Here is a 144179-nt window from a genome sequence, read left to right as displayed (position 1 = left end):
AAAGAAGGCTGAGAGGAGAATTGATTGAGGTATTCAAAATCATGAAGGGTTTGGCCAGAAACTATTCCCATGTGTAAAAAGATCGAGAATGAGTTGGCACAGATTTAAAGTAACTGGCAAAAGAAGTAAAAGGAACATGAGGAAAAACATTTTTAGACAACAAGTGGTTAAGGTCAGGAATGCACTGCCTATGAGTGTGTTTGAGACGGTTTCAATTGAGGCATCAAAAGAAAATTAGACTGCTAGCTGAAAAGGAAGAATATGCAAAGATATGAGGAAAAGACAGAGGATTGGCATGAAGTGAATTTCTCATTCAGAGGGCCACTGCAGACAAGATGGGCCAAATAGCCTCCATCCGTGCTATAAGAATTCTGTGATTCTTTGATTCCTCCCTCCCCAAAACATCAATGGTCTCATTTTCCTTGTAATGAACATCCTCACAACTACCAGCAGATTGTTTGCTTTCAGCCCAGTCGCATGGGTCTTGTCCTTGCTTAGCAACAAATATTATCAGCTTCAAACACAGGACAAAACATATTTCTCTAATCAACTCAAGGTATTGGAGACTGTCTTCTATGCTTGTTTAATAATCCTAGTGTTCTGACTAGTGCTTACAGCTTGGGAGGTTGAAAGTTCCACTGAGAAAACTTCAGAAGGCTGTGGTGTAACTCTCCAAGAGCCTGGCTGCATTCTATAGCACGGCAGTTGACTGCATGGCACAAAGGAACTGTGAAGTGGGTGGTGGGGGCACAAGTATGCTGACATCCTGGGAAAGCTGACTAGGAATCTCTTGCTTTTTTGTCACCTGCCAATGGCGTGTGCCAGAAGGATTTGTAGGTTGATAATAAACCTGTTTGGCCATGTTATGAACACACCTTTCTTGGCCATCAAGTACTGGAGTGGGACTTGAACTTGGAGTCTCTGGCTTGAGAGGTAGACACACTACCAACTGTACCACAAAGGCTCCAATGATCCTGTAGCCTGGCAAATTTAGCTGTGAGCCATTCCCAGTTAATATCCAGGTATCTGTGATGATTACTACATCGTACCCTTTAAGTGGAATTTGTGCTTACTTTAGTATATGAGTCTGGCACATTTTTAAAATATTCATTCATTGGATGCGGGCGTTGCTGGCCAGCATTTATTGCCCATCCCTTATTACCCTTGAGAAAGTGGTAGTGAGCTGCCTTCTTAACCACTGCTGTTCATATGGTGGTGTTAGGGAGGAAGCTCTAAGATTTTGATCCAGGACAGTGAAGGAATGGCGAAATATTTCCAAGTCAGGATGGCGTGTGGCTTGGAGAGAATTTCCAGGTGGTGATGTTCATATGGCCAGGATTTTGCTCTCTTCAGGAGGGCTCAGCGGAAGGAGATGGGAGCAGCTGGAAAGCGGCTGCTGTCCGTGAAACACGTGCATCAGCGCTCAGTGCTGCATGCATTGGGGGTGAGGGTAGGAGTGTGAGCACGCAAGTTTGCGCATGTGCGCAGGTGCGTAGGGAAAAAGTTCCCTGAGTCACAGAGCTGCTTCAGAGGGATGAAAATTTTAAGAAATAAAAACAAAGATTTTAAAAATGCTGCAAAACACATCCCCTCAATGACTCTGTCACATGAGCAGGGACACGTTGTTAAACAAAAGTTAAAATTATTATTTTATTCTTAATTGCTATTGGAAACCTCACCCAGCCTGTAGATGAGGTTTCTTAAAAAAATCCAAGGGCCGCCTGGCCTTTTCGCCTGCCCACTAACCATAATGTTGGATGGGCAGCGAGAAATTACATTTAATGGGGACTTTAATTACCTTAATAGGCCTGTTAATTGTCAGCGAGCGCGCTGCTGACTCCCATGTACGCCCGCCGACTGAAATAATGCACAGGTGCGTGATGATGTTGGGATGCTCGCCCGACATCATCACGTGTCATTTTACATTTGTTCAGGTCGGGCACGCGCCTGCCCGATGAGGTAAAAATTCTGGCCTATGTGTCTACTGCCCTTGCATTATTAGGTGGTAACAATCGTGGGTTTGGAAAGTGCTGTCTAAGGAGCTTTCATGAGTTCCCGCAGTGCATCTTGTAGATGGTACACGCTGCTGCCACTGTGTATTACTAGTGGAGGGAGTGAATATTTGCGGATGGGGTGCCAATCAAACAGGTTGCTTTGTCCTGGGTGGTGTCAAGCTTTTTGTTTGGTGTTGGGGTTGCACTCATCCAGGCAAGTGGGAAGTATTCCATCACACTCCTGACTTATGCCTTGTAGATAGTGGACAGGTTTTGGGGAGTCAGGAGGTGAGTTACTTGCTGCAGGATGCCTCAACTCTGACCTGCTCTTGTAGCCATAGTATTTTGTTTGGCTAGTCCAGTTCGGTTCCCGGTCAATGGTAACCCCTAGGATGTTGATAGTGGTGGTTTCAGCAATAGTAATGCCATTGAATGTTAAAGGGCAATGATTAGATTCTCTCTTGTTGGAGGTGGTCATTGGCTGGCTCTTGTGTGGCACAAATGGGACTGCACTGTTGCAGTGTGGAATCATTTTGAGTTTGATGAGAAGAGAGTTTGGTGAGGAATGGAGGGAGGTGCTCTTTTCTTTTTTACCTCTATCTTCTTCCACCTCCAGGAGATCTGGTTTTGAAAAGCTGCACAAGAGAGGTGATTTTTGAAACCATCCAAGGGTGACATTACAGGGGAAAAATACATTCACTGAGCAGGACCAGGAACCAGAGTGAGAGGAGCAGCAGTCTTGGCAAGTAGTACCTGGCGAGTATTGCTACATCTGGTCATTTAAGTACAAAATGGTCTTTTGTTTAAGTTAAGTAGTGTTTAACATATAATAAGCAAATTAATGACCCTAGTATATATTTACTAATCTTCAACCATGAAGAAACCACAGTAAAGGGAATAATTAAAGGGTAAGTCATGGCAGGGCAGCTCAGCCTCATGGGATGCTCCTCCTGTGCGATGTGGGAAGCCAGGGTCAGTGTCCGGAGTCTCCAAATGTGCAACAAGTGCCTTCAGTTGCAGCTACTCAAAATCCATCATTCAGAGCTGGAGCTGTAGCTGGATTGACTGTGGAGCAACCAGAAGACTGAGATCTTTGTGGATAGCATGTACAGTGAGATGGTCACACCATAGGTAAAGAGTGCACAGATAGAAAAGGAATGGGTGACCACCAGACACTAGGTAGGCAGTAAAAGCACTAGGCAGGTTGTGCAGGAATCCCCTGGGTCAATCTCCCTCTCTAGCAGATTTTCCATTTTAGATACTGCTGCGGGAGATGGTTTCTTAGGGGGATGCAGCAAGAGCCAAGATTGTGGGGCTACAATTGGCTCAGCTGCACAGAGGGGGCAGAAAAATGAGCAGGAGAGCAATAATGCTAGGGGATTCTATCATAAGGAGAACAGTTAGACGTTTCTGCAGCCGCAGACTTTACATAGGTAAAAAGAGGGATGGGGTCCTGCAAATAGAATATTTGGAGCTAGGAAATAATCTCAGGGTTTCTGGCAAGATCAGGAATTGGGAATATGCCAAGTGAATTACGTAGCCAGAGAACTGTTATAAGAGGGTGGGATTTAGATTCCTAAGGCATTGGGTCCGATTCTGGGGAAGATAGGACCTGTCAAAGCTGGGCAGGTTGCAAACCAGCAGGACTGAGGCCAATATCCTCACAGGGGTATTTGATAGTACTGTTGGGGAGAGTTAAAACTAGAGTGTCAGTGTGATGGGAACCTGAGTGGGGAGACATAAGAATGGGAAACAAAGATAGAAATAAAAGATAGAAAAGTAAAAAGCAAATGGCAGAGGAAACAAGGAGCAGCAGCAAATAGTGCCATAGAACAAAAAAGATGTGTAAAAAGGCAAATCTAAGGCATGGAGCATTCCCAAAAAGATAGACAAATCAACAGCACAAATAGATTTAAGAGGGTACGAGATGATGGTGTTTCCGGAGCAATGGCAGCAGGGTAGCCAAGGCTGGGAGCTGAATATCCAAGGGTTTTCATTACATAGGAAGGACAGGCAAAAAGGAAAAGGAGATGACTTGGTATTGTTGGTAAAGGATGACATCAGCGCAATAGTAAGAAAGGATATTAGTTCAGAAAATCTAGATGTCGAATCAGTCTGCGTGGAGCTGAGAAGCAATAAGGAGAAAAAAACATTAATGGGAGTTGTCTATAGGCCTCCAAACAATAATGGGAAGTTAGGAGATGGCACTAAACAAAAAATTAGAGATGCATTTAACAATGGTGCTACAGTAAACACAGGTGATTTTAATCTACATATAAACTGGGCAAATGGAACTAGCAATAATACTGTGGTGGATGAATTCCTGGAGAGTGTACAAGATGTTTTTTCAGGCTAGTATGTTGAGGAACCAAATAGGGAACATGTTATCTCAGATTTGGTACTGTGCAATGAAAAGGGGTTAATTAGCAATTTTGTTGTGTGGGGTACTTTAGCGAAGAGAGATCACAACCTGATAGAGTTCTTCATTAGAATGGAAAGTGAAGTAGTCCAATCTAAAACTATGGTCCTTGATCTAAACAAAGGAAACTACAAAGGAATGAAGGGTGAGTTGGCTTTGATAGATTAGGGAACTTCATTAAAAGGTATGACCTTGGATAGGCAATGGCTAATATTTAAGGAACGAATGCAAGCATTGCAACAGTTATACATTCTTTCCTGGCGCAAAAACACTGCAGGATAAATGGCCCAACCACGGCTAACAAAAGAAATTAAGGGTAGGATTGGGTCCAAAGAGGAGTCACATAAAGTTGCTAGAAAAAATAGCAAGTCGAGGATTGGGAGCAGTTTAGAATTCAGCAAATGAAGACCAAGAGATTGATTAAGAGGGGAAAAATCGAGACTGAGAGTAAACATGGAAGGAACATAAAGACAGACTGTAAAAGCTTTTATAAGTATGCAAAAAGAAAAAGATAAGTGAAGACAAGCATAGGTCATTTACAGTCTGCAATGGGAGAATTTATGATGGAGAACAAGGAAATAGCAGAGCAACTAAACAATTATTTTAGTTCTGTGTTCATTGAAGAACACACAAATAACTCCCCAAAAATATTCAGGAATCAAGGGTCTTGTGAGAAGGAGGAATTGAAGGAAATTAGTATTAGTAAAAAAAATAATGTGACTGAAAGCCATTATATCTCCAGGGCCTGATAATCTACATCAGAGCATACAAAAGGAGGTGACCATGGAAATAGTGGATGTGTTGGTTGTCATCTTCCAAAATTCTGTCGATTCTGGAACCATTTCAGCAGATTGGAAGTTGGCAAATGTAAACCCACTATTTAAAGAAACGAGGGAGGGAGAAAACAGGGAATTATAGACCAGTTAGCCTAACAGCAATAGTAGAGAACATGCTAGAGTCTAAAGGGTGTGGTAACAGGACACTTAGAAATATATCTGCAGGATTAGACAATGTCAAGATGAATTTATGAAAGGGAAAAAAGGTTTGACAAACCTACTTGAGTTTTTTGAGGATGTCAGCAGTAGAATAGGTAAAGGAGAACCAGTGGATGTGGTGTATTTGGATTTTCAGGAAACTTTTGATAAAGTCGCATATAAGAGGTTAGTGTGCAAACTTAAAGCACATGGTATTGAGGGTAATGTACTGGCATGGATTGAGAATTGGTTAGCAGAAAGAAAGAGAGTGTAGGAATAAATGTTTTTTTTTCGGAGTGGCAGTCTGTGACTAGAGGAGTACCGCAGAGTTCAGCGCTTGGGCCCCAATATGATATCAATGATTTGGATGAGGGGACCAAATGTAATACCTCTAAGATTGCTGGTGACACAAAACTAGGTGGAGATGTGAGTGCTGAGGAGATTGTATAGAGGCTTCATGTCAATTTAGACAAGTTGTGTGCGTGGGCAAATACATGGCAGGTGCACTAGAATGGAGATAAGTATGAAGTTGACCACTTCAGAAGGAATAAAACACAATGAAAAAGTATTATGTAAATGGTGATTGATTGGGAAATGTTGATGTTCTGAAGGAACCTGAGTGTCCTTTTACACCAGTCACAGAAAGCATGTATGTAGTTGCAGCAAGCAGGTAGGAAGGCAAATGGTATGTTGACCTTCATTGCAAGAGGATTTGAGACAGGAGCAAGGGTGTCTTACTGTAGCTGTACAGGGCCTTGGTAAGACCACACTCAGGGTATTGTGTGCAGTTTTGGTCACCTTACCTAAGAAAGGATGTACTTGCCGTTGAGGGAGTGCAGCAAAGGCTCACCAGGCTGATTCCTGGGATGGCAGGATTGTTGTCTGAGGCGAAATTGTGCAAGCCAGGCCTGCATTCAGTGGAGTTTAGAAGTGATCTCATTGAAATGTATAAACCTCTGACCGGGCTGGAGAGATTGGATGCAGGAATGATGTTTTGCCTGGCTGGAGTATCAGGAACAAGAGGTCACAAGAGGATACATGGTAGGCCATTTAGGACTGAGATAAGGAGAAATTTCTCCACTCAGAGGGTGGTGAACTTGTGTAATTCTCCACCACAGGAGCTGTGGAGGCCAAGTCATTGAATATATTTAAGAAGAAAATAGACAGATTTCTAGACTCAAGATGCATCAAGGGGTGTGGGAAGAGAGTGGGAGTATGGCGTTGAGATAAAGGATCAACCATGATCATATTCAATGGTAGAGTAGACTCAAGGAGCCGAATGGCCTACTCCTGCTCCTATGTTTCTGTTTCTATGTTTCCATATTTCTATGTTTCCATATGCCTATTTTTCCATGTTCCTATGAATGTCGCTTGCCACTTGTCAGCCCAAGCCTGAATATTGTTCAGGTCTTGTTCCATATGGACAAGGACTGCTTCAGTATCTGAGGAGTCACAAATGGTGCTGAACATTGCGCAATCATAAGCAAACAGCCTCACTTCTGACCTTATGATGAAGGAAGGTCATTGGTGAAGCAGCTGAAGATGGTTGGGCCTAGGAAACTTCCCTAGGGAACTCCTGCAGTGATGGCCTGGAACTGAGATGATTTACCTCTAACAACCACAACCATCTTCCTTTGTTTTATGTGGAAAATTGCCCAGATATGTTCTGTACTCAAAAAGCAAGAGAAATCCAAAATGGCCAGTTACCCAGCCTACTGTCAGTCAGTAAAGTAAGGGAAGGGGTCATCAACAGTGGCATCAAGCGGCACTTGCTTAGCAATAACCTGCTTACTGACACTCAGTTTGGGATCTGCCAAGTCTGTTCAGCTCCTGACTTCATTACAGCCTTGGTTCAAACATGGACAAAAGAACTGAACACCTGAGGTGAGGCGAGAGTGACTGCTCTTAACATCAAGGGCGCATTTGACCCAATGTGGCATCAAGGAGCCCTAGCAAAACTGGAGCCAATGGGAATTAGGGGGAATACTCTCCGTTGGTTGGAGTCACACCTAGCACAAAGGAAGATGGTGTTCACTTGGAGACAAAGGGATTTCCCACATTTGCTGGTGTTGGCGGGCTCCGCTACAATGGTGACTGTGCTCAGCTTGAAAAGAAATCTTAACAGTGGCTGCCTGCCGAGTTCTGCTGCTCAGTGTTTTACTTTAAGCCATAAATTTGTCAGATCCTGGCTTTTGCTTTCTCTTAGCTAAGTTTAGGAGGCACAATTTTCCTGGGCTATTTTATTAATTTTTTTGTCCATTTTGGAACGAGCTTGGATGCCATGTATTTATGTGCCGAGTCAGGGATTATGTTAGAGTGATGGGTATTTTTAAACTACACTTTTGAATCTGAATTATTTAAAGATTTGCTGTAGACTGGAATTTTAAAAGGTTTAGCTCACCACAGCCTGGACTGCTGACTCTGCACTCTGGGATTTGAAGCTGGACTTCCAAACATGATTCAATGGAGTCTTGTTCTGCAATATGGAATTTTAAATTTCTGTCTTCAGCTGCCAAACCCTTCTTTGGAGCTTTTTCAGCTTAGACTGCTTTGCTGAAGACAGAAATTTAAAATTCCATACTGCAGAAGAAGACTCCATTGAATCACCTTTGAAGTCTAGCTTCAAATCCCAGAGTGCAGAGTCAACAGTCCAGGCTGTGGTGAGCTAAACCTTTTAAAATTCCAGGCTACAGCAAATCTTTAAATAATTCAGATTCAAAAGTGTAGTTTAAAAATACTCATCACTAAAACATAATCCCTGACTCGGCACATAAATACATGGCATCCAAGCTCGTTCCAAAATGGAAAAAATAATTAATAAAATAGCCCAGGATAATTGTGCCTCCTAAACTCAGCTAAGAGGAAGTAAAAGCCAGGATCCGACAAATTTGTGGCTTAAAGTAAAACACTGAGCAGCAGAACTCCGCAGGCAGCCACTGTTAAGATTTCTTTTCAAGCTAAGCACAATCGCCATTGTAGCGGAGCCCGCCAACACCAGCAAATGTGGGAAATCCCTTTGTCTCCAAGTGAACACCATTTTCCTTGGTGCTAGGTGTGACTCCAACCAATGGAGAGTATTCCCCCTGATTCCCATTGGCTCCAGTTTTGCTAGGGCTCCTTGATGCCACACTTGGTCAAATGTGCCCTTGATGTTAAGAGCAGTCACTCTCGCCTCACCTCGTGTCTTCAGTTCTTTTGTCCATGTTTGAACCAAGGCTATAATGAAGTCAAGAGCTGAATGGACCTGGCAGAACCCAAACTGAGCGTCAGTAAGCAGGTTATTACTAAGCAAGTGCCGCTTGATGCCACTGCTGATGACCCCTTCCATTACTTTGCTGATTGAGAGTAGGCTGATGAGGTTGTAATTGGCCACTTTGGATTTCTCTTGATTTTTGAGTACAGGACATATCTGGGAAATTTTCCACATGGAACAAAGGAAGATGGTTGTGGTTGTTAGAGGTAAATCATCTCAGTTCCAGGCCATCACTGCAGGAGTTCCCCAGGGTAGTGTCCTAGGCCCAACCATCTTCAGCTGCTTCACCAATGACCTTCCTTCATCATAAGGTCAGAAGTTTGCTTATAATTGCACCATGTTCAGCACCATTTGTGACTCCTCAGATACTGAAGCAGTCCTTGTCCAAATGCAACAAGACCTGAACAGTATTCAGGCTTGGGCTGACAAGTGGCAAGCGACATTCATAGGAACATGGAAAAATAGGCACATGGAAACATTGAAATATGGAAACATAGAAACAGAGACATAGGAGCAGGAGTAGGCCATTCGGCTCCTCGAGCCTACTCTACCATTGAATATGATCATGGTTGATCCTTTAACTCAACGCCATACTCCCACTCTCTTCCCATACCCCTTAATGCATTTTGAGTCTAGACATCTGTCTATTTTCTTCTTAAATATATTCAGTGACTTGGCCTCCACAGCTCCTGTGGTGGAGAATTACACAAGTTCACCACCCTCTGAGTGGAGAAATTTCTCCTCATCTCAGTCCTAAATGGCCTACCCTGTATCTTGAGTCTGTGACCTCTTGTTCCCAATACCCCAGCCAGGCAAAACATCATTCCTGCATCCAATCTCTCCAGCCCGGTCAGAGGTTTATACATTTCAATGAGATCACTTCTAAACTCCACTGAATGCAGGCCTGGCTTGCACAATTTCGCCTCAGACAACAATCCTGCCATCCCAGGAATCAGCCTGGTGAACCTTTGCTGCACTCCCTCAATGGCAAGTACATCCTTTCTTAGGTAAGGAGACCACACCTGAGTGTGGTCTCACCAAGGCGCTGTACAGCTACAGTAAGCCACCCTTGCTCCTGTCTCAAATCCTCTTGCAATGAAGGTCAACATACCATTTGCCTTCCTACCTGCTTGCTGCAACTACATACATGCTTTCTGTGACTGGTGTAAAAGGACACTCAGGTTCCTTCAGAACATCAACATTTCCCAATCAATCACCATTTACATAATACTTTTTCATTGTGTTTTTTTCCTTCTGAAGTGGTCAACTTCATACTTATCTACATTCTAGTGCACCTGCCATGTATTTGCCCACACACACAACTTGTCTAAATTGACATGAAGCCTCTATACAATCTCCTCAGCACTCACATCCCCACCTAGTTTTGTGTCACCAGCAATCTTAGAGGTATTACATTTGGTCCCCTCATCCAAATCATTGATATCATATTGGGGCCCAAGCGCTGAACTCTGCGGTACTCCTCTAGTCACAGTCTGCCACTCCAAGAAAAAAAACATTTATTCCTACACTCTCTTTCCTGTCTGCTAACCAATTCTCAATCCATGCCAGTACATTACCCTTAATACCATGTGCTTTAAGTTTGCACACTAACCTCTTATATGCGACTTTATCAAAAGTTTCCTGAAAATCCAAATACACCACATCCACTGGTTCTCCTTTACCTATTCTACTGCTGACATCCTCAAAAAACTCAAGTAGGTTTGTCAAACCTTTTTTCCCTTTCATAAATTCATCTTGACATTGTCTAATCCTGCAGAAATATTTCTAAGTGTCCTGTTACCACACCCTTTAGACTCTAGCATGTTCTCTACTATTGCTGTTAGGCTAACTGGTCTGTAATTCCCTATTTTCTCCCTCCCTCGTTTCTTTAAATAGTGGGTTTACATTTGCCAACTTCCAATCTGCTGAAATGGTTCCAGAATCGACAGAATTTTGGAAGATGACAACCAACACATCCACTATTTCCATGGTCACCTCCTTTTGTATGCTCTGATGTAGATTATCAGGCCCTGGAGATGTAATGGCTTTCAGTCGCATTAATTTCTCCAGCACTATTTTTTTACTAATACTAATTTACTTCAGTTCCTCCTTCTCACTAGACCCTTGATTCCTGAGTATTTCTAGGGAGTTATTTGTGTGTTCTTCAATAGAGACTGAACTAGATTAATTGTTTTGTTGCTCTGCTATTTCCTTGTTCTCCATCATAAATTCTCCCATTGCAGACTGTAAATGACCTATGCTTGTCTTTACTTATCTTTTTCTTTTTGCATACTTATAAAAGCTTTTACAGTCTGTCTTTATGTTCCTTCCATGTTTACCCTCAGTCTCGATTTTTCCCCTCTTAATCAATCTCTTGGTCTTAATTTGCTGAATTCTAAACTGCTCCCAATCCTCAACTTGCTATTTGTTCTAGCAACTTTTTATGACTCTTCCTTGGACCTAATACTACCCTTAATTTCTTTTGTTAGCCATGGTTGGGTCATTTATCCTGCAGCATTTTTGCACCAGAAAGGAATGTATAACTGTTGCAATGCTTGCATTCGTTCCTTAAATATTAGCCATTGCCTATCCAAGGTCATACCTTTTAATGAAGTTCCCTAATCTATCAAAGCTAACTCACCCTTCATTCCTTTGTAGTTTCCTTTTTCAGATCGAGGACCATAGTTTTAAATTGCACTATTTCACTTTCCATTCTAATGAAGAACTCTTTCAGGTTGTGATCTCTCTTCGCTAAAGGACCCCACACAATAAGATTGCTAATTAACCCCTTTTCATTGCACAGTACCAAATCTGGGATAACCTGTTCCCTATTTGGTTCCTCAACATACTAGCTTAAAAAAAAACATCTTGTACACACTACAGGAATTCATCCACCACAGTATTATTGCTAGTTCCATTTGCCCAACCTATATGTAGATTAAACTACATGTTTATTGTGTTTACTGTGTTTACTGTAGCACCATTATTAAATGCATCTCTAATTTCCTGTTTAATGCCATCTCCTAACTTCCCATTATTGTTTGGAGGCTAATATTCAACACCCATCAATGTTTTTCACCTCTTATTACTTCACAGCTCCACCCAGACTGATTCAACATCTAGATTTTCTGAGCTAACATCCTTTCTTACTATTGCACTGATGTCATCCCTTACCAACAATGCCACGTCATGTCCTTTTCCTTTTTGCCTGTCCTTCCTGAATATTGAAAATCCTTGGATATTCAGCTCCCAGCCTTGGCTACCCTGCTGCCATGGTTCTGGGATTACAATCATCTCGTACCCTCTTAAATCTGTTCGCGCTGTTGATTTGTCTACCTTTTTGGGAATGCTCCATGCCTTAGACTTGCCTTTTTACACATCTTTTTTGTCCTATGGCACTATTTGCTGCTGCTCCTTGTTTCCTCTGCCATTTGCTTTTTACTTTTCTATTTTTTATTTCTATCTTTATTTCCCATTCTTATGTCTCCCCACTCAGGTTCCCATCACACTGACACTCTAGTTTAAACCCTCCCCAACAGTACTATCAAATACCCCTGTGAGGATATTGGCCTCAGTCCTGCTGGGTTGCAACCTGCCCAGCTTCGACAGGTCCTATCTTCCCCAGAATCGGACTCAATGCCTCAGGAATCTAAAGCGCACCCTCTTACAACATCTCTCTGGCCATATATTCACTTGGCATATTCCCCAATTCCTGATCTTGCCAGAAACCCTGAGATTATTTCCTAGCTCCATATATTCTATTTGCAGGACCCCATCCCTCTTTTTACCTATTTCATTGGTACCGATATGGACCTTAATCTCTGGCTTTTCACCACCACCATCACTAACCCCCCCCCCCCACCCCCCCACCCCACCACCCCTTCAGAATGTCATACAGCTGGTCAGTGATATCTTTGACCCTGGCATCAGGGAGGCAACATAACAAGCTGATGTAAAGTCTCCGGCTGCAAAAACTGTTCCCCTTATGATAGAATCCCCTAGCACTAATGCTCTCCCACTCATTTTTCTGCCCCCTCTGTGCAGCTGAGCCAATCGTAGCCCCACAATCTTGGCTCTTGCTGCAACCCCCTGAGAAACCATCTCCCCCAGCAGTATCCAAAATGGAAAATCTGCTAGAGAGGGAGATTGACCCAGGGGATACCTGCACTACCTGCCAAGTGCTTTTACTCTGTCTGGTGGTCACCCATTCCCTTTCCATCAGTGCACTCTTTACCTATGGTGTGACCACCTCACTGTACATGCTATCCATTAATATCTCAGTCTTGTGGATGCTCCACAGTCACTCCAGCTGCAGCTCCAACTCTGAAGCATGGATTTTGAGTAGCTGCAACTGAAGGCACTTCCTGCACATTTGGGCACTCTGGAAACTGGCCCTGGCTTCCCACATTGCACAGGAGGAGCATTCCTTGTAGCTAAGCTGCCCTGCCATGACTTACCCTTTAATTATTCCCTTTACTTTGGTTTCTTCTTGGTTGAAGATTAGTAAATATATACTAGGGGCATTACTTTACTTATTATACATTAAACACTTCTTAATCTAAACAAAAGACCATTTTTTACTGAAGTGACAGAACTTGGAAGTACTCGCCAGGTCCTACTTGCCAAGACTGCTGCTCCTCTCACTCTTGTTCCTGGTCCTGCTCAGTAAACATATGTTTCTCCTGTAATGTCCCCCTTGGATGATTTCAAAAATCACCTCTCTTGTGCAGCTTTTCAAAACCAGGTCTCCTGGAGGCGGAAGAAGATAGAGGAAAAAAAAGAAAAGAGCACCTCTTTCCCCTCCTCACCAAACTCTCTTCTCATCAAACTCACAGTGATTCTACACTGCAACAGTACAGTCCCATTTGTGCCACACAAGAGCCAGCCAATGACCACCTCCAACAAGAGAGAATCTAATCATTGCCCTTTAACATTCAATGACATTACTATTGCTGAATCCACCACTATCAACATCCTGGGGGTTACCATTGACCGGGAACCGAACTGGACTAGCCATACAAAATACTGTGGCTACAAGAGCAGGTCAGAGATGAGGCATCCTGCAGCAAGTAACTCACCTCCTGACTCCCCAAAACCTGTCCACTATCTACAAGGCATAAGTCAGGAGTGTGATGGAATACTTCCCACTTGCCTGGATGAGTGCAACCCCAACACCAAACAAAAAGCTTGACACCACTCAGGACAAAGCAACCTGTTTGATTGGCACCCTATCCGCAAATATTCACTCCCTCCACCACCAATACACAGTGGCAGCAGCGTGTACCATCCACAAGATGCACTGCAGGAACTCATGAAAGCTCTTTAGACAGCACTTTCCAAACCTACGATTGTTACCACCTAATAATGCAAGGGCAGTAGACACATAGGCCAGAATTTTTACCTCATCGGGCAGGTGCGTGCCTGACTTGAACGAACGTAAAATGATGCGTGATGATGTCGGGCAAGCATCCCAACATCATCACGCACCTGTGCATTATTTCAGTCGGTGGGCGTACGTGGGAGTCAGCAGCGAGCCCGCTGACAATTAACAGGCCTATTAAGGTAATTAAAGTCCCAATTAAATGTAATTTGCACTGCCCATCCAACATTATGTTTAGTGGGCAGGCGAAAAGGCCAAGCGGCCTTTGGATTTTTTTTTAAGAAACCTCATCTACAGGCTGGGTGAGGTTTCCAATAGCAATTAAGAATAAAATAAAAATTTTAACTTTTCATTAACAACATGTCCCTGCTCATGTGTCAGAGTCATTGAGGGGATGTGTTTTGCAGCATTATTAAAATCTTTGTTTTTACAACCCTTTTGCTATTTAAATGCCTACAAAAGACTTTGGGATTCCCTTTTATCTTAGCCATCAGTCCCATTTCATGCTCTCTCTTTGTGTCTCTTTTTGGCTTTTTCTCTTCTGCCCTGAACCTTCTATATTCAGCTTGGCTCTCTGTTGCAATATCCACCTGACATTTGTCATGAGCAAACTTTTTCTTCATCACCTTAATTTCTATATCTTTTGTCATCCAGTGAGCACTGGATTTGTTTGCCTTATCTTTCCGCCTTGGGGGAATATACCTTGACTGTACTTGAATTATCCCTTCTTTGAAGGTAGCACATTGCTCAGGTACCGTCTTTTTTGTCCAACCTTTGATTCCAATTTATTCAGTCCAGATCCATTCTGACCCCTTGAAGTTGGCTTTCCCCCCAATGTATTCCACTGTGTTATTATCTTAAGGGAGATATTTTCATGAGAAAATAGAGGCCGGATCATGCTTCAGTAAATGAAAGCTAGAGTGAGGTGCATCACGTTGTTATCCCAGTTGGGTATAGAAATGAGATGCTGAGAATTGTTCATGAAATTTCAATGGGGGTACATTTAGGAATTAAGAAAACACAAGAAAAGGCATAGAGTTATTTTACTGGCCAAGATTGCATAGCGACGTGTTCAAATTCTGTCGAACATGTCACATGTCAGATAACAGGGAAACCACAAGCAGTGATTATGCTGGAGCCTTTAATCCCAATACCAACATTTTAAGAACCTTTTACCAGGGTCCCCTGATTAATTGTGTAGGACCACTCCCTAAGACTAAAAGTGGAAATCAGTATTTACTGATAATAATAGATGTATCTACCAGGTTTCCTGAAGCAATACCTTTGAGAAATATTGCAACAAAGAAAATTGTGGAAGATTTGACTACATTTTTTACAAGAAATGGTTTGCCAAAAGAAAAGCAATCAGATCACTGTTAAAATTTCATGTCACAGATGTTAAAGAAGTAATGAACAGTTTGGGGATAAAACAGTTGAAGTCAATAGCTTACCATCCGGAATCACAAGGGGCTTTGGAAAGATGGCATCAAATTCTAAAAACTATGATCAGGATCAGGATTATCCACAGGACAGGGTTAGGGGAATTCCATTCTTGTTATTTGTTATTGGTGACACTTCTAATGCATTAACTGTTTTTAGTTCTTTTGAACTAGTTTATGGTCATGAGGTGAATGGACCTCTGAAATTCATGAGAAATTGGTGGCTCAAGTTCAGAAACTACTCTCCTGGATTACGTATCAAACTTCAGAGGGAGATTGGACAGAGCATGTGAGTTGGCAAGAGAACATTTAAAGATATCACAGCAAGTGGTGAAAGCGAAGGCAGGTAAAAAAGCTAAAACTCACAGTTTTGTTGCTGGAGATAAAGTGTTACCAGCACTGAGTGCTGAGTCCTACTGAATTCAAAGTCTGCATCTTGAAATTACAAATTGCAAAAATGGATTATGACAGTTGTTTCAAGTTTTCTTCTGGGATTTAAAAACTGCAAGGCTGTTCAGATGCAGTTTATTACAGCAAACGATTAATCTATAGATAATACATGTCGCTGGCTGAGAAAATCTGCTTGCAGGTGCATTATCAAGAGTTTGAAGCTTAAAGGGAAAATTGAGAATTTCATGTGTATTATATTATTGGAAAATATTTTTTAAAAATGGAATTCAAGTGGGAGTCTGCATCTCAGTGTGTGGCTGTCTGTGTCTTAATTGGACTAAAGCCAGCTAGTCTGGATGCTTTGATCGATAATGGTCTTAAGGTATTAATAGGATGAACAGTAAGGAGAACAGTAAAGTGTTCATTTGCATTTATTGAATAAGCCGTTCAAGATTGTGGGTAATATCTTGCACCTAGTCAGAAGAAGCCAAACAATGTGTTTATTTCTTCAGGTTACTAATAAAATTGGTGCTATGAAAGTTGTTTTATTTTTAGAAGAGCTGAAGTTCAAAAGACCTAGTGGTACAATGGAAAATTGACATTCAAAGGGAAAGCTATGTATATAAAGAAAGGAGTTTGTGTCTGTAGGGTAGAGGCATTTAAGACCTAACCAGCCTGTATGCCTCCAAGCAACTTGCAAATGAACCACAATCAAAATTAGTAAGGTCAAATGTGCTTTGCCTGGTGTCTATTTAAAGTCTAAGGGTTACTCTTACCTTAGTGGAGATTTACCTGAGGTGATTAACTTAGGAATTTGTTTAAAAGTTATTATAGTAGTAATTTGTAGCCGTGTGTATGTGTTTAATTTAATGTTAAATTACCAAATGTTTAATTTAGTTTTATATAAAAACACAATACTCTGTAGCCTTATTCCTACTGAATTCAAAGTCTGCATCTTGAAATTACAAATTGCAAAAATGGATTATGACAGTTGTTTCAAGTTTTCTTCTGGGATTTAAAAACTTAGCCTTTACCATCAGCTGTGTCATAATAGCAGGCAACACAGCCATCTGGACTCAGACTCTTTGCTGTAGAGAATGGTGTCAATCACTCTGACTATACTATCCTGTACTAGCATTACGTTCCTTTATGCTTCCCCTACTTGAATGGCTTCCTGTACCACGGTGCCATGGCCAGTCAGCTCAACCACCCTGCAGCCCCCACTGTCATCCAAACAAGCTGAAAAAACCTCAAACCTGTTAGATAATTACAGAGGGTCACTCTCCTGTACTTCTAAACTCTGAGTCCCCTTACTTGCTTCACTCGCAGTCACATTTTCCTCTCTCTTACCACTGACCAAATCAGAAGACCCTATCCTAAGAGGTGTGACTGCCTCCTGGTGCAAAGAATCTAGGTAACTTTACCCCTCCCTGATGCATCGCAGTGTCTGTTGTTCAGCCCCCATCTCATAAACGCTGAGCTGAAGCTACTGAAACTTCAAACACTTACTGCAGATGAGTTTGGCCTGGATCAAACTGGCATCCAGAAGCACCCACATGCTGCAGCTGTAACACATCGCCTGTCCTGATATCCTTCATGTGTTGGAATTAACTATTTGATTATTTTATTCACTTGTATTGTTTTTATATATTTTATTAACCTTACCACCAGTTGCTCGACTATTTTGAAGATTAGGAATAGAATAAACCTGAGTCACTTTGTCACTTACCAGATTACTTTCTCCCTTGCTCTGTGCCCACCTAATAACTTACCCTTCCCTACTCTAGTCCTTTTTATCTCTCTCAGTATTCCATCTAATACTATCTCCTGGTTCCCACATCACTGCCAAGTTAGTTTAAACTCTCCCCAATGGCACTAGCAAATTGCTTGACAAAGTAGTCAGCCCTGTCTCTATTTATGTGCAAAGCTTCTGGCTTGTACAAGTCCTTTCTCCCCAGACCCAGCCCCAATGTCCCAAGAAGTGAAAGCCCTCCCTTCTGCATCATCTTTCCAGCCATACATTTATCCTCTTCATCCTCCTATTTCTGTACTCAGTTGCGTGTGGTACTGGGAATAATCTGGGGATTACTATTTTTAAGGTCCTGCTTGCTAACTTCCTCCCTAAATACTGACTGTAGGATCGCATCCCTCTTTCTGCTTATGTCATTTATACCAATAAGGACCATGACTGCTGGCTGTTCACTCTCCCTCCTCAAGGGTGTCCTTCAGCCGTTCGGTGACATCCTTGTCCCTGGCACCAGGGTGGCACATACTGCCTTGCATTCATGACTGTGGCTGCAGTAACGCCCATCTATACCCCTATCAAATCAACTATCACTATTGCTCTTCCATTCTTCCTAGTAATCCGCTCCATCCCCTCATCAGAACAGCTGAGCCAACCCTGTGGTGTCATGGACTTGGCCCTGGCTGCACTCTGCAGATGAGCCATCACTCTCATCACTATTGAGAACTGAATGTTGGTTGCAGAGTGAAATGCACTCAGGTGTCTTGCACTTCCTGTTTGCTTTATCTTGACTGTCTGATGATCACCAATACCCTCCCTTCCTCCATAATCATAAACTGCAGGGTGACCAATCCATAAATACATTATCCGCAAAGCTGTTACCCATGCAGATGCACCGCAAAGATGCCAGCTGCTGCTCATGTTCTGAAACCTAGAGCTCAAATTGCTGCAAATGGATGTGCCCTCCAAAGGTCAGAACAGCCCTGCCCTTTCTCAATCTATTAATTAACAACTTTGCTAATGCTCATGTACAGTAAAATCAGCCCAGCACACTGATTCAAGTTGAAGGAATCATGATTGACACCAAGAAACCAGCCAGAACTCTACATGACAGCCTGCGGCCTCAAACAAGCTATATTTATGTCAGAGGAGAAATATGTCAGACTGGTGATAAGGAGTGTGAAATGCAATATGAGTCCATTCTATGGCCTTGGAATCTGAGGAATATAATGGAGGCAAAGTCTACTGCCGTCTCTTCCTGTTTCATTCTGTTTATGGGGAATGTGATGCATGAATTCCTCCTGGTATAGGGAGGGAAGACAGGGAAGCAGATAGCTGCATGGTCACAGTTATGTGGCTAGTGTCAAAGAGTTCAAATATCATTAAGAACGGTCAAGGTCAGTGAATTCACATTAGGAATGTAGGAACTTAAGATCAATAATAGGCCATTTAGCCCCTGAACCCCATTCTGCTATTTAATGATTAGGGTGATCAATAACCTAATTCCATATACTTGCCTTTGCCCTAAATTCCCTTAATACCTTTGACCAACAAAAAATCTATCAATCTCAGTTTTTAAATTAACAATTAGAATCGCTTCAATTGCCATCTGCAGAATGGAGGTCCAAAGCTCTACCATCATTTACACTCCTAGAAGACATGGCTCTAAATTTTTGATTATGCCCCTGAGGCCTAGGCTTCCCAACTAGTGGGGATAGTTTCTCACAAACTGCTCAATCTACACCCCTCAATATCTTGAGAACTTTAATGAAATCACCCCTTAACCTTCTAAATTCCATGGAGTACAACCTCCCTAGTTTGTTTAATCTCTCATCATAGTTTAACCATTGGATTCCAGTTATCATTTTCAGCAGAGCCTTCTGGGTGCAGATCGGTCTTAGCAGTCACCAATGTACCAATGGGATCCCTACCAAACACTCCAGATGATGAATATGAACATCTTTGCCTCAAAGGATGAACAGCCCCTCATGCTGCTTTGGATTAAATTACATTTGCCACATTTCTGCTCACTTGAACTAGTCCATTGATAGCTTTCTGCAATCCATAAGACCATAAGACATAGGAGCAGAAATTAGGCCAATTGGCCCATCGAGTTTGCTCCGCCATTCAATCATGGCTGATAAGTTTCTCAACCCCATTCTCCCGCCTTCTCCCCATAATCTTTGATCCCCTTACCAAACAAGAACCTATCTGTCTCGGTCTTAATACACTCAATGACCTGGCCTCCACAGCCTTCTGTGGCAATGAATTCCATAGATTCACCACTCTCTGGCTAGAGAGGTTTCTCCTCATCTCTGTTCTAAAAGGTCTTCCCTTTACTCTGAGGCTGTACCCAGTGGTCTTAGTCTCTCCTACAAATGAAAACACCTTCCCAACGTCCACTCTCTCCAGGCCTTTCAGTATTCTGTAAGTTTCAATGAGATCCCCCCTCATCCTTCTAAACTCCACCCAGTGTAGACCCAGGGTCCTCAAAGATTCTTCATATGTTAAGCCTTTCATTGCTGGTATTGGTCTCGTGAACCTCCTCTGGACCATCTTCAGGGCCAGCACATCCTCCCTGATGTACAGGGCCCAAAATTGCTCACAGTATTCTAAATGTGGTCTGACCAGAGCCTTATAAAGCCTCAGCAGCACAGCCCTGCTTTTATATTCTCGTCCTCTCAAAATAAATGCCAACATTGCATTTGTCTTCCTAACTACCGACTCAACCTGCAAGTTAACCTTAAGTGAATCATGGACTAGGACTCCCAAGCCCCTTTGCTCTCCAGATTTCTGAATTCTCTCCCCATTTAGAAAATGGTCCATGCCTGTATTCTTCCTACCAAAGTGCATGACCTCACATTTCCCCATGTTGTATTCCATCTGCCACTTCTTTGCTCATTCTCCTAACCTGTCCAAATCCTTCTGCAGCCTCCCAGTCTCCTCAATATTACCTGTCCCTCCACTTATCTTTGTATCATCTGCAAACTTAGCCAGGATGTCCTCAGTTCCTTCATCTAGATCATTAATGTATAATGTGAAAAGTTGTGGTCCCAACACTGACCCCTACGGAACTCCACTAGTCACCGGCCTCCATCCTGAGATGGACCCCCTTATAACCACTCTCTGCCTCCTGCCAGACAGCCAATCTTCTATCCATGCTAGTACCTTGCCTCCAACACCTTGGGCTCTTATCGTACTGAGCAGCTTCCTGTGCGGCACCTTGTCAAAGGCCTTCTGGAAGTCCAAGTAGATAACATCCATTGGCTCTCCTTTGTCTAACCTACTCATTACCATGCACTTCCAAGTATTCTGAAATCACATCCTTAATAATGGACTCTAAAATCTTACCAACGATCAACATCAGGCTAATCGGCCTGTAATTTCCCGTCTTTTGCCTCACTCCCTTCTCAAACAAGGGGCTTATATTAGCGATTTTCCAGTGCTCTGGGACCCTCCCTGACTCCAGTGATTCCTGAAAGATCACCACTAACGCCTCCACTATCTCTTCAACTATCTCCTTCAGAACTCTGTGGTGTAATCCATCTGGTCCAGGTGATTTGTCCACCTTTAAACCTTTCAGTTTTCCTAGCACATTCTCCTTGGTAATGGCCACCATACTCGCCTCTGCTCCCCCGACTTTCTTGAACTTTGGGGATGTCACTCGTGTCTTCCACTGTGAAGACTGACACAAAGTATCTAATCAGTTCCTCCGTCATTTCTTTGTTCCCCACTACTACTTCTCCAGCGTCATTTTCCAATGGCCCAATATACACTTTTGCCTCTCTCTTACTCTTTATATATCTAAAAAATCTCTTGCAATCTTCTTTTATATTACTGGCTAGTTTACTCTCATATTTAATCACGTCCCTCCTTATTTCTTTTTTAGTTGTCCTCTGTTGGTCTTTGTAGGCTTCCCAATCCCCTGGTTTCCCACTGCTCACAATCTCCATTCTCCTACCTGGGTCCAAACTCTGAAACTCTTTCTCCAGCTTCAAAAACATCCCTGAAATCTAACTCATCAAACGTGCTTTCAGTTATTTCCTCAATTTTCCCTCCTAATTCTACTCAGGAATGCATGTCATTGTGAAGCAATTGCAATACTGTGGTGCCTTTAGGCACTGTATGAAAATAAGTTCCTGTTGTCAATGAGAAATAATTTCTCTGCCAACAGAAACATTTGTGCTAATTTGGGGTATGATACAGTGAGAGTACCAGACCAATAGAAATTTCAGCTTACTCTCAAAGGGTCGTAGGGCTGGAGGATGTTACAGAAATAGGGATCGACTAGACCGTGAAGAGGTTTGAAAACTAGGATTTGGATTTTAAAATGGAGGCCTTGCTGCACCTGGAGTCAATGTAGGGTAGCAAGGACAGTGGTATTTGGTAAACGGGACTTGGTTCAAATTAGGATGCAGGCAGAAGAACATGGACAAGCTGAAGTTTATGGAGAGCGGAAGAAGGGACCAGACAGGAGAACATTGGGTAGTCAGGTCTAAGGTAACTATAACATGGATGAGAGTTTCTGCAGCAAATAGCTGAGGCAGGGGTAGAGGTCATTGTTACGGTATTGGACCTATGCAGTTTTGGTGTTAGAAAAGACATCTGGTCAGAATCTCATCTCGGGGTTAGATACACCACCAAGGTGTTGTTCAGTCCGCAACATTTGCCAGGAAGTAAGATATTGACTTTGGCCCAGTGGCAGTGACCAAAGGCAATGGTGTTGGCCTTCTTAATACTTAAAAGAAAATTAGAGACTGTGAAGGGGTCATGAGAGTTGAAGGTTAGGTAGAGCTGGGTGTTGTTACTTTGGTAGTGCATTCCACAGTCTCGTAACACACTGTGCAAAAAATATTATCCTACACCCTGTGCTAAACACCATTTTATTCCCATTGATATGCTTCCTTATTCTAGATCTCTCAATCAGAACAGATCAACTGTTGTTTCATCTATTGTGTTGGATCCTTCCATAATTTCATACACCTATATCAAATCACACTTACTCAGCTGTTCTAAACACAGCCACAATTTTTCAGTTCTTTCTTCGTGTTTACATGAGAAATTGCTGAATATGAATAATAAGTTTAATCGCCCTATCATGCTGCAACAAAGCTTTAATTTTAGTCTGAGCACTAAGCTTTTGTGATGAAAACTGCTTTCAGCCTATATAATTTTATCTTGCTTTAGAAAATGCGTATCTGATAATTGTAGTGCCTTCATTGGGTTCAGCATTATTGTTTGCACTGGAAATTAATAACATGATTGTTTTTAGCTTATATTTTGTATTGTTCCTCTCAAGCAGGAGCACCTCTGTGGTTAAATAATAATTAAACCCATTTAGCAGGTTGTTTGATGATGCCTTTAAATTTATTAAAGATGCTCTATAAATCCGAGCTATTGTTGTTTTAAAAGAGGAGCACCTGAATCAGATCTTGCCTATCAGGAGGAAGTCATTACAACTTATACTTCACTGTTCCAGCTAATATGGTTTCACTTATATTAAATGTTAAATCTGGATTCATAAATGCACACTAAACTTGCCTAGATTAGATAGTTTTAGAATCTCATTTTTAGAGTTTGTGCATAGGTGTTAGTGGGCAGTGTTCAGTGGGAGATAAGTTTCAATATTTTGAATGAATTAAATAAACTATTCACAAAAAAAAATTGTCTTGAGAAATTGAGTTGAAACCTTTACAGCTGCATTTTATTTAATTGGTTTGAAGAGATTCAGCATGAAGAACACAAGCCTGTCACATAGACCATACGAGAAATTACAGGTAAATTACATTTACCTTATTCCACATTTGTGAGATGTTTAATAGACTAATGGTTTAAAATCTCACTGAAACAGAGTCCAAGTGTATAGAATAATCTATAAAGATGTACAGTTTTCAGCAAAGAATGCTGATATCTTTTTTGGTGCAGCCGTAATAGCAGCAATTGGTTGACAATCCTGGTTTTGTTGCCCTTTTCTTCCTGAAGGATCTGGCCCAGGGTAGATGCTGCATCTGTGATGATGCAGATGCGGGGTCATTATTGCTGCCTCCATCAATCTGGCGGAGGTACTCAATGAAATCCTTCGGTAACTGATTGTGCTGGTTGTAATACTCATCGATCACTTGCTCCACAAAAGATAGATCAACTTCTTGGTTCCTGTCATTGCCAAACATTCTCTGAAGGTTCTTCATGCTGTCCATCTCCTTGAAGTCGCCTTTATCAGCTGAGGTCTGGAAGGGATCTAAAACAGGAATACAATTCCATCTGTGACTATGTACCAGACTAATGAAATTGAATTTATATCGTTCACTCTATTCTAGTTGTAGATGGCCATCTCCTCCTCTCCTCTGTCTAGGGCAGAGAAACGGCCCTTGGACTTTCAAAAGTCACTTGCGTAATTGGGCTGCATTGTATTTTGACTACACAAACATAGTCGATTAAATGTACATTGCTGTATAGTCAGAGAAATAATTGACAACCATCTCAAAGTGACCATTAATGTTTGGTTAAACAATTGTGTTACACTGCAGTTGTTATATAAAATTTGGTAAATTCCAGTCAGTGGAACACCAAATCTCAAGAGGAGCAACTTCATGAGAGAGTCTATCCATTCTAACATATGTTTGGATAAACATTGCAGTCTATTGGCAAGTAAATATTTTCTTAATCTTAGAAGATAGCCCTTTCTTTGCTCCCCGTCATTCCCTGACTATCCCCACCCCTGCCAATGGGAATTTCATGTTTGTAGTTTTGATTTAAAAGGTTTGAACCCCTGCTTGGCAGGTGGAAATTCTGCTCTATTTTACTGCATTAGATACAGTCAAACTGTTTCTAGTCGCTGCCTGCTGAATTGAAGTCAGTCACTAATCCTGGCATTCAGGTCGTGCACTTCAGATTCTGGATCCATACCAGGAATTTCTTTGTTTCAACAATTTTTCCAATCCAGTTTGTAACCTTTTCTCAGCCTAGTCCTTCAAATATCTCAAACCATTCCTTCTTATTATTGCCAGGATACTGAATAGGAAAGAAAATATAGCAGAAAAGAAGTTAGACAAAGTGATGCCATCCCAGTGTTTAAAGCAAAATTCTGAGGATGCTGGAAATCTGAAGTAAAAACATAAAATGCTGGAAAAACTCACCAGGTCTGACAACAAATGTGGTGATGCCAGTGCTGTTTAATGGAAGTGGAACATTGATAATTACCAATATTAAGTTTGCTGCATTGTAATCACTATGGATCAGGGATTGCATTATCTGTCACCATTCTCAATGTTCAGGGCTGTCATGCTGGAATGTTGTCAGGTGGGTGATATTCTCTTTCCACACTTCTACATGCGTACACTCACTGCTCTACCAGCAGCTTAATCATAGAGCTGTTCTCCTGGCATTTCCCACCTCTCCTCCCACTGCCTCAAAGGGGAATTGTTAGCGCAATAAAGCAGTGGTTTACAAGTTTATAGCATTTTAAATTAACATCTCCACACTATTGGCCATTCAGATTCCTGTTTCAAATTACAGATCTGCCTTTAACTATTATTTTCACACCTTGCGTGTGTCTTCTTCTGTGCTGTAACCATTCTGTGAAAATATAGAGACACATAGATACACAGCACCTTCAAACTGGAAATATAACTCAGGAGTTGGGTGACCCATCCAACTCGCCAGTATATCAAAGGCAACAGGTGTGAGACAGTTGATGTAGCTGGAGGTTTACATATGGGAGAGGAAGGGCACTCTTTCAAAGAGCCAGCACAAGCATGATGGGCAAATGTCTTCATTCCTTTCATGCTATGAAACCATCCTTGGAAGGTTTGAGCTGCACTCCAGGTGTGGTATAACTCTGTCAGGTGGAATTTGACCAGGTCCTAGCAGTGTACTCTATGCCTCCTCAAACTGAGATTTGGATCTTTTCAGTATTGGCAATGAGTCACCCTTGCCGTCAGAATTTTATCTGCTAACATTACTTCAAAGTCAGCGGTCCAATTCTGGCCTTCAGTTTTGCATCACACTTTCCAGGTTCAATCCTGTGGTTCGTAGTTGCAGTATAGTGACAATGTGAAGCCACAATAAGGCTTTGTAATCTTAAAATGTTTATCGGAAAGGTGTAGAATTTACTAAATAAAGTTCACACTAAATTAAAATATGCCGCTATCATGTCAAAACACTAGCAGATTCCACTAAAATGTGATCAGGACATTTGCTGATTGATTTACCCAGGAAAAGTCCTACACCATGATCAAGGAAACTTTGCTGTTTGGTAAATGCTGTGACTCCAAATAAACAGTCACTGCTGACTGACAGGACTGCACCCAACTCTCCCCACCCAGAAAGCCCTCATCAGTGCTGTAGAATCTGAAAAAGGACTGACAGTGCTGGAAATGAATATCAGGCTAGACAGCATTTGAAAGCCAGCTGTCCCCTCCTGACAATAACTGTGCTGATAACAAGCCTCATGTTAACATCTCTTTCAGAAGTCACCTGAGCCGCTCTGTGTTTCCAGCATTTGTACTCACCCTTGTCCACATGGCAGCAGTCTACACACTCTTTACATCATCAGATATGGTAATAATATGGTTATAACAGGTATATTGTCCCCACAAGAGGGCCACCGAATCGTAAATAAAGTTGGCATAAACATTTTCTCATTCGCTGTTTTCATACTCACTATCATTTTGAAGATTGGGTCCCTTAGATAAATAAGATGGTGATTCCAATTACAATAGCCTAACTAATAACACTATTATTAACTCAATGGGAGACTCCATAAATGGCATTAAGAGATCTCGATTGCAATGATGCTTACGGCCAACTTTTTGAACAGGGGCACAGCAAAGGGATATTGTTTTTTGAATACTCACCATTCTGGTTATTGAGGAGCCTCTTCCAACGAGAACCCCCACAGGTATCGATGATGGCTCGGATGAACTCCCGACCGCACACTTTGATTCCTGGTTCTGCACTCATTAAAGACTGGGATAATATAGGAGTGGGAAAGGAGGTAAGGAGCAGGTTGATTACCAGAACACACACTAGACACTTCATCTCAGCTCACGAGTGTTCCCCTGCCTCACTGGTACTCAGGCTTTTGGTGAGATGTCTATATTGTTCTGACTCTCTCCCTGTTGTCTTCTTTTTGCCGGATCTCTCTCCCCTTATATACTGTTTTTACTCCTTTGCTCTAACTCATCGCAGCTTTTGTTTTTTTTTAAATCACTTGTCCCACCTATTTCTCATGGAGAATCTTGCATAGTTTCAGATGAGACACTCCCCCCGGATCCTTATCATATTTACAATTTGTGGAATGATTGAATAAGTGCATCGAACAGCAATACATTTGTCTCCTCTCATCCTCCATACACTTTGTCATTTTTTCTGGTTTTCATTTAACACTTTTGTCCATAGTTTTAATCGAAATTCTTTGAAATGTTTACCTCACGTTAAATATTTTCCACTACATTTTCTCCCTCAATTTCTTCATTGCGGATTCCTCAGCTTTCATCTTAGTCTCAGCATTTGAGCTAAACTTTTATTCGGACTGTTTTTCCCATTGCTCTCTCTTTGTTTTCCCTGTTCTGTTCCCCTCCCTATGAATCTGTTATCACTAAAATTGATTTTCTATATTGTGGTTTAACCATTTGTTGTCAATCGGCTAGTGGCCTTTTTAACCATATGACTGTTGGTAAATGTGCTTTAAGTTGGTACTTATTAATACTATTTGTTCCACTGTGTCTATTCCAGCTTTACATGAGAATATAAGAGCATTAGGAAACAGGAGCATAAACAAAAACTTACTTTTAAGAAACAGGAGCAGTTCTACACCAGATCGGCACCCCGTCTCCTCCACCATTCAATACAATCGTTACCGATCTTCGGCTTCCAGTCTCTGCTCCAACATTCCCCAGCTGATCCCAGTGCACAACTGCCCCCAGAACTCTGTGTGTGTCTCTGTTTCATATATATATATATATCACATTGTTCCCCTCAAATTATACAGTGGTCTCTAACTTGTCTCCCCAATCTCAGTGACAATTTTAAATTGATGTCTCTCTCTTATCACTGGCTCCCGATGCAGAGCAAATGTTCACTATGAAAAAAACTCTTTAATTTTAAAAATGTGTTATATGCCTGCAGTTCTCTATTCCATCAGCAGCAGTCTCTGTACCCCGAATCTCTCCTCATAGTTTCTATGCCTAACATTGTGCGATTGTATCAATGCTGCATAATCTCAATGACTTTAATATCCTTGAAATAAGAGGGAAGTCAAAACTCTACTCAGTACTCTGTGGCATAAATAATGCTAGTAGAAATTCATTATTATTTGTTCTTGTACTCAATGCTATTATTTATAAAATCCAAAGGACTGTTTGCATTTTTGTGGCTTTATTAATCTTTATTTGCATTTTCATGTCCTGAAACTAACTGGAAAGTTTTAACATGGATGAGCAGGTGGGATTGGAGCAGATGATGGGCACTATGGATTTTAAATGGACAAAATATCTTAGGGAATCAGCAAGCCTTGCTTCCCAGTTCCTGCTGGGAAGCAAAGGGCAGGCAGCTGATCCACTCTGAGGAGGTGCACTGGCATTTTCAACATGTTAATGAGGCTGGCAGTCTCAGATTTGCAGGTTTGGCTGTGGCTGACTGGGTTTCCCAGGCCTTGGGAAAGCAAATGCTGCATCAAGGCGATAATGGCCACACGGAGAAGGCAAGTGCCTTTGCAGCTGTCCTTGTGGGCCAGGAGGAGCAGCAAAGCTTCCTCTCGCCCCCACAGTCACCCACCCATTAGAATCCCCCAATGCCACACCCGGTCCCCTGGAACTGGACCTCCCCAGAATCAATGTTAGACACTATGGAATGAGAGCTTCGGCCTAACTGGTCTTCACAGTGCCCCCTGCGTTCCTGGAAGGCAAGCCTATCAATCAGGCTGATTTCAGGGCAGCAAATCTGTCAGGACTAATTTGTTGCACCCATCAAGACCAGAAGTTAAAACTCCACAGCATATGGAAAAACCCCAACTTCCAGATTTCATATAGGCTAAAGGATTTCACCAAGCCTGCCACCCCACCCCCCGCCCTCCCCAGCCTACTCCCAATTCATTGCCAAGTGGCACGTGCACCTCGTATGTCTCATTGTGAAGTGGGGTCCATTAAATTGAGAATTTAATAAAATATTTACGAAAATTCCTGTAGCTATGGCCCAAACACATCATTGTGGCTAAATTCCACATTCCTGGTCTTTCTCACTCCACTGAGTCACGTGAATTGAGGTTAAAATCTCACTTGTCCACTCAAACATAAAACGCAGTTGACAAAACAATTAGAAAATACAATCATTCAGAGAACAGTTGATCACATTGTTGTGTAACCAATTGGATCCCAATAGCCCACAAATAAGGCACCAAATAAACAGGTTCAAGCAACTCAAATGAAGCAACTTACACTTCAAATGCAATGAAATAAACAAAAGATGGTGGAAAAGGTGACAAGGTAAGTTGAAAACTGAAATCATCGAGAGCACATTCTCACCCTTTCTATTGATCTCCCCACTATCTCCAGGAGTTACTTGAGGCCTTTCCTGGTGAGACAAGTGGCAAGAATTCAATCCTCCTGAATAGATGAGGCTGAGGTTCAGGCTGGCTTGGGGTCTTTCTGCTCAAACACACAATGCTCACACAACCCGAGAAAGGTATATTATTAAGTGAAAAAGGTTTGACTGTGAGCCCTGCTTCAGTTAATGAATGTAATCATCCAGAATAAGCCAAAGGCCTTGTTTGCAAGTGGGCAACTATTCTGGAGAGTGATGGGAATTATTGATCCATTGTAAGAGGCAGGAAGGTGTTTGTAGATAAGGTAAATCCTAAGAAAGCGCACTAGATGGTATGATTGATGAGAGTAGAGGGTATGGCAGTTGCAGTTGCTATTCATGGACAGGCAGTGGAAGGCACCACAATGGCCCTAATTGAGAATGTTGAGAGAGGTACATGGAGTTTTGATCATGGAGGAAAGAAGCCTTGGGTAGCAGAAGAAGAAAGGGCAGGCAGAGCAAATGCAGAGGGGGTAGAGATCAGGCAGAGGAGATAGAACTTGGAATGATAGGGTGAAGGGAGACAGGTGAGTGGGGTTCAGGAATTGCCAGAGATAGCTGATGTGAGTAGTTGGCTTGGGTCCAGAGCAGCAACCAAGGAAGACACATAGGTAAAAGTTGAACTATGCAAGCAGAGTAGAGATTTATGGATTTTCTTATGCAGATACCGGAGCCAATGGGCCATGATGCAGCAGTGGAATGCACTTAAAGAAAATGTGAGTATCTGCAGCCAACTGAACATCAAGAACAGGACCAATCAGTTTGGAGATGATGGGTGAAGAGATAGAAATAAGAACCATTGGAGGTGTTGATTAATTCAGTTGGAGGTGTTGATTAATCACTTAAGGCCAGATTGAAATTAGGAAGTCTAGTAGATTCAGGAGATATATTGGAGTTTAATTCCCATCTGCTGAGTGGCTGATATAAAGATATGGGTGAATGCAGGATGCAGCAAAAGCGTATAATGTAATCAAAGAGAAGTATAGGAATGAGAAACTGTAAAGATTGGGAATACAAAGAAAGTGAAGAGACATTCAGAGACCAAAGAATAAGTACAAAATACTAAAAGCAGCAGATGGAAGAGAACAGGTCGGGGCTGGCCTTAAGGTTCGAGAGCCCCCAAAAGTGCTTTAGATCGAGAAGGCTCAGAGACAGTTAAAGTTGAGCTTTATGGAGGTGTAAAACAGGAAGTAAAAATGAAGGCAGCAGTGAGTTTAAGTTCTCAAAAAGATTATTCTCACAATACAAGCAGCTTGCCTCTTCTTCAGCTGTATTGGCATCACAAGCTAACATCTGTATCCCACCAACATTTGTAAAGGAACACAGTTAACAATGTGATAACAGCCAGATAACCAATTTTTTCTTGTGTGATGTAATCTGAGGGACAGACATTAGCCAGGACACCAGGGATTACTCCCATACTCTTACTTTGGAATAGCACAATGGGAACCTTTATATCCCTGAACAGAGACCTCAGGTTAACAGCTTGCCTGAAAGACAGCAGCTCCAAGTATACAGCCATTCCTCATTGCTGCAATGGAGCATCAGCCTTGATTTTTACACACTCAAGTCCTGAGAGCAGGATTTGAACCTAGAACCTTATGGCTTAGAGTACAAGTGCTACAAACTGAGCCACAGCTGACACCTCCTTCTTACCTTTTAACTCTGTGAACAAAATTTTATGTCAAGAACACAGGAAGCACAGATCAGTGGCGATCTAAGATCAGCAATTAATGGCAGCAAATGTTTAGCAGCGGCTAACATAGATTCACAAGGGTTAGATCCTGTTTGACAACATTTACTTCTTTGAGGAAATGGTGCCTGAAGTTGACTATGGTAAATCCCACTATGTTTTGTGACTAGACTTGCAGACCTCATCCAGGAAAGCAGATCAGGGAGAGAGTGTAGGTAGATAAAGTTTGAGACAGCTCAGAGCCAGATCAGGAGAGCAGAGGTCAGGGTAGAACATGAAGAGCGAGGAATCAGAAGTTGCATTGGAGGTCTGGTCAGGAGGAAGGAAACAGTTAAACAGCTAAACTATAGGTGATTTTATCGTAAGAGTCAATGCCTTTCACTGTCTTTTGACTCTCAGTTAACAGGTTTCTTCCTTCTTCCTGAATAGAACATGTCCCCCATCACCCAGCCGGGTACCATTTCTGCTGATTCCTGTACCGGAAAGAGTTTGTGTATCTTTTTCCCATCCATCAAGAATTCTGGGTGAAACAGACCTTATTCACTGCCTTAAATATTTCCTCTGTTCACCATGGTGCAACATGACTGCAGGGTGTACCATTTACAAGATGCACTGCACCAACTCACCGAGGCTTCTTTGAAAGCACCTCCCAAACCCATGACCCCTGCCAACAAGAAACGCAGGGGGAGTGGGTGCATGGGAGCGCTGTCACCTGCACATTTCAATCCTAGTCACATGCCATCCTGGTCTGGAAATATATCACTCTTTCTTCACTGTTGCAGGATCAAAAGCCTGAAACTCCCTACCTAACATCATTGTGGGAGCTTCACCACGTGGGTTGCAACTATCCAGCAAGGATGCTCATCTGCACCTTTTGCTCATCAGCACCTTTTCAACGGCAATGGGTGATGTACATTATGTCCTTGCTAGCAATATCTACATGCAATAAATCAATTTAAAAAGTCAACTGGCATAAAGAAAAGGCTCGATGAACATTTCCATCCTTAATAGCACCAAAGCCCAGCATCAGTGTAAGATATAGACCTGAAATGTTTCTAACAGTCTTTTGTAGTTTTGTAGCCAAAACTGCCGAGTGGACAATCTAATTCGACCTCTTTCTGAGGTTCCTACCATCACAGATTCTGGGCATGGCATTAAGGAAAGGCAAAATGCAGTGGATGCAATGAAGGCAACGGACTCTGAAAACATTCCAGTTAAGACCTGTGCACCACAACCAACTGCTGCCCAAACAAAGCTGGTTCAGTACAAGTATCACATTAGCATATATCTAACAATAAGAAAAAGTCCCCAGGTACACCCTATCCGCACAGAGCTGGACATACTAAACTTAGCCAATTAGTACCCTATCAGCGTCTTTCCTACACTGAAGAAAGTGATAGAATGAAACAATAAGTCTACAATCAAGTGATACCTACTCACCAGTAACTGCACTGATACTCAGTTTGGGATCTGCTAGAACCACTATGCTCCAGACCTTTTCACAGAATTAATCCAGTCATGTGCTCCAAAGTTGAATGCCAGAGGAAAGGTGAGAGTAGCTGTTCTTGATATCAAGGCAGCATCTGACTGAGTATGGCACCAAGGAGCCCCAGTACAACTGTAGCCAATGGTTGTCAAGCTTCCTGTGGCTGGAATCAGAACTGACACAAATGAAAGTGGTTGTTGGAAGCTGCAGGGAAACGCCCATGACATATATTCAGCTACTTCTCAATGACTTTCCCTTCATGAATGGGGCACTCTGTCAATGATTCTACAGAGGCTCCATTCACAATTCTTCTGACAACAGAGCTTGTGCTGGACTGCACCAGGACAACAGTCAGACATGGGCTAAAAAGTGGCTGATAATATTTATGCCACATAAATTATGGGCAATGACCAATCATTTTACTTAATCTTTAACAATGCCATATTTGGTGAGGTCTTACCATCAACATCCAGACCAGAAGCTTAACTGGACTGAACATTTCATAAATATAGTTCAAATGATGAGGGATTTGTAGAAATATGTAAGAGAAATTGGTCCCTTTCAAAGAGGCAGCTAACAGTGCTGTTATGATTGACTCTGAGGGACCAGAAGAGCTATAAACAAATTTAGCAAGATCCAATCTGCAGAACATTATACAAGACAATGTTTTTCAATTGTCTCATAGACATTTGTGCCATTTCCAGTCCTATCAGCAACTTTTCATCATAAATCACAAGGCACCACTATCAAACCTACCACTGCACATGCAACTCTATACTCTATGCCTTTCCCTATTGTAGATAAAATTATTGTACAGACACTGTACCTCCTTTGGCAATCTAGTTTAGATTGCAAAATGTGGAGCATTTATGAATTGAGAGGAATGTATGTGTTCAAGTTTGATGGCCTAACTTGGTTTTTCCTTTCAGCTATGGCTGGAGGCTGTAAGATGGCTGGAGACTGTAAGATGGCTGGCAGCTGAGGCAACTTGCAACCTCTGTGAGTAGGGCTCCTATAGGCTGCCTTGCCATAGGTGTGAGGCAGGTAACTCTTGCCCACTTTCTGGCACATGCAAAGTCATTAGGAGTGCTTGGCAAACTGGCATGCTTGTGATAGAGACAACAGCATAATCCATTGGAGGCATGGCCTTCCCTAGCTCCTGGCCTGGCCCCTACTTCATCATGTTCACTGATGTCTGGGTGAGTAGATCCCATGGCATCAATGATGTATATTCAAGTGCCTCTCAATGATTTCATTTGGATGAGGCGTTCAGCTGTCCTGTTCAATAGGCGATATTGCAAGGGAAATGTGTGTAGCATGAATTCATGAGAAATGTAAAAACTAACTCAACAAACTCTGCCATGAGGGCCTGTGCTGTCATTGAATTGGTATTATTTTCAAAGCTGCTTGCATACCTTTCTATGATGGTCATGGAAATTTTCACACTAGCCACAGTGTGTTGAAAGGGGCAGCAGTTAGGGGGCTGCAATGCCATTCATATTTATGCATTGTGCCAATTATTAGCTTCAAGAACTGCTTCCTCCTACCTATGCACCTTCCTGATGATCACCAGTATACTGAATTGTGCACTTGTTAGCACCTCCCTTTGTGCAGCAGCAACCCCTTTAGTAGAAGGCCACACAGACTTGACTGTGTTGGCAGAGTCTGCCAAGTTTGGTAGTCAATGTCAAGGAGGAAATCCAAGAGGTGAAGAGCCAGCAAGCCTTGATCTTTGCCTTGAAGGCCTCCAAGATCATGTTCTGGTCCAAAGTCCATTTTGTTTCGTGTGGCAGGATGAGAAGTGCTCACGTTCCTTCCTCCAAAAAGTACAGAGAAAAAGCCCTGTGATCAGCAGCCTGAAGCATACACTTCCAGCAGGACTGGAAGAAAGAAGACGGCTCGGTAAAGTCATCGCAATCTGACATTTTGAGGATCAGGAAATCCTCTTATGCCGGATTGTATGACATGACGTCCACAGACAGCATGGCCTCCCAGTTCTTCTTGTCCTCTATCACGGAGGTCTTAGACGACAATACACGAGACAGTCTGGACAAACTGCTATCTCTGGATGAACTAACTAAGGCCCTTGAGCCCTTTGAGAAAGGAAAAGCTCCCAGAAGCAATGGCTGAGTTGTATTCAGCTCAATGGGATTGGACCGGCCTAGTCCCACTGGAAATGTATGCTTCTGGCCAACAGCGTGTCAGAATCCGTGAGGAAAGGCATCATCACCCTCATCTACTAGTGGAAGGGGGGAAGGGAGGAAATTAGAAATTGGTGACCCATTTCAATGTTGAACGTGGACAATACAATTCTGTCCAAGGTCAACGCCAGTTGGTTCAAGTCTGCCCTGGAGTTGGTGATCACCCTGACCAGACCTACGCTGTACCTGGCAGGAAGATCTCTGACAGCCTCGTGCTTTTAAGGATTGTCGATGTACAGGACAGAGGTGTGGACATCTACCTCATCAATCTGGACCTGGAGAAGGCCTTTGACAGAGTATCACATACCTACATGGTGGTTGTGCTCTCCAAAATGGGGTTTGGGGAGGGAATCTTCATTTGGATCCAACTTTACTACACAAACATCTGTAGCACAGTTTTAATCAATGAGTGGGAATCAGAAAGCTTTTCAATGAAATCTGAAGTCAGGCAGTTCTGACCTCTGTCCCCTCTCCTGTTTGTGTGTTGCATAGACCCCATTACTGAGTCCATCAGGAAGGATCCGGACATAAGAGGAGTGATGATCCCAGGTAGTGGAGGCACTGAGGTCAAAGCCTCCCTCTACATGAATGATGTCACCGTCTTTCGTTCGGATCTGCTGTGGGTGTGCAGCCTGATGAACATCTGCAATCAATTCGAAGTGGCCTCAGGTGTCAAGGTAATTTGTGACAAGGGGGAGGCTATGTTCTTTGGGGACTCGGCTGACTGACGCTTTATCCCGTTCACTGTGAGGTCAGATAGCCTGAAGGTGTTGGGGACATGGTTCAGAGGGACTGGGGCATGTGTTAGAAACTTGAAGGAGCGAGTAGCCACGGTGAAAAAAAAAATGGGCATGTGGGAGTGACGCTCCCTCTACATTGTGGGTAAGAACCTTGTCATCAGGTATGAGGCACTCTTGGTGTTGCTGTACATGGCACAGGTCTGGCCCATTCCTCACTCCTGCACTGTGGTGATCACCCAAGCCATCTCCCAATTTATCTGGAGGTTGAAAATGGACTGTGTACACAGAGACAAAATGTACAAAGCTCTAGATAAAGGGTGAAGAAACGTACCCAACATTGGCCTCATCCTGATGGCCACCTTTGTGTGTGGCTGCATCAAGCAGTGCGTAGACCCTCGGTACACAAACACTAAGTGTCACTACATGCTGATGTTCTAACTGTCCCCAATGTTGCGAAGGATGGGTCTGGTCACGCTGCCGTAGAACACTCTGAGTAGTTGGACCGTGCCATACTACCTGTCCCTCATGGAAAAATTTATGCAGAGAAACACATTTGACCTAAAGTCCACCAGGCAGTGGTCAGCACGTAACATCTTAGAGGCCCTGTGGGAAAAGGAGATAGTGGATCCTGTTGGATGGTTCCCCGAGCAGACTGTCAAAGTCATTTGGCAGAATGCCTCATCTCCAGAACTTTCCAACAAGTATCAAGACGTAGCTTGGCTGGTGGTGAGAAACACCCTTGCCATCAGATCCTTCCTACATGCCAGGTGTCTCACCCCCTATGCATGCTGCCCTTGAGGTGGCTGTGGCAGGGAAGAGATCATTGTCCACCTCCTTGTGGAATGTGCCGTTGCAAAGGAGGTCTGGAGAGAGGTGCAGTGGTTTTTGTCAATGTTCATCCCAAACAGTTCTGTGACACGGGGCTGTTCCCAGGTTTACACACCAAGACAAACATGAACTGCAGCTGGAGGATCATCAACTCTGTGAAAGACACTCTTTGGTCTGCTCAAAACTTGCTAGTCTTCCAGTGCAAAGAGTTGCCCCCGGCTGAGCATTGCAGACTAGCACATTTCAAAGTCCAGGACTATGCGCTGAGGCACGCATTAAAGCTTGGGTCAGGCGCCATTAAGGCACAATGGGGAAAGGTCGCCACAAAAGACATTTCAGCCAGAGAGCACCAAGGGGTTGGGAATTGTATAGACCCCTTGGGCTGTATGACTCACATTGAATGTATGCAGTCTATCTCAATTGTATTGAAGCACCCCAGGGTGCAACATGATCTATGTAGGCAACTTAAATACCATTGCACTGTCTGGCATTGCCATTTTGAAATGCCTGTAATGTTCCTTGATCGTATGGACACACTTCAGGGTGCAACATAATCTACGTGGAAAACATGAATATTATTACGCTTTTTGTGATGGCCATTTTGAAACGTTTTGTAATGTTCTTTCAGATATGTTATTAATAAAGTATATTTTTGCAAAACAACATCTGCCAGGTTTGGTGTTTTGACTTGACATCCATCTTGGGGAAGGATAGGATTGAGGCCACCTCCCCCAAACCTCCAGTTTGAACTGTACTTGCTGCAACAAGATTTCTGCAGCAGCACGACTATCACCTGGTGCTCTGTGGATAGTACCCTCACCTCTGAGTCTGAAGGTTGTGAACTCAAGAGAACAAAAATGAAGGCTGACAGTCTAATGCAGTGCTGAGGGAAGGCTGTGCTGTCAAGTGAGCTGGTTGTTGGAGGAGGCACTAAACCCAGGCCCCCATCTGACCTCTCAGGCGGATGTAAAAATACTATCTTGAACAGATAGTTGGGAACACCATCGCTTGGAAGTTCCCCTCCAAGACACTCACCATCCTGACTTGGAAATATATCGCTGCCCCTTCACTGTCACTGGGTCATAATCCTAGAACTCCCTCCTTAACAGCACTGTGGGTGTACCACATGGACAGCAGCGGTTCAAGAAGGCAGCTCACCACCACTTTCTCAAGGGCAACTAGGGCTGGGCAATAAATGCTGGCCCAGCCAGCAAAGCCCACATCCCATGAATGAATTTTTAAAAATTATCTGGTCATTAACACTTTGTCCATGGGATCTTCTGAATGCAAATTAGTTGCTTCATTTCAGACATTACAGTAGTGACTACACTTCAAAAGTTCTTCATTGGCTGTAAACTGTTCAGTATAAACATGGTATAAATGTAAGCCTTAAGTGCTCCAAAGGCTGCTCCCAATAGGATTGCCAACTGCCCCAGGGTTGGCCTGGAGTCTTCGGGAATTGAAGATCAGTCTCCAGGACACTACTGCATGCAGCCTTGGAGAAAAATCATTGGGACATTAAAAAGATTGTTGTTTTTCTCATTTTCTTTGAGCATTTCTCTTTACCAGATATAAAAACATTGAAAATGGTGGTGGGGGCAAAAAGCTGTTTGGCTGACAGCCAAACATCATCCAATTGGGTAATAAGTCTTTTTGCTTTCCAATTGGTGGAGGAAGGCAGTACGACACAAGTATTGCCCACTGATGGCTGGAGCGTGGTCAAGGGGTACATTTAATCACAGTTGGCAGCCTTGGTTCCCAGCATGTCCCCATTGCGCAGCTAACTTTTGCTGCCAGCATTGAAAACAGCAACTTCTTCTTTAAGTTCACTACTTTTAAGAGCTGAGTGTAGTTCACCAAAGTCAAGCCTCCCATCCCTGGGCAGTAAGCCCTCAGCAGTGCTCATCCACAGTAAGTTAATAGCCCTAGTGCTGAAATATAGGTTCAGGTGCATTCAGCTCAGTTTCCCAGGTGTGCATTGTCTAACATAAATGATGGGGTTGTGCAGAGGTGAAGTGAGAGGAATTAGCTCCCAGATCACCTTTCCTCCCAGAAAGACCATTTTGTTTGTAATATGGTTCCAAGGACAGGATGTGTACAATTGAGTAAAAAAAAAATAAAATAACATCTTGATTAGCAGATTGCAAAAACTCATCTTCAAGGATTATTTTTAACAATTAATGCAATTCACCTTTGCCTTAGATTTTTAAATACCTATCACTTTGCTGTGCAAATCGGATTCTAACCCAACACTCATGGAAGATACATTTGAGCTCACAGAAGCAAACTAGATTCTATCTGTCGTTCGTTGACACGTAAAGTCTCAATTATTTGTTCAATTTGATCCAGCATGAAGATTCACTTTCACCTAAAGCACAGATGGATGATCTTTCCCTTGGGCCTGTGGGGATCAGAAAATCAAGCAAAGTTGTGGCTCTTAAAAGGGTACAGCTAACCCTTAAAGGGGAACTTGAGGTGTGGACAGAAAAGTGGAGAAATTGGTCACTGCGGCACAGCAGACAGGCAGGCAACATTTGCTGTTTTGATGTCTAATATCATTCGTAGGGAAAATGCCAGGATCTATAATAAAGGATGTGATGACAGGGCATTTAGAAAATAATGGTTGGATTGGGCTGAGTCAACCTGGATTTACAAAAGGGAAATTGTGGCCTGAATATCACGCTTGGCCTGCGCACCCAAGTCGGCGGGAATGGAAGCCATTGTGGAATCCACTCCTGGCTGCGTTGCATTGCAACCGCTATTTCACGCTGGATAACCAATTAAGGTCCTCTCACCAACCGGGAAGGGCTGAGTGGGGGTGGGGCCTGTTGGGCACCTGGTCCAATGGCAACTGGGCAGACACTTCAAAGCCAACAGAGGCAGCTCCCTGAGGGCTGTCAGGGGAGTCTGTCCAGGAAACCATTTCATTCAAATAATGGCCTGGCCAGTGGCTGGAGGCATCAGGTGGGAGGGCATGTCAGGTAGCCACTCAGCCCCCCATTTCTCGGACAAGTGCCTTGCAGTCCTTGTGGAGGAGGTCAGTATCAGTTGGGACACTCTAGTACCCTAGGATGGCAGGAGGAGGCCACCGCACCTGGCTAAAAAAGCCTGGGATGGAGGTGGCAACCGATGTCAGTGGCCATGAAGTTGTGCGGTGCGCATGGGTGCAATGCCACAAAAAGTTGAATGATCTGCTGTGCTTGGCAAGGGTGAGTACCGAGTTGGCATGGATCAGTGTGGAGAAGTGTTAAGGGCTGGCTATCCCCCAGTGGAACTCAGGGGAGTTAGAGCCTGAGTGCCAACTGTCACTGACAGTGGTGCCAGCCAATGGGGTGAGCCCTGGCTGTTTGGCCTGAGTGCCTTGCGGGTGGTGAGTCTTTGGAATTCTCTGCCCCAGAGGGTCATGAAGGCTCAGTTGTTGAGTGCGTTGAAGACTGAGATCAATAGATTTCTACATATTAAAAACATCAAGGGGTACGGGGATATTACAGGGAAATGCTGCTGAAGTAGAAGATCAGCCATGGTCTCCTTGAATGGCAGACTGGGCTCGAAGGGCTGAATGGCCTACTCCTGCTCCTATTTCTTATGTTCTTATGAGTGCCAAAGATTTGGAGATCCTTCTGCAGGTGATGCTGTAAAGGAGGGCGGGCCTACGTGGAGATGAAGACTCTCCAATAAAACTGCAGGTGCAAATTGCATAGATGTAATGTTGTCCCTCTCACTGCTGGACTTTCCACACCACATCCTGTGCTCTGATCACTCTCTCTCATTCTTTTTTGTGTTTTTTCCTGTAGTCGCTGACCACAGTGTTTTCATAACTGATAGTTAGGGTGGAATTTTCTGTGCCCGCTGGCATTGGGAGTGTATGGCAGTATGAGTGGACAATAAGGCGACAAGGCCGAATCTTGGCTTCACGACGTGGTGAAACTGGTTTGCAATCGTCCACTCTGCCCGTCAATGGCGGGCCGCGTTTCCCACTGTTGGACAAAGGGAACCTCATTGTGATACATCTGCATATTATTATAAGCCCAGCTCTCCAGAATCAACCCTGCACACTGGATCATCTGAGCACATCGATGTTTCACAACAGCATATATATGGCGTGCACTTGACAACCTGCACTTCGAGGGGAACTTGGTGGTGAGATAATAGTAACGTTGAGCATTGCTCGCCTGTTGGGCTTCAAGGTTGAAGTGCTGTACATACAGGTTAGGGCACAGGTACTGGGTGGCTGTCCTCTTTTGCATGGTGTTGGCGCTGACCACCACTGCCATCACCTCCCAAACCGGATTAGTGAGTTGCTGCCCCTCCTGTGGCCAGAACGGGGGCAGAGGTTATCACGGCAAGCCTCCACTGTGTCCAAAATGCACTCAGGGGCACATCATTAAACTGGGGAGCTCTAATCTTCTTGCCTTTCGGGGCCATGTCTTCTTTGCAGCAGTCGTGGGCTGGAAGCGCTGAGAGGTGTTTGCGCAGCTGCACTTTAAATATGGCACCCGGCACGAGGAAGCGAATGAGAGCCCACTTACCATCAAAACCCCGTATTTCCTGGGAATGCATTATTAAAGAGGCAGGACTGGGATGAAACGGAGTGGAAAGCTGCCATTGCGGCCGGTGGTTAAAACGTCCGTTATCGTACTTAGTGCAAATCTGGGACGATTCCACCCTTAGATTTTCCTATTGTTCCTTCAAGCATTCCTTTCACTTTTAATCCCCACCCCAGCTTTCTTCACCTTGTATCTCTACCCTTCCGTTTACTCTTCTCAGCCCTGTCATTCCAGTCTGTCTTCTGCTTCTTGTGTGGCTTTATTCCACTGCTCTTTAGCAACAAACGGTAGTAAATAAAGAGAACACGGTGAAAATTTGCATTGCATGGTTCCCCATGGCAGCTGGAAGCTCTCCCCAATCTCCTTTATCAACAGCTGCCTGGGAATTGGAAATATGATGGCAGACTCAAAGGACCAGCAAAACTGTCTACTTTCCAAGCAGTTCTGCCCTTTACCAGGAGGGATTCAGAGCTTCCACATCAGCAAGATTCACAATTCCATACATTTCAGGGTTTGGGCCTTTCAAAAGATCGGCTCCTATAGCCATTCCCAAACTTCATCCCTTCCTTTTCAAAAATGCTTCCTGCTGCCGAGTCCTACCTCACTGCCTGCTTCACTCTTACCCTCAGGTGATAACTCCCTGCACTACCCGTCATTCATGCTCAATCAGTTCCATGTGTCAATTTCAACAACTTCATTCCTTTCTGGCCTTAGCCCTTGTTTGTTTCTCAATTGTGCAGCAGCCACTGAGAAGCTCGGCCCAACTAATCTTGGTGCTCACTGGCTTCCATTGCTCACAAATCCCTGGTATAAAAATTGAGTGCATCATAGAGTCATCACAGAAAAAGGCCCTTCGGCCCATCGAGTCTGCGCCAGTCAAACAAGTACCTAACTATTCTAATGACCATTTTCCAGCAAAAGGTCCATAGTCCTGTATGCCATGGCATTGCAAATGCACATCCAAATACTTCTTAAATGGTATGAGGGTTTCCTCCTCTACCACCCTTTCAGGCAGTGAGTTCCAAATTCCCACCACCTTTTGGGTGAAAAAATTCTTCCTCACATCCCCTCTAAACCTTCTGCCTCTTACCTTAAATCTGTGTCCCCTGGTTATTGATCCCTCCAGCAAGAGGAAATGTTCCTTCCTGTTTACCCTATTTATGCCCTTCATAATTTTATACACTTCAGTTATGCCCCCCCTTAATCATGAATGAAGAGACAGGTGAAAGCCACGCAGACAGATAGAGAGACACATACAGGGAGCTGTAAAGTAGAAAGAGAGAGTTACAGAAAGAGGGATAAAAAGGGTGAGGAAAGTGTTGGACACAGGTAGAGAGCTTCCACAGTAAGAAGCCCTCAAAAGATAAAAAGGGTGGAATTTAGTGGCCTCCTAGGAGGTGTGTTTAGTGGTGGTGGGACATTTCATTGGGCGGGAGGGACCCCACTGCCTTCTCGCCTCCGCCCTGCATTACATCTGTGGTGGGAAGGCTTGTGGACGGCTCTCCTGCCCTGACATGAATTGAGGCCAGAAATGGGGAATCAATGCTATTAATGTCCACTCAAGGGCCTTATCCCACCACCACTGGTATTCACTCAGCAGCAGCGTGGGGACTTGCCAGGTGGGAGGCCTGGAAAGCTGGGAAGCAAACCATAGAATCACAGAACCCTGTGATAGTTGCTTGCAGGTTTCCATAGGGTAGGGGCAGTTGGGGCGGGGTGGTTGTGTGGGGGAAACCGTAGTTCAAAGGCACTTAGTGTCTAATTGAGAGACCCGGCATGGGTGGGGGGGGCGTGGGTGGATCCTGCTGAGAGTCACTCCCTACCCTTTCTGTTGACTCCCTCTTCCCTGTGAACACTGCCAACTCTGTGATACCCCCATCCCACCATCACTCACCTGTGGTCTTGGTCCCTCGGCAATCCCGGCTCTTTGATGGGTGCATTGGCGGCAGTAGACACTGCCCCTGCTGGTGCTGCTGAGTAAACACAGCTGCCAACCTCTGATTGGCTCGTGCAAGACAGGGTTTCCGCCACAGGGTCTTTGCTCCAGGGTAAGGCCCACCTAAGTGCCTGATTGGTACTTAATTTGGTGGTCTTTCCTGAAATGAGGCAACATGGGGCTCTCACCAGTTCTCCAGCCGGCAGACAAGACTCTCATTGCCTCCATTAAAAACCGCCCAAAGTGTGAGACATAAATAGAAATCACAGTGGTGAACAGAAATAGATTTAGAGAATAGGGAAGAAGCAGGAAATGTTATAGGAGAGAAACACAATGCTTCTGTCCATTTGCAATCACCTGGCATATCTTATTGTTGTAATGTGCTGCAGTGGTTCGAGAAGGCAGCTCACCACCATCTCTTCAAGGGCAATTAGGGATGGGCAATGATGCTGGCCTAGCCAGCGATGCCCACATCCCATGAACAAATTTTTAACAAATCACACTGCTGCCATAATCAAAACTTTACAGAGGGCCACATGTGCTGACATTGGTGAGCTCCTGCAGGCATTCAAACATAAATGAGCTGAAAGCATCCACTAATGAGAGGTTAACTTATTTGAAGTCAAGTCCAGATGTATATCTCATTACACAGCAGAGTGTAATTTGCTGGTGTTTCGGATGCCAGCAGTCAGTGAAATATTGCTTGAGGCCAATTTGGCAGCAGTGGGTTTTCTACTGTGCCATGAGGTCACAGGGCGGAGGTGACACAGGGTCAGGGGCAGAGGCAGTATGAGGGTAGGGGGGCAATGGGCAGGATAGTAGAGCTGTCTACTTATGAATTAGAACATTCCCATCACTGCTTGTTCCACTTTGGTATTAGATAGCTGGAGGGCTCCTGTCACACTATGGACTCCCCCTTAATTTTAAACGTTTTTCAGGGGCCTAATAAGCCTTAAACACAGCTTGTGTGCACCTTTCCCAGTGCCCTTTACATTGGGATGCACTGGCTTGCTGAAATCATCTGTACCCAATTTTCTAAGGAGCAGATGCCCATGTTTTTGACTATCCGCAAACAATGGACTGGATTTTGGATATCAAGGCGGAAAGCTTGAATCGGGAAATTTCCTGACTTGCTGGACCCATCTCGGTAAAAGGTATTCTGAAACTCACAATTCTCGTTCTGGGGGAGGGGGTCGGGGGGGATGCAGTGTGGGAAAGAGTCGGACTCGCTGACTCCAGATACAGATGGCAGGCAGCCTCAGGGGCTGGCGAGGGCTGAGGCAGGCTGGTTGGAAGGTTCAACTCAATTATCTGAGACTGCTTCCCAGTTAATTTAGAAATTGTTAGGCCCTCCAACCCTCATACTTGCCCCTGCTCCCCCCATACCCAGCATGTGAACTCATGTTACCCGCCACCATGCACCACCCTCCCGCCCCCTGATGGCCCCTCTTTTTTAATGGTCTGCGGAGTCTTGCCAATTCTGTGAAAATCTGGACCAATGTTTCAATGCATATCACTAAAAGTGTTGCCACAGGTTTTCTGCAATTTTGCACTGAACTGGGAGCTGCTCAAACTTTCTTCCAACAGATGAAATGTTAGCGCTGTACTGCTTGGTGCACTTCTGGCTACTGCAGGGTGAAACAAGAAGTTGAACTAATGCAAAAAAAAAAGACAGCTCCAGGGTATTTGGTGCTTTATTCAATTTTGGTTAATTTATTGAAGGCAACAACTACACAACATTTGATTAAAAAGATGGATAATCAGCTGCTGCTAATACACTTTTCCCCTTTGATCTGTGACCGACATCTTCAGCCTCTCATCTTTTATGCTTAAAGCCTATTTTTGACTGAAATATATACTCCGGGCCCTCCTAGCTTTCTCGATACTTTCGAAGGTTGGCACTCCCTTTGGCATGTCAAGTAGGGTTCGCTCTGTATCAATTATGTTCTCCGCCTCATCTGGAAGATAAAATGAAACCCAATAACCATCCATTTAACTGGCAAGTGTGCATTATTGAATAGCTGAAAATATTAAGTGTACACTTGTATGTCAGGAAACTGATGCTAAATGTGAAAGCAGATAAACTTTTTTGATAACTTATGCAGTGTTCCCTGCTTATATAGAATATGATGCGAATATAGCAACAAGTTTATTTCTGTAAGCCCAGGGATGACACTATACTTTTTTATAAGGCATAAGTCAGTCAATGCAAAAGACTGAGGATTCATTATTATATCTTTAAGGCAAAAACCCTAAATATATCTGCCTGAAAAGCAAACCAACTGCAGAAAACTGCTGGGGACAATGTGAGTGTCACATCTTAAAATTGGGAGTTGACATTGACTGTTAAAAATGAAAGAAGTGGGGCTGAATAATAAGGTATGTTTTTAGGAGAAGAGCAAAAGACAACATGCATTGAGCAATAGAATGCCATCAGGGGCCTTTATTAGGCAAAAGCTGTGCTAAGAGCTGTGCTAAAAATTAAGGCCTTGTAATGACTCGATGTGGCAGACAGGTTTCGACAAGAAGCAGATAAACTTTATTACAGAGAGCTTTTCAGGTGCTGCATGCTCGATCAGGACTCTCACCAGGAAGCCCCATCCCCTGGATTGCCCACACTTAGGGCTCATTGATAGCCTCCCAGAACATCACGTGACCCCTGATAGGCAGCAGGAGAGGCTATATCTTCAGTGACTCTAGACCTTAATGAACTTTTTCTTCACAGAAATTCTAAAGTAGTAATGGGACAGTCACAGGAACAGGTCATTCAGACTATTCACGGTGGGTGTGAATAGAGTTAAATGAATTACAACTTGTTCTCTGGAACCATGTTTACATCTTTGTTAATTTTGTTTCCTTCGTTGGCATTTTACAAAACGAGGAGAATTTTAAATCTAGATTTTTAGAGGTGATCAATTTTTTTCAAATGGAATGACTGCAAGTGCTTAAATCTAACTGACCTTGTGAGATGTAAAATATCTTGTTCCCACTTTATCTTGTGGGACAAGTGGAGCCCCACAGAGGTCTGTGCTTTTTACAATTTATAATCAATGACTTAGATGAGGGGAGTGAAGGGATGGTAGCTAAATTTACAGATGACATAAAGATAGGTAGGAAAGTATGTTGTGAAGAGGACATAAGAAGGTTGCAGACAGATATAGATAGGTTGAGTGAGTAGCAAAACTCTGGAAGCTGGAGTATAATGTAGGAAAATATGATGTTGTTCACTTTGGCAGGAAGAATAAAAAAACAGAGTATTGCTTAAACCGGAGAACAGCTGCAGCATTCCAAAGTGCGGAGGGATCTAGGCGTTCTAGTGCATGAGTCATGAAAAGTTAGTATGCAGGTACAGCAAGTAAATAAGAAGGCTAATGGAATGCTATCCTCATCATGAGAGGAATTGAACATAAAAATAAGGATAAAAGCAAAATACTGTGGATGCTGGAAATCTGAAACAAACACAGAAAATGCTGGCAAAACTCAGCAGGTCTAACAGCATCTGTGGAGAGAAAAACAGAGTTAACTTTTTGAGTCTGTATGACAAGAAGAGTCATACGGACTCGAAACGTTAACTCTGTTTTTCTCTCCATAGATGCTGGTAGACCTGCTGAATTTTTCCAGCATTTTCAGTTTTATAAAAGTAAGGATGCTATGCTTCAGTTATTCAGAGCATTGGTGAGACCACATCTCGAATACTGTATGCAGTTTTAGTCTCCTTATTTAAGGAAGGATGTAAATGCATTGGAGGCTGTTCAAAGGGGGTTTATTAGATTGATACCTGGAATGAGTGGGTTGTCTCATGAGGAAAAGTTAGACAAACTGGGCTTGATTCCATTGGAGTTTAGAAGAGTGAGGGGTGACTTGATTGAAGTATATACTGTCCTGAACTGTATTGACAAGATGAACGTGGAAAGGATGTTTCCTCTAGTGGGTGAATCCAGAACTAGGGTCCACTGTTTTAAAATTAGAAGTCGCCCTTTTAGGACAGGGATGAGGAGAATTTTTTCTCTCAGAGGTTTGTGCAACTTTGGAACTCTCTACCTCAGAAGGCGGTAGTTGAGAGGTCACTGAATATTTCTAAGGCAGAGATAGATAGATTATTGTTAGGCAAGGGAATCAAAGGTTATCGGGGGTAGATGGGAATGTGGAATACAAGACACAAACAGATCAGCCCTGATCTTATTGAATGGTTGAGCAGGCTTGAGGGGCTGGAAAGCCTACCTCTGCTCCTATTTTGTATGTTGTATGTATGTCCATGTAGGAATGCAGTAATCTCAGATTTTAAACATAATCCAAGTCAGTATTCACCACCTCACCCATTTTATAGTTTAACCCGTTCTTCAGCAAGAATTAAACTGTTGCTTGCATTGTTAACTGCAACTGGGTGTCTTTGTACAATCGGCACAAGCCATTCACCTAACTGCCTTGTTCTACCACTGAATTAGATCTGAATCTTCACTCCATGTCTCCATCTTAGTTCCATAACCCTTAATGCTCTTACCTAACAAAAATATATCAAGCTCAGTTTTTACATTTTAACTGACCTGCAGCCTTAATGTCTTTTGGGGGAAGGGGTTCCAGGTTTCTACTATACTTAGTGTGAAGAGGTGTCTCATGACATTAGCCTTGAAACGCCAAGCTCTAATTTTAAAGTGGAAACAGTTTCACTCTATCAACATTTCATTAGAGAATACCAAAAAACTATGTGCATAGACATCAATCTAAACTGATGTTAGTGGTGCATGGAGTCATGTTATGTTTATATGTGTGCATATATGTATATAAACAGACATACAATAATCCAGCCTAAAAGGCTGTGCAAAAGCTGAAGGGCTATTGTTTAGGCTGATGACAACCAGGCTGCTCTCCAAACTACAAGTTGCAAGTGGAAATGTCAAGCAGCTAAGCGAAGGACAGAGGAACGCAGAAACTGGGAAGGAAATGTGATATGTTCATTTAAACTGCCAAATTTCCTGCACCGATTCCTGTGGACAAAACTGCAAAAAATATGTTTAAAAAATGTGAATGGAGTTGGCCTCAGTGACTGACACTTCTCTTTGCTCACTGACAGTGTGATACAGTAAGGAGAAGGATTACATAAATTTGCGTACAAACTCTGGGCTGCAGCCCGATGGGCTAGAAAATGAAAGTGTGACTGCTAGTTAAAGAGCAGCTAGAATTTGGACTTTTACAATTAGTTTATTTATTCTAAAATGCAGTTGGAATATTTTAACGCTTGGAGTTATTTCAACTTATATTTCCTGCTTTCTCCTTGTTCTGGCTATGGAGGTGTAATGGGAGATGTGTGTAATTATCTTAATTAGGTTGGTCTGTATTGACAGCCAGGAATTTGATTTTTTACCTAAGTTTTAAATATTGACCTCATTACTTAACTTCCACTTAAGGCGACTTGAGTTCAACGTAGAAAAGGGTCTGTACGGGACATGCAATTAGGTGATTGCCAAAAAAGCTTGAGGTGGCATGAGGAAAAACCTTTTTACATAGCGAGTGGTTAGAATATGGAATGCACCGCCTGAGAGTGTAGCGGAGGCTACACTAATTGTTTTCAAAAGGGAATTGGATAATTATCTGAAGAGAAAAATTTGTCGGACTACGAGAAAACGTGATGGAATTGGACTGGCTGAGAGCCAGCACGGACATGACGGGCTGATTGGCCTTCTGTGCTGTAACCATTCTATGATACTCTTCTCAGAAGTTGCTCTTGAATTGGGCAAAAATTATGAGAGCAAGTTCAGTCAAAAGTCCATGATCACTTTTTGAATACCAGGTGCAGATAACTCCCTCCCTTGACTCATCCAATAAAGTCACAGATGTAGTCTTGCTGTATCTTACCTTTCATTCTTATCATTAATGTTCCGTATGCCAGATCATATTGATAGGCAAGAATGAAGCTTAGTGGAACGATAGGAAACAGAAATACCGGTGTCTTCCTCTTCATGGCTCTGCACAGAAAATAGCCAAGGTCAAATTTAAATTGCTGAAATTTGTAGTAAGAAACACTTGTTTCATGGAAATTAATATAGCGCTCCTCCAGCATTACTAACTGTGATTAAATATGTTCCTGGAGGTTTCATCCCATGACTTGCCTCACAGCTCCAGCCATTATTCAGCCAACACATCCATCCTTGTGACACACTGCACTCCGACACCAACTGGAAAGCAAAAAGGCTCATTGCCCAATTGGATGATGCTTGACTGTCAGCCAAACATCTTTTGTATCCCCATTTTCCGCATCGCTAACTGGTAAAGAGGAATGTTGAAAGAAAATGCCAAAAAAAACCCTCAACACTTTTTTCGATGTCGCAATGATTTTTCTCCAGGGATGCACACAGCAGCGCTCTGGAGATTCATCTCCAGTCCTGGAAACTCCAGGCCAATCCTGGAGTGTTGGCAACCCATCTTTCCTCCTGGCCCCAAAATCTAAACACAGGTGCACTGGTGGACTTTCATTCAGCTGGACTGCCTAGTGCTGTCCTAAAATGGCAAGCAGTAGCCCAGTTTAATTGGGCCAACTACCATCTGACTCAGCTGCGTGCATTAATTGCGTTACAGTAGACCCAGGGACCACTGCAACAGCCCCAATGATGATGGGAATTGGGTGCTAAGTCACTTCACTGGGCAGGAGGCCTTAAAAATCTATACATTCAAGGATTAAAAAGTGCTTACAACACAGAACAAGGCCATACATCCCCACAGGTCCCTGTCAATGTCGATGCACCACATGAGCCTCCCATCATCACTCTTCATCTAACCACATCAATGTATCCTTCTATTCCGTTCCCGTTTCTGTGCTTATCGAGCTTTCCTTTAAATACATCAAAAATATTTGCCTCAACTACTCCTTGCGGTCGTGAGTTACTATTTTAACATCCATTACTGTCCTCGAAGTGACCAATGCAAGCTATAGGAGATCGGAAAATGTTTAAAATATTAATAATATTAAACACTAATGCCCTAAATTACATATGGAAAATTGTGCTGGATTTCAGTGAATCTGGACTGGACCTGCTGATGCTCTACAGGGCTGAATTCACCAGAATTTTGTGGATCAACTCAATTTTAAGACCATTGGCATATCCCCAGTGTAGGTCCTGTGCCGGGATGCTTGGAAACTAGAGTGTGGCCTTTACGCAGTCAGTCTGGCTAAAATCTGCAGATGTAGCCCAGGGAAGCAGTTGGTAAGTAGGAATGTGTCTAGCTCACCGTGTCCACTGCCAGGTTGCTGGTTGCTGTGTAATTTTGCCAAACACAGGCAACTGAATATGGATGTTGCACACAAGAATGAAAGAAGATCTCACTTAGTTTTTAGTGAAAATGATCTCTAAACCCTCAAGGAGACTGAACAGAGGAAAAACACATTTGCTCTGTTTCTGTGGGGTGAATGTGTAAAAACTGTTTCTTGTACCATGTGGGTGGAGGTGGCACTGAGTACAATTCTCTACCAGATTTCCTCTTACCCGCTTCTCCAAGGAGAACAGCCCCAGATTCTCCAACCTACCCACGTAGCTGAAATTTCTCATCCCTGGAACCTTTCTCGTAAATCTTTTCTGCACTTTCTCTAATGCCTTCACATCCTTCCTAAAGTGTGATGCCCAGAACTTTGTACAGTGCTCCAGTTGAGGCTAATCCAGCATATTGTACAGGTTTATCATAACTTCCTTGCTTTTGTACTCTATGTCCCTACTTAAAAAGCTTAGGATCCCATGTGCTTTATTAACTGCTATCTCAATCTGCCTAATGATTTTACCTTCACTGATTTGTGCACATATACCCCCAAATCCCTCTGCTCTTGCACCCCTTTTAGAATTGCATCCTTTTATATTGCTTCTCCTCATCCTTCCGACCAAAATGAATCACTTCACACATCCCCCTTCCTGTATCTGTAAGCTCCTCAACCCTCTGAGATCACTCCATTCCTCTAACTCTGGTTTCCTGTGCATTGCATATTGTCATCACTCCAACATTGGTGCCTGCGAGTTTAGAGTCTAGGCTCTCAGCTGTGGAATTCCCTCCCTGAACCTCTCCTCCTGTCCACCACTCTCCCTACCTTTAAGACACTTCTTAAGATTTACCTCTAGACAAAGTTTTTGCCCACGTGTGCTAATATATCCTTACTTGGTTCAGTACCAAATCTTATTTGATAACATGCCTGTGAAGCACCACGTTAAAGGCGCTTTATAAATGCAAGTCATTGTTATTGTGATCACAGAGATAAACACTGTCAAATAGAAGTGTAATCAGTTGTGCTCTGATGTCATTTGCAGTAGTCACTTAGGAGTGCTTTGAGTGACAGTCATACTAGTGATTCATTTTTGGATTCTGCTATTACTTCACCTCTGATTATCAGATTTAAATGAAAATAAGTGGCAATCCATAATGTTCTTTGCCTGCTTTCACCTTATAGCTTAAAATATCTTAACATGAGGAGATATACTACTTGCTATAGGGGATATTTAAAGAGTTGCAATCAATGATTTCTTAAAAAATCATACTGGACCAAATCTTTTGCTCTGTATATCGCAGAGTGCAAACATCGGGACTCTACAGAAGCCCTGACATGTGGACCTACGTGGGAATTGTCCAGGAGGTTTCAATTTCTGATGGACAGTTCACCTGCTGCCAGGAACCTCCGCAAATGTCTCGGACTCTGAGTTAGAGTCGGGGACTTTGGACAGTTCCGTGATACTTACCTGGGTAGTTATCCAGGAAATGTTAAACAGATTAAAACCTAGTCTAACTTCTGGGTAACTACAAACCTGATCCCCACATCATGTTTCCCCCATCCTTCCCACATCACATTCCCCTGCTTCCAAACCCTGACCTCTGACTACCCCCCGATCCAGCCACCCTCCTGACCATCCGACTAACCCTTCCGATCAACTGCGACTATTTCTAGATTACCCACCCTATCTACGCCACTGACCACCCCCCAACCTGACCCAACTAACTCCAAAGCAGACATGACCTTCACGACTACCACCCCTGACCACCCGACTAGCTTCCTGGCCTGACCCGCATTCTCCCCCTGACCACCTGACTACAACTCCCGACTCGGCTACCCTCCTGACCCAACCCGACAACCTCCTGACCAGATCTAACTACTTCCCCGACCACCTGACTACTACTCCTGACCCAACTACCTTCCTGACACCCAACTACCCTCCTGACCCACCCCAACTGCGGCTTCCGACCCTGACCTGATTACCCCCCCGAACCTGTCTACCCCTCCTGACCACCTGATCACCCACCTGCCACTTGACTAACCACCCCCGACCTGACCCCTCACGACTACCCCTCAACCTAACCTGATTACCCCCACCAACCCGACTCCCTACTTATCCATCTACCACATTAGCCCGCTACCCACTCAGCATTTACCCACCTGCCCACCCCAGCCGCATATCCATTCACTCACTCATCCACTCACCCATTCGCTAACATTCAGACTGGACATTTAAACTCACCATGCGCAGCTAGTGCTGTAAAAAGGGGCATGTCCTGTCTTCCACTAACTCTGCTTCATTCTGAGTTCCACGAGGGACGCTATGCTGTGCATTTCTGTGAAAGCTGGGATCGGGAGACCGTGATAGAAATGCTCAGCAGCCTCAAGTTGGGGGAATTTTTGAATGCAGCAGCAATCCAGCATTCTGAAATTCTGGCGAATATTGGTACTTTACAACCTTATCCTTGTGCCCATGTTAGTTGGAGCTTTAGCAATATGGCATAGTCCAGAAGTCTCTGAGTCAGCTATGCGTAAAGGATGCTTAATCAGGCTATAAAATGTTGCTGCAATGATAAAGCCGTCAATGACCATAAAACAAAAATGAAATACTTACCCTAATGTTAAACCAATAGTTGTAAGTCCAAAGAAACTTCCAAAGTACTTTATAAATTCACGGGACCATGCGATCTGCATTGCCACTTGTCTCTGTCTCATTTCATCTTGCATCAGAATCTGCCTCTGCAGCTGTAAAAGGTGACTCAATCAGAAAACAAATTGCAAACTGCTCTCCCAAATTCTAAAAAAAATGTTTTCTTTCCCCAATAAAATAGGTAGGCTTGATCAACACTTACTTTTACCAGTAACCTGCCGATGTGCTTGAAGTTAATGTTGTGTTTAGGGATATGTTATTTATCGGTTACTCAGAATGACATTAGATGGCACAGGAGGAGCATAAAAACCAACAAATACCAGTTGGTCTGAATGGTCGGTTGTAAGTGTAATGTGAAATTATACAGATCCAATAAATATCAACAAACTCCTGGGGATCACATGTCAATAAATCGGACAGAAAATCTCACTGAATAAGATCAAATAGTGTCATCGTTAAAGAAAATTTAAGTTATTAGTGAATAGCAACGGGAAAAAAAAACATGTCAGTTAAGTCACTAAATGTAGAAAATGTCAGAAATCTGGTGACAAACAACAAAACTTTTATCATCTTCCAGATTCCCTGGCATTTCCTTGCTGATCGCTGAAGGACCTGATGAGGTTGAAACCACTGTCTTCAGCAGGGCCAGTGGCACATATCAACTTATAGGCTCAGGTGGAGTAACATCCCACCATCTCTGTGGGTGAATACTGAATGAAATAATGAGACCCAAAAGACGGGCGTACATATAAATGGTTTTTTGGTCAGCATTTATTGTCAATTATATTAATTTGGATCTTCAAATCGTGCTTGCCTCTCAATTACAAGACATTCCAATCTTTTTTAAGCTAATTCTCCTGCTGGATATAATTGTACAAAGTATATAGGCTGCACTTTGGCTCAGGGGATAGTACAACAGGAAGCCTGAAGAGTTGGTGGTGGGCGCAGGGGTGTGGGGGCAGGGGTTCAAAACTTTATTCAGTGCCACCTGTCAGCATTCACCCTCATAGAATGTTGAAGCCTAGGGGGCTACGGACCAAGAGCTGGAAGGTAGCATTCGGCTGGATAACACTTTCGACCAATAGGGACATGATGAGCCAAATGGCCTCCTCCTGCACCATAAATCTTTTTATGTTTCTCAGAATTGGTAAGTGCAACTGGGAACTGCCAACTTAAACGGCGTTCAGGTGGCAAGGCCAATTGAAAGGCCAATGCACCGTCCCATCAAATGACAGCAGCTGGTGAGCATCCACGTTTCCACATTTTATGGAGGAGTGCCAAATGCAAGTGCAGGACTCACCCACAGAGGGACAGCAAAATGTGAGGGGTCATCACTCAGCAACTCCTTGAGGACAAGACTAGCAGGAGCTTGGGACAGCTCTGACCCATAGCTGGTGTACGATTTGCCACAAGCAAAATAAAGAGAAAAAAATAGCTTGTTGTGGGTAAAGATATATGTTTATTGAGTGTGCTTGTTTTTTAATGTGTACTACAGTCCATACTGGCAGAACTATGCTGTTGTACATTCCAACTGACAGAATCATCTTTAAACATTGCCAGACTTGTTTTTTGAACTGAAAAAGATTGGCATCTGTATGTTAAAGCTTTTCTCACCAGTAGCTTCCAATCTCTATTTCTTTCGATAACCAACTTTCTTGTAACGCTTTATGTTTTCTATACCAATATGGTCGCCACCCCCTTCAACATTACAGATAGTATTCTGAGCCACACAAAAGCCTGCTCCCCCTAAAACCCCCTTCCTCATCAAACTGCGCATCCCACATCCCATTGAATTACCTTTAGGATATCTATTTTTGATTCCAACTCCCTCTACCACCTCACCTACCTATCCTATTATCTCTGCAATCATCTCCAGCTACATGGCTGGCTGACATTGTAGTCCTCCGACATCAAACTGCAACTTGTTACGCTCTCCCTCTCTTCCACCAATGATGGCCACTCATCTTGGCACGATGAGTCCACATTCTGGTATTCTCTCCCCTGCCAGTTCTGCCTTAAGACTGAACTTCCTGCCTTTGAAAATCTCCTTAAACTGTTCCCTTTGACCAAGTGTCTTTAATCTTTATAATTGTTGATTTAGTGTATCCCAGAAGCAAGGGACAAGAAAACAATGCTCAAAAATTGTCAGAAGTACAAAAACTTACAGTTATGTGTGGCTCCTCATGTGCAATAAAGTGTCTCTGAGCATGTTACAATAGGGAGAAATAGGATACAGTGGACACCAAGTGTAGCAAAAGGGAAAATATGGACTGGTTAGGATGAGAAACCAAATACACACTTGAAGAAGAAAGTTTTGAGATTTTCAAAAGCAAGGAGTAAAGTGTCAACTGTGTAGGAAGTTACAGAAGACAGAAGTATAGTAGTTGAACAAGCAGTTGTCAATGGTAGAATGGAAAAGTGAATGGGTGAGAGGAAGGTCAGCGTTCGAGTCGAGGATTTGCACTGTTACATATACAAAGGGCATTATGAACACAGGGTTATTGAAGCCACGGAGGAAACTAAAAGCGAGTGTAAAATGTAAAATTGAGCACACTAGGGGGCAGAAAACAAGTGGAGCTTGGAGAGAACATTGATGACAGGATGTAAATGGCTGTGGTGTTTTTAATGAATTGAAGTTTAAGCTTGTGGGAAGTTAAAATGAGGAGACCAGAAAGGAGGATGGGCATTAGGTAAGTTGAGCCTTGATTTGGTGAAGACAGGGATAAGGGTTTTGGCAGTGAAAGGGATGAGATGGAGCAGAGGCAGGCAATGTAAAGCAGCAGCAAAAAATAAGCCAGTTACTGCACTCAGGGTGGAAGAAGCTGTCAAAGCATGACCCTCTGTTGGCTTAAGGTGAAAGCCAAGAAGGTCAATGGAATTGAGGCCAGTTGCATGGTTAGCTGTGTGAAAGAATCACTTCAGTTTTGCTAACATTTAACTGGGGGAGGTTTTGACTCACTCTGGGCTTAATATCAGACAGGTAGTTTGAGAATGTGGCAACAACTCTTAGGCCATAGTGATACAGGTGGCATCTGACTATGGGTTTTTGGACAATGCCACTAAAGATCGTTTGTGGATAGTGAAGAGCTGAAGCCAAGGATGAACAACTGAGTACAAAAAGAGGTGGCCATATAAGTAAAAAAAACATTGGCACTAAAGCAGTGCATTTGTTGATACAGATACCTGCAGAACCTAGAGAAAGTGAGAGTGAGAGAGAGAGCAGTGTTCCAGCCATAAACTTTGGAGGATAGATGTAGAAGAAACTTGAATAGTCAAAAGTGTTGATGGTGGCAGGAGACCCAAGAGAGAGTCACAGTCATGCAGTGTGTGATGTGTAATTTTGACTGGGACAGTCTTAGGATGACAGAGAATTCACAGGGGGAGATAGAGAGAAAAACAGATTGGAAGAGCTGAATAAAGAGAGGTGAGAGTGACATTTTGAGGCAACAATACGGTTGAGAATCTTGGAGAGGAAGAGAAGGTGCTCCCTTCCCTTAGAGCTTCCTGAGTAATTCAAAACTTGAAGGAACGTGACTCCACACTTGTAATAGTTACTTTTGGATGGCCAACAGGTTGATTGGCAGTCATTGCAACTTATCATCTCATTTAATGGATACTCATGTTTGTAATGACTAGACCTAACTTTCTAGGGCAAGTTTAACGGGCAAATACAGAAAGTTCCCATAACAAAATGAGGAGGCTAAGGGTAAGATGCAATTTTTGTGAAGCTTATTGTGAATGTAAATCATGTCATTTTTTGAATACTCACATTACAAGAATACTTGAGATAATGGTAAATACTTGATATTAAAAATCCAGTGAAACCTTTATCCTTTGAATGATGTTATTACCATGGCAGAAAGTGTAATCTAAATTTAATTGCCATGGAAAATTTCACCCTGTTCAAATTTCAAGTTTAAATACCAGAAGGGGACAAACTGCAGGGTTATGAGGAGAGAGCAGGATAATGGGATGAACTGGACTGCTCTTTCAAAGAGCTGGCACAGACACAATGGGCCAAATGGCCTCCTTCTGTATCATCCTATCATTCTTTGAAATTCTGCTGAGCTGTCAGTTACCTACACTTAATTTTGTAGACTAATAATTAAAAGAAAAACAATACCAGGTGCTCAGTGCTGAAAATTACTGTTCCCTTACCTTTGATAAGTCTCACAAGAATGGGTCTATTTAATTCCCTTTCAGGGAGTCATTTATGGCATCATTTCCTTGTCTCCATAATTAACTGAGACAATTATAACAGACCAGAGTCATCTTAATAAAATATTAAAGTAATTAGGTCTAATTTTATTCATTTTGTTAGCATAGCACATGTGTAAACTACAAAGTAACTATTCATATAGTTTATTAAGCATCCTTTTGTTATAACTAATTTTAGAAGACATTCAAAAGCAAGCTTGGAGTAGATGTTTGAAACAGAAAGCAGATCAATTTACTGATCTGTAATCTCAATTTCATTTGTGTGCAGATGCAAGCGTGAATGGAATCACAGCATGAACCTAGCTGCCAGCATGAGAGATCTGCTCCATGCACACCTCATAGCAACTCTCATTTCATTTTTAATTTGTTCATGGGGTTTGGGCATTGTTGCCAAGGCCAACATTAATTGCCCATCGCCATTTGCTTTCTTGAACCACTGCAGTCCTTGCAGTGTGCGTATATCCGCAGTGCTATTAGGTACAGAGTTCCAGGATTTTGACCCAGAAACAATAAAGGAATGATGATGCATTTCTGTGCAGATGTGCTGATACATTTCTTTTTTTTTATTCATTCATGGCATGTGGGCTTCGCTGGCCAGCCCAACATTTATTGCCCATCCCTAATTACTCTCGAGAAGGTCGTGGTGAGCTGCCTTCTTGAATCGCTGCAGTCCCTGAGGTGTAGACACCCACAGTGCTGTTAGAGAGGGAGTTCCAGGATTTTGACCCAGTGACAGTGAAGGAATGGTGATATATTTCCAAGTCAAGATGGTGAATGGTTTGAAGGGGAACTTGCTGGTGGTGGTTTTCCCATGTATCTGCTGCCAATGTCCTTCGAGATATTAGCAGTTGTGTGTTTTGAAAGTGCTGCCTGAGAAGCATTGATGAGTTTCTGCAGTGCATCTTGTAGATGGTACACACTGCTGTCACTGTGCGTCAGTGGTGGAAGGAGTGAAATTTTGTAGATGGGGTGCCAATCAAGCGGGCTGCTTTGTCCTGGATGGTGTCAAGCTTCTTGAGTGTTTTTGGAGCTGAACTCATCCAGGCAAGTGGAGACAATTCCATCACACTCCTGACTTGTGCCTTGTAGATGGTGGACAGGCTTTCACGTCACAGCCTTACAGTTAGCAGAGAGAAGAGACTGTTTTTCATGCTGGGCTAGCTTCAATTTTTGGGCTTGGAAGTGCAGTGTGATATTAGGTTTCATTTAAAACTATTGAAGAAAATTTCCAGGCCATCTATTCGAATTTAAAACTAATACATTTAGTAATTCAGGAGAACTATATCACAATAAACTGAACATCAAGTGATGCAGTGGTAATGTCACTGGACTAGTAATCCAGAGGCCCAGGTGAATGCTCTGTAAACATCAGTTCAAATCCCACCATGGCTGCTGGAGGAAATCCGTAATATAAAGTTGGTCTTAATAATGGTAATAATAACAGTAATAACAAATTTCATCGATTGTTGTTTAAAAACCCATCTGGTTCCCTAATGCCCTTTCCAGAAAGAAATCTGCCATCCTTAGCTTGTCTGCCTGCATGTGACTCCAGACCCAATGTGGTTGGCACTAACTGCCCTCTGAAATAGCCTTGCAAGCCACTCAGTTCAATGGCAATTAGGGATGGGTAACAAATGTTTGACTTGCCAGTGACAGCCACATCCCATGAAAGAATAAATTTTAAAAATCATTAAGGGCAACCTTGAAAGGACTCATGCTCTTCCCTAAAGAGGCTGGAGGTGGTCTCTGAATCTTTCCTGCCCACTATTTTTGTAGTGCCCCAAGGATCTATCCCTGGCTCCCTCCTGTTTCTCATCTACATGCGAATGCATCTGAAAACATATCTGGGTTTCACGGCAACACTGATGACACTGCGATCTAACTCAGCACCACCTCTCTTGACCACTCCACCGCCTTTGTGTTGTCAGGCTGCTTGCCATCATCATGATGAGCAAGAGTTCCTTCAGTTTAACAATGCGAAGACTGGAACCATTCAGCCCCTGTCACAAACTCTGTTCCCTTGCCACCAATTTTGGAAAGGCAAATAAACAGGGAAAATCACAAACGCTTGATATAAAATAGAACAGAAATGCCACCAGTGGGAGCTAGAAAAAGTATTGAACTGCTTTCCAGTAACACAGATAGATTACTGATGTACGAAACAAGCTTCTAGATACAGTTAGACAAAGGGATATTTAAATTTAACACAAAAACCTCAGATTATACAGTGCAGCGATCTTTACTAATTGATTCTTATAACCAGATAGCACATATCAAAAGGTCAAGGCTACAAATCATTCATGTAATATTGTGTTCCTTGGTGCTCTTGTTACAGTATGCAAGCAAGAGTTAAGATAATGGAATCAAAATGCCACCTTTGAGAAATTAATATTCAGAAAGGAAACAACAAAATCGGGGACAAATTCAGCTGGTGACCTTTCGAGCACATTGCGTTGATTACTGGCTGAAGAGTACTGTATTCAGGAGAGAAATGTCACGGAAGGCTCTAACGTTTTCTAAATACTGTAGTCCACAGACTCCAATGTATCACTTTGAAGTTCAGTCAAAAAGGAAACAAAATATCACAGAGGGCATGGTCCCCATGGCTTCGGGTAGCAAAGAGCACAAACCCGTAAAATTACACCGTTACAAGCCAAATTTTACATACATTTATACATAACGGCAACAGGGAGTTTACCAGTGGTCTATATTAGTTGTTGCATTGTTTTAGCTAGTTCAACTCCAGCAATGCCTCTATGCACACTTGGAAGTCTCTAAGCTGTGGCTCTGCCAATGTGCACCCAAGGAAATTGGACTTGGGTCAATGGGCACATCCAGACTGGCCAGAGAATGCAAATAAAATCTCGAACTGCATAGGCCTTTCAGTAGCTTGATTTCGAGACTCTAATGTGCCACACATCCAAATGCCCCAAACCGATTGCTTCTGCTTGGTGCTCAGTGTCTCAGCCCTGATTAGCAACTCACCATTGGAAGAAGTTTGGATTGTAATGTCAGCTGAGTTGAGGATTAGCAGCTTAATCTTACAACCGGTAGCTCATATGTGTTAACACACTGTACAACTAGGCAGCATTACTGAGCAATATTTTTGGCTTGAAAATGAAAAGAAGTAATTTTGGTGTATGTTTCTTCAATTTTGCATTTCAGATTGCTGTGTTTTAACAGGGTACTTAGTATTAATAGTCATTTGGTGTTACAGAACTTGAGTATTTCTGAAACAAGAGACATGTTGAAGCTGTTCATGTTGCGCTCATCGGGACACTTTGCAAGAATACCAATTATAAGGGGAACACAGCAATTTACACGGCATAAGATGAGAGTGGTGATTGGTTGGCAAGTGGACTCTGATTGGTAGAGGCATTGGCAAGCAGAATGCACCATTTGTGGTGATTAACAGTTAATTGCCAAGCATTGTTTGAAATTAAACCAGGCAGCTTGACCTTGATTGATCAAGGCATTGTTGTGAGGAATGAGTCAGTGAATGGCTGTCGCTTATTTTGTTTCAGCTGAGCAAGCTGCCCGATTTAAATTTCAGACAATGTTTGGCAGTTAACCATCAGTCAAAATCATTTGGTGCATTCTCCATGGCAATGCCTCTACCAATCAGAGTCCACTTGCCAACCAATCACCATTCTCATCTCATAAACTATAAATCGTGTTCTCCTTATATTGGTATTCTTATGAAGTGTCCTGATGAGTGCAAGATGAAAAGTTTTGACATTCTCTTTCAGTAGTGCTTAGTATTAATGTCATAGACCTCAGCACTGTGCAAGCGTTCTTAGAAAATTACTAACATGTCAGATAGAGTATTGTAAACATTTGTTTGATAATAAATTGTGCATGTTGTAAATATAAAATGGTTGGGAAAACTACATGTACTGAACAAATTGATGTAAACGTTAATGATTTTAACTGTTGCCATTCATTTTCCCATTTAAGGTTCAATGGACAACTGTGGGCATTAAACAAATATCTTCCACAGCATATAGTAGAATATCATTGGAACAAAACATCTTCAATAGCAGAGTGCAAATGTTATTCTTACCCCTGAAATGTTTAGCTAGCCAGTCACTGGAGGGGTGTGAGGGAGAGGGGGATAGAATCAGTGGCAAGATTATGGAATTTGTGATCAGGAGTCAAAGACAATAACTTTGATCTTCCCGATGTTTAACTGAAGAAAACTCGATCACGTCCAAAACTGGATGTTGGACATGCAGCTTGACAAGGCCAGGGCTATGGAGGGATTTGAAAATGCTGGTGGAGAAGGACACTTTAAGAAAATATTACAGCTTCAGGTGTTTGAATTGCAAACAAATTCATTGTGGCCTCACCTAAAGGGCAACAACATCTGAAGACACAGAAGGTTTTGTACATGTATACTGAAAACACCTAGCTCGACTTCTCCACCAGCATTCTCAAACCCCTCCACTGCCCTGGCCTTGTCAGGCTGCAAGTCCAATATCCAGTTTTGGATGTGATCGAGTTTTCTCTAGTTATTGTCAAGATCAAAGTTATTGTCTTTGACTCCTGATCACAAACTCCACAATCTTGCCACTGATTCTATTCCCTTCTCCCTCACACCCCTCTGGTGACTGCCTCAGCTTGAACCATGTTCTCAGTGCCATATTCAAACTTATACACCTCAATATTCTAAAATTCTCCTGACTGACCCACAGCCCTCCACTTTTGTAACCTCCTGCTGATACAAATCTCTGCTGCTCATATCCTGTACTTCACCAAACCCCACACAAATCATTCCTGCCCTTGCTGACCTATGTTGGTGCCTGGTCCCTTCAATTTAAACTGTTTATTCTGATGTTTAAAACCCTTGAAAGGCCTTTTGCCTTCATTTCTTTGCAACCTCCTTCAACCCTACATTCTGTCTCCCCAACCAAGCTCTCCACTCCTCCCACTCTCTTCAACAACAAGAGCATGAATTTATATAGCGTCTTTAGTATAGTAAAATTACCCAGGATGCTTAATAGAGGAGCTGAATATTATTTACATAGAGAAAGACTGCAGAAAACTATAGCACAAATGGGTTTGGGAGTCCTCGTGCATGAATCACAAAAAGCTAGCATACAAGTTCAGCATGTAATAGGGAAGGCAAATGGAATGTTGGCTTTTATTTCAAACGGAATGGAGTATAAAAATAGAGATGTCTTGCTAAAACTATATAAGACACTAGTTAAGCCACACCTAGAATACTGTGGACAGTTTTGGTCCCCTTATCTAAGGAAAGATATACTGGCGTTGGGGCAGTCCAGTGAAGGTTCACTCGGTTGATCTCAGGGATGAAGGTATTTTATGAGGAGAGGTTGAGTAGGTTGGGCTTGTACTTATTGGAGCCTAGAAGAATGAGAGGCAACCTTATTGAAACATATAAGATTCTCAGGGGGTTTGACAGGGTAGATGCTGAGAGGTTGTTTCTTCTTGTGGGAGAGTCTAGGACAAGAAGGCATAATCTCAGAGTAAGGGGCCACCCATTTAAGACAGAGATGAGGAGGAATTTCTCTCCCATAGGATAGTGAATCTGTGGAACTCTCCACCGCAGAGGGGTGTAGAGGCTGGGTCATTAGGTATAGGTCATTTTGCAAGGCTAAGATAGCAGATTTTCAATCAGTAAGGGAATCAAGGGTTATGGGGAAAAGGTAGGAAAGCAGGATAGCCATGATCTCATTGAATGGCGAAGCAGACTCGATGGGTTGAATGGCCTCCTTCTGCTCTTATGTTTTATTGTCTTATGGGCTTCATATCTGCCTAATAAAGCAAAATTTGACACCAAGCCACAAAAGGAAATATTAGGACAAGTTTGGTCAAAGAGTTGGGTTTAAGGAGTGTCCACCTCACTTTCTCTCTTCTTCCTTTAAGACGCTCCTTAAAACCTGCCTCTTTGATCAAACTTTTGGTCATTTGCCCTAAATCTCCTTATGCGGTTCAGTGTCAAATTATGTTTGATAATGCATCTGTGAGGTGTCTTGGGATGTTTTACCACATTAAAGTAAATGCAAGTTACTGTTGGAGGGAGGGTATAGAGTTTTAGGGAGGGATTTCCAGACCTTAGGGTTTAAGCACCTGAAGGCGTGACAACCAATGGTGCAGCAATTAAAATTGCAGATACGGAGGTCAGAATTGGAGGAGTGCACCAATCTCAGCGGGTTTTAGGATTAAAGGAAATTACAGAGATTTGGCAGGGGGGTGGTGGGGTGGTGGGGGTAGTGGGGGAGGGGGGTGGGGGGTGGGGGGCTGGGGCCATGGAAGGGTATGAAAACAAAGATAATTTTCAAATTGAGCTGTTGTCAAACCAGGAGCCGATGTAGGCCAGTAAGCATGGGGTGATGGGTGAATGGGACATGGTGGGAGCTTGGATATGGGAGGCAGAGTTTTTGCATGAGCTCAAGTTTATGGAAGGTATAAGGTGGGAAGTCATCCAGGGGAACATTTCAGTAGTCAAAATTCGAGGTACCAAAGGTTTTGCTGTTTGTGCCTTCGTCTATCAAAGCCCCCGACTCTGAAAATCCCTCCCCAAATGCCTCAACCTGTCCAACGCCCCTTCCGTCCTTTAAGACCCTCCTAGCTCACCTCTTTTGGCTACACCTCCTAATGTCCACTTATTTGGCTTGAGTCTGATTAGACCTCTGCAGCACCTTGGGATTTCTTCTATATTAGAAACAGTATATAAATGCAAATTGTTGGCTATTGTAAACATCAGGATTTTGTTGATTCGTAAAAAATGTGATTTTTTTAATCAGCGCTAATTCCATGACAGATATACTAATTATATCAATTATGATTTCCATGCCCAACATGCAGGTATGGATTATTTGTAGGATATAACGTAATGTAGTGCAGGTGCTTCAAGTCTTCTTACATCCTTTTGTATAAAAGACTAACATTCTCTGTGGTGAAAAATTCTCTAGAGAGATAATAGTTCCCTATTTCACAGCTCAACAATTTTCAAAGATCAAATTTTATGACCTTAGCTACATTTTATGTAATCTTGATGAGTATCTGATTGACAAGGGAACAGGTTAATTGCATTACTTCAAACCAACATATTGATCAACAAAATGAACAAAGTGCCCTAGATTTGTATATGAAGTGAAAGGTGTGGAGTCTATATGAGATCTTTCATCAAAGAGATGACGCACAGAAACATCAGATCCTCATTAACAATGGAGATCTCATTATGTCTGTATTTTCTTGAAAAACTATCCAATGAAGTTGACATTGGACGGAAACCTGTTGAAAGAAAATGTGTGTGATTGCTTTTTAAAAGGTGACATTGTTAATCTGGACAAGATTAGTTGTAAAAAGCTGTTAGTACACCTGACAAAAACCTGAGTGCATTGAAAGGGCATTACCGAGCATTGAAAGAGAAATAATGTAAGATCTTTGGGAAACTATTTTCACATATTTAAACAGCATGGTTGTGTCTGAGTATATATTATAGCACGGAGATTGAGGGCTTGTATTGGCCCTTTAAGGGAGGTATGGCCCCTTTAAGAATCTCACTTCTGAAAGGTAATTGTAGTTGGAGTGAGGGGAGGGTGGAGAGACTTTGCCCATCCAGTTGAGCATAAAAGGGGAAGGGTCAATTAAATTATGGGAGCCTGAATGTTGGTAGCAGCCTGGTGGCTGTTCTTTGGGAGAAACAAGGCTCTGAAATGGTAGTACCATGTTACACATGAGAGGGTGTGGAGCGGAAACTTAACTTCAGAGAGCAAGTGGGTTTAGAAATGAGTAGGTGGTTAAAACGCTGAAGTTGACAGCATGTCAGGGAGGTGGCTCCAACTGCTGACTTCTGCATCCAGCTGCAGAGCCTCGGGAGAGGCAGGTTGCCAATTTAAATATGTTAATAGCTCATTATGAGTTATTTCAACAGAGGTTTTCAAATTTAATTGCGGATGTACAGATTTGAGCATTTTGGTGCATGCCAGCAACGTAGACTACAAATACTTTTTGTAGTGCTTGGGTGGTTCAGTTAAGTTTGGGGGCTGAGTTCTTTTGCAGGACTGTGCATGCATGGTATCTTAAAATGGGCTGACTAGTATATGGCCTGTGCGGAGACCTTTGGGTTGTTGTGCGGCTGTCATCTTAGGGCTGAATTTTCCCAGAATTGCACTGAGAGTGGTAACCTCATTATATATTCACTCCCGTGAAACACGCCATTTCCATGGCAAGCGGGCTCTCATTTTCCCGCTTGCCATCACCCCGCTGTTGCATCATGCCGGCTGCCATCTTTAAAAGGCAGGCCGCCAGTGAAGCGCTCATCGCCAACAGCTCACCATCGCTGACTGGGAGATATGGCCAGCAAAGGCAAAAAGACTACAGACCCCGCTTCAACAACAGGTCCCTCGAGCGACTGCTGGAAGGCGTGAAGGCCCGACAAGGGATTTGCTCTATCCCCGTCTTGGCCGCAGGATGGGCAGCAAAGTCACCAACCCGGCTTGGGAGGTGGTGGCAGCGGTGGTCAGCGCCAATGCCCTTCAGAAGAGGACAGCCACCCAGTGCTGCAAGAGGACGAATGATCTCCTCTGTTCCACCAGGGTAAGTCACTCTTTCCATCACTCCCAACTCACATACTCACAAACCTATCACACACCCACAGGGCCCTCACTCACTGCCAGTGCAAGGGACATCACCATTCACTCTTTCATACTCACTATTATAGTCCTCATCTCACCCACAGGACCACTCACCACCCACACAAGCCAGGCATACTTATCATCTGGCCCAGCAGGCATCCTGATACACTCTCCCCATCTCTATCCATGCAGGACGAAGTGGCTCACAACAGGAGGGAAAGGTTGCAAACAAGTCGAGGGATGCAGGAATTCAATGTTCTCACAGAATTTGAAAACAGAGCCATTCAGCTGGCCAGCGATGACCGGGACAGGTCCTTTGCTGATGATGAGGTCGATGCTGCTCTACCAAGTGAGGATCCAGCAGTGCAACACGCATCAGACAACCATGCTATGAGTGATGTGTCCTGTTTCACAGACCACTGACGTGCACTAATTATCTCCCCTTACTTTCGTAGGCACATCTGGGAAGTAGCAGATGAAGTCCATGGCCCAGGACCTCCAAGCAAGTTCCGAAGAAACCTCCAAAGAGGAATCTGAAGGCATCGTCCCTGAAGTTCTATCACAGCGCTCACCCACACCCTCCACCAGTGCAGAGATACACACCTCGGTGGGAACTAGTTTTAGAGTAGCCTCGGGACCACAATCTGGTGAGCAGATCACACCTTCTGATCCACAGCTGGTGGAGGCAGGGACTTCCCAGGTCCCCGGCACTGAGAGGGTTGCTGGAGGCCAGAACGTTGCTGAGTCTGAGTCAGATGACGAGCCTCTTGACTCGGTCATGTCACAGTTGCTGGAGTTGCAAAGGCAAGCTCGGGAACATCAGGAAGGGATGTCCGCTGCACTCCTCAGATTGCAAGGCACGATGGAGGAGTCCATTCGTCTTCAGGCTGAGTTGATAGTGCTGGCATTGCAATGTACCTAGGTCAACATTGGCAGGATGGCGGCCGCCATGGAAACCTTGGTCCAGGACATCACTCCTGCACTGCTGCGCGAGCTTAACTCCATTGTTGATGCCATTGTTGGCCTCCAACAGTGTATACACGAGAGGGGTGCTCGATCTAACTCCAGCTTCCCCTTCTGCTTACGGAGTCAGCCAGGGGCTCTCAGGCGCCCATTGGGAGGAGGATCAGCAGGTGCACAAACCGGGGTCATCCACCCTGATGATTCCAAGAGTGTCCGGCCCATCTGACTCCCCTCTTCTTGTGACCTCCGCACATCCAGATTCATAAGCCAAGGAGGGTGCCACGGCCATGCAGCAGGACCCTGAAAGTAGGCTGAGGCCCTCCAAATCTCAGCCCTCCAGAGGACACCCGCCAAAGTCATCACAGGCAAGGCATAGCGGTCAGCAGGCTGCCTCCACCTCCACTGTGGATGTCCGGGGAGCAGCAAGAGGTAGCGGCAGGGTTAGGACAGTTAAGGAGAATTAGTTGCACAGCGCGGGTGTTAATCACTTGTACATAATGAACACTATTGTCAATAAACTCCCAAGAATGTCTTCCTGCCTATGGCTCCTTGTTCTGATGAGCAGTGTTCTTGTCACTCAGATGTGAAGCCTTTCTGCACAAGATAAAAGACAGTTTCTCAATCCAGGGCCTCTTCCCTGTGCTCTGTGCAGCCTTCAAATCACAGTGATGGTCCAGCCTCACACTCCCTGGAAACATTACTGATGCCTGCACCTCGACGGTGCTGGTCATTGCTGCCAGAACGTAGTGGGCAGGTGCCACAGAGTTCTCTCATTCTCTCTGTGGGCTCTCATAACCTTTAAGGTGGGGTTGGCCCCCATCACACCAGCATCTGCGACCAATAATATTGTGCACCAGCTCCTGAAGGGCTGAGGTGCTGAAGGCGGACACAACATCAGATGTGTCTAAAGTTTCATGGCTGTGTCTCTGAGATGGCCCTGATCATGGAGCACAAGTGAGCTGCCCTCGGCCAGACAGGAGTCAGACATTCTCAGAGGCTTTGTGAAGATCTATGGAGCGTCCTCACTATAGGTTGTCATCATCCTCCTCTGATTGAGCGACTATTAAGGCCTCCACTGTATCTCCATGACAGGAACATTCTCAGAGGGTATTGGCGCTGCCATAAGCCAGACTGAAGTCAAATGTTCACAACTGCAATGTGAGGAAATGTGAAGCCACCTCACTGCATATTGTCATCATCCTCTACAAATCTGGCAGCTACGAGGGCCTCCTGAGCGCGCCTGCCTCATCCAGCCAGTGCGAGAGCCTCATCCCTGTCATCGTCACCACCGAGGACCCCCTCACCCTCATTCCCATCAGCATCCTCCATGTTGGAGGAGACATCCACCTCCTCCTCAGCCAGCTCCTCACCCTGTTGCAATGTCAGGTTGTAAAGGGCGCAGCAGATGACGACGATGTGTGACACCCTCTGTGGACTGTATTGCACGGCTTCACCAGACCGATCCAGGCACTGGAACCTCATTTTCAGCATCCCAAATGGTCTGCTCCACCAAGCTACGAGCTGCTGCATGAGCCTTATTATAGCGTCGCTCTGCTGTAGTCTGAGGACTACATGCACGCGTGTCATCAGCCACGGCCTCTGTGGGTAGCCCTTGTCCCCAAGGAGCCTTCCCTGCAGCATCTGTAGACCCCGGTAGACTGCAGGGATCTGCGAGCGACTCAGGACGTAGGCGTCGTGCACACTCCCTGGAAACCATGCGCATACCTGCAGGATGTGTTCCTGGTGGTCACACACCAGCTGCAAGTTTAGTGAGTGGAAGCCCTTGTGGTTGATAAAGTCCACTGAATGTAGCGATGGAGACCTGAGTGCCGCATGAGTACAGTCAATCACCCCCTGCATCTGTGGGAATCTCGAGATCAGAGCAGTTCCAATGGCCCTTGCATTCTGGCTGTCCCAGTCCCAGGCAAAATGCACAAAGTTGTGTGCCATGGATGAGGTGGCCTCTGTGACCTCATGGATGCATTTGCAAGTGGCAGTTTGTGAAATCCCACAGAGGTCACCTGTGGAGTCCTGAAAGGAGCCACTGGCACAGAAATTGAGCACCACGGTCACTTTCACAACCACTGGCAGTGGATGCGCTACATGTCCCCTTGGCGCCAAGTCCTGCAGTAAGTGTCAGATGTGAGCCGCCAGGTCCCTAGACATGTGCAGTCATCGGCGACACTGGTTCTCAGTCATCTGCAGAAATGGCAGGTGCTGACCAGCCACGGCTCACTGTCGCTCCTGGGCAGTGTGCGGGAGCCCCTGCTTCCCCTTCCTCATGTGGCTGCTGCTCCTGCCTTTTTGCAGCCAGGTGCCTCAGTCGCTCTCTCCTCCATCGTCTATGGTCTCTGTAGGCCATCAGGCATACAGCTAGGTCACCAGGATCCATGATCCTGATGTGGTCCTCCTGCAGCATGAAAGAGAGAGAGAGAGACGTGGTTAGCATGACCTCTCCTGGCTCTGTGTGACCGCACCTTAATGCTTCCTGGAGAGTGCTGGTCACCCCTCGGATGGCCAGAGATGAGTGCACTGTCAACCTGCAACATGAGGGACACTGGTACAAACTGGGATGCTGAGATTGCAAGGGGCTGTGAGTGCCTCCAGCAGTGACTGCAACATGGCCAGTATTGGTGAGGAGATTGTACAATGGGTGCAGTCCAATTGCTCTCACGTCGAATAAAGTGGTGGGGGATTCAAAAGTTTGTGCTGGGGGAGTGGTGGTGTTGGTGGTGGGGGTGGGGGGGATGAGGGAGGAGGTGGTGGGTTAGTGTGGAGCACTTGGTGACTCTTTGGTGCACCATATTGCTTGCATGGGCAGGGTAGGAGCCTGACAACAATTGTATCACTGTGGCTGTGCCTGATCTGTCTCAGTTGCAGAGGCATGGTCAGTTTTCCAGCTGTTCCTGGTACATGGCCATCTCCCTTGCTTACCCTGCCCCCCACCTTGATTTCCTCTGCACAGGATGCAGCACCAGGGCAGCACTTGATCCCCCCACCCCTCCGAGGCTGGCCAGCACTTTCCCACCAGACACATCCCCCACCCCTCAGGAGAGCCTGCAGGGCCAGGCATCTGTTTCCCCCGGCACCCCTGAGGCCTGTAAACAACAGGCGAGTTGTGGAGAACGCTGCTGCTCACTCACCTCAGGGTCCCCCAAAGTGAAGGCCTCCAAGTACATGTTGCCTGCATGCTGTTGTGAAACACATCAATGCGCTTTCCCGCTGACGTGGGACGGACGATATGGCGGGGTTCCAAGAACCTGGCGGGATGGCCTTTTAATTATATGCTGATGTATTACAATTAGCTCCCCGCCAACAGATGGCGGGAAATGCAGCCCACCTTCAGCGGGCTGAGCAGATCACGACCTGTCTTCATGCCATTGTGAAGTGCGTCCCGCCATATATTCCGCGCACACAACCTATCATTTCTTGCCAGTGAAAGCAAGGCAAAAGCACAATGGCAATTGAAGGGGCTGAAGAAATGAAAGGCAACAAATCCCAGAAGTACTGGGCCTCACACCTGCTTCCTTGCCTATGTGAAAGCATTTGCTCACATTACTCACCCGCCTCCAAGCCCACCACCACAGGCCTCAGAAATTTCGGCATGCCGATGATCGAAGAATTTGGAGAGGAAAAGGAATGTGGAAATGGGTTTTGGAAAAAACATAGGTGGCAGGGAGTAGGAGATGGGCCTCACAGAGAAGATGTGTGTAAAGAAGGGATGGGAGAGATAGAAGAGAAACTGGGGACACAAGGCTCAGAGCTAGGGCTCTATAGCTTGGTTGTAGTGAGGGTGGAGGGGGCCAACGTAGCTGAATGGAAGGTCTCTACCTTGACTATAAAGAACTTTATGAGCAATGAGCAGCTCTAATTAATTGTTAGAGTTGAGGGTGTATGAGACAAAGGAGAAGGTTTTAATGAGACGACTGGTAGTGGAATATTGAAGTCCAGGTGACCATTGTTTCCTTGCTCCATGGAACAATCCGAGAGTGCTGGCAGAGGAGAATAGGATTTAACACAGATTGATGTGCTCCAGCCAGATCTGGCAATGGACAGAGAAGTCAGGGTTATACCCAGATACCCTCAAGTCTGAACCCCTTGGACTTGAGGGAGTGAAGGTGACAGCTGCTCCAGGGCATTGACTGGGATGGGAGAGAGTGAAGGCTTTACCGGGGACAAGGTGAGTAAATGGTTGCAAACACTGATTGATGCAGATGTGTTGTAGAAACACAGACACTAGGAGCAGGAATAGGCCATTCAGCCATTCAAACCTGCTCCGCCATTCAATATGATCATGGCTGAACCTCTATCTCAACGCCATATTCATGCTTTCTCTCCCTACCTCTTGATGCCCCCAATATCCAAAAAATTATCACTTTCTTTCTTGAATACACTCAGTGACACGGTCTCCACAGCCTTCTGTGGTAGACAATTCCACAGATTGACCACCCTCTGAGTGAAGAAATTTTTCCTCATCTCAGTCCGAAATGGCCTGCCCCGTATCCTGAGACTGTGGCTCCTGGTTCTAGACTCCCCAACCAGGGGAAACATCCTCCCTGCATCTATTCTGTCGAGCCCTGTTAGAATTTTATATGTTTCAATCAGATCCTCTCTCATTCTTCTAAACTCTAGTGAATACAGGCTGTGGTGAATGGTGGGCCAAAGGCATCTGGAGGGGGGGACTAAAAATTGAGCTTTAAGTGCCATAGGGAAAAAATCTATAAGGAAAGATGTGAAGGAATGTAGGATTGGAATGGGGATGTAGGTGGTAAGTAATTGAAGCTCAGTGACAGCTTTGCTGGGATTAAGAACTTGGGTGTCGGTGAGTCCCAGGATAGTGAGCAAATGTATCTTGGTCTGGAAACCATGCTTTAGAAAAGTGTGCAGCATATTGCACAACACTGCCATAGACAAATACCTCCAAATGAACATTAGAAACAGTAAGAAGAAAGCTTTCTTTAACTTTGACATTACCTGATCTAAAGCTGTAGCCTGATATGAGAAAAGTACGCTACGGGCAGATTCGTCCCAGATTTGCACTAAGTGCAGTGCAGGCATGAAAAAAGACATTTTACCCGCTGGTCGCAATGGTGGGTTTTCATGCCATATCGTTCCCTTCATGACATATGTGTCCCACCTCAATAAAAATGCATTCAAGGGAAGCACTCTGGATCGCTGGTGGACGGGCTCGGGTTTGCCCGCCACGCCATGGCCTCAGCACTTCCTCACTCTGGGCACCAAATATAAAGTTCACCAGAGTACAGCCTACTTCGTGTCTACAGACTAGGACTGCTCCAGGCCACATTTCGTCCTGAAAACAAAGACGACGACAACCCCAAATTCAGTAATGCCCCTCTCAGTGGAAGGACACTGCGATGCCCTCTATCCCCGCTCTGGCCACAGGAGGTCGATCAGAGTCACCAATCTGTCCTGGGAGGTGTTGGCAGTGGTGGTCAGCACCACCGGAGTACAGAGGAGGTCAGCCATCCAAGGCAGGAAGAGGATGAATGCTCTCATCCATTCTGCCAGGGTAAGTCAAGCACCTCATCACTCTCAACTCACACACTCACAAATCCCATCACACATCCACTGGGATCTCACACCTGAAGGGACAACACCACTAACACTCACACACACCCTCATATCTCCATCAGGCTGCATCTGGAGCTCGTGTTCTCATCCTGTCCAAAGCTCCACTCACTGCACAAATATTCCACGCAGTGCTGTGCATCCTTCTCACACTTTCTCCATCTGTTTTCATGCAGGACAAGCTGGCTGACAACAGTAGGGAGAGGTCGGTATTTCCAATGTAGGAGTAGACTACATTAGGCCCCTCACTCACTTTGAGGAGTGTGCCATCATGCTGACTGGTGTGGACATGGACCATGCCTGCGGTGACGGTGAGGTCGGCAGGAACAGCCACAAGGATCCTGCACCATATCATCCCTCTCTCAATGGAATTGTGAGTGCTCTCTTTCCTGCTTTTGACTCTGCTGCCATGCACTAATTGTCTCTACTTTGGTTTACATGGAGTCAGCTCCAACCAGTCCCTCAGCTCCATCCGGGTCCTCACCTCCAGCCAAGGGGACATCTCCTCCATTAAAGAGCTGGAAATGAGCAGCTTGGAAGACCCGTCACAGTGCTTACCCACACCCTCCACCAGCGCAGAGATACACACCTGGGTGGGACCTAGATCTAGCAGGCTTAGGTTAACAATCTGGTGGTCATCGCATAGACACATGCCCGCAGCAGGAGGTGGCAGAGTCAGCCGAGATCTCCAGCACTCAGAGGACTGCTGGGGAAGAAGCATCTGATGAGCTTCTGGATTCAGCCTTCCAACTCATCTTGGAGAGTGAGCAGAAGGTGGGAAAACATCACTCAGAGATGTTGGAAGCCTTCAACAGAATGGCACATGAGTCAGAGGAGTGCATCCACATGCTCTCTGATGAAGTGGTGCATATGGAAGTCTCTGTGGGAAGGATGGCGGACACCATGGGGACCCTGGCCCAACAGAACGCAGAGCTGCGCACAGACCTGCACTCCATCGCAGTAGCCATGGGTGAGTTCCTACAGTGGCTTTGTGAGAGCAAAATGGGGCAGCTCAACATCCCTTCTGGTGCTCCTTCCCCTCAATGAGTCAGGCCGGGGCCTTTGGGCACCCGAAAGGAGGAAGAGCAGCAGCTGGACACCCCAGGGTCATCCACTCAGGAATCTCAGAGGCTGTCCACTCCCTCTGAGTCCCCTTTGCTTGTGACCCCTCAACCTCATCCTGTGTTGCTGCAGAGGGAGCAGTTGGCCCACAAGAGGACAGCCAAAGCAGGGCCCTAGGTCCCTAGAGGACACACGCTGAAGACATCAGAGGCAACAGGGCCAAGCATTGCACAAACTGTCTCCACACCTGCTGCGGATGTCAAGCAGCACCTGGAAGAAGTGGTAAGCCTAGAAAAGTTAAGAAATTCTAATCACAAGTGGTTGCATGGGTGAACACATTTTGTCACCTTATAATCTGAAAATATATGCACTGAATAATGTGTAATGTTGCCTTTCAGCTTCATTGACAGCCTTTGCCAGTCCTCCCAGTGCATCCCCCCTGTTATGTTACAGCAGGTGGTATTTGCCAGGTTAACTAAATCCACAAGGAAAACTTGGTCATGCTATCATAATGGTTTTGTGATTTGTATTTATTAGAAGAAGATTTTGCACTGAATTCAGAAGTAATGAGTCCGCTAACACCTTTAGAGATTTTAAAAATTAAATTAAAACATTTATAACAAAAGAAAAGAATAAAACACAAACACAAGATTACGATTTCATTGTTACCTAATATTATAATAATTCCCAAAATTCCTAGTTAACCAGACACCTAACTACACACCCACTTTAAGGCAACAGTCCAAATAGATTTTAAATTTATAGTGACAATCCAGCAAGGTTACCACAAACACCCACTCGACAGTGGAATTCCAATGGCTTCGAACACAACTTTGGTTACCGATACAGCAGACTTCTGCAAAGTGGCTATACACTTTTCCCCAAGTCTGTTTCATACAGTGCACTTTTCAGATATTATATAGCCATCCCTCCACAGCCTTTCATTCTTCTTTAAATATATTTTTCCTTCTTTGATTTGTAAATCCCATTGTTCCCACATGTCTTTGGAATTTACTTTTCCCATAATATAAAAATCTTTTATGTTGTCATTATGGTCAGTGCTTCTGGGAAAAATCAATGTAATAACCTGCCTTGTTTACCTTGTCAGTTCTAAACATCCTACCATGTCTCTTTGAAAATCAAACACCTCTCCAGTTATCCAAAAATGCAAATTTTGTTCACACCCTATCTGCTGACTTTACCCTAGCTCACTCATTAGCATTTTCACATGCAATTTTCACACCAACTCTTCTGACAACTTCAATCTTGCAGTTTATCCATCTCTAATTAAATCAACCACACAGGAATAACCATACACACACACACACACACACACACACACACACACACACGCACAAGCTTACTTTACAATATCCCCCAACAATATTATTAAAAATATGATAATTTCATGACACCCCTCACTAGCAGCTTAGCTGCTTGCAGTTGGACCACGAGTCATTCTGGAGGGAGAAATGTGCGTGTGGCAGGGCCTTTCGGAGTCTCGTGTAAGCACTCTCTCACATATGTGGAGCCTTCATCTCACTGTCCTGAGCAATTTCAAAGCAGCCTGCAGGGATTCCCTTTCAGCTGCCCATCTGAGCTGACCTGCATCTCTGCCCACCCACTGATCACACTCCCATGTAGCACCTGTGCCCGTCCAACACGAGGCTCCGCTCACTTTTGATTTCTGTGAAACGGTAATTGTCAAGTTTCTCGTTAGCTCCCCCATCCTTCCCCCCTGGTCACCCATGTCCTTTCCCCCATCAGTGTGGAACCCCCCCCCCCCCCCCGCCCCCGGCACCACATTCCACCTCTCTACCATCACCTACCAACCTGAACCCTTGTCATTCCAGGATGTCCAGGTGAACATGCACGTTTCCTGTCTTCCTGAAAATCCCACTCCCATCCACACTGACCTCCCTGACCTCCTTATTGTCATCCCCAGCGTCCGTGCCTGCTTCTGGATCCCCACCAACCACCCTCACTGTCCCTTCTAGTGTTACTGACGCACTCTCACCCTCCCAACCTACCGGCTCCCTCTGGCCTCTCTCACACTCACCATCCCCTTCAACCACACCCACCCTCAGTTTTCCCCACAGGCGGCAATCATTGACTCCACAGACCCATCCCTTGAACATTCACCTGGACATTCCCAGCTTGCTCCCTCCTCTCCTCGGACACCCTCCTTCCCCTCCGAACCTCACATTCCCGACACCTTCGTCCATACCCCAGTCCCAACAACACGTCTCCTGGTACACATTACCCTCCCACCAACACCCCTCACCCCCTGGTGCACCTTATTCTCCCACTCAGACCCAGACCTTCCTCTCCACCCCCTCGCCGATCATTTGTAGCAGCCCAAGGCCAAGGCTGGAACATTCAGAAGTAGGCCTGAAGCACCAACGGTGGCCTCCCACCTTCCGAAAGCTGCTTCACAGCAGGGAGCCATGTGCATGTGGATCCACGCGTTCCTCCAGGGTCCCATAGCTGCAGGGCTCCAGCATCTTCTGCTCCCCGGATATCCGCAATCTGAGCAAGGCTCTAACGGTAAGTCCCGACTTCTACACGTCACACTTGTCCAGATGTGTTCTGGGCCGGTGTGTTTTCCCGTCAGGGTAATGGTAAATTGGGTGTGTGTTGTGGGGGCGGTGGGGTGATTCTGGTTGGGCCTTACTACACATCCCATTACTGTCATGCAAGTCAGGTTCACGTCGGCCTCCAGCAGGATTTGCACTGGATGATCCTGTTGTGACTTCAAGCCAGCACGAAACCGATTTCTGCCCCTCACGCCGAATTGTCCCCCTCACGCCCACCATGGTGCCTGCTGCCAATGGGACTGGATGATGCCGCCCTACGTCTTTTCCTCAAGATCTTTTGGGGATGTGTAAATTTAGAATTTGCTTTCGCCTGCTCGCTCTTTACACCAGTTATACAAACTGAAGTTAGGACACCATGAAATAAGGACAAATTTTCTGCTAATAACGTCTTGGTCAGCCAACCTTAGGTAATACATTGAGTACCCAGACTGAGCATACCCACCACTGTGTCTGTAAAGGTCCTGTGTATTAGGTGTTAACCATAGCTCAGGGGTAGCACACCTGAAGGTTGTGGGTTCAAATCTTACTCTAGAGACTTGAGCATAAAATCTAGGCTGCTACACCAGTGCAGGACCGAGGGGATATGGCACTCTGACAGGATGCATCGTGTACTTTCACAAGTGATGTAAAGGATTCCATAGCACTTGATGAAGTAGAGAGCAGGTGAGCTCGCTACAGTGGCCAATATTTATCCATCAATTAACATCACTAAAACAGATTATCTCGTCATTCTCACAATTGAGAATGGGATCTTACTGTGTGCAAATGACTGCTGTGTTTTCTGCATAACAACAGTGACAAGACTTCAAGTAGGCATTAATTGTAAAGTGCTTTGGGACCTGCTTAGATTGTGAAAGGCACTATATACATGCATATTCTTTATTTCTTTATCTTATCTTGCATAATTCTACTGAAACTGGATCCATAGTGGGTGAACAGAAATTGTACTGCTGTCATGGAAATACATGCTTTATAATAGCAAAAATAGATGTCCAAGATAATATGACTTCCAGTGTTACTAATGAATTTGTATTTTTAATTAAGAAAAATGTTGAAACCACTTCTATTAAATAAGAACTAATCCTATTCCGGTAATACTGTACAAAAACACAACCTTCATCATTTCAACAACCTCCAGAACCCATTTTTACATAATGCTGAGAAATGCGTCAAAATTGACACTATCCCATTGGGGATTAGTTTCCTATTGCATCTTCCATGGAAAAGAAATAGTAACTAATGTAAAAGAATCCTGTTTGGTGAAAAATTACACCAGTTTTCTTAACGTCAAGTTAGTTATGTTAAAGAATCTAGCACTAATTTCTCTTGCTGTTTGTCTTCAATATAAGACATTAGCATTGGAGGAATCCTGCATCCTGAATCAATTAATTAATGAAGTGAGCTACTAAAATTGATTTATATCTAGATTTATAGAAGCTAACAGCATAGAAGGAGGCCTCTTAGCCCCTAGTGCCTATGCTGGCTCTTAGAAAGAGAAGTTGTACATTCAGTTCATGTCCCCTCTTTATGTCCACGACCCTATGTGGTCCTCATCCTCAAGTACCTGCCCAACTTCCTTTTAAAACTATTTACGGAATTTGCCACCACCACCCATTTCAGGTAATGTTCCGTATCCTAACAACTCTGTGTGGAAATGTTCCCCCCCATCTCACCTCTAGATCTTATGCCAATTATTTTAAATATACGGCCTGCAATCTTTCATCAGAGCTTTTACAGGTGAAGGGTCACAGACCAGAAACTGTTTCTCTGTCTGCAGATGCTGTCAAATATTTCCAGCATTTTCTGTTTTTATTCAGATTTCCAACATCCACTGTTTTTGATGTTGTGTTAAATCTATGATCTCTATTTACTGACATGCTCAATAAAGGGAATAGTTTCTCTCTATATTCTATCAGAACCTCTCATCACCTTGAAAACTTTTTTTAAATCACCTCTTAACTTTCTCTGTTCCAAGGAGAGCACTCCCAGCTTTTCATTTTATTCCAAGATTGGCCTTGCAGTTGTATTTTCTCCATGACTTGGTTTCAAAGATCTGCTTTGAGATAATTTTGTTGTTGAATTCAACTGCAATATCAATCAGAATTACAGGTCTCCCCAGCCTGCAAAAATGGTTATTCACCTCCACCCCAACCCCCACAACTTCCCCACCTCCTTTCTTTACATCAGCAGGAAACTGAGGAGTACTTCACGTCTGTGATGGCAGGAAATGGATGATGAGCCCCTTAATGCCACTCTAAGCCAATTGGCCTATCATCACTACTGCATCACTAATATGGTAAAATGAATGGTCATTGAATTACTTATCTGCATGAAATTACACATTACTTCCTTCTAAACTAAACCACTTATTACTTTCTTACTAAACCACCATGAACAGTAGACACCATCTAACAACAACCACACTTGGAAAGTCTACAGTCTCTCCTGTCACTTCAGACAGAGGGAAGTTCCATCTTGCCTCGAAGGGCAGGAAGCACAATGCTAAGAAAGTCTGGGTGTTTATGTCTTTCTATCAAGATACACCATTATTGGTTTATAAAATCTGAAAACAAAATTATGTAAAAGATGTGGGTAAAATAACCTGAAATGTTTTAAGTTTTATAATGCTGAATAGGAAATTCTTTTTGGATCTTGGTTTGATTCTGCACTAGGGTTGGAGCTTGTACTTTACATAGTTCTTCAGTGCTGTGACATGTAGGTTTAGCAAAACTATTCTAGTTTGGGAGGGGGGAGAGCTCTTCATCATTTCTCATACCATCTCATATGCATTGCAACATAGCTGCTGCCTTTTCACATTTCCTATAAGAGAAAAATGTTGGTCACACATTTCTCATGGAAAATGAATGTGAGACAAAGGAATCAGGGAGACTTGGCAATATTGAACTAGAAGCTGTTGACTTTTTGCAAAGAGGAAAATGAAACAGTTTGATGAGATGGAGAAATTTCTGCGGGGGTTGAAGGGTGGAGGTGGTAAAAACAGGTCAAAACCTGCCAAACTAATGCTGCTAATTGATAATGGAAGTGACAAGCACTATCAGTACTATTGATTACAGCTCTGCCACCAGCACAGACGTCATGCTGCAGGATCTAACATTTGTAGCTTTGCATCATTGATTAACATCTACCATAATAAAGTCCTCATCAGCAGGAAAATGACAGATTCCAACAATCTGCAAAGAAGTGTTCAGAAAACTGAATCAGACACTTGGCATCTTACGTCAGCCATGCTGCAGATATCATTGAGAAACTGAAGATCTAATTTTTTTAACAGAGGTGATCCATAATGAGATTCTAATTGGCGGTCAATGAAAGATACCCAAATCTGGAATAAATTTTAGATGGTATTTCTTTACATTATCCCAGTTCAATTGGGGAACAATCCATTTGAGGTCCCATTTGAATCCTTGGTACAAGCCAATTTAACCATGCTCGAAAGAAAACATGATACTTGTCATAGGAATAATTCCAAATATTGCACTTTTTACAGGATGCTTGTAACCTTTAGGCTTAACATTTTAAAAAAAACATGCTATACTTTCTTGCATTCAACTGTAAAAATGTATTCTTAAAACAAATTCAATTTGTTGTCTCTTTGACAAATAAATGTCTATATGGGCTTAAATTTTAAACACTATTCAATGTCCACCCTGGCTTTCTCTAAACTAAGCGGCAATGACAGAAGAATACTACAAGTAGCATCAGTGTCTTTATATGTAGGGAGATATGATTAAGAAGTTTGGGGATGGTACAAAAATTGGCCATGTGATTGATAATGAAGAAGAAAGCTGTAGACTGCAGGAAGATATCAATGGGCTAGTCAGGTGGGCAGAACAGTGGCAAATGGAATTTAAGCTGGAGAAGTGGGAGGTAATGGATTTGGGGAAGGGTAACAAGGCAAGGGAATACACAACAAATGGCAGGATACTGAGAAGTGTATAGAAATAGAGGAACCTTGGAATGCATATCCACAAATCCCTGAAGGTGGCGGGGCGGTAGATAAACTGGTCAAGAAGGCATACATGATACTTGGCTTTATTAGCTGGGGCATAATGGGTGGTTAAGGTGTAACTATATAAAAGAATAGTTAGGTCCCATACTACAGAAAATATGTTATTATACTAGAGAGGGTGCAGAGGAGATTTATGAGGGTATTGCCTGGACTGGAGAATTTTAGCTATGAGGAAAGATTGTTGTTTTCTTTGGAACAGAGGCAGTGGGGGGTGGTGGTGCTGCTTGAAGTGTATAAAATTATTAGCGGTCTAGATAGGATAGCTAACTTCCAGGATTGGCCTGGAGTCTCCAGGAATTGAAGATCAATCTCCGGGGCAATGCTGTGTGTGCAACCCTGGATAAAAATCATAGAGACATTAAAAAAAATGTTTTTTTGTTATTTTATTTGAGCTTCTCTCTGTACCAGATAGAAAAATATTGAAAATGGGAGATAAAGCTGTTTGGATGACAATTAAGCATTATCCAATTGGGTAATGAGTCTTTTTGCTTTTTAATTGGCATAGGAAGGCAGTGCGTCACAAGGATGGATGTGTCGGTCAACTCCATGGCTGGAGTGTGGGGCAAGTCATATGATGAAACCTGCAGGAATACTTTTAATCACAGTTGGCAACCCTAGGTCCAGGTGGAATGAGTAGGAAGGCCCTATTCCCTTTAGTTGAGGGGGTCCATAATCTGGGGACATAGATTTAGGGTAAGGGATAGGAGGTTTAGAGGGGGTTTGTGAGTTTTTTTTTACCCAGAATCCAGTGGGGATCAGAAACTCACTGCCTGAAAGGTGGGTGGAGACAGAAACCCTTATAGCATTGAAAAAGCCCTTGGATATGAACTTGAAGTGCTGTAGCCTATAAGGCTATAGACCAAAAGCTGGGAAGTGCGGTTAGACTGGACGGCTCCTTGTGGGCTGGCATGGACTTGATGAGCCGAATGGCCTCTTTCCATCCTGTAAATTTCTACGTTTCAAGAAAGCTAGAATCTTGCATAGTTCCTTCCCTTTGCTCATTTGAATCCAGTGACCCCAGTTAGAAAGTGCGAGTGTGGAATTGAATAAGAGCAGGATTAGAATCAGCTGCAATGCCCTTAAGGTTAAGTAGCTAGTCACAGCCCAGGTTCACACAGGTACAAACAAATGTTAGCAAAAATCTTTCTGTCAATTAATTTCCTCCTCAAAAATATGTTAGAAAAGATGGGAGAGGATGCAGGGAGCCCAAAATAGAAATCATTTGGAAGAAACTCATGAACGGTGGAAAATTCGCTCTTTGAACTATTTAAACCTTGTAAGATCACCTAAATTCAGTTTCTCACTGCTTCAGCCAAAGTAGTTGAGTCTAACACTCATTGAGAGCTGGCCCCACTAACTCTAGGCAAGCACTGGAAAATCAATAGTTTACCTTTTTTGCCCACCTTGTATTTTACAGAACAATTTGTTTTTGTCCCTGGTAAAATAAGGCATTATATATATCCTGTTAAGTCTCCAAGTTCCTTAATTACAAAAACTGAGGAGATATTCAATAAAAACTAGCAGTTTGAAATAGAAGTTCTATTCACATAGTCACCAAGCCTTTCTGCTGATAAAAATTAAAATTTTGACTAAAATAACTGCGTTCCTTTTCAATATGTTACTAAAGTATTGGTGAATGTTCTGAAAACCTTCCGAAATGATTCTGATATGAGATGCAGTAAGGCTAATTTTTCATTCTGGACAAGGGTGCAAAGCTGTAGATGTGGACCTGTTGTCCATCGTACACTCTGCCTGGATATTCTTCCAATTGACTTCAAAGTGAAAATTAATTTCAGTAAATTGAGTTAATTACTGAGAGCTCACACCTTCTCAGTGTAAGGGTCTGGGAAATGGATATTTATACATCTGATAAAAATGAAGCAATTTATCTTGTTTTAACGAGATTTGTGGTTTGTTCATTTCAGTTAAAATGCAAAGCCACAGGTGTTTTTTTGCAAGGTGGACAGAGAATGAGGGAAATTTAGAAGCTTCAAAAGTGGATTTAGGGTATTACATTTAGGAGGTTTGTAAGATTGTTATGATTTTGGAACTGTGGCCGGGATTTTCCAGCCCTGCCCGCCCCCAGGATCTTCCGGGTTGGGGTATGTTGATTAGCTCAGTTGACTAGATGTTTAGAGTGTGAGAATTATGCTAATGGCATGGGTTCAATCCCCTTACTGGCTGTGGTAGTTCATGGAGGCCTGTCTTCTCGCATTGCCCCATGCTTGTGGAGTGGTGCCCCTCAAGCTGCATATAACCGACTGTTTCTCTCTCTAAAGGGGCAAGGTGTCTGTGGTCCTTTGTAGACACTGGCTGATTGCCTGCCCTTACAATGTGGGAAAGCTGCCTCCCCATTTCCCCCCCTGCCACCCCCCATTCTTATACTCTATAGAATAAAACAGGTGGGCAAATTAACAAATCAAATCAAAGTGCTGGCCCTTAAAGGGGCACTGTAATGGAACGGAACTCCAAACTTATCTAACTAAATCAAAATGTGGTTTTGGGGGGCTGATGAAGCACTCCAGCCCTTGCGGTGCCCACTGGTCACTGAGCGCCAGTCTCTCTTTATACTCTTCTGAACAAATCAAATTAAAGTGATATCCCCTTAAGGGGCCACTGTAACAAACTGGAAATCATGATGGGCGGACGGTGCCAGCTTCTCAAACAATACAGGCATGGCTCAAAGTAGCTGAGGAGGTCAGCAACAGGAATGTGATGCCTCAATGTTGGATAGAGTGTCAAAAGAGATACATTGACTTCTTGAGGAACAGTGAGTGGTATCTCCAAAGCCTCTGACTTTCCAGCCTTCTCCTGCACAACACTCCTCAGATTCAAACACCTCGCAGATTCACTCATCCTTCTCCCTTGAGCCACATCCTCACGCTTCCATCTTAACAGCCTACGCTCACGCTCACCCTCACATTGGGGATATCTCTCACCTATGTTTTACTATTACCCTCCACAAATGTTTTCCTTCCCTCCTCTCCACAACATCCATTTCTCACACTCATAACTCTCTAAGTCCCCTTCTTATGAAGAAGAGCATGCAGAACACCCGGGAGGGCAGGGAACCAGGTGCAACCCTTCAGAAAGAGCCACCCTGACTGCTGCTGTAGAGGCCTTGAAAATTGAAAATTAGCAGGATGGTGAAGTGACTCACCATTGGCAATGGAGAGATGGGGTTTCCTAAATAGATACACTTGGATTTTACAGGGTGACAATGTCCCCATCCACTGGCTGGAAAGTCATGGGTGCAGTGGTGGGGGGGGGGGGGGGGGGGGGGGGGGGGGGGGCAGGGGGGGCGGGGGGGGTGGTGGGGAGAGGGGGGAAACTGACCCAATTCAATTTTATTGCCTGGAGTGGGGGCTCCTGTCCCTTTAAATGCAACATTGATGGAAGAGGTCCCGGAACCCAGGTAAGTGGGTCCAGACTCGCAGGGGTCATTCATGCAGTCCCTAACGAGGTGGTCGTGGTGGTGGTGGTGGGGGGGTGGGGGGGGGGGTGTAGTCGTTTGTGAGGGCAGAGAAGGGTGCTACCAAGGAGGTGGCCCTTGCCATTGTGGGGGTGGCACTCTGCTAGGCACCCAATCAGGAATAACCCCCACTCCCAAGCCCACAAGGAGGCCGCCAGTTTACCTGGCTGTCTTCCCACATGGCAAAGTGCCCACCTGCTGCTGATAAAATGCAGGAGGTGGCAAGAAGCAGCCCTTAACTGGCCACTTAAGAGCCTCAATTGGCCTAAAGGTGGGAGGGATGCCTGCCACCTTTCCTGCCACTGGTAAGATGTCAGCCGCAGCGGGAAGGTGGCTGGAAAGTCACGCCCCTCCCATTGCGATCTTTCGTTCTTCCATCTCCGCCTCCCAGCATGTTTCCTGAGGCCCCATAAAATCCTGGTCTTAGTGACAGAATTAGATGTCACATTGCCACAATCACTCATGTCAACTTGTGGTCATCACTAACTGAAATATGATCATCTGCATAATTTAGACTTTGAACCCTTTCCCCTTTTCAGTTCTGATTCATGTCTTTAATCTTGCACAGATCCTTCAAGCATGACACAGGACCTGGGAGGAGGTGGGAAGGTAGCTCAAAGGGGGTTGTATACTCTGAGGGTTCTTTGTGACAGGACTCGTGTGCAACTTCCACCATCTCAGATGCACATAGCTCATTGGGGCCTCCAAGACAATTAACTGGTGTTGCACGGTGAGTCACACATCACAAGCGAAGCAAGGACGGTAGTGGAGAGTCCCTGCCGAACTTCCTTGGCTGGACACAGATGCTGAGCATCCATGAAGAGAATTATTCTTGGGCAGCGCAGAAAAAGTGTGAGGTTCTGTCAGCCTTTTCAGGAGCACAGTGCATTCTTGGGGAGAGTTTGGAGGAGTCCGTCTCTAGCAGAAGAACCGTGATGTCTACAATCATGGGAAGAGTGGCCATCTCCATGGAGCACCAGACATGACAAAAAGCTGAGTGCATGCTTGCCCTGGCCAATGGCCTGCAGACTCAGTCTGCCTTTGAAACAGGGTGGAGAAAGCCTCGCCTTGGCTGTTCAGCACCTCAATAAAGTGAAACAAAACACCGTCCAGCTTTTGTCCACCAGGGAAATTCCACCGAGCCAGAAGAGGGAAGGTGGAGAAAGGTCACCTGGGTGTGGAGACTATGCTCAAGGTACTCCTCACTTCTCATCCTTTGTTCCCTACTCCCCTCAGTCAGAGCCCCACATATGGCTTCTTGTCCCTGCACAGTCTTTGGTGGACTCCTCATGGGCCCCAAAGTCCAGGGGACAGATGCCATTTTAGCTGTCAGAGCAGAGGAACAAGCAGAAGGCCTCTAGCTCTGCTGAAGCCAGAAGGGTAACACCACACCCGAGTAATAGGAAAATTCAAAGGGAGGCTTTTTATTTCACAAGAGGAATGTCTTAGGTAATTATAATGTTGCCACTATGTTAATGCTTTTGAAAATGTTAATAAAGCGCAAACTTCATTTCAAGTCTCCATTGTCCAATCGTCTCCATTGTTGATTCTTGCCTGCCAAATGGCTATTAGCCTAAAGAGAATGGTATGACCAGAGCAGAATACGAATAAAATTTAACAATGGAGTGGAAGGGTTATTGACTGTGGGAATAATTTGTGTTGGGGTTTAGATGGATGGGAGGGTGGGATTTGATTCTGTATTAGTGCACATTATAGACAACGATGAGACAGAATTGAAACCCAAATTCCCTTCCATTACTGTCTCTAATCAGTGTGTCTTTTGAAAAGGAAGATGTATGTGTTTCTCAGTTTTGGAGCGTGGAGTCAATCGGTATTAAAAGCCACAAGCTTTTGTGGGTTTAAATAAAGAGGATTATTGAGTCACGCATTCACTCTGAAAGTCTAATACTACATCACTCATGTGTTTGGCTTATCTTAGGAAAGAAGCATACGTTACAGGCTTGGTGAAGAAGGCATTTTTACTCCTGAAGGGTAGGCTAGGTGGGTTCAAATAGCCCAGGTTATATATCAGGATTATTGCAGGATTCCCTTGAAGAGACGGATTGTTTAGTGGGTCATAAAGTTAATTACTTGTAGTCTTCTTACCAGGAGGTCAAGTTGCTTTACTGGTGGACTTGTAAAGGGCCAAGCTGGGAGAGTTTAAGACTTGCAGTCTCCAGGTTTTAAAATGCAAAGATGTTACTGCCCTGTCGGCTTTTGTCTCTGCAGTTGATCTTCGCAGGCTGACTTGGTTTCTGCAGCAAGTCAGAGAGCTCTCTCCTTCTGACTTGCTTCATTGGTAGTGGATGGAATTGGCATCCTGGTAAACAACATTGGTCAACTGGGAGGTGTGCTTGTGCACAGCAGACTGCAAAATCCTGCAGATGTCACCAGCAGATCTCTGAAAGAGCCATAGGTGAAGAAATCCAGGGCTGTGATGACCTTGGTGGCCACTGGCAATGCATGTCCACATGGCCCTCTTTGAAGGAGGTCTTGTTCCAGAAGTCTATAGTTGTCAGCAACAAACTGCCATGAAAGCCTGAACCTCCTGATGCACTGATGCTCACACATATTGAGAGGGCTGACCCGCTGAATGTAGACCTTGCTTTGGGTTCTTGCCTCCTGCCAGCTGGATCTCAGTATCCACCAGCTCTGCCCTGTAGAGTGGTATGTAGCTGAGGTGAAGGGATCTGGTGCTGCTGCTGGTTTTGCTCCTGCTGCTGCTGTGGGTGTTGTTGTTGCTGCTCCTCTTGTTCCCCATCAGAGGTTCAAAGTGGAGCTGCATAAGCTGCATAACTGTGGTGAAGGCTGACAGCAGGGAAGTGCAGGTCAAGGGGAGTGAAGTCCAAGAAGAAACAACCACAAAAATGTTGGAAATCGTCTCTAAAGCATCAAAACTATGCTTTCAGGACAAGTGCCGTGAGCAAAAAAACCTTTCATCTTGGTGAGGTAGCAGCTACTCTGTTTCAGTATGTAAAGGGTTTCTAGTCTGTCAATCTCACAGCCCAGTCAATCTGTTCTGTGTTCTCATTCTGTTGACACTGCCAAGTTTCAGAGAGTTTGGCAAACCAGTGTATTGGTAGTTAAAGCCAGAATGCCGAGTGAAATCTGTTTTCAAATGCCTCTTTACATTCATGGATTTGCATTTGTACAAGGGTTTCCTGCACATTTTTAAAGTACACCAGTTAAATGCTGAAATGAGCAGGATCATGTTGGGTTTCTGACAGGCCAATAGTTTTTGATGTTTTAACACCCTGCATACACTGGCACCAGCCCCCTCAACCTCACCCTTTGCAGGTTTGAATCCTGCCCAGAGAGTATAAGAAAGCTGTGAAGAAAGAGGAAGGTAAAATCAATGAAAGACAGACAGCGGAATGATGAACGAGAGGAAAAAGGGCAACAGAAAAACATGATGAAGAAAGAAGATAGTCATTTTTCAAGACCTATCAGTGACCAGTGTGTTTAACTTGAGGGCCACCAGAGGTTACAAGTATTTCTTGGAGGGATGGCTTGAAAAAGGTGGATTTGAAGAGAGAGAGCTCTAGGGGTTTGAGAATGTCCCTTTGTTACTCTGCTATTGTATTTATTCTCCAACTGGCTGAGTAGAGATTATAAAGTTGTTTACTAGTGTTACAATCTGACCTCATAAGCTTATCTTGTTCTTTACCATGAAACCAAAACTTGTTTTTTAATTGGGGGAAACAGTATTGGATATTTCCTGCTCTCTTTGCGTAGCCTGATTTACGACATCATTACTGCTGAATGGCTAGAGATTTGTTTGACTTGTTGCCAGGTTCAAAGTAACATTGGGAAAGGGGAAAGCCACACTACTGAGATCTGTAGATCTTTGTAGGCAACTTTCTTCAGGGTCAGCACTTCGCCACTGACAACAAAAATCCGGGCCATTAATGACTAGCCTGTATTTACAACACCTGGTTCTGAACTGCCTACAAGTGGACAAATCTTCTTCACCTCTACCTCATTGAACCCCTTCACAATTTTAAAGACCACAATTGGGCCACCCCTCAATGTTCACTTTATTGGAGGAAAAAAGCAGCAACCTATCAAATCTCTCCTGATAGTTACAATCTCTGTTACATTGACAAAGAATGGGCTGCTGGTGCCAGGGGAACCATTCAGGATGAGTGAGTGCCTTCAAGAGAAGATGAGAGACAACAGAGAGAGAGAGGCTGAGTTAAATGAAACACACCAATGAGACTTTCGAAGTATGTATATATTACAATAAGATTCTGACTTATTCAGATTTTCAACACCTTTTAAAGAACAATTCATAATCAAACAACATCAAGGAATTTATAATAATGTACACAATACCAATTTACAAAATTGTCTGCTAAGACAATAACAATAGTACAGATTTTGTGAAATCACATTCCAGATGGAGAACCTCATATCTGAGGAGTACATATTGTAAAATCATCAGCCTGCTCGCCACAATTTCCTTATTATGCACTCCTGGCTTAACAGGCATTTTGCTGGGAGTGCATGTTTGTAAAGCTGGTGCCATAGTGATATGCTTGTGAATGAAGTCATACAGGTATGAGTGTAAGAAAGAATGGAAAAGGCAACAACATTACATTTATAAATTTAACTTTATTCTAATTCAGTACTCTAGAACTGTGGAATTGACTGTGAGATGGCAAATTGACATTGAGGAAATAACGGATCAGACCAAATATTCAAATGATATCAGAATAATTTTGTTTGCCTTTTCAGATTTGAGAATAGTGCGATAAGGCAGACATTGAATATTCAGCAACAGTATATGAAATGAAAAATGCTGGTAAAAGAAAATGGCACTTTAAATGCTCATTCCTAACAATAGGTCCCACAAATATATAGACTAATTGGACTTGGGATTATTTTCTCTTGCACTTTAAGCCTAGAAAAGTTCACAATGGTTAACTTATCTTGTGCTGAACAAGCCTATAACAATGTAGTCTAAGTGACCAGCTTTCCTACATAAAACAAAGAAAATGCCATAAGAGATACCAAAAACTTTTGCATGTAATATATTTCAATAACTTTTCTTCAGTAGTTTAAAGAACTGAATAATCAAAAGACAAAGACTCAATTTTACTGACTCAGAGTCACAACTGGGAAGATTTTGAGAAGTTGTGGCTGTGATCGGGAGAAGTTGGGGGAGGTGGGGGGGCGGAGCCTGTGGAAGGGGGGAGGTGGGTGGCGAGGGTGTGTACGGGATTGGGGTCAGGATGGGTGTCGGGGAGGGGTGGGAGGTGGTGGTGGTTGCAGTGGCCTGATGCAAGGGAGACTTGAGGCTTGTGCAGCCTGGATGAGTGTTCCTCAACCACAAGCAAACCTGCAAAATAAATTCTAACCTTCCTTGGTGGGGCTCTTCTTACCCAGGGTGCAGCCCCTGGTGGATTTAGCCTGACAGGAGAGCTGACAGTGCCTCCACCCTAGCTCAGGCCTCTGGCTGACATTGAACCTGGGGCCTGATGAGATCATTGGACCTGACCACATATTTAAAAACAGGATCCTGCTTCCCTACTGTGGATGTCCTCCTAACCTCAAAACAGCAGGTTTAATATGGGCAGATGAAGGGAGCAAGCAGGGACGATGGGAGAGCTGACACCTGTTATTTTAACTGTTCCCACCCAGTTTCTGTCAGGTGGGGGGGCAGTTAAAATCTGGGCTCTTATTTCTCCAAGGTCTCATGAAACTTTAAAGCTCTTTTTTGCATTTCTTTTCTTTTCAGGCCATTTTGTTCTGCTGAAACCTTGAAAATGACACAATTGTAGTTGGCGCGGTGAACTAACAGACAAGATTTGGCTACTTTGGGTTCCATTTCAAAACTATGGGCTGAATAATAAGGGCTTGGGGGAAGGCCCCCTAGAAATCACGTCAGCATGAAGCCAACCAAGAACCTGCCGAGCAGCCCCGCAGCCATAAAGTGCTGTGGGGCTCATTAACCAGGGCTCATTGGGGCAGAAGTCCCACCCTCTGGAGCGGCTGGACAATCTGATTGACTGGCACAGCTCCATCAGTCTTGGCAGTGCCAGGAAGGTGTCAGTGGCAGTTGCCAGGACTGCAGGTGAGGAGTGGAGACCAAGGCCTAGGATCCCCAGAGAAGGTAAGACAAGGTTCTTGGGCTGGGAGGGTTTGGGAGTGTTTGGGACAGCGGCAGTGGTGGGGGGGAGAGGGTGGTTTTAAGAGAGGGAGTGGGTAGGAACGAAAGGGGGGGCGGGGGAGGTTCAGTCTAAGGAGGGGCCACGATCCATCGGCAAAGGGCAGCCCCTGAAGAATGACCCCACCCTTCCTTCCCGCCCTTTAACCATTTGAGGTTAAAAATCGGGCTTCCTTCTCCCGCCCTGCTGCCCATGCCAAATTATTATTGTGTGGGAAGTGTATTATTTGGACCAAAAGACTTGATAACAAGCTTAATTGACCCTTAACTGACCCTTAACTGGTCATTTTAATAAGGCATCACACTGCCGATTTTGGCGCCTATCCACTGCCCCTATTATGGGGATCAGCTCTGTGGTGGGTGGAAGGTGGTGGGATGGGCACCCGCCCCATTTTACATGCCTGCTTGTGGGAAATACATCCGCTGGGGGCACGCAAAATTCAGCCCTATATTTCTTTCCTGCTGTGTATGCTTTGAACTCCGGACTTTTATTCCTAATGCTTTCTAGCTTTCAGTTGAAGATACCGAATTATGTTCTTTCCTGTTGCTGCCGCTGCTTGAAGCTACTCCTTGCTGTCATGTTAAGTCATGCCCTGCCTTGTGCCATCCTCACAAATTCACTGTAGCTGATCTACAACCACTCTGTGATGTCTGTCATCCAACTACGCCGAGGTCAACTCCTCTTTCTGCTGCCCTCCACTTTTCCCTCTGGAAGAGATCTCTATAGCTTTTCAGCTCTGATCAAATGGCTGAAAAGCTGACATTTTCTTTTCTGGGTGTCACTATTTAGACTTATTTTTGCTTTTGCTGTTTCAAACATCTCTTCAGTTGTCTTATGGTCTGCATATGGAATTTTTAAGCATATGCCTTAGCATCCACATTTCAAAGGCCTCTTATTTTTTTCCACAGGTCGTTATTTATTGTTCAGGTTTCTGAGGAATACAACATAGTGGATAGAATGTAGCATCTGAGAAGCTTTTCCTTGTTACAAGCTTAAGTTTCGTGTTGTTCACACATCCTTCATCTTCACAAACTTACTTCTGACTATCTCTAACCTTCTTCTGACTTCGGCATCACATCTACCATCTTTTGATATCATTTGTTTGATATAGACAAACTATCTTCTTGTTCTAGTGTGACACAATTCGCTTCAATCTTCACTCTAGTTTCTTCTAATGTATTCCTTCTAACTGCCATTGATTTTGACTGTTTGGTGTTCATACTCAATCCATATTCTAAACTCCTGGATTGCTTTTTGGACTGTTATTTTAAGCTTTTCTTTTTAAAAAGAAAATCGTTTTCATGTTTATCTGCCATGCCTAAATTTACTTTTTGTTTTACCTCATTGATGTTTCCCTTTCTGTTGACCACTATAAATTAGTCTTCTCCACTGCTAAGAGCCTAATTGCCTGGCACTTCCACATCTAGTTCTTCATGACAAGGAAACCAAAAGGTTAACACATTGTTGCAGAAGAGTTTTATGTTGTCAATTTAACTCTAATAGGAAAATAACTTTAAAGGTTAAACTCCCTGTTTTCATTGACCAATGCTTAGATACACACTTGGTTTGACGAATAGGTGTGATCACTTATTTAAAAGATATCATAATTTTGTTTGCCCTTTCAAATTTGAGAACAGTGCGATAAGGCAAACACTGAATACTTAACGACAGTATTTGAAATGAAAAATGCTGATTTAAAAATCATGCTTTAATACTAATTTCTAATGATATGCCCTGCAAGCATAGAGAGAAATTGTACTTGGGATTATTTTCTCTTGCACTTTAAGTCTAGAAAAATTCACAATGGTTAACTTCTCTGTGTTTAACAACCCTATAACAAATTTTAATCTAAGTGACTATCTTTCCTAACTAAAGCAAGCAAAGAAAATACCCTAAGGGATGTCAAAAACTTTTGCAAGTAATATATTTCAACAACTTCTTTTCAATAGTTTAAGTAACTGAATGTACCAAAGCAAAGCATGGCTTTGAGCTGTTAAAGAGTAATGCACAGCCTAATGAATCATTAAATGTTAAATAAGGGTGACCAATACCTTTATATTTAGCTGGTGTCTCTCACGCTGTAATTATCTACACAACTATCTCAGGAAATCATTATTTCTTGCCAGGTGGATTTCCCTGTGCTGTAGCAACTTCCTTGTTAGTGCTGCAGGATCGTTTCCACTGGCATTGGTCAACATCGGAAAACTCTACATATTATACAGAATTTACAGCACAGAAACAGGCTATTTGGTCCAACTGGTCTATGCTGGTGTTAATACTTCATATGAGCCTCCTCCCTTCTAACCCTGTCAGCATATCCTTCTATTCCTTTCTTCCTGACCCACTTAACAATCTTTCCCTTAAATGCATCAATGTTATTCACTTCAACTATTCCCTGTGGTAGCGAGTTCCGCATTATAACAACTCTCTGGGTAAAGAGGTTTCTCCTGAATCCCTAACTGGATTTATTAGTGACCATCTCATATTTATGTCCACTCATTTTGGGCTCCCCATAATTTGGAACATAATCTCTACCTTTATCCTATCAAACCTTTTCATAAACTGGAAGACCTCACTCAGCCTTCTCTTCTACAAGAAAAAAGAGCATTAGCCTGTTCACCCTACTGATAATTATAACCTCCCAGTTCTGGCAATATCCTTATAAAGCATTTTTTGCACTTTCTTCAAATCCTCTTTATCATTTTTGTGATATGGACACCAGAGTTGTGCACAACATTCCAAGTATGGTCTACCCAAGGTTTTCTACAAGTTTAGTATAACTTTTCTTTTCAATTCCATTTCTCTAGAAATGGTCCACAGTGTTTTATTTGCATGTTTATGGCCTTGTTAACCTGACATCATGGCAAATATGCACAGTTGTTTACAGTTGCTGTTTATGATATTCCTGAGGCTGTTGTACAAACGTACAAACATACGAATTAGGAGCAGGAGTAGACCATTCAGTCCCTCGAGTCTGCTCCGCCATTCAATAAGATCATGGCTGATCTAATTGTAACCTCAACCCCACATTCCCACCTACCCCCGAAAACCTTTCATCTTCTTGCTTATCAAGAATCTATCTAGCTCTGCTTTAAAATATTCAAAGGCTCTGCTTCCACTGCCTTTTGGGGAAGAGAGTTCCAAAGACTCAAGACCCTCAGAGAAAAAAAATCCCTCCTGTCTTAAGTGGGCGACCCCTTACTTTTAAACAGTGACGCCTGGTTCTAGATTCTCCCACAAGAGGAAACATCCTATTCGCATTCAACCTGTCAAGACCACACAGCATCTTAAGTTTCAATCAAGTCACCTCTTACTCTTCTAAACTCCGGCAGATACAAGCCTAGCCTGCATAACCTTTTCTCATAAGACAGCTCTCTAGCTGCAGAAGCTAATGGAGAAGGCAGTGAGCAAAATTCTAGTGCAACATGATTGTGAGAATTTCAGCCACTTAGCTTCCAGTGGCCAAATGCCCAGTCACTTTCCCCTCAGAAGATGTGCCGTCAGAGTGGCACTCTCACTTGAGGCATGGAGCAACATCACTGCTGTAGGTGCATCACATTTAATGGGATTAGTGTACCTTGTTTATTAGTTTGCTACTGATCTCAGAGCTGTCATACACGGCAAAACAACAATATTAAATGAAGAATCCTCCAGATTATGTTATGATCTTTAGAAACACTTGTCTGAACCAGCCTGAAGCAAACATTTTTGTTTTGAAATTTTCTTCCTATGATGCTATGAAATTTCAACCGAAGTTACAACTTCTTAAAAAATTGTTCATGGGATGTGGGCGTCGCTGGCTAGACCAGCATTTATTGCCCATCCCTAATTGCCCTTGAGAAGGTGTTGGTGAGCTGCCTTCTTGAACCACTGCAGTCCATGTGGTGTAGATATACACTCAGTGCTGTTAGGAGGGAGTTTCAGGATTTTGACCAAACTACAATGAATGAACAGCAATATATTTCCAAATCAGGATGATGAGTGGCTTGGAGGAGAACTTCCAAATGGTGGTGTTCCCAACTGTCTGCTTCCCTTGTCCTACTAGATGGGCATGGTCATGGGTTTGGAAGGTGCAGTCTAAGGAGCCTTGGTGATTTCCTGCAGTGCATCTTGTAGATGGTGCACACTGCTGTTATTGTGCATCAGTGGTGAAGGGAGTGAACGTTTGTGAAAGGGGTGCCAATTAGGTAGGCTGCTTTGTCCTGGATGCTGTCAAGCTTCTTGAGTGTTCAGGCAAGTGGAGAGTATTCCATCACACTCCTGACTTATGCCTTGTAGATGGTGGCCAGGCTTTGGGGAATCAGGAGATGAGTTACTCGCCACAGGATTCCTAGCCTCTGACCTGCTCTTGTAACCACAGTATTTATATGGCTAGTCCCATTCAGTTTCTGGTCAATGGTAACCCCCAGGATGTTGATAGTCGGAGGATTCAGCAATGGTAATGCCATTGAATGTCAAGGGATGATGGTTAGATTCTCTCTTATTGGAGATGGTCATTGCCTGGCATATGTGGTGTGACAGCTACTTGTCAGCCCAAGCCTGGATATTGTCCCGGTTTTGCTGCATTTGGAGATGGACTGCTTCAGTATCTGAGCAGTCATGAATGGTGCTGAACATTGTGCAATCATCAGCGAACATCCCCACTTCTGGCCTTATGATGGAAGGAAGATCATTGATGAAGCAGCTGAAGATGATTGGGACGGGGACACTACCTTGAGGAACTCCTGCAGTGATGTCCTGGAACTGAGATGATTGACCTCCAACAGCCACAACCATCTTCCTTTGTGCTAGGTATGACTCCCATGACATGATGGGACATTGTACACAAAACTCTGCCTCTAACCAGTAGTAAGAAAGAATGAAGTCAAGAAAACAGCAACAATTAGGAGAAGTCAGTAAATGTATTCACTAACATTTGGCAACATGAAACTATTGGATCGTTTGTACTTGCCCTTTAAAGCAATGCATCTCTGACAGGGGAACACAAGGATAAAATAGCTGAAGTTCCTTGTACTGTACACTATCTAGTGATATTGTACATTTAAAATCATTATAAGCAGTCCATGTTTGCTAGCACAGGTTGTGCAAAACTCGACTGTGGATATACATTAAAGAAGCAAAGGAAATTTCAAGATAAACGAATTTAGCTTGAAAGTGAGTTGCGAATTTCTCAATTGCCAATTTCAGTAATGACTCAAAATTTGGACATTGTAGCAAATTTCCCTTAAGCTATTTGTTCAGCAACAGAGTTACAGTGGCATAGGAGCAAGATTAAAATATCAAAACGTGCAGTTAAAATGCTGACAATAAGGTCATTGGCACTACAGTTGAAGTAGGCTGTTTGAGGAACTTAATGATAAACTAGTAATTGTAAGGCTCTTGGCACCTTGGAGAATCAGGTCTGGAGATAAGTGCGCCCTATTACTGGTGCTGCTGATTTTCTGATCATTGAATGTAACTGTTTGTAGTTCTCTGGTAATTTCCTCTATCCGATGTCTGACAGAATAATGCTGCCTGTAGATTAAATTTAAATGTTACTGGCTGTTACTCTTGCCTTCTCACTTGCTCCTGTTCTCTTTGCTTGTCTGCTACTTCTTGCTGCCTTACTTCCTCTAATTTCCGTTACCTCTCCCTCGCTGGCCATTTCCTCTCCCTACTTTTTGTTTCCCATTTATCACGCAACCTGGAATATTCCAAATTTCTTACAAAATACAAGTTAATATATATAGTATTCAGAATAATTCCAAAGAAGAGGCCGATAATTAGGCTTCCATTTATGGCATAAAGACTTCCCAAAACTGTTTCCTCAACTTACTGTTTTTCATCATGTCTGATTCCAACTGAGCTATTTACAGGACAGCATGATAAGTTGACCTTTGCATTTCTAAAAGTTGTCCTTTTGGTTTTACTCCCATTTTTCTCTTTCATATGTGAATGTATTTATCAAACATGACTCTCATTTTCCAGAAGTGCTTTGCTTTTGATAATTCTTCAACATTAAGGGCAGGATCCCTGTCCTTCCCAGCTCGATGATATCTTCTTTGAACTGGGTGAGGGGTATGATATCAGCCATCCTTCCTCTGGTATGGGATCTTTCCTGTCTGCTGTAGGCCATTTTGCCTTGGAAAAAGACAAAAGAAAATAATATGATGAGAAGGGATGGGGCAGAGGTAGGGAAACATGCAAGCCCCTGTGTGTGGTGAGCCATCCCCAGAAGGAGCTGAGGATGGAGTGCGAGCAGCATGATAGATGAGATGGTGGCGTTGTGAAAGTTTCTGTGAGACAAGCAGTAATGATATGTGTACTCCGCTAATGGTTGTGTGAGATCTCTGAAGAGAGTAGCTCTTTGAGTACATGATGCCATGAGAGGAGTTTGATACTGGAAGGAATTAAAGGATGACTTAACCTAGTGGAGCATCTTGCACTGGATGGCATTGCTGGTGCAGGGGCCTGTCACACTGATCTCCTCTGTGATGGCCTCCCAGGCTGGAGAGGTGAGGCTGGTGTGCTCCTTGGAACTGCCCCTGGGAGAAAGCACATCCCTGTCCTGCCATACTCTTCTGATCAAGGCTGTTATGGCACAGCAGATGGTAAATGCCAAGCTGCTCAAATCCCAGGAGGAAATGTGAAACAGATGCCACAATGGTTTTGCTATTTGTATTTTATTTCGAGATGCATGCCTTGAATTCAGTAGTATAAGTCCACTGAGACACAGAGGTTTTTTTTTTTACAAAACTAAATTAAACATTTATTAATAAAAGTAAAGATTTTAAGCACATATATAGGTCTACAAACCACTAATATAATAGCTCCTAAATCCCCTTAATAACCTGGCACTCAGTTACACCTCTGTTAAGGCAATAGTAAAAACAAAATAGAATTAACCCGACCCAGGCAAAGCACACAATACCATGAACAGTGATATTCAAAGTAAGTTTTCTTAGCTTCGGTTCCTGTAGACAGCGATTTGATGTGCAGGGGCTGGAGGTTTTTCATACTTGCCTTAGATCCTAGAATGCCTTCCCCCTTACAAATAATCTCATCTCCTTTATACATCTTTTTTTCTCTTTTAATGCAAATTCCATTGTTCCTGTATGTTTCTGCAGCTTTACTTTTCTCATAATATAAATCTTTACACAGTACTAATTTTATTAGTAACCTTTGGGAAAAATAAACACACTGGCCAGGATTTTCCCGTCGGCGATTTGGGGGTGGGGCCCACTCGCTGATGGGAAAATGACACGGGATGACATCGGGAGGAAACCCCAACGTCATCCCAGTCCCTTTAAATTTTTAGGAAGGCGGTCGGACAGTGAAATCAGCTGTCTGCCCGCCGACCTGTCAATGGCCAATTAAGGCCATTGACAGGCTAACGAAGATTGTTAAAGACCTGCCCATCCAACCTTAAGGCTGGCAGGCAGGCCAGGAGCCCCAGCAGGCTTCTGATAATACATGAAACCCCATCCACTGGCTGGATGAGGGTTCATGTCCGTTTTTAAAAAAAGTTTAATAAAGTTTATGTCATTTTTATTAACATGTCCCATCTCGTGTGACATTGTCACATGTGGGGGGACATGTTAATAATATTTTTATTTTTCTATTTTTTCAGTTTTTTACACTGTCACTAATCTCCCTGAGACAGCACTTTGTTTCAGGGAGCATTGAGCTCTTTCACGTGCATGCGCGAAAGAACGCAATTTGACAGATAGGGAATCCCTCCTGCCCACTCAAGATGGTGGCAGGCCCTGTTTCAGTCACGGGGGTCCACTGTCCGCCCGCCAACAAGCTGGTGGGGCCCACATTCCTACCAAGGGCAAAATTCTGCCCACTGTTTTTTATGGCTAGGTGTAACATATTGCCATCTCTTTGAAATTCAAACTACTCTGATTTATCTACAAATTCAGATGTTCCTCACACCTCATAGTCTAAAACTTCAGCTATGTTCATGTAACCTAACTTCCCTTTTGATAACTCAAAAGCTCCAGACCAGCTATCTCAAATTCAATTAACTCCCCCCACACACACACATCCACACAGAGAAACAAATCCAAACCTCACTATTAATCTATCTTTACAATTATTCACAATAATATGATGAAAATTATTATATTTTTATGACAAGGCCTTGAGGGTGTCAGGACAGAAGTGGGGTGCAAACTTCTTTTTCTGGCTTGCAGCCTTCTTCTGGTTGCTGGATATCCCTAAATGTATCCTGGAAACAGCTGGGCTGGAGAGAGTGAAATAGGTGTGCTCAGTTGGCATTTAAATATAGCACCCAGGCTTTTGACCCCATCAGGTAATGGTGGGGAACAAATCAGCTCCCAACTCACTGGGTGATTCAGAGCGATACCCATCGGTGCATAATTAATGAGCTTCCGAGCATGGAAATGGTGCAATTTCCCCCCATTCTGACTAGTGGGAAATGCGCCGTGGAACCCACCCATCGCAGCACCTTGTTTCAAGGATGCAAAATTCTGCCCTTCTTTATCGAGTGGCTTTTTAAGCAGGCTTTATCTTTTGCCTACACAAACTCATTTATATTTCAGAGGACATAAAGTTCCAGCATAATTTAAATGTTAATGTAAAACACAAGGATTTGTAGAGTTGAAATATTCACAGTCTTCAAATGGAGCATATATCAACTATTCCTACAAACAAGAAAACAAGAAGAATGGGTGGAGGAGGTAAATGCTGGCAACCATAGGTATATCCACTAACATTTCTTTCTTGATTTTGAGTTACTTCATACATTGGACTGAATTTTCGTCCTCAAGGTGGGTAGCGGGATTTGGTAAAATTCGCGGCTGGCCTGCCTGCCTCAGGAGAAAGTGCCCACAAGGACAGGATTTTCACTGTGGGTGGGGTGGGGTGGTGGGTACAGGCTGCAGTTGGGAAAACGTTTGGAGGCAGCCACAGGGGCTGCTGGCTGCAGAGGTGGAGTATTTAAAAGGCCATTCTGATGCTGTGGGTCTTGTCCCAGTTACAATAAAAGCAGAGTGCCCTCCAGCCCTCACTTCTTACATCCCACATACTGCTCATGCCCCCACCCACTCCCTATGGCCCTTTGCCAAGCTATGGCACTTCCATGCTCATTCACTCACTGTACACTGTATAGCAATGTTTTCCCTTGGGCTTAGATGTTTTAGTCATCTAATGCATGTCTAGGCTCTCAACCAAGAATACATAATGAGGCTTAACTGAGAGTCCAAAAATCCATTAGTCTGCTGAAATACCTGAGCCACAGAGAAAACATTCCTCGATTGACAGCTCTGGTTCTCTGATCTTTTAGGTCAATTTCACAAGTTTATTTACACAAGATAAAGAGTGTTCAAGTGCTTACAGTTTTTGCTATTGATACTTTAAAGGGTCTGAATGATTGACACTTTCATCAGGCTGCGGTAAAAATGAGATTTTTTTAAGAAGTGGAAAGTTATCGATCAATTACTTCTTTTAAAAGGCTTTTTTTTATATATGCTGTTGTCACTATAGGGTTCATTGGTTTCATACAGTGTATAGTGGGTGAATGGGCATGGAAGTGGCATAGCTTGGCATGTGGGGCATGAGAATTAACTTTTGGACCTGCATCCCGAGAGGAAAATTCCAGTTGGATCCCGTTTGTTGGTCTTAATTGGTCTTTAACTTACCTGAACGAGCTGTTCACCCTTCCACCCTTCATCCCGCCTCCAGGAAAATGGTCAAGGACGGGATTGATGCCAGTGGTGTGAATTTCCACACTCACTCACCTCCAAACTCACCCCAAGCTGATCGCGGAAATTTTGCTCGTGGTTTTAAAGATCCACAACAGCTTCACCCAGTAGCTCAATAACATTTGTCACAGGCTAATTGTTCCGCGTGTGGACTATGGCTCATGACACTCTTGAGCTGCCTCACGGTGAAACATAGTTCTTTGAAAAGCTAGCCCGCCCGCATGAAAATTGCGAGGGACGAGGACATGCCTATCTCCCTCAATGGAGCTCGCCAGGTCGGGAGATCAGGGTGTGGGCTTTGGACCTGAGGCCCCCCCCCCCCCCCCTTAAAATGCACTCCTGAAAACTAAACCTCTGACTGGGTCGGGAATCCCGGAACCAGGAGCTGCCTGCCGTTTTTACAGGGCTCCCGCGTCATCCTGACATGGCGAAAATCCAGTTCGTTATCGCTAGGTCAACCCTTTCAATTAAATCTTTTGAAAGCAAGAAGTAAGTAATGGAATCGTTATGTATTTTCCCTGATAGCATAACCAGAACACTGATTGTTAGTGAGGTGGTTGTGTAAATATTTAAACTATATTCGGATTCCAAGAGCTGTCGAGCTGTATCATAATCATTAATGACATATTTCTGATTATTGGCCCTCCTGCTATTCAAGCCAACATGATAATCTGCACAAAGCAACTGAGAAGCACCCTATAAAGCTATGTTATTGCCTGCCAAAGTGTACACATATGCAAGCTGGTAAGATCAGAATTTGGAAAAACATGGGACAGGATTTTGGGCTTTGGCTCAGGACCCTGATGGTGGGTCAAATGTGGGTCCCGACCCTCTACTGTGTGGCAAACAGTCATTAGCAGTGAGTTTCTTCTGGTGCCTGTACTCTAACATCCATTGCTGTAAACAGTTAAATCTCCTCAGCATCAGTATCATACAGGACCGAAACATAATAAACAAAATTTTTCTTCCATGCACAGTGCAGAAGAGGCATTTTAACAAAAAGTAGTAATCCAAGCCTTTCAAACCATACCACAACTCAAATTAGTGGATCATATGCAGCCAAGAAATGTAATGGAAAAACTCCCACTTGAAACTTTTACACAAACTGATCAAATGCTCAATGGGAGTTCACATTCATCTTGTTAGTGCCTAATTGTTAGAAGTTGTTAATTATAGAACTAAGGCTAACTTGATTACAACACTAGAGTGATTAGATAATCATTGATAGTCTACTCTCTGTGACTATTAGGTAGCTGAGCAGTACTCATTTTAAATGTGTTTTACTTTGGAAATACAGATCCGCCAGAGTTCAAGCGGATTTATCATATTTCTGTTGTCCGGAACTCTTCCATGTGCTATACGTGTTCAGTATTTATGTGATAAAGATCTGGAATACTTCAGTATTAAACATGATGAAACAGCAGGTACCACATGAGCAAGAATGGGGTAATTTGAATGCAATTATTTCGTAATGGAATTTATGAGATCTTTGTTAAGTTGAAGTTTATTAAGTTATATTAAGTTATATTTCCAATTGCCAAGGCTGGTGACAGTGGTGTTGAACAACTGGTTGAGTTCAACAAATCAGAGGAGAAGCTATCACTGGCTTTCCACCCATACCGCAAGGCACCAGCATTTCCAGAAAGTGGTATGTTACTCACTTAGGGCTTCATGAGATATTTCTCTCATGTTCAAGGCTGAAGCCCAAATCTGGAAACAAATCTTCAACAAAAACAAGAATGTGTATTTATTTGGCACCTTTAACAAGGCAAAAATGCCTCAAGACGCTTCACAGGAGGATTATCAAATAAAATTCAACACTGAACCATGTTGAAACTATGAGAACAGGTGATCAAAACCTTGGCCAAAGAGAAAGAGAGAGAGGTAAGTTTAGGAGAGAATTCTAGAGTTTGGGGCCCAGGCAGCTGACTGCAGAGTCACTTGTGGTGGAGTGAAGGCCTGGGTTGTGTAGGAAGTCACAATTGCAGGAGAATGGAGATTTTGAAGGCATGTGGACCTGGAAGAGATTACAGAAATGGGAGGGGTAAAAGCCATGGAAGGATATGAATATAAGGATGAACATTTTGAAGTCAAAGTACTGGAGGACCAGGTGCCAATGCAGGTCAGTAGGACAGGGCTGTTGTGTGAATAGGACTTGGTGTGAGTTAAGATAGTCAGCAGAGCTTTGGATGAGCTCAAGTTGACAGAAGGTGCAAGGTGGGGGCCGGTGAGGAGAACTTTAGAATGGTTGAGTCTAGAGGTAGCAAAGGCATGGAGATAGTTCAGCAGCAAATTAGCTGGGGTGGGATGGTGATGGGTGATGTTATGGTGGTGGAAGTAGATGATCTTAGTGGTGGAGCGGATATAGGGTCAGGTACGGGTCAAACAGTTGGCTGAGGTTGCAAACAGTTTGGTTGGCCTCAGACAGTGACCAGGGCAATCTCTACAAACCAGAGTGTAAGCTCATGAGCATAATTGAGTAGATTTTGGCTTCATTGTATTTTATCTTGAAGCTTCTCCTTGGCTGTAGTATATGTTTTATATATTTTAGTTCTTAAATTTGAGCTTCTTCTATGTGCTGTCCTAATAGTAGGTTGGCTGGCTGCTTGCTGATAGCTTCTTCAGAATGTTCCTTGAACATTTTTGGTCTATTCTGTGAACTTCATCAAAAGAATCGGACATTATTCAATGTTGTTGGATGAGAGCTTAGCTGGTTCATGTCAAATTCCTTAATCCATTATTCTCACAGCTAAACTGTTTAAAATAAACTTGTTACAAATGTGTTAAATATTCATACGTGAAACAACTGTACAGCTTAATTTCCAGTCTCACATTTCATTACCAGAAGCATTCTTACCTTCTATTAAACAGCACAGTGGCCCAGGCAAAAAAACACAATTGACAACAATTGGCGATTATGAAAAGGCAGCTGTTTATTTTTGGTAAAAGGTTGCCGATAAAGGTTGTTTATTTGGTACTGTCACAAGATTTCTGGCCTCGGTGTGTCCTGTAAGTTTACCAACAATTTTGAAAAGGTTATTGATTTGTTTTTGCAGTGTGGAGACACGGATATCAGAAAACTGAATGTTCTTGCCCTCTTCCAATTGTGTATCTGAAGATTGTCTCGTCTGACTGGAATACTTTCCATTCGTCTAAAATACAGGGTCAATAAGTGGAGGGGATTACCAACACACTGCACATTTCAGAACTTATTTTCTGTCCAGATTCAAAATGACCCTCATGGAAAGATTAATAAACCTCAAGTGATCAGAAATTAAACTAGGTTAATGTGTGATCTGATCCCAAGTACAGCATTTTTTTAAATTTTCTTTTGAAGAGTAGCAGGGGTATCGAGATCTAAATGTAAACCAGTGAATATATTTTTCACAAATAAGAATTTGGCTGATAAGAATAAAGCTAAAAGAGGCATTTAAAAATGACAGAGAACTGAATTTTCTAACAGCTGGGCTCCAACAACAGAAAATATACACAATAAGTTTTAAACGGTTTTGGCTGTGTGTAGCCATTTCTGTACAAATTCCTGCCTCATTTCATGTTCATAACAGGCCCCCTGGTGGTGAACCTGCAGGTCGGGAGAGGTGGGGTAATCAGCACTAGTGCAGTATTTAAAGGACTGCAGCAATCTTTTAAAAGGAAGAGCGTTTTCACGAAACAAACACTTTGTTTACTTCAAAGTCCACAACCACTTATTCACAGCTGAAGGGTTGCTGCAGTAGGAAGTAGATGAAAGATGAATTGCTAAATTTGGCACTCCATAGCATCCTCCTCAGTAGTGTAGGTTGGCCACGAGAAGACAGTGCAAGAGATGGCCACATTGTCCATCCAAAGAAACAACCCAACAAATGAGAAACAAATTTAACTGAGGGAATCAGCCTTAGCAAGGGTCACCATGAGGATATAACACAAGAACAGGTAAAGTATGCATGCACAAAATATGTTTCCTTATATACTGTTAAGTATTGCCTGCTGCATGCCAAGCATTCAGACTGCCTTACATACATGGGAGATAGAAACAGGGCACAAAATATAGTCATAACCTATAACTTGGCAATCTTAGCACTGTGCCATCTTCTAAAGTCTGTGCACAAAAAATGGTTGAACCCAGTTCCTGCATGATCCCAGCATTAGCAACTATGCAAGATACTGATGCCACAGACCCCTGCAGCTTTCACTGAAGTAATCACATGTTGACTGCAGAGTGCTGATGCAAATGCGCAGAACCTCACACAAGTTGGGGCGAGTCTACATCATACTCAGCATATTCGCAGGGATTGACTAGGAGACAGTTCCGTGCATTGGGGCATTGCTGGTGCTCAGCAAGTATTTTTCTAAGTATTTTATCTTTTAAAAGGTGGTTTGCATCTACCTCTGTCCTCAGCGGCAGAGTGAGAATGTGAGCTGTGAACACTTGCCTAGGTCAGCCTTTCAAACTACAATTGCTCCGGCTTACTTGAGCTCAGTGAATCACCCAAAGTAGAACCACACCTCTCCCGCACCCACGCCCACCACCACCACCCCCACCCCCCCACACCCATCCACACTCAACTTGGCTCAATATCTATTTAACCTGGCAGGTAAATTTCTGTGCTGGTGAGAATGAGTGATGGTTCATCTTTGGAAGGGTTCTTGCCCAAAATTTGTGCAACCACAAGGCCCAACACACATGATGGACCCAGAGAGGTGGAGAGGGAAAGCATGTTGTGGCAAGAGTAAGCAGTAACAGATATGTGGCAGCACATTGCACCATCAGGTATCATGCTGAATGTTCGCTTGTGTGTGAGACTTAAGTAAAACAAGGAAAGGAAGGGAAGATGCACACCCACTCTGCACCATCTCCAGCCTGGCCATTTCCAGTGCTCCATGCCTTCTATGACATTGAATATGGCTTCCACTATTGGTGTCAGGATCTATATACAGGTGAGACTTCCTCCTGTTCTCATTTCTTTCCTTTCTTGTGTGCCAGTTTCCCTTGTGTGAAGTGTAAAAATGGATTAGTCTGTGCCTTACTGAAGGGCTTTCAGGATGCCTGAGGTAGTTTAGCACAGTGTGATTAATGAAAGGAGGGAACAGCAAGTGTGACCAAAGGGTGGAATGTAGATGTAAGAGTGTGAGTGGAAGCAGAAAGAGGTGCAGGAAAGGGAGTTGTACCTTGGCACTCCTGGTGAGGTCATTTTATTTTTCTTGCATTACATTCAGACTTTGGGAACTATGTTTGCAGCATTCAGTCACAAAGCCAGTTCTCTCCATCGCTGCTGATTTGTTTGTGCACCTGTCTTTTGTTGGAGGGGAAAGAGGAACTGCTTTTTGCTGTTAACTTTCTCTATGCGCACCTCTTCCATCACAGAGTCTGAGAGGCCTTGGTTCAAGTCACATTTCTCACTGTCCCAGAAAATAGCTGTCACCTGTCCACCACTGGAAAATGCACCTCACTTTAAGGACAAGTGGTTTTCTTTGTATAGCATATTTCTCACCTTCCCAATCAGCAAACTGCCAGTAGTGACCCTAGTTAGTGCTGGTGGCTCATTATTTGCATTTAAATTAGGCCCAGCCATAAAATTGGTACAGCTTTGAGCTGACTGAGTGCGGAGCAAAGGTCCCATGCAGCCATTTTACACTACACACAAGTAAGAAAGATGGCAAATCCTGGAGAGAAAAGCACAGATTTTCTGACTTGCACGCACTCCCTGAGAGTGTCACTTCCTATGTTAATTGTCAGGTTGCTGAAATACCCCAACATCTGTCATAGGGAAATTGTTAGAGTCCATTATTAAAGAGGCTATAGCAGAATACTTAAAACACAATAGTGTGATCAGGCAGAGCCAACATAGTTTTGTGAATGGGAAATCATGTTTAACACATCTATTAGGGTTTTTGTGGAAGTAACAAGTAATGCAAAAAAGGGGAGCCTGTAGATGTGGTGTACTTGGATTTCCAAAAGGCATTTGATATTGTGCCACATCACAGGTTACATGCTAGCAAAGCCACTCTCCGACACCAATTTTTGGGCCTTCCCTCCTCTGGTCCTATCTCTGTTGGGAATCAAAAACTCTGCCTGGAAGCATTTCATTTAGTTTTGGCTCGGTAGTCCTAAATTCTATAAAGAAAAGACCTTCCATTTTCTGTCCCAATACACAGGGAAAAAATTTGTTGAGACACTGTGCTACCAAGAGGGTCTCACACAGTGATGGCTTATCTAAAATTCACTATTGCGCTGCCTGCAATGGACACAAAATTGCAGACAGCATGTCCATGATTTTCTGATAAGCCATCAGCTGTGCCTGAGACGCTGCCAATGGCCTAAAGTCTTGGCAAATTTTTGTCAAGGAGTTTAAAACCAATTGTTATTATTGTATTATAAGCAGAGTCTCTGGTCTAAATGAATATAAATATTATGAGTACAGTTGGAACCGGTTTTTGATCAGTAGGTCCAAAGGTAGGCAGTCAGGCCATAGTTAAACCAATCCATACCATAATTGTCCATGTAAATGTTTTGGCAGTCAGTTCTTTTTGAATCCACTGTCAGTAATTCAAATCCAAACTGCTGGAGGAATATAGACCTGTTCAAGCTTTCCAACAGGCTGAGTTTAACTGGGGGAATTGATAGCATCTTCTTGCAACTTTAAGAGTTGCACCAGGCTAGATCAGCTTCCAAAATGGTGAAAATTAGATGAAGGAACATTGCATTGACATTTTCCTCTTGAACAGTTAATATAACGACTTTTGCAAATATTACGGCTGCTTTTATCTGTTTGTTCATCTACTGTTTAATAAACTTTCTTTTCAGCTTAAAGCAAAAATGCAATCTGACATTGTAACACTGTCGCTTATCAAAGGTGGGAGAAGAATCATGATGATATCATGATTCATAATTATCAGAAAAGGTTTTCCTGTTTGTTATCCTTGACACAATGCCAAAGGCTTACCTACTTATAGAGGCAAGAGAAGATAATCTCAAAGTCGTAGACACTTAAGAATTGTTTCAAGACTAATCTAAAATACTGAAACTGTACAACCTCGTGCAACAGTAGTAGATGCAGAATCATAATATTTAGCTTTACTTTCCTAAGTCAATGTTGTCCCTTGGTGCATCAATCCTCTTAGGTCTGCATTCTAGCATCTTTTTAAATAATTACCTGCAAAAAGACCTACTAGCTGGTTCAACGCCAAACCTCATCAATTAAATGCACCAGTTAGACATGCTCATTAAGGATCACACTGAAGTGTGCTTTCTGTAGAAAATTCATTGGTTTGTCTCTGAGGTGAGGTGATTCCCATTATTATCAATATTTTTACACATGCTAGGACAGGTCAGTTTACAAATTACTCATTTTATTAAAAACCTTGTCCACATTTACAAGTCCCTCCCAGAGCTTCACTCCATCCTATCTCAACAGCCTCCTCCAGCCCCACATGTCCAACCCAAGCCATCTTCTCCTGCAAACTGTCACTATCATTCTTTTCAATGAGATAATTTAGGATTACCAGAAAGATGCAACCTACTAGACTAACCAGGATCTGATTCACCAACTGCAAATTTTGTTGGAAGTATTTGGTTGAATTTAGCAAACCATTTATGTGGAATTTGTCAACTACTTTTGTTTACAAAGTCTATAATTCAAGCTCTGTTTCACCAAGCATGCCCTCTCGCAAACTTTAACAGTAACCACCAGCAGCAAAGACTCTAAAGTGTTTGCCAAACTAGTAGTTCCCCCAGGATATGAGGCATCATTGACTTTGCACAAAGCAAATAAATTGTTTAGCACCATTGGTGTTTTTAAATAGGAATATACAGGTCGATTATCCTTTATCCATAAATCCGAAAACTGCACTTTTTTTGAACCTCATCAACCTTCAGTGCTGGAAGTCTGTGATCCGAGCTGACATGAACCACGTTGACTGCACCCGACCTTCAGTGTAGGAAGTCTATGACCCAAGCCAACACGCATCTTGCTGGCCGCTGCCGACCCTTAGCGCAGGAGGTCTCTGACCCGAGCCGATGTTAACATCATCGATTGCACCTGACCTTTAACGTGGCAAGTCTAGTTGATTGTCTGCACTGTTTACCTTGCAATTTTTGTCTGCACTTTTTACCTTGCGAACCCAGAATCGCAAAATCACAGATGGTGCCACAGGTGGAATCTTATTACAAGTACCTTGCATTTATTATTCAGTAGTACGTCTCACTTTTCTAGGCATTATATTTACTCTAGATTATAGCTAGCCTAAGCTTCAGCCACTGTAACGTTAGTAGGCCTAGGCCTATATGTGGTATCTGAAAACCAAAATTATCCAAAATCCGAAACACAATCGGCTCCGTGGATTTCAGATAAAGGATACTAGGCCTGTACTCATACCAACAGTGTCAATAACCCTCCATATAGAAAAATCCTTGCTCGATTGATGAGTAAATGCTATGTGACTCTTGCCAGCAAATTACACATGTCATGCACATTTCTTAGTGTTACTCTACCATTGGGTGCCTGGATAAGTAACAATTGTGTTATCAAGCAATTTATTTTTCATTAAAAATCTGTTCCAAAGCGCACCATTTCATCAATATGCTTGTACCAGTTAAGCCACAGCATCTCATATTTCCAATCTGAAACAGAAAACAGGCATGTGACTCAGAACTCTGCATCACTTCACTCAGAATTAAACAGTCATACCTGCAGAGCACTGTTTGCTGCCATGAACTCTTGCTGTTTCTTTAGGCTTTCATCCATTGATTTTGACATAAAGAACCCCATCTTGGACCTGAAGATCTATAAAGTATAATAATATAAGTTATTTCACACATAAAATGTCATGCATTCACTTATTGGCTCTAAAAACTTTGATTGGCATTGGTAGACAAAAGGTGAAGCTTTTTTTTAAAGAGAGGTTTCACCTTTGATCCTTGCACTAAGAATAGAGCTTACCGTTTTTCATAGCAACAAATGTGGAATTATTTTCATTCAATTGTACAGTTCACCCAAATTGTTTTTAATATAATTACTTCAAGAAATAATTGAGCAACGCCATAGACTGAGATTTTTTTTATGTACAATTTATATATATGTTTTACAACATTTATGAAAATGATACCTTATGAAATTCCAGCATCAATGACCACCTCTATAAACAGAACGTATGTCCCCTGGAATCTAGAATGTGCCTTCATGATCCAATATCTTATGACAGTACTCTGTCTTACTGTAATATGCAGTCACGCAATTCTTCTTGTCTTTGGCAGGTTGATTTAACGCAAGCTTGTCCAACCCACGGGCCACAATCCAGCCCACCATGCCTCTCTATCTGGCCCATATAACCAGTGTTCAAAATACAGGTAAGTGCAATTGACAGTCCGCAAGGAGCAGCCATTGCACTTTCTTTCTTTCAAATGGAGTTGGTTAAGTCTGGTTCATTACGGGCACTCTATCACCAAACAGAAGCTACTCCACAGCCTTACCTGAAAATGCCCCTTTTGGCTGTGTCTCTCTTTTTGTTGTTTGCTTATTTAAGTGTTCACAGAACATATATTTAAAAAAACACTGAAATCAAATATCAAAATCTGCAAACAGATACACGCAGAGCTGGCTGAGAACAGCAGGTTAAACCATGCTGTTTCCTGATAGTGCTGATCGGCTCATCGCTCTGGCGGCTGTCCCAAGCAAAGGAAGCAAGCAAGGGCTCAAGAGAGAGGCGGTGAGAAGGGTGGCAAGCGGGAAGCAACAAAATGTTTGGCAATCAGGAGGAAGTTGGGAAGGCCCACGTAGCAGGAGGCAATGACATGGTCTGCAGAGTTGGAGGAGATTGTTAAGGCCCACCAAATGGGAGGAGGTCCCACCCGCTACCACTTGATTGATTCTTCATGAGGTGGTTTGTGTGTGCGTGTGTGAGAGAGACAGAGTCTGCATGAGTAAGTCTGTGTGAGTGTGAGTGAGTCTAAATGTGCGTGTTTGTGTGAATGAGTGAGGGAGTTTAGTGTGTGAGTGAGTTTGTGCATGTTGTGAGACGGGATGTTGTGTGCATGTGTATTGAGTCTGTGTGAGTGTGTGTCTCTGAGTGAGTGAGTAAGTATCTCTGAGTGAGTGAGTCTGTGTGAATGAATCTGTGAGTGGATGGATGAGTCTGTGAGGTGAGTGAGTCTGGGTAAGTGTGTGGTGAGTGTGTGTAGGTGAGCAGATGAGAGCAAGAACCCTGGGATTGGGAGTGTTATGGGTACAGATACACCCTTCCCTCCTCCTCCCTCCCCAAAAACCTATCCACAAAACATGCCAGGAGAGGAGGAAAACCCAGGCTGAAAGGCAACCCATTTCCGACCCCTATGTTCATATGAATTCCGCTCACAGTATGTGCCACGGGGCAAATGCAAGGTCAGTATTTGTTAAATTCAACTCCTCAGCTCGGCCCCAGTCCCAACCCCTTCCCTGGTGACCAGAACCTAATGCCGAGTCTGTCTCTCTAGTTCTGCTTCTTAATCAAAAAGGCAACAAGGTCTTATTGTTAGCTCTGCTGCTTGGCACCTTTTAAAGCTCATTTTTTATTTATTAACCTTCTTTAAAATTATCAATTTATTGTTTTGACATTGATTTCTTTTTTTTGAAATTCATGTTTAATGTTGTGCCAAACTTTATTTATCTGAAATTTGATCATCGACCTTTTGAGTAAGAAAAAAATTGAAATGTGGCCCCTCACATGATAAGGTTGGACAAGCCTGATTTAAGCTGTACTCTTTCACACATTTTCACTACCGACTCAGATAGCTCGAGTCAGAAAATTTCCCGACTCGGCAGACTGGCCTCGGTTTAAAGGGCTCCATTACGTGCAATCTTCACACTGGGAAGGCGACATTGGGAGACAGTCATGCCCGCTGACCCCGGAAGCATATTTTAGGCAGCCATTGGAGTGGATGAGTGCTGAGGCAGGCTGGTTAGGGGGCAGCGTCCCAGTTGTATTAAAAGCTGTTAAGCTCTCTACCCCTCACCTGTCACACACACTCACCCCTCCACCCATTCCTTATGCCACCTCCATGCCCCCTTGACCCCTCCATGTCCGTTCATCCAATATGCAGTATGTACAGAACGACTGTGCCATATGCAAGTGTTGAAATGCTGAGGGAAAAAAAACACCATTCAAAGAGCTGCTTTAAAAAAAAACTGCTGTTCCTGCAACCCTATAATTGGGTGCTTAGTATAATTTAATTTCAATTTAAAATTTAATTCTCCACCTTGCTCCCATTCTGACCTTTCTGGCTGTGGCCTACTAGGGTGTTCCAATGTAGCTCAACACAAGCTTGTGGTGTTGTAATATGCATTTAGGGGGCAGTAGCATGACATGACTGGAAGGGAAACATGTCATGTGATCTAGTCTTAGTTTCTCTTTTCCTTTGAGCAGAGCACGCACACAGCTTTGATGCCTTCAAGCTTTATACCTATGTATAATTGTTGCCTAGTCTTAATAAATGAACCCACAAGGTATGTATCCAATTCCTTATGCGCAATTAGGTACTATATCATTATAATAAAATGACATGAGGAAAAGCATCTCATCTTTCGTCTCGAACCTGGAATCAATATTGAATTCAACAAATTTAGGTCATAAACTCCGCCTCCATCTTGTTCTATGTGCTTTTTATTCTCCTGCTTTGTTTATCCCTTAATGTTGCATTCAGGTGGCTGCCATACAGCCATTCAACCCTCATCTGGAAAAGACCCTTGTCTTGTTACTATACCTATTACCACTCTCTTTGACTTTTACATCATGAAATCTTTGCAATGTAATCTCTCCTGCCTTCCACCCTATCACAGACCTTCCTCTTTGTTCTTCCTGCCCCTCCCCCAGCCCCCACCTTTACTGGCTTCAAAATTATATTTTTATCTTCCTTCTGTTCTGACTATGCTGCCTGGCCTGTTGAGCACTTCTAGCATTTCTGGACAGAATTTTCTAGCTCGTGGGGGGGCGGAGCAAGGGCAGCAGAGGCCCCCTGTCACACCTGAGGGCCCTGAAGTCTCACCAGTGTCACACCATCTCTTCCAGCCAGGCACCAGTGCAGATACTAGCATCTCGGTGGGAATTAGAACACCGGCTAGTGTCATGGGGCACAGCGGTGAGGGCACTTCACAGTCGCTGGAGGAGCTGGCAGAGACAGAGAGTGCCCATGGCGCCAGCAGTCGGAGCACTGCAGGGGCCCAGGTACATGCTCAGTCAGTGACTGATGATGTGCCTCTGGAGTCGTCCGCGATGCAGCAGCTGCAGAAAATGCGGCCAGGTGTGCGGAAGCATCTGGAGGAGATACATGAGGCTATGCTTGGCTTGGTGTCCGTGGTGGAGGAGTCTACGCGGACTATCGCCGAAGCAATGAGCCACATGTCCGAGCAACGTGCATCCTCCATGGAGAGAATGGCAACCCTCGTGGAGATCCTCCTCCAGAAGACCCATCAGGGCTTCCTGGGGATGCGCTCTGACCTGCAAGCCCTCACATCGGCATTGACCTCAGCTGGTCAGTGCCAGTGTGGATAGTATGGGCACCAAGTTTCCCAGTTCGGAGCCCATCCATCCATGGTGAGCAGAGAGGTCCGAAGCAACCTCACATTGGCACAGCAGCTGCCTGTCATCTCTGCGGGCTCCTCTCAGGGCGCTCCGGATGAGGGTGGCAGCTCCTCTGCCCCTCTGCCAGTGACCGTTGCACCCGGTGAGGCTGCGACAACTGGGGAGCTGCCAGCTGTGGAACTGGTAGCTCCCTCCCAGGCAGGGCCAGCACAGGCTCCACGGGCCAGAGCACGACCATCAAGGTCATTGAGGCCAATAGGACAGCAGAGTCAGCAGGCTGTCTCAGATGCCACTCCCAGCAAGGGGGCAGCACCAAGACATAGCACCCTGAAACGTAAACATAAGGCACCTTAGGCACATGACGGGTTTGTCACTGGTGCTTTCGTGTTGGACCAAGATGAGGTCTTTATGCTTTTCTTTGATTTTGAACACCTTTGTCATTTAGTTTCCTATAGTTTCTTTGCTTGCGATATTAAATTCAGACATGTGACCATGGCTCAGGAAGCTTCTTTTCTGCTGCAGGTGGATGGATTCCAAAAATGTTAGGAGTGCTTTGTGGGACATTCAGCTTTATTTACAAGGCTCTTAGTTAATGTTCCTAACCTGACAGATTTGGCACTTAGGTATCAAGTATGGAGCCTACAGCCCTGGCTTGTCCTGGTGACCCATCTGTGTTGTGCTAGCTGAAGGGTTCATTGGATTAAAGCCTCCTGGGTGTCCCTGCCTCCCTGGAGTATGCCCGGGTCAGCGTCTACCTCCTCAGCATTTCCCTGTGCGTGCTCATCCTCGGACTCACTGCTGGACTGATTGTGTGTAGCTGCAGCCACTATGTCAACATCTTCATCATCCACTGCGACCCCCCTTTCCAGCGCAAGATTGTGAAGAGCGCAGAATGCCACCACTATCACCAAGACACGATCTGGGGTGTCCTGGAGTGTGCCTCCTGAGCGGTCCAGGCATCAGAAGCACATCTTGAGAAGACCGATGGTTCTCTCCACCACAGCACATGTGGAGGTGTGGCTCCTATTGTACCGCTGCTCAGCTTCTGTTCTTGGGTGGCGGAGAGGCGTCATGAGCCACCTTCTGAGGGGATAGCCCTTGTCACCCAGCAGCCATCCATCCAGCTGGGCTGGAGCACTGAAGAGCCCAGGCAGCTGGGAGTGTCTGAGGATGTAAGCATCATGGGAGCTGCCTGGGTACCTTGCACAGACTTGTAGAATCAGCATCCTGTGATCACACACTATCTGCACGTTCATGGAGTGGAAGCCCTTCCTGTTAACGAAAGCACTGGGCTTGCCTGGTAGCGCCTTGATGGCCACATGTGTGCAGTCGAAGGCACCTGGACGTGGGGGAAGCCAGCAATGGCCGCAAAGCCTCTGGCTTGGTGTCTGGCTTGCCTGGTCCCAATGGAAGTGGATGAAAGTCAATGCACGCCTGAACAGAGCGTCTGTGACCTGCTTGACACAAGTGTGGACAAGCTGATTGGGAGGCATAGCAAAGATCACCCACCGACCTCTGGAAAGAGCCAAAGGCATAGAAGTTGAGGGCAGCTGTGACCTTTAGAGCCACTGGCATGGGGTGTCCACCCATACAGTTTACGGCGATCTCAGGCCCAATCATCTGACAGATATAGTTGACTGTCTCCCTTGAGAGACGGAGCCTCCTTCGGCACTGCACCTTAGACATATTGAGGTAGCTGCTTCGCCGCCTGTATACTCTGGCAGCAGGATAGTGGTATCTTCTGCGGTCCCTTTTGCCTTGGACAATCTCTTGGCCCTGTGCCCCTTGTGCCTGCGCCTGTCCTCCCAAAGGTGGCTCCCTTGGAAGCTGATTGTCCACTGCTGGCTTTCTCCTCCTTCTAGCCTTCCCTTCCTCCTCAGAGGAGGTGCCTCCAGTGGACTGTTCAGCTCCCAATCCCAGACTAAGGGAAGGCTTCCTGAAACCTGCAAGCCCAAAAAAGATCCCTCATTGCAGAGTGCTGACCTGAAGGTTGTGAGTCCAGACCAAGCAGCTGGTAAGCGTTTTGAAATATTGCAGATCACACAGGCAAGTTTCAGAAATTTTGAAAAAAACATTACTTGACACAGCACACTCAGGACCCCACTGAGTCCTCTTATCCCACCCTTGGATGAGGTTTATACAAATATGTCCTACCCGCCTGCCTGTAGTGCCTGTGTGCCAACCTGAAGATTGCACGGGTGCCGAAAAATTGCCGTCAATTAGTGCCTCAAGGGCCTTAAGTGGCCCGTTAATTAATGGCTGGTGCACATAGACAGCATCACATGCCCGCCCAGCAAAATATCGCGATGGCGCATGGTGATGTCGGGATGCTCGCCTGACATCACCGCGCATCATTTTAGGCACAGACGTACAGGGGGCCAATGGGAAAATTCTGGCCTCTGTTTTTATTTCAGATTTTCAGCATCCGCAGTTGTGTTACTTTGTGAACATTTTCCTACCCGTCCCAATACAGTCAGTATTCCTACTTTACATGAATTATCACTTTGTGTGCTTAAAATCTTCATCCTTGTTTTGTAGGAAGATTGAAATAGGAGCAGGAATAGGCCATTCGGCCCCTCAAGCCTGCTCTGCCATTCAACTAGATCATGGCTGATCTTTTACCTCAACGGCATTTTCCTGCACTAACCCCATATCCCTTAACATCCTCAATATCTAGAAATCTATCGCTCTCTGTCTTGAATATACTCAATGACTGACCCTACACAGCCTGCTGGGGTAGAACCTTCTTTTCTCTATATTACTGCTTCTGGGCTATTTTATCCATAAACAGATTTCTGCTTCCACGTCGATGATGATGATACTTAGCTTTACCTCTCCGTCACCACCCTTCATTCTCCAACCTTTTTTGTGTTGTCCAACTTATTGTCGAACATCATATCCTCCAGCATTTAAAACCTTCTGCAGCATAACGTCAGCAACATTAAAGCTTTCCCGCCAGAAACCTTTTCATATAGGTGTTGAGTCCAGCTTTTGCCCATGCTATTTATTCAAACTAAGTATGATGGAGTGCAGCCATGATGGACTGTGCATTTCCAAAGGAACAAAGAATGAACTTGAATTCATACTGTACATTTCAGGAGCTCAGGAGGTCTCAAAGTTCTTAGCAGCCAATTAAATACTTCTGAAGTGTTGTCACACTCTATAAGAAATATGACAGCCAATTTGTGTACAGGAATGAAATAAATAAGCAGAACACTTGTTTTAGGTGTTGACTGAGGGATAAATATCCACCAGGTCATTGGGAACTCAAACATTGCTGTGGGATCTTTCATGTCCATCCATTAGGTCAGACTGGGCCAATGACAATGGAGCACTCCTTCAGTACTGCATGGAAGTGTCAACCTAGATTATGCACTCAATTCTCTCGTGTGAGGGCTTCAATCCACTCTGCAAAGGTTGCCAACCCTCCAGAATTGACTTGGAGTCTCCAGGAATTGAAGATCAATCTTCAGGACACTGCTGTGTACAATCCTGGAGAAAATTCATCAGGACGTTAATATACATTTGTTTTTGTCATTTTCTTTGAACATTTCTCTTCACCAGATATAAATTTATTGAAAATGGAAAAAAAATAATTCAATTGGGTAATGAATCTTTTTGCTTTCCAATTGGCATAGGAAGGCAGTACGTTACCAGGATGGATATATTAGCTGATGAATGGCTGGAGCATGGGGGCAGGCCATGTGATGAAGTTTCCAGGAATACATTTAGTCACAGTTGGCAACCCTATACTCTGCTGACTCCAAGGTAAGAGCGTTAGCTTGGCTTCAAATTCTACCTCTGTTCCACTGTCAACCACTCTGGCCTCGGTTTCCCAATGCTCTCGCTTCAAGTGGTCTGCCCAGCTTCACGTTATACAAACTCCAATTCCCCATCCAGGGTGTTGTGGACTGTGTGGCTACAAAGCCCTGCACACCCACCACTCTTGTCCTTGCTGACTTTCACTGGCTTCCTGTCTCAATACATTAATGTAGAAATTCATATTCTTATCTCCAGATACCTCCAAGGCCTTTGCACAACATGACTCTGCAATTTGCTCCAGCCTCCATTCCAAGACATACCCTCTATTCTTTGAACTGTGCTCCATCATATCACTTCCCCAATGCCATCCATTATCAGTACCCTTCAGGCACCATACTAAACCTTCTTGTAATCTATTATCTCCTGTTGAAAGCAGTTTCTAACCTCATCCTAATTTCCTTGTTTTATTGAATAAGAATGCCCACTTGCTAATGGCTCCACATACTTTCACCAGCACAGATCTACAACTTGCACTACAACTCCTCCAAAATGGTATTAAATTCAAATTGCTGCCAAGCTTCATCACGTGACTGTAAGAAAACATTCTGGAGAAAATTGAAACAAAAGTATTATGATCAATATTAAATGTTGGTTAGCGTTATTATTTTTTAAAATGTTATGAACACTTTGAAAGGGAAATTACAGAAGTGCAAAGATTATTGAAAACACCTCAAAAATTCCTGACAGCCTGTCTCTATTGACTGCCACGAGCAGAAAGCACTTGTGGAATATTACCAGAGAAACTAAAGTTTGTCAAAACGTATTTGACTTTTTCCACAGTAATCACTGCAAAAAAAAAAGTTCAAAAGGCTCTTGCATAAAATCACTTCATAGACTAAAGCTGCTTAGCTAGAAAACTGAAAAACACGATCTTATAGCAAAAATGCAGACTTTCATTTTTTTGTTAGGCAACAGTCAAGGCACAAAATCAAACTATAGGAAAAATGAACAGTCGTGCTGTAGGAAGCTGAACTGACAAATCAAACTGAATAAACACATGAATATAGGAACAGAACGAGGCCATTTAACCCATTAAGCTTGTTCCACCACTCAATAAGATCATGTCTGATTGTGACCCATAACTAACTCCCATTTCCCTTAGTGCCTGTGGTTAACAAAAATCTACCAATCTCAGATTTAAAATTAAAGATTGATCTAGCATCAATTGCTGTTTGCGGAATTAAGTTCCAAATTTCCACCATCCTTTGTGTGTGCAAGTGTTTACTAATTTCATTCCTGAAAGGGCTGGATCTAATTCTTAGACCTTACCACCTGGTCCTCAACTTCCCAGAAATAGCTTTTCTCCCAATCTACCCCCTCAGTTCCTCTCAATATCTCGAAAACTTCAATCAAATCACCCATTAACCTTTAAATTCCTGGGAATACAACCCTGATTTGTGTAACCTCTCCTTGCAATTTAATCATTTTAGTTCAGATATAATTCTGGTAAATATATGCTGCACTCCTTTCAAGGCCAATATATTCTTCCCATTTTGTGGTGTCAGCACTGCTCACAGCGTGGTCTAACCAGGGCTTTGTACAGCTGAAGCATAACTTCTGCCCCATTGTATTCTACATATAAAGGCCAACATTACATTCACCCTTTTGATTATTTTCTGTTCATGACATTTTAATGATCTCTGTACCTGGACCGCCAAGTCTCTCTGGACCTCCATTCTTTTTAGCTTTTCAGCATTTGGAAAGTGTTCCATTCTAACCTCTTTAGGTCCAAAAAGGATGACATTTGCCCACACTGAAATCCATTTATCACAGTTTTGTCCATGTACTTAGTCAATTAATATCTCTTGTAATTTTACACTTCCAAATACACTACTTACACTGCCACCAATCTTTGTGCCACCTACAAACGTGGATATGTGGCTTTCTATCCCAGCATCTAAATTGTTAATAAATACAGTGAATAGTTGAGGCCCCAACACATGCTTAACAGGGCAGTGCTAGTCACTTGATGCCAATTAGAGTACCTGCCTATTATCCTTACACCTGTCTCCTGTCATTCAGCCAATTTCCTAACTAGATCAATATTTGATCTCAAATTCGAGTTACAACCCCTTGATATTTAATTATGCATCTCCGTAAATTGGACATTTCAGATGTCAAGTCACAAAGCCAGTTCTTTATATAGAATTCAATTTGGTCATGAACCCATTTTGTTTTCACTTTAAGATTAGCCTGTTTAACAGTGTCAGACTGCATTGTTATAATGAACAAAAAAATAAAGCAACTATTTCTGCCGGCAGGGACATTTTTCCTTTGACCTTGACTTGTTTTCTTATGTGATTTTTTTTTTGAATGCAGACTGCTTTGCCCACATTTTTAAATAGGGAAAAATACAAATTTCATTAACACCTTTATTTTCAAACCTAAGGAATCATTTGAACGCTAACTTGAGAATATTTCATTTTGACATCATAAAGAAATTTAGGTTATGAACTGATATAACTCAATACTGGAATAATATTGAAAACTTTTGAGGAGTAATACTGTTCCTGAGCACTTGGATAATCTGTGAATCCTACAATGTACAACAGGGCAACACTGAGTTTTTCAGTAAAGAGAGTTTTCGATCAAGAAGTTTCAGCTAATCCCTCAGTCACTGTGAAACTGGCAATACGATTGTCTCAGTTTTAGTTACAGGAATATAGACTTATATACTGTTATTGTTATTAAGAATTGAATGCTATCCATTTTTTCCAGGATTTTAATTTCACTATTTCCCTCTTAGTTCATGCACAATCTCTGGGATTGGGTCACAAGAGTGGACAAAGTCCAAGCCAAGAGGATAATGTCACAAAATGTCACAGGCTCAAAGATGAGAATAACATGAAGGAACATGAAATCCAAACTTCCCGGTCAATTGCTGCATGGTCAGTGTGTCAGGACTTCCGAGGGGTATCACAGAGCATCTTGGGTGGTACCCCTGTGGTACAACTATCTAGATTGGAAGTTCTGCGCATTACCTCCTTATGTGGCCTGGTATCGTATTGTGTTTTATGATGCTCCTGTGAAGCATCTTGGGATGTTTTATTACATTAAAGGCATTATATAAAAAATAAGTTATTTTTGTTCTTCTTCTTATCCAATTTATTTCTGAAAGCCACAATTGAATCTGCTTCCACCACCCTCTCAGACAGTGCATTCCAGATCATAACCATGTGCTCCATAAAACGTTTCGTTCTCATGCCACTGTTGGTTCTTTTGCCATTTACATTAAATTGGTGTCCTCTGGTTCTTGACCCTTATGCCAATGGGAAGTTTTTCTCCATCTATTCTGTCTAGATCCCGCATGATTTTGACAACCTTTATCATATCTCCTCTCAACCTTCTCTTCTCTGAGGACAACAGCCACAGCTTCTCCAGTCTGACTATGTAACTGAACTCCTTCATCTCTGGAACCATTTCCGTGAATCTTTTTTGCACCCTCTCTATAGCCTTCAAATCCTTCCTAAAGTATGGTGCTCAGAATGAGAACAATATGCCAGCTGAGGCCAAACCAGTGTTTTATTAGGATTCACCAGGACTTCCTTGCTTTTCTATTCTATGCCTAAGGGGGTTGAAGAAGAATTTTCTATTTCTTTGCCTGAATTGTTCTGGGATTTTAATCTGTTCTTTTGCCTTTCCTGGGAATTACATGACTCTGGGTGTGTGTATTCTGATATATTAAGCATCTGTTCTGGCACAGCAGATGGCAAATGCTAAGCTGCTCAAACCCCAAAAGGAAACTTGAAATAAATGCCACACCGGTTTCGCAATTTGTATAAATTTTGAGATGCTTGCCTTGAATTCAGCAGTAATAAAACCACCCAGTCTTATAGGCTTCTTACAAAACTAAATTAAACCTTTACTAATAGAGGAAATGATTTTAAGTACACCCATAAATCTACAAATTACTACTATGATAACTTCTAAATCCCCTAATCAATCTAACTCCCAGTTACACTTTTGTTGAGGCAACAGTAAGACACATAGATTTTAAAAGACTCAGGCAAAGAAACACGAAACCCTGAACAATCCAATTCAAAGTTTTCTTATCTTCAGCTCTTTGTAGACAACAGCTTAAGGCTCAGATGCTGGAGGCTTTTCATACTTGTTAGACCTTAGAATGCATCCCCTTAAACACAGCCTTCTCTCCTTTATACAAATTTTCCCTTTGAATGCAGATTCCCATTGTTTCACTATGTCTTTGGGCTTTACCTGTTTAGTAATAAGCATCTCTCATGGTGTCAGTTCTACCAGTAATTTTTGGGAAAAAATAAACACACTGATTCTTAACTTTTCTTGGCTAGGTGAAACATTTTACACCCCCCCCACCCCACTCCCACCCCGCACCACCCCCCCCACCCCCCCACCCCCCAAGCTTTGAATTCAAGCTAGTCTGATTTACTTAAAATGCAAATGTTCCCTTTATACCTTACATTCTAAAACTTCCCCTATGTTTACCTACTTAACATTTCAAACCTAGCTTATCTTCTGATACATCACAGCTTTCAGACCAGTTGCCTTTAATTCAAGTAAGTCACACACACTCACACCTCACTACTACTCTACAATAAATTCCAGTAACATTATGAAAATTATTATATCTTTCTGACAGCATCACAACTGTATATGGGATCGGTTGGATAGACCACCAGGTCCTTCATTATATGCCATTTTCATATGGTCACATAAACCTCTTTCATGGGTTTACATTCAAAAAACGATGCTCCTATGGGCCATCTTGCAAGAATCTGAAATTTAGCTGTCTAATTGATCTGTATTCTCTATGATATGAAATGACCAAGTTCAGTAGGAAGACAGACACACAAGCCTTGACTAATTCCACTTTCAAACTTGCTGTCAGGAGTTGCACGACGACATACTAACATGAATCTCCTTTCAATTTTATCTCTCTCTGGGGAAGTGACTTGTACCTCTCTCCAGTGGCATTGCTGAGATTAGAAATGCTGTGAGAAGAACAGGCAAGAGTCTTCTCAATAAGGTTCACATTTCAACATGTGATATATTGGTATTCTCTTTTTTGGATGATACAGCAAGTGATAAGGAATTCGAGAATGGGGGAGTGTTGGTCATGAATGAGCCCTGCACTACTCATCCATCATTAGATGTCAAAACTCAACATGCACTAAATCTGAGTGAAGACAATTCACCCTCATAAGGACCTAAAGTAGGCTTGCATAGTTTTTCTTTCATAAAAACATTCGTGAAACTCCAGACAGCAAGTTTGAAAGTGGAATTAGTTGAGACCTGTGAGTCTGTCTACCTACTGGGCTTGGACATTTCATATCATAGAAAATACAGATCAATTGAACAGCTAGATTGCATATTTTTGCAAAGCGGCCCATAGGAACATCCTTTGTAACATATACTCATGAAAAAGGTTTACGTGACCATACGAAAATGGCACATAACAAAGGACCTAGTGGTCTATCCAACCCATCCCATATACAGTTGTGATGCTTAATGCATCAGAATAAATATACTCCCCACACATCCAGGGTCATGTAATCCCCAGGAAAGGCAAAAGAACAGCTTAAAACCCAGAACAATTTAGGAAAGAAAATGGAAAATTCCTCTTCAACCCCTTAAGGTATCGGGTACAAAAGCAAGGAAGTTATGCTGAATCTTTATAAAACACTAGTTTGGCCTCAGCTGGAGTATTGTTCTATTCTGGGCGCTGCACTATAGAGAGAGTGCAGAGAAGATTCACAAAAATGGTTCCAGAGGTGAGAGACTTCAGTTCTTACATTTTTTGGTGAGCAGTGGAAAGAAAAACCACAAAGGAAAAAAGGATATAAAAACCTTAACAGGATATTGTAGAACGTGCTGAAAAGGGAAAGGTCATAAGTTAATGTAAAATGGTATTAAAGCAACAGACCTCGACAGATTTCTGCACAATGTTGTAATTGCTAACTATGGCCTATAAAGGAGATTAAATAAAGTACATTGTGTATTATTACCGTTTAAGATAATACCAGAAAACTGGAGACAGACAATTGCAAGAAAGTTTACAATATTATGACAAAATTGAGGTCAGACATGTCACAGTGACACATAATTCCTGACGTTTTGAATTGGATCAAAGGTCTGAAACATCTCTGTTGGTATGTAAATTGCAATAAAGTGAATGGGAGTTTCAGCCAAATGTCATTGTATTACATTGTGGTATTTTCTTCGTAGTTTTATGAAACTATTTTGCTCGGACACAAGTTTGAAATTGAAAATTAGATTTTAAGCTTTAAAGCCAGTGAGTTTTATCTTTTATGCAAGTGGCATTGATACATTTGTAGCTTTTTACCTGAGATGTATCCATTAGTCATATGTCTAGAACAAATGCATCATATTTATAGCAAGAGTGTAAAGCTCTCCTCCAATCTGATGATTTGCTTTCAGCAGACCTACACTTGAGTCCAGAATAGTGAGCATGGGCTGGATTATCATGGAGTTGGGGAAGCTCCTTGGAGGTGTGACAATGGCGGCTGGGACCTGATTCCGGGTTGCCCGACCCCATTCCTGAGGTTTCCAATTTTCACCAATGAAGGGTAAGGGTGCAGGCTGTTGTGGATTGCCAGCCTGACCTGGCCGGCTCCATAGCGGAGATAGGCATGTCCTAGCCCTCCGCAATTTTCATGGAGATGGGCCAGATTTTTAAAGGACTCATGCTTCATGCGCACCATAGTCTGGATGAGGGAACCTTTTGAGAGGCAAGTTGAAATGGTTTTACCCATACCCCTCATGCCAAGCTATGCCCCCCCTCACCCATCCCCTGTGTCCCTCATGTGCTCCATGCCAAGCTATGGCACATCCATGCCCATTCACCTACTATACACTCTGTATAGAACAAATGAACCCTATAATGTGTTAAAAAAAAGTTTCACAAAATGTCAGTCATTCATAACTTTCCACTGTCCTAAAAAGCACCTTTCACTGCAGCCCATTAGAAGTGCCAATCATCCAGATACTTTAAAGTATCAATAGCAGAAAGTGCAAGCGCTTGAAGCCTCTTTATATTGTGTAAATAAACATTGGCAATTGACAGAATAGATCATAGAGCAAGAGCTGTGAATCAAGCAATATTTTCCCTGGGGTGCAGCTGTTTCAATGCCAAGAATGCATAATAATACTTGACTGAGAGCCCAGATATCCATTACACTTTTGAAACAGCTGTGCCCCAGGGAAAACATTACTTGGTTGACAGCTCTTGTTCTCTGATCTATTCTGTCAATTTTACAATGTTTACCTACAAAAGATAAAGAGGTTAAGTGCTGCCAGTTTCAGCTATTGATGATTTGAAGCGTCTGGTTGATTGATACCTTTGTTGGGCTGTAGTGAAAATAGTTTTTTTTTAACAAAGTGGAAAGTTACGAATGAATGATAGGTTTTTTTCAAGTTTTTTTTTAAACACATCCTATTGGCACTATAGGGTTAATTGGTTCTATACGGAGTTTATGGTGGGTGAATGGGTAAAGAAGTGCTATCGCTTGGCATGGAGGGTGTAAGGGGCCATGGGGGGGGGGAATGGAGAGGCATAGCTTGGCATTAAGGGCATGAGGTGGCATGGGGAGTGTGTGTGGGGTAAGCATGTGTGAGGGATGAGGGTTAGAGGCCCTTACTGTTTTTATTATAGGTGGGACAAAGTTCCAGAGCACCGAGATAGGCCTCTTAAAGACCCCAACTCGACACCAGGCAGCCCCTGTGGCTGCCTTCGAGCTTTTCCGGGGATGTTGGACCCAACTCCTATTAGCACCCAACCTCTGAAAGTGAAAACTCCATCTTTACCTGCACTTTCTCCTGAGGCAAGTACACCAAGCCAGGAAATTTCCTGACCCCCACTACCCACCTCAAATATGTAAATCCATCCAACCACACATCACCACCAGTGTATTTCCATAAAATCTTATTCTGAGTTACACTGTTGACTTTTTGAAAATAAATTAGTGATAAAATCACAATAAAAAAACATTGTGATGACAGCAAACATTTTTCGGTCATATCTGCTCAAGGCCAAAATCCATGTGAAATGTTAAGAGTTAAACCCCCGTTACTCAATAGGAACCAATGTCCTTTTTTTAAAACTAGCATTATGTGACAATTGTAAAGGACTGTCGAAACATCAATATCTCCTCTAAATAAAATACTGTCTTTGAACACTGTTGCCTCTGAGTCGCAAAGTTCTGAGTTCAAGCCCCACTCCAGAGGCTTAAGCAGATAATCTAAGCTGATGCTTCAGTGCTGTGCTGAGGGAATAGTACTACACTATTTGAGGTATTGTCTTTCTTACGAGGTGTTACGCTGAGATCCTACCTCCCCCCGAAGTGGATGTTAAAATTCCCATAGCATTCTTTGAAGAAAATCAGGTGGATTCCCCCAGTGTCCTGCCCAATATTTACCCCTCAACGAACATCATTGGCAGGGAGTACTTTGGGATATTCTGCGTCCATGAAAGGGCACTATATAAATGCCAACCCTTTCCCTTTTTGCTTTTCAATCCTAATGGCATTAAAAAACAGTGGAAAGGAAGCTGCTCAGATTTAAAGAAAAATATTTAATCAATGCAACTAATTGACGCATTCTAGGAAATAAGGTACCCTATGCATGTTCAAACAATTCAATCAAAATTCACCTCTTCACCAGGGCAAAAAGATCAAGGTTCAAGCCCAAGTTTTTAGGAGTGGCTTGTGCCTTCAAGTAAAACTTTAATGAAAACATTAAATGACAATGAATGCATTTAATCATATCATCGTGGAATATATATTGCCTCGAATTGTCACTTTGACTGAGCTGAATTTGGCTATTAGAAATAATAGTTATTGAGAAAGAATGGTGAATATAAAACTTAACAAATGTTTCAGGAACTATCTTGAGCAGTGTGTGTAGGAAAAAGATAATACAGCAACACCCAGTGGCCACATTGTACAGTTACAGAATTGGTTTCTCAAAAATGTGGCAATAGGAATTTATAACGGGAAAATTTGAAAACTGAAATGAAAAGAATGATCAAATGAAGTAATTTTTTTAAAAAATGAATACAAGAGTTGCATATTGCAGATGCAAGATTTTTAAGCAGTTAGGCACAGAGAAAAGAAGAAAAGAGGAAGAAGAGGAGATTAAAGAAAAACAGCATCATAAAGACAAGAGAGAGACAGTTTAAGAGAGAGGAACCATGTTCTTTGCCTTAGCATGTGTCTAGGACCAAAAGACTGAAAGTTCTTCATCTAAAGATAAGAAAAGGATAGAATTGAAAAAAACAATAATGTGTCTAGTGCTAGAGGAGGTCACAGCATTAGAATGGGAAATGCCCTTATACTTGTAGACTAGAACAAAGATTTTGAATTCAATATATTGTGGATTTGGGAGTTAATGGTGGTTGACAAGGGGAGTGGTGATGGAAGGGCAAGAGTTAGTGTAGTATAGGATGGGTTAGAGTCTATTTTTGATGAACCTCAGGGAAACTGTGAGTACAGGTTGCATCCATTAGGCTTAATTTTCTATATTTAAGGAAATGTAAGGGGTGATCTAATTGAGATATTTAAGACTATTAAGGAAAATAATAGTGCCTTAGTAGTGTTCTAGGTCCAACCATCTTCAGCTGCTTCAGCAATGACCTTCCTTCCATCATAAAGTCAGAAGTGGGGATGTTCGCTGATGATTGCACAATGTTCACCACCATTCATAACTTAATATTGGAAGTCTTGCTAAAACTATACAAGACACTAGTCAGACCACATCTCGAATACCATGAATGGTTTTGGTCCACTTATCTAAGGAAAGATATACTGGCATTGGAGGCAGCCCAGAGAAGGTTCACTAGGTTGATTCTGGGTATGGGGGGATTTTCTTATGAGGAGAGGTTGAGTAGGTTGGGCCTGTACTCATTGGAGTTTAGAAGAATGAGAGGCAACCTTATTGAAACATATAACATTCTTAGAGGGCTTGACAGGGTAGATGCTAAGAGGTTGTTTCCCCTTGTGGGAGAGTCTAGGGCCAGAGGGCTTAATCTCAGAGTAAGGGGGCACCCATTTAAGGCAGAGATTAGGAGGAATTTCTTCTCTCAGAGAGTAATGAATCTGTGGAACTCTACCGCAGAGGGTTGTGGAGGCTGGGTTGTTAAGTATATTCAAGGCTGAGATAGACACATTTTTAGTCAGTAAGGGAAACAAGGGTTATGGGGAAAAGGCACAAAAGTGGAGTTGAGGATTATCAGATCAGCCATGTTCTCATTGAATGGCGGAGCGGACTCGATGGACTGAATGGCCTACTTCTGCTCCCACATCTTATGGTCCTCAGATACTGAAGCAGTCCTTGTCCAAATGCAGCAGGACCTGGACAATATCCAGGCTTGGGCTGACAAGTGGCAAGTAACATTCATGCCACACAAGTGCCAAGCAATGACCATCTCCAACAAGATAGAATCTAACCATCACCTCTTGACATTCAAAGGTATTACCATCACTGAACCTCCACTATCAACATCCTGGGAGTTACCATTGACCAGAAACTGAACTGGACTAGCCATATAAATACTGTGGTTACAAGGGCAGGTCAGAGGCTAGGAATCCTGCATCAAATAACTCCCCAAAACCTGTCCACCATCTACAAGGCACAAGTCAGGAGTGTGATGGAATACTCACCACTTGCCCGGATGAGTTCAGCTCCAACAATGAAGAAGCTTGACACTATCCAGGACAAGGCAGCCTGCTTGATTGACACTCCATCCACAAATATTCACTCCCTCCACCACCGACACATAGTGGCAGCAGTGTGTACCATCTACAAGATGCACTGCAGGAATACACCAAGGCTCTTTAGACAGCACCTTCCAAACACATGACCACTAACATCTAGAAGGACAAGGGCAGCAGATACATGGGAACACCACCACCTGGAAGTTCCCCTCTAAGTCGCCCACCATCCTGACTTGGAAACATATCGTCATTCCTTCACTGTTACTGAGTCAAAATCCTGGAACTCCATCCCTAAAAGCAGCATGAGTGTATCTACACCCACAGGTTCAAGAAAAGGCAGCTCACCACCTTCACAAGGGCAATTAGGGATGGGCAATAAATGCTGGCCTAGCCAGTGAAGCGCACATCGAATGACTGAATAAAAAAACATAGGATTAGGTCAGAAATATTTATTCTGGTGATGCAGTTCAAATTAAGAGGATTTAGCCTTAAAATGAGAACAAGATCATTCAGGGTACACTTCTTCACACAAAGTGTAGTGGAAATCTGGAGCTCTCTCCTCCAAAAAGCTCCTGAAGCTATGGTCAATTGAAAATTTCAATACTTAGATTGACAAATTTTTGTTCGGTAAGGGTGTTAGGTGGAGTAAAGATATAGATCAGCCGCAACCCAATTGAATAGTGTAAACTGGCTCACGGGGCTAAATGGCCTCCGCCTGATTCTATCTTCCTTTTTTATCGGAGTATGGGAGATACCAGGCAATGTTTTCCATTCTGGATCGGGACCCCCAAGGTCGGGGTCAAATACAGATCCTGACACGTCGCCATTTTGGCGACAGTCACCCAACATCAATTCTGCCTGGATTGGGCAATTAGTGGCCACAGGATGTGCTCGCCATTCACTTAAGGATGCCTGACTTGCTGTTGCGGCTGGAGAGCCAATGGGAGGCCCTCCAGCACAGAAGGAGCTGCAGCCTGCCATTGCAGGTTCGAACATAAAAATTAGGAGCAGCACTGGGCTATTCGACTCCTCGAGCCTGTTCCACCATTCAATAAGATCATGGCTGTTCTGATTGTGACCTCAACACCACTTTCCTGCATATCCCCAATACCCTTTGGCTTCTTTGTTAACCAAGAATCTATCTACCTCTGCCTTAAAAATATTAAATGACCCTGCCTTGACTGCTCTTAAATGGGACCCATTTTTTTTAAATTCTTCATGGGATGAGGGCTGTCCTGGCTCGGCCAGCATTTATTGCTCATCACTAATTCCCCTTGAGAAGTTGCTTGTAAGCTGCCTTTTCAGAAACATGTGGTGTACGTACACCCACAGTGCTGTTAGGGAGGGAGCTCCAAGATTTTGACCCAGTGACAGTGAAGGAATGGTGATATATTTCCAAGTCAGGGTGGTGAGTGACTTGAAGGGGAACTTCATGGTGGTGGTGTTCCCATCTATCTGCTGGCCTTGTCCTCCTAGATGGTAGTGGTTGTGGGTTTGGGAGGTGCTGTCTAAGGAGCCTTGGAGAGTTTCTGCAGTGCATCTTGTATATGGCACACACTGCTGCCACTGTGCGTTCATTTTGGAGGGAGTGAATGTTTGTGGATGTGGTGCCAATGAAGTGGGCTGCATTGTCCTGGATGGTGTCAAGCTTCTTGAGTATTGTGGGAGCTGCACTCATCCAGGCAAGTGGAGAGTATTCCATCACACTCCTGACTTGTGCCTTTTAGATGGTGGGCAGGCTTTGGGGAGTCAGGAGGTGAGTTACTCATCGCAGGATTCCTAGCCTCTGACCTGCCTTATTTATATGGCTAGTCCAGTTAAGTTTCTGAACAATGGTAACCGCCAAAATGTTGATAGTGAGGGGTTCAGTGATGGTAATGCCATTGAACATCAGAAGCAATTCTGTCTTGTTGGAGGTGGTCATTGCCTGGCCATTTTAAGCTGTGTCCCCTAGTTCTAGTTTCTCCCACAAGGGGAAACATCCTCAGCCTCCACTCTATCAATTCCCCTCAGAATCTTATTCATCCTAAAAAGATCACCTCTCGTTCTTCGAAACTCCAATGGATACAGGCCCAACATGTCCAACCTTTCCTCATAAGATAACCCCCCAATCCCAGGAAACAGCTGAGTGAGCCTTCTCTGAACTGATTCTATCATAATAATTTCCTTTCTTAAATAAAGAGACCTAAACTCTACACAGGTAAGACAGGCCGCCTCCATCTTGGGATGCACTCTCCTCTCAGCACTTTTAAAACATTTGAAAAAGAAATGGCCATAGTTGCTGAGGGAGAACCCCTCCACAAGGGTGACCTCTGGCCAAGGGGGAGGAAGGGGCCCCAAAGGCTTCCTGGAGCACTGATACCCTGGTCTGCCAGCTTCAGACAGCTGCTGTGTTCTTAACGCCATAAGTCAGGTGGAGGATGCTGTCAGCCACCTCGAAAATTCCAGTCAGCCTCAGATCAATGGCCTTAATTACCTTAAGCCATCCACTACTTCTGAGCAGGGACCAATTCTACCTCCCATCTGGCCTTCCCAAAAGTGATCTTGGACAGGGTGATGCTAGCATGCCAGCCAGCGGCATGAAATTACACGCCTGCGCACCTCAGTTCCCACACCCCATATTGGGGCCAAAATCCTGCCAATTAATCCTGGAGTCCACAAAGAAAGGAATAAAAAGTTCATTGCTGATATGGGTGAATTAAGTTGGATGGTGAGAAATTTTGAAGAGGTCACACAGGGCATCATGCTGAAAGTTTGGGTAGATTTTGAAGCTAAGCATCAAGCATGGCACCATGGTTACAGACCATCAGATGCACTGTCTGAGAAAGGGGACAAAATTGTATTTCACGGAACGACAGTTTTAGCAACAGATACTTTAACCAAAAAAAAAACAGTTTTGGTCTTAAGTTGATGGTTCTGGCTCATCTAGGCTTTGAAACCAGTCGCCAGGCAATGAGATTGTCAAGGGAGCGGCAGGGAGATCGATCTGGGTTAAAAACAAAAAAACTGCAGATGCTGGAAATCCAAAACAAAAACAGAATTACCTGGAAAAACTCAGCAGGTCTGGCAGCATCGGCGGAGAAGAAAAGAATTGACGTTTCGAGTCCTCATGACCCTTCAATAGAACTTGAGTTCGAGTCCAAGAAAGAGTTGAAATATAAGCTGGTTTAAGGTGTGGGGGTGGCGGGTGGGGGGGGGGGGGGGGGGGGGGGGGGGGGGGGGGTGGGGGGGGCGAGAGAGAGAGAGAGAGAAGAGAGAAAAGATGTCAACAACAATAAAACACATAGGTGTTAAAGTTGCTGATATTATCTAAACGAATGTGCTAATTAAGAATGGATGGTAGGGCACTCAAGGTATAGCTCCAGTGGGGGTGGGGGGAGCGTAAAAGATTTTAAGATATTTAAAAATAATGGAAATAGGTGGGAAAAGAAAAATCTATATAATTTATTGGAAAAAAAAGGAAGGGGGAAACAGAAAGGGGGTGGGGATGGGGTGGGGGGAGCTCACGACCTAAAGTTGTTGAATTCAATATTCAGTCCGGAAGGCTGTAAAGTGCCAAGTCGGAAGATGAGGTGTTGTTCCTCCAGTTTGCGTTAGGCTTCACTGGAACAATGCAGCAAGCCAAGGACAGACATGTGGGCAAGAGAGCAGGGTGGAGTGTTAAAATGGCAAGCGACAGGGAGGTTTGGGTCATTCTTGCGGACAGACTGCAGGTGTTCTGCAAAGTGGTCGCCCAGTTTACGTTTGGTCTCTCCAATGCAGAGGAGACCACATTGGGAACAACGAATGCAGTAGACTAAGTTGGGGGAAATGCAAGTGAAATGCTGCTTCACTTGAAAGGAGTGTTTGAGCCCTTGGACGGTGAGGAGAGAGGAAGGGAAGGGGCAGGTGTTGCAACTTTTGCGTGGGCATGGGGTGGTGCCATAGGAGGGGGTTGAGGAGGAGGGGGTGATGGAGGAGGGGACCAGGGTGTCCCGGAGGGAGCGATCCGTACGGAATGCCGATGGGGGGGGTGAAGGGAAGATGTGTTTGGTGGTGGCATCATGCTGAAGTTGGCGGAAATGGCGGAGGATGATCCTTTGAATGCGGAGGCTGGTGGGGTGATAAGTGAGGACAAGGGGGATCCTATCATGTTTCTGGGAGAGAGGAGAAGGCATGAGGGCGGATGCGCGGGAGATGGGCCAGACACTGTTGAGGGCCCTGTCAACGACCGTGGGTGGAAAACCTCGGTTAAGGAAGAAGGAGGACATGTCAGAGGAACTGTTTTTGAAGGTGGCATCATCGGAACAGATGCGATGGAGGCGAAGGAACTGAGAGAATGGAATGGAGTCCTTACAGGAAGTGGGGTGTGAGGAGCTGTAGTCGAGGTAGCTGTGGGAGTCGGTGGGTTTGTAATGGATATTGGTGGACAGTCTATCACCAGAGATTGAGACAGAGAGGTCAAGGAAGGGAAGGGAAGTGTCAGAGATGGACCACGTGAAAATGATGGAGGGGTGGAGATTGGAAGCAAAATTAATAAATTTTTCCAAGTCCCGACGAGAGCATGAAGCGGCACCGAAGTAATCATCGATGTACCGGAGAAAGAGTTGTGGAAGGGGGCCGGAGTAGGACTGGAACAAGGAATGTTCAACATACCCCATAAAGAGACAGGCATAGCGGGGGCCCATGCGGGTACCCATAGCCACACCTTTTGTTTGGAGGAAGTGAGAGGACTTGAAGGAGAAATTGTTCAGTGTGAGAACAAGTTCAGCCAGACGGAGGAGAGTAGTGGTGGATGGGGATTGTTCGGGCTTCTGTTCGAGGAAGAAGCTAAGGGCCCTCAGACCATCCTGGTGGGGGATGGAGGTGTAGAGGGATTGGACGTCCATGGTGAAGAGGAAGCGGTTGGGGCCAGGGAACTGGAAATTGTTGATGTGACGTAAGGTGTCAGAGGAATCACGGATGTAGGTGGGAAGGAACTGGACAGGGGGAGAGAGAAGGGAGTCAAGATAACGAGAAATGAGTTCTGTGGGGCAGGAGCAAGCTGAGACGATCGGTCTACCGGGGCAGTTCTGTTTGTGGATTTTGGGTAGGAGATAGAAGCGAGCCGTCCGAGGTTGGGCGACTATCAGGTTGGAAGCTGTGGGAGGAAGATCCCCAGAGGAGATGAGGTCAGTGACAGTCCTGGAAACAATGGCTTGATGTTCAGTGGTGGGGTCATGGTCCAGGGAGAGGTAGGAGGAAGTGTCTGCGAGTTGACGCTCAGCCTCCGCGAGGTAGAGGTCAGTGCGCCAGACAACAACAGCACCACCCTTGTCAGCAGGTCTGATGACAATGTCAGGGTTGGACCTGAGAGAATGGAGTGCAGTAAGTTCAGAGAGCGACAGGTTAGAATGGGTGAGAGGAGCAGAGAAATTGAGACGACTAATGTCGCGCCGACAGTTCTCAATGAAAAGATCAAGAGAAGGTAAGAATCCAGAGGGAGGGGTTCAGATGCAGGGAGAATATTGGAGATGGGTAAAAGGATCCGTTGAACTGGGAGAGGACTCCTGCCCAAAGAAGTGAGCCCGGAGACGAAGGCGGTGGAAGAAGAGTTCAGCATCATGCCGAGCCCGAAATTCACTGAGGTGAGGGCGTAAGGGTATGAAACGAAGTCCTTTGCTGAGCACTGAACATTCAGCATCGGAGAGGGGAAGGTCAGGGGGTATAGTGAATTCACGGCTGGGGTTGGGATTGGAAGATGGGGTGGGGACGGAGGGACGGGCAGGGGTGGAGGGTCCTAGATGGGTGTTGGTGTCGATGAGTTGTTGGAGCTTGCGTTCCTTAGCACTTGAGAGAAAGAGAAAAAGTTTCTTGTTGAGGCGTCAGATGAGCCGAAGAATAAAATGAAACTGGGGGGCACGCGCAGCTTTGAAAAAGGGTACGGCGGTGCTGCTGGAGGGAGAGGTCGAGTGTGTTCATATGGCGGCGCATGGCACTGAGTGCGGATTTCAGAATGGGACGGGAACAGCAGTCCGAGAAACGTTTTATGTCCCGGAGATACCTGTAATCCTGGGTGGGTTCGAAACATAAGGGGTGGAATTTCAGTTGAAATCCACGTGGGGTATGTCGGAGACAGAGACAGTCACTGAGAAAGGAGATATGGCTGTGAAAGCGGGTTTTAGTAAACACCTTGTCAAACACCAGGAGGGAAATGGAAAGCAATGAAGGTGAGCAAGGCAAAAGAGAGGAACGGAAATCTTGTCGCAGAAAAGAACAGAACTTCTTCAAGGAGGTAGGCATTTCTTGAAGAGCAGTGGCAGTCAATTAAACACAGAGATAAAAACAAAAAAACTGCGGTGGCTGGAAATCCAAAACAAAAACAGAATTATCTGGAAAAACTCAGCAGGTCTGGCAGCATCGGCGGAGAAGAAAAGAGTTGACGTTTCGAGTTCTCATGACCCTTCGACAGAACTTGAGTTCACGTCCAAGAAAGAGTTGAAATATAAGCTAGTCTAAGGTGTGTGGGGGGGGCGGAGAGAGAGAGGGAGAGAGAGAAGTGGAGGGGGGTGTGGTTGTAGGGACAAACAAGCAGTGATAGAAGCAGATCATCAAAAGATGTCAACAACAATAGAACACATAGGTGTTAAAGTTGGTGATATTATCTAAACGAATGTTCTAATTAAGAATGGATGGTAGGGCATTCAAGGTATAGCTCTAGTGGGGGTGGGGAGAGCATAAAAGATTTTAAGATATTTAAAAATAATGGAAATATTGTTAGAGGAAACATGCTGCTAATCGGGGCTGGGGTGGTACTGAAAATGCTGGAAACGCACAACAGTTGTGACGAAAGATTACAGCTGAAACTGTGAACCTCTTTTTGTTTTCAGACTCCCAACAACCTGCAGTGCATTTGCTGGCATTGTTTATATTTTTCTATAAATTTCAAAGGACAAAATACAATTCTAGTCCTCACTGTTTTAACAGACAGGGTATAACCATTGGACAATAAAATAGAGAAAAAAAAAACATTTTTTTATATGAGCCAAACATTTGTAAGAAATTTTAAAAAGAAAACATTTTGGTTCCAGGCTATATTTTAAATTAACAAAGAGAAATACTTGGCTTTTAAAGTGAAAATGTTAAGGCTTTCCTTCTCTGAAGCCCTAACCAAGCTTTCCTATCTGTTCATGGGAGCGCCGCATTCAACAACGCTCCAACATTAGTTGGCCATCTATAGTATCAGCAGCTTCTGGTTAAGTAATATGGAAACACATACCAGGAGGTTACATGTTGTAGGACAGCACAACAGTGGATGTGAGGTCCAAAATTTAACATTGCACACCTTTGCTTAACTTGGCATTTATATGTATGTCTTATCTGGTAAAGGTAGACTAAATGTGGGTAGTTGAGACGTGATCATTTCCACATAATACGAGCATTCTACAATGGTCCTAGTTCATTTTTAAAAAATGTATTCGGGAGGAGTCTGAGCATTCGAATATATTTCTGCCTTTCCGCATTTGGTCAGTTTGAAAGGTTTGTTATTTTCTCTCTGGCTGTGCTGGTGACTATGCTTGGAGAGGATTTTGGACAGTGAAGTTGTGACTGGGGGTTGCACATACCGTGAGTGAGCAGCGCTGCTGTGGGCTGTGCTGTCCGCCTCAGTGCTCCCTTTGTCCCGGACACCGCTGTACTTTACAAGCGCAGGGGGAGGGACATCTTCCTGCTCCTGCTGCTCGTCAAAGAATGAACCAGCCATCTACTTTCCCTGCGTTTCAACAGTTTACAATCCGTCCAAAAAATTAACCCAGATTAATTCTCAAGATTCGATTTCCCGACCTGCGAATTATAACACAGGAGAATTGCATCTGCGCTGGTTCTACACCCCTCATCTCTCTCTTCTTCCCCCCTTTCCTCATCTCTCTCTCCCCATCTGTCACCCTTCCCCACCTCTTTCTCTCCCTTCTTTCTCCATCTTTCTCTCGCCCCATCTCTTTTCCTCTGTCTCAATTTTCCCATCTCTCTCTCCCCCTTTTCTTTCTCTTCCCCATTTCTCTCACTTTCCCCATCTGTCTCTTGTCCCATCGTCCTCCCCATCTCTCTCACCTTATCCATTTTTCTCACATCCCTCTCCCTTTTCTCTCCATCTTTCTCTGACCCCATCTCTCTGTTCCCATGCCTCTCTATTTTTCCATTTCTCTATTCTCTCTTAATTTGCCCATCTCTCCGTCTTCCCTTTTTATCTCCCCATCCCCATCTCTTTCTCTCCCGATATCTCTCTCCCTTCTCCCTATCTTTCTCTCTTGCCCCATCTCATTTTCCCATCTCTCTCTCTGTTCCCATTTCTCTCTCTCTAATTTGCCCTTCTCTCTCTTCCCCCTTCTATCCCCATCTCTCTCTCTTTCCCATCTCTCTCTTTTCCATCTCGCTGTCTTCCATTCTCTCTCTGTCACGCTCAATCTCCTCCCTATCTCTCCCTCTCCCCGTCTCTCTTTCTCCCCGTTTCTGATTCTGCCTTCCCATTTCTCTCTCTCCATGTCTCTCTCTATCTTGTTTCACCCTCTCTCCTCATCTCTTTCTCCCATTCCCTCTCTTTCCCCTATCCCCATCAAATCTTCCACACCAATTGCTTACAGGAAGAATTGTTTGCAGTGTAGATGAGGTTTACTGTCTGAGTGCGGAGAGTAACATGTATGTAAAGAAGGGAGGTTGGGTTGAATGGTGAGAAGGTTTGGTGAAGAAGGGAGGAGAAAAATGCAGGGACAGAGGTATCGATTTTGGTGACTGTTGACACAATTGGTGGCGACCAGCAAGTGACAAAATTGAGGATTTGGGTAGTTTGCACAGATCGCTGATTGGTTAGGGAACTGAGGGGAGCGAGAGGTTGGTATTAAATGCAAGAGAACTGGGGGAATGAGCTCTGAGTGATAAGAAGAGATGCTGATAACGAAGGAGAGAAGATGAGGAAAGTAAAATCTACCAGGGTGGGAAATCTTGGGGATTAGGGGAATACGGTGCTGTAAGGCAGTGTTTACTTTCAGATTGGCACATCTTCAAGATCACAATACCAACAGTGTTGAGGTGGAAACATCGAACTTTAATGCAGCCACAAAAATGACAGTACAATGCAATGAAACACGATGGCTATGCGTACAAAGGAACGCAGGCACCCAGCCACCAGAGAGCGATAACATTTATCAACATGACCTCTTTCTTTCTCTCTCTCATCTGTACATCACATACCCATCTGGTGCTAACTATTGATGCCCAAAAAAAACAACCAAGATGAATACGTGTAAACAGTTTCATTGCATCCAAATGCACTCACAAGTGGACATATATGGCCAAAGTGTTATGATGTGGCAAACGATGTGTACCAGGTGGACCAAATCCATGAGGGGAACTTGGTTGAGCTACCACAACAGTTTTGCAATTTGTATTTATTATGAGATGCATGCTCTGACTTCAGAAGTAATAAATCCACCAAGATTTCTAGAGATTTAAAAAAAAAATAATTAGAATATTTATTAACAAAATAAAAGATTCCAAGCCCATACATAAGACTACAAATTGACCTGACGGAGATGATGTTGAGTCTCAATAACCATGTCGTTGGACAGGGGAACCTGAAAGTTGGTGAACTTGTCTCTCTGTGTCCATAATTCTCCAGCAGAAAGGCCTTGAAAATTAAGATGTGAGTTAGGTCATGCAATGGTGATGTACAGGGCTAAAGATGTGACTGGGCCTCCCTGTGGTTTGTGGCATTGGAGCTTATCCTCCAGTTCCCGTACTGCTTTTCTGCTACAGGGTTCTTGTTGGGGTTCCACAATCTCCTGAGCTCAATGACAATGCAATGTTTGTGAAGCAGCTTGTCAACTATCAGGGTGGAAACCCCAGGGGCAGGATCAGTCCACATAACAGCAAGGGTAAAATCCAATGGACTAAGCCCACAACTGGAGGAGAGCATCCCTCAAGATGTCATGCTGTTCATTGACAATGATGCAAGCAGCAGTGTAAGAAGTGATACACTCTCATACACCAAAATGGGTTGTCACTCACACTGGATAAGGGCAGCAGCAAATGAGTCACCAACCACCTCTGGAAGGCCACTCAAAGACTGGAGAATGACAGTGTTTGGGACGGTCTGGAAGACAGCACAATTATGGCAACTAGTTGTAACCAGTTCAATGGAGGCATCCATGTCAAGCACATAGAAATATCGGTGGGTGACGAACTTGAGCTGATAACATGACGAATGACCAAGATGTAGGTGGAGAGACATGATAAGGCCGTCCAGAACATCACAAGGAATGATAATACATTCCCTGGAGAGTTCAAGGAGCTCAGTGCACCGCATAATGCGAAAATCATCTTGTGCGATGGCAACAACCCAGAGGTAGCGTTTGACATTGTTAATGTTGGTTATATTCTTTGAAGAGTGGGTGCCTTGCAACACATGGGCATGCGTGCAACAAAGGAGGAAACATTGAGATGGGATAGCTAACCGTACTGGCCTACTAGTAAAAAGGAGTCTTATAAAGCCTGGTATAATGTCAAGAATGGACACCTGCTGAACAATGGAATCTGGGGTCTGTTGTGTGAAGGAACAGACTTGTCATGTGGGGTCCTCACAGTCAGGTGCATTTGAGCTTGCAAAATCTAAAGGGATGCTCACAAATCCAATTAGGTGTCTGACAGAGGTGTGGTAGTGACTGATTGTGGAAAGAAAGTTAGTGACACGACAACTAGGAGGAAATTCTCTCATGCACAGCTTCTTAGAGGCCTGCACACAAGGATTGCTGTTAGTGAGCACACAAGAATGATGAATGGACTTTACAATATATGGGCTGAAGTGCTTGATAGAAGTTACGATGGTTAGAGCTTCAAGTTCACAAAGCAACCAGGCGATTTGATGACCATGCAGTTTGGCACTGAAAAAAAACCAGAAAGCCTGAGTCTACTGCCATAGGTCACATACAGGGTTGGACGTGATGCCATGCTTCTTAACAGAACCATTTGTGACAACCCAGAATTGATCGCCTGTCCGGGGAAGGATTAAGTTTTTAGTGGATGAGAAAGCAGATTGTGCCAACTGAAAGCTTGTGCACAAACCATCTGTCCATTCGATCCTTTTTTTAGACCGACGACCGGTGGTAACAGCATCCGAGGAGCTGTGTAAGAGGCATACTGAGGCAGGACTCTTGAAAGCAGGCTCCAATGAACGATCTCATACCAGAAAAATGGAGAGCAGGTAGAGCGGGTGGCTATGCAGTGTGGGCTATCCTGTAAGGTGCACTGAGACCAAATCCATCCCAGAATAGTGGTTGTATTCAGGCAGATGACAGTTTTAGGGTCAGATAGGCACAGGTCACATTGCGACAGAGCATGCAGAAAATGTTTCCATTTTTGAGCAAGCTTTTCAGGACTATTACCACCACAGTAGAGGTCATCTGCAAGTTTGACAACTATACCCTCCACTAGAAGATCACCCAGGACATGCATGTCAATTGCTCAAAGGCAGTTTCAGACATAGGCATGCCCATGGCAGAGCGAGCGTATACACAAACACTTTTGTAGGTTGTGACCACTCTATAGTACTTCATGTAAGATCACGCTAATAGAATCTGATAAAAGGCATTGGTTGAATCTGTTCCAATGCTGTGCTTCCACTGAGCAACCTTTTGTAAAGTTGAGTCAACATCTGGCATGAGTGAAGGTTGCAGCTCACTGTGATGCCCAACATTGGTGAATGCTGTGGCAAGTTGAAAACCTCCATTTGAAAAATGATGGGTTAAGGTACTCCACAGTGATCCCCACATCTTCACGAGAAATGATTGGGTAAGGTACTCCACAGTGATCCCCACATCTTCACGAGAAATGATTGGGTAAGGTACTCCACAGTGATCCCCACATCTTCACGAGAAATGATTGGGTAAGGTACTCCACAGTGATCCCCACATCTTCACGAGAAATGATTGGTTAAAGTACCCCACAGTGATCCCCAAATCTTCAGGCTGAGCAAAGATTCTATGGCTTTAAAGGTCATCAAATTTTCATTGCAGCTCAACACGTTTGTCTCTGGCATACTGAGGGAGGTGTCTTTTGTGTTGTGGAAGTTGTACAGGTCCCCCGTTGACACCAGCCTTGAAGGGTCTGGCCTTGCCATTGTAACCCAGGAATGCCGGATCGAAGACGTCTTCATACCCCTGTAGGAACGTGTAGAACTGAGAACATGTGCAGAGGTAGGATGTGATCAGGATCCAGAAGAACAAATTCTGAAATCAGCTGATAGTGCTTATGTTTGCATTGCTTGGTAAGTGGCTGGGCCTTATCGCCTGAGAAGGCTGAGAATCATGGTTGTTGGGAGTGAAGATCAGAAGTATCTGATCAAAACATTCATTGCAGGACAAGAGTTACGGTTCAAGGGAGAGGTTCGCAATATGAACCTTGTTAGCAAAACTAGTCCAGTTATGTGGTGGAGGCCAAGTGTTGGGTGACTTGCTACATTTTGGTACTGAAGGAAGACGACAGTTCAACTGCAAATGTATGGTCAGCAAGATTATCCGTTAGAGTCATCATGATTAAATCCTCTGGCCAGGTTGTTGTTGACCTTGAAGGGGCACAAAGTACATGGGCTGGAGGAAGGATGAGATCCATAAACATAGGTGGTGGAGTCACCAATTAGCACTCGGCATTTGGCTGTCAGATTGACACATCATTGGTTTCCATGAATGGAGTGCCTTCAAGTACCTCAACATCAAAATTCTTCATGACCAGGCCTTCAAAGGCAAAGTGGTGATGGTCTCTGGATAGAATGAAGTGTGTTTCACCAACCGCATGTAACAGTGACAAACCATCAGCCTGATGAGCTGATTGGAATGAACTCTTGAGTGGGACACTGAGTTTCATAGCTGTGGAAACACAGATCTTGTTGCCAGTGGCTCCACTGTCAATGGTCACCTGAATAGCATGGGTGCTAGAAGACTGTCTAAGTAGGGTGACTGATGAATCTGTACACAGAGTGTGGCTGTATTTCCAATGAGACGTCAACAGGTTCCACAACCCCTTTGCCTAAAAGAGCATCTGTGATCCTATAATCATCATCATCTAGGATAACAGCTATTTTATGAGCCTTAGCCACATATTGGTGGTCTTGGCCTAATCTGGCAGAAAACTACATTTGCTGAGAAAATACTTATCTGGTCATCCTGCTTGCTTATACAATGGGCAAGATACCTATCATGTGTGTGAAGGAGGGGAGTTACAGAGTCTGGCCTTATTAGGTGAAGGTGAACTGGTCCAGCATACCTGGAAGGAGGAAGCAGCAGCACCGAGAGTCTTGGCATCAGCAAATGCATGAATCTCATCTAACAGCGAATCCAAGGCTTGGGAGATCTCTGCGTTGATGGATGCCAGGGTGCGTGACCTGAACTTGTTGCTGTACCTCTGCCTCACTAGATGTGGTAGAATGGGGTGAATGAGTTGTAATCAATGTAGCACTGCTATGTTTTCCAGTGAGAGTGACCTCCTCATCCTCATCAAAAGGTAGACTGTGATGACTGAGTCCACCTTTCTGCAAGAGGTCATTCTCAAAGATAGCCATCAGACATTGATATACATCCTCATGCCTCTCGCCTGATTGCAATCTGAAATCAGCTAGAACTAAGAGGTGGGCACCCATGCCTGGAAACCATAATGTAGATGGATAGTCTGCCATATCAAAGTGAGTTGCTGTAGATGCTTTAACTATGGAGTTGCATAATATAACAGGGTAGTAATTCGCTATCTGCCCTAGCATCAGATCCAATAAGTTCACTTTTTGTTGGGTGGTGAATCCTGGACATGCCCCTGCACCTCCTGTGTCTCTGATTCCACAGAGAGGGTTATTCTTTGTTCTATTCTCATAGGTGAAACCGTCAACAAAGAAGGGGGCAAAGTTAGGATCAAGCATCAAAGTGTAAGCTAGGTTCTGATGCCAGTACTCAAATGAATTGATTGTCTCGGCCTTTCCTAAGCAACCCTGATTTGGTGCCCAATGTGTGGCTGCCATAGTTTCAACTATTACAGTCCTGTAATATTGTGAATTAAACAGAGGTCAATATTGGTGTATGAGTGCCATCACATTGATATACATCCTCATTCCTCTCGCCTAACGGCAATCTAAAATCGGCTAGAACTAAAAGGTGGGCACTCATGGCCTGAAAACCATAATGTAGATGGATGGTCTGCCATATCGAAGTGAGTGGTGTAGATACTTTGGGGCATGAAACAGTTCAAATGCTGTCAGTGTGCTGCGTTTACTTTCAGAATGGCACATACAACAGTGCAGAGGTAGAAAAACCGAAGTTTAATGCAGCCACAAAAACAACAGTACAATAGAATTGTAACAAAGCTAAGACCTCACACTATATTTTTATAAAATATATATCTGTCATCATGGCTCATTTATAAAATTTTAAAAACTGGACAAAAACTTTAAAATGACTGAAACCATGGTTAACTGTGACTTTCAAACAAAAGGAACTTCCTGGAAGTTAAAGAAACTGACGCCTTGTTATCTCTGAAGAGACATGAACAACCCTGTGAGCTGCAGAAACCAGCTCCAAAGGGAATTATACAAAGCCCATCTACATTTCCTAAGCCAGGCCTGGCCAACGGTCCACTAGGACAAAGGACCCTGCAACCTCCTTTGAAATTCTTAATGGTTGAAACATTAACCATCTCAAGAATCCAGACTAAGGAATAAATATTCCTTCTCAAAGCCAAAGTGGAGAGGTATGAGTCACATGATCCCCCCCCCTCCCCCCCCCAAACCGCCCCTGCTTGGAGTAGCAGTTACACTGTCTCGCTGTACCGCCAATCAGTCTGCCATCTTCCATCTAGCAATCAGCAGTTCAGGGCAAGGCCTCAGTCCAGGTGAATGCCTGGCCCATATCTTCACTGTTTCTACTGGGACTTCTGAGCTTCTATACCGTCACCTACAAGATTAATTTATCTCTACGTGCCTGTCCCATCATGAAGGTCATCTCTACGGAAAGAGTGAATTATGCAGAATCAGTTTCCAGCCTGTGAAAGAATACACCATCGGACTTTGATTCTGGACTCTGGGCTCATGTGAAACAATAATTCTGATCTCTGTGGTCTTTTCCCTGTAAACCTTTTCTTTCTCTATCCCACCATTATTGTATGAATGAAAAGAGGCCACGTTGCTACCCTCCTCTCACAATTGAGTGTGTGCATATAAACTAACCATTTGAGTTCATCCTATGTCAAGTTTGCTGTGGGGTTATAAATAGAGAATTGGATCACATCAAAAATCAAGGGATTAGGAAATACATCACCATGATACATCATAAAGTGGGAAACCAAAAATCAAAAACATCTTTCTGTTTACGGATCGGTGGTGAGAGGAGAAATCAGGACTGTTTATATTAAACCTCTTCCTATCTGTAACAGAATGAAACAAGATGGCCACGCCTATGATGGTAACTGAGCTCCCAGTCGTTAGAGGGTGATAAGATATAATGGAGCTGGGCAGATTTGGGTTGGGTGATAATTACAGACCGTGTTCATAGTGATGGGGGTACTATTGGGAGGATTTGTGTGGAGTAATGGAACATGTGAATGGTGGGAGCCTAATTCTGCAGCCTGGGAATGCTGCGAAACAATGTTTCCTCTAAGCTGCATGGGTGCATGGCTGCACAGGAATGCAGAATGTACCATGCAGTAACAAACCAATTGTACACAACTATCATTTCCTTTAAGGCACATGCATGGATAGTTGTACATCAATATTAAAGGGACTGTTCAGTGCAATAAGCAGGTCCCTGTACAGCAAAGAGAAATTAGATGGAGCATCAGTGTGGAGGTTTTGTTTCTGGTAAGAGGGGAGAAGGGCAGTGGGCAGAGGATGATATTAGGATGGAGGAAAAGTGGAAGTATATTTGTTGAATTTAGGAAAATTGGATGTGGTTTGGTGGTACAGGGGGAGGGACAGTGAAATATGTTAGTATTCAGGGCCCAGGGTGTAGCATACAGTGTGCGATTTGGGGTGTAGGGAATGTAGGAGATATAGGAATGGTGGGAGAAGGCCCTGGTGTTCCACAGGAGTGGTGGGATTGGGGAGGAATGAGGGAGTGTGACATAGAATGGAGAAACAGGCCATTCAGCCCAACCTGTCTATGCTGGTATTAATGAGCTGAGTTATACCAGGCACCGGATTCCCTACACCCCCACCCCCGCCCAGCTAAAAAGATGGGGGCAGCCCAATTGGTCATTAGTGGACTGGAGTAAGTCCCACCTCAGAGAGCTGCTGGCCAATCAGAGAGCAGCAGTGTTCGAACATGCGGTGCTGGACCATTTTGATATGTTTGGGGGTTTTGCCAGCCTGGCCAACCCTGGTGAGGGGGGCCAGGGGGTGCAAGAAGCTGTGTGTTGAGAGGCCATGGTGGCAGAGCAACTGGTTGGTGGGAGGGGGGAAACCTTGGGGGGGCCCTCTGATGAGCACAGGGGGCCCCTTAAGAAGGGCCCCCCCCCCCATCCCTGCCGGCAGCCCATATAGGGAAACTAGCTGGGCTGGACACCTGTCATGGCCTTTCCTAAGGAGGATCTTAAGTGGATATTAATTGCTCACTTAAGGTCCTCAATTAGCCCACTGGTAGGTGGGCAGCCCAATGTCATCCCCACTACTGGTGTAATTGCTGTGGGGGCAGGGGCCGGATGGATAGTGGCAGACAGGCCGCCTGCTGGATTTAATGACATACCCACTGCCTTCAAAGCTGCCAGTGGGAGAGATTTAAATCCAGCCCTGTGTTCCACTTCAATTTACTCCCCATCTTCCTCTTCTCAATCTATGAGCCTGACCCTCTATTCCCATTTCATTCATATGCTTCTCTAGCTTCCCCTTAAATGCACTTATGCTATTCGCCTTAACTACTCCCTGAGACAGTGAGTTCTACATTCTCACCACTCGCTGATAAAGAAGTTTTATTCTGAATTCCCTATTTGATTTCTTGGTGGCTATCTTATGTTGATGGCCTCTAGTTTTCAAGTGAGAACACTCTCTCCATCAACTCTAGCAAAGCCTCTCCTTATTTTAAAGACCTCCATGAGGTCACCCCTCAAACTTTTCAGGGAGAAGAGAGTCACACTGTTCATCCTTTCCAGATAATTTAGCATTTCTAGTATTGTTTTTCGTTTTTAAAAAAAATGTGATTCCCAGCTTCTATGTAACATCATGAAACTACAGCAATTAGCTTAGCTTAATTATAATGTTCAGATAGTGCATAATCTACTGCTATTTGAAGTAGGCAGGAGAGCCTAGTTGGCACTTCACATGGTTTCCAGTCTGATATGTCATGGTGAAGGGTAATTGTTGGTCCCAGGCTGTACTTCAGGTACAGATTTCAATTCATTGGTGACTTGCTTTTGGGAATCACATTCCTGCAGTGATCACAGGATGAGTGTTGAAGTGATACACAAATTATAATAATGATCCTGGGTGACTTGGTGGACTATAGTGTTCAGGTCCTGGCTGTATCCAGTGTGTTCTTGTACTACTATCTGTACTGAGAATAGAAAGTACATTTGTGAGGGCATCTGTACAATGTGCTACTTTATAATGACCTTTGAAAGTAATGATGCAGAACACTGCAGAAAGGCAGGTTTTGGAAGCTAGGATAAAATTGGTGCTGTGTGTCTTCCTCCCACCTCCTTGGCACGAGTGTCTTCAGCCATTGAGTATCTTCCATTGAATGTCAGGAACTTCAATGTGTTACTATGCCCACCAGTACCACTGCAGGCCTTGTTGTTGTAGACCACTTATCTCTGCAAAAGGGATCTAAGCAGTCACTATTGGCTGTGGCCACTCTGTAAACATTGTGTACTGCTATACAAGCTTCATTGGACATGGCTGCCTGATGCAAATGTTAGATATTCTGTTTACAAAGTAAAAGGCACCAGCATCATTGTGAAATATATTACGTAGTTATATATGCGTTGCTACGGGGCTAAGTATGGCTACCAATGATAGATTTTAAAAAGTGCCCTCTCAGTGCAGAATCCACTCACTTGAAGTTCATATTAATGTATGATGGGTGCTGCCCACAGATTTCCAATCATCAAAATTTGCAGCCTGAGAGTGGATATTGACTGATACAGGGTTCATTAAACAGTGTGGTAACTGCTTACTACTTGGGCAATCTGAAAAGGAACATCAGTGCATGTGT

The 144179-nt window shown here is 43.7% G+C and overlaps 2 protein-coding genes across 2 annotated transcripts; both read right to left on the bottom strand.

Moving 5' to 3' along the window:
- Positions 1 to 23482: 23482 nt before the first annotated feature.
- LOC121276859 (relaxin-3-like) lies at positions 23483 to 32359 on the bottom strand. Its single transcript, XM_041185432.1, has 3 exons — positions 32307 to 32359; positions 26449 to 26560; positions 23483 to 23831 (listed from the first exon to the last, which is right to left on the bottom strand). Exons 2-3 carry the CDS (start codon positions 26552 to 26554, stop codon positions 23485 to 23487), a joined length of 453 nt encoding a protein of 150 aa, XP_041041366.1. The 5' UTR covers positions 26555 to 26560; positions 32307 to 32359; the 3' UTR covers positions 23483 to 23484.
- An 11923-nt stretch (positions 32360 to 44282) lies between these two features.
- On the bottom strand, positions 44283 to 133683 carry plgrkt (plasminogen receptor, C-terminal lysine transmembrane protein). The gene is made up of 5 exons (XM_041185633.1): positions 133575 to 133683; positions 107599 to 107694; positions 52462 to 52592; positions 48458 to 48567; positions 44283 to 44562 (listed from the first exon to the last, which is right to left on the bottom strand). The coding sequence occupies exons 2-5, from the start codon at positions 107677 to 107679 to the stop codon at positions 44441 to 44443; spliced, it is 444 nt and encodes a 147-aa protein (XP_041041567.1). The 5' UTR covers positions 107680 to 107694; positions 133575 to 133683; the 3' UTR covers positions 44283 to 44440.
- Between the last annotated feature and the right edge of the window lie 10496 nt (positions 133684 to 144179).

The sequence above is a fragment of the Carcharodon carcharias genome, chromosome 4 (genome assembly GCF_017639515.1).
Source record: "Carcharodon carcharias isolate sCarCar2 chromosome 4, sCarCar2.pri, whole genome shotgun sequence".
NCBI lineage: Eukaryota > Metazoa > Chordata > Chondrichthyes > Lamniformes > Lamnidae > Carcharodon > Carcharodon carcharias.
This window is presented reverse-complemented; position numbering and strand designations above follow the sequence as displayed.

Bases quoted from the DNA above. Each gene is read 5' to 3' on its own strand.
- plgrkt (XM_041185633.1), bottom strand. From the start codon at position 107,679: ATGGGGTTCTTTATGTCAAAATCAATGGATGAAAGCCTAAAGAAACAG. The intron at 52,593-107,598 runs GTATGACTGTTT...CACCTTTTACAG, and splicing joins CAGCAAACAGTGCTCTGCAG to CTGCAGAGGCAGATTCTGAT. The intron at 48,568-52,461 runs GTAAGTATTTCA...TTTTCTGTGCAG, and splicing joins ACTATTGGTTTAACATTAGG to AGCCATGAAGAGGAAGACAC.
- LOC121276859 (XM_041185432.1), bottom strand. From the start codon at position 26,554: ATGAGTGCAGAACCAGGAATCAAAGTGTGCGGTCGGGAGTTCATCCGA. The intron at 23,832-26,448 runs GTGAGTATTCAA...TTCCTGTTTTAG, and splicing joins GCTCCTCAATAACCAGAATG to ATCCCTTCCAGACCTCAGCT.